The sequence below is a fragment of the Conger conger genome, chromosome 4 (genome assembly GCF_963514075.1).
Source record: "Conger conger chromosome 4, fConCon1.1, whole genome shotgun sequence".
NCBI classification, from domain to species: Eukaryota; Metazoa; Chordata; class Actinopteri; order Anguilliformes; family Congridae; genus Conger; species Conger conger.
The window spans coordinates 57,006,546-57,150,724 of record NC_083763.1 but is presented as its reverse complement, the minus strand read 5'-3'; the positions used below and the strand labels follow the sequence as shown (position 1 = coordinate 57,150,724).

At 40.5% G+C, this 144,179-nt stretch overlaps 4 protein-coding genes across 9 annotated transcripts; 2 read left to right on the top strand and 2 right to left on the bottom strand.

Annotated features, from left to right (window-relative positions):
* The first annotated feature begins 33,405 nt into the window (after positions 1 to 33,405).
* On the top strand, positions 33,406 to 80,827 carry lrrc7 (leucine rich repeat containing 7). Its single transcript, XM_061238143.1, has 24 exons — positions 33,406 to 33,445; positions 35,302 to 35,504; positions 37,897 to 38,014; positions 38,163 to 38,241; positions 39,015 to 39,104; positions 39,579 to 39,635; positions 42,162 to 42,225; positions 49,377 to 49,451; positions 49,720 to 49,864; positions 50,793 to 50,865; positions 53,681 to 53,810; positions 54,489 to 54,604; positions 56,017 to 56,086; positions 56,388 to 56,487; positions 56,883 to 57,007; positions 57,346 to 57,540; positions 61,645 to 61,756; positions 63,166 to 63,346; positions 65,940 to 67,668; positions 70,000 to 70,119; positions 72,268 to 72,501; positions 72,861 to 72,953; positions 76,286 to 76,360; positions 77,673 to 80,827. Exons 1-24 carry the CDS (start codon positions 33,412 to 33,414, stop codon positions 77,778 to 77,780), a joined length of 4,326 nt encoding a protein of 1,441 aa, XP_061094127.1. The 5' UTR covers positions 33,406 to 33,411; the 3' UTR covers positions 77,781 to 80,827.
* A 181-nt stretch (positions 80,828 to 81,008) lies between these two features.
* Positions 81,009 to 90,425, bottom strand: lrrc40 (leucine rich repeat containing 40). Its single transcript, XM_061238144.1, has 15 exons — positions 89,996 to 90,425; positions 89,232 to 89,413; positions 88,902 to 88,975; positions 88,596 to 88,725; positions 88,223 to 88,346; positions 87,382 to 87,524; positions 86,842 to 87,014; positions 86,439 to 86,529; positions 85,789 to 85,834; positions 84,063 to 84,171; positions 83,862 to 83,969; positions 83,188 to 83,298; positions 82,692 to 82,769; positions 82,396 to 82,581; positions 81,009 to 82,251 (listed from the first exon to the last, which is right to left on the bottom strand). The coding sequence occupies exons 1-15, from the start codon at positions 90,138 to 90,140 to the stop codon at positions 82,146 to 82,148; spliced, it is 1,806 nt and encodes a 601-aa protein (XP_061094128.1). The 5' UTR covers positions 90,141 to 90,425; the 3' UTR covers positions 81,009 to 82,145.
* Positions 90,426 to 91,938: 1,513 nt separating this feature from the next.
* LOC133126209 (serine/arginine-rich splicing factor 11-like) lies at positions 91,939 to 100,662 on the top strand. 6 transcript variants are annotated; one of them, XM_061238168.1, is made up of 14 exons: positions 92,153 to 92,278; positions 93,407 to 93,438; positions 93,713 to 93,846; positions 95,266 to 96,331; positions 96,637 to 96,729; positions 96,840 to 96,889; positions 97,144 to 97,277; positions 97,989 to 98,076; positions 98,184 to 98,303; positions 98,404 to 98,493; positions 98,676 to 98,765; positions 98,845 to 99,028; positions 99,283 to 99,339; positions 99,592 to 100,662. In XM_061238168.1, exons 4-14 carry the CDS (start codon positions 96,284 to 96,286, stop codon positions 99,784 to 99,786), a joined length of 1,149 nt encoding a protein of 382 aa, XP_061094152.1. In that variant the 5' UTR covers positions 92,153 to 92,278; positions 93,407 to 93,438; positions 93,713 to 93,846; positions 95,266 to 96,283; the 3' UTR covers positions 99,787 to 100,662. The 6 variants fall into 6 exon arrangements, with proteins under 6 accessions (XP_061094150.1, XP_061094149.1, XP_061094146.1 ...); XM_061238162.1 differs by lacking the exon at positions 93,407 to 93,438 and having other exon boundaries at positions 91,940 to 92,278; positions 96,222 to 96,331; XM_061238164.1 differs by lacking the exon at positions 93,407 to 93,438 and having other exon boundaries at positions 91,941 to 92,278; positions 96,222 to 96,331; positions 97,989 to 98,070.
* A 1,466-nt stretch (positions 100,663 to 102,128) lies between these two features.
* Positions 102,129 to 143,755, bottom strand: ankrd13c (ankyrin repeat domain 13C). Its single transcript, XM_061239680.1, has 13 exons — positions 142,730 to 143,755; positions 138,307 to 138,348; positions 128,108 to 128,212; positions 115,268 to 115,353; positions 114,299 to 114,344; positions 112,938 to 113,004; positions 110,894 to 111,038; positions 110,298 to 110,429; positions 109,261 to 109,422; positions 105,909 to 105,988; positions 105,146 to 105,244; positions 104,530 to 104,630; positions 102,129 to 104,190 (listed from the first exon to the last, which is right to left on the bottom strand). Exons 1-13 carry the CDS (start codon positions 143,103 to 143,105, stop codon positions 104,060 to 104,062), a joined length of 1,572 nt encoding a protein of 523 aa, XP_061095664.1. The 5' UTR covers positions 143,106 to 143,755; the 3' UTR covers positions 102,129 to 104,059.
* Positions 143,756 to 144,179: the final 424 nt, after the last annotated feature.

Sequence of the window (144,179 nt, the reverse complement as noted above, 5' to 3'; positions counted from 1 at the left end):
GTGGTTTATGCATGGACAATCATTCTTGCATAATTTTCTGTACAGGATGTTTAAGTGCAGTCAGAATTCAACTCAGTTGGTTCTTTTTCTAGGTGACATCTGTCCCACACCTGTTGACAGCTGCCATTAGTGTTCTTAATAATATTCATACATTTTCAGCAGTAGGACCATCTGCTATATTAAATATTCAGTATAGCCACTCAAGCAAAGAACTGTGAGCCTGCTATGGAGCTGCTCTTCAGCATTTATCTGCCACCCTATTCAAAGCCACTTTTAAAAGAGCCATTTATGTTTATTGCAGTTGGGGTAATGTGATTGGAATGAGGTTGCTCATTTACTGTACATGGGGTTTGATGCTAAGTATGTACGCTCTATGGCTTATGATTTGTTCTACCATGTAAGTGTTATGCCATTTCCATAGTTTTCAGTGAATTCATATCAGAGTGAATTCATAGGTGTGCTGGAGGAAGGTTAGGATAATAGGCTATTTATTTACCAACTAATAACATTAGAGTAGAATCCCTTGGTCTACAGTAGACTCATCTTATTTATCTCTATTCAAGGCAGAGGAGATAATTTGGCTATGTCCTCATCGACATACCTTCAATACCTTTGCTCAGCATTTTTTCCATATAATCCAAAAACACTACGTCAGGTGAAGGAGAGATAGTTCATTAAATAAAAGAAAAAGCACACTTTCTAGAGTCCTATCTTGTTTGAAAATTACATTACTTATATTTCCCAGTTATATTGGAAAATAGTAATAATTGTATTATATTATTAAATTAATATTTACTCTTTCATTTCAATATTAATAATTTTAATGGAAATTAAATAATGAAAGAGAACATGGCACGTTTGAATGGTTGCACATTCCTGTGGACAAATGAAGTCACTCACTGAGTGAGGGGCATCATCTTTTTTGAGTATTGCTTTTTCCAGTCACAGCCAAAAAACACTGGAAAGGCACAATGCTCCACGCAGATCTGTTTCTTCCGGTGGCGGTTGGTGGCCTTTTACAAAAAATGAACCTTGGAGGCTTAATAAACTGTATAGGGTAATAAAATAATGAAAAAGTATCTCTGGTCTCTGAAAACAGTGTTAGGAGAAATAAGACCAGGGGGGTATGTCATGAAGCAGGATGAGCTAGCTGGATAAATTGACAGAGTAAAACATGGAACCCTTCCAACTGGAACATGGACGGAAGTAGGCTACTGTAGCAGTCTCCACTCTGGGAGAAGCTCTCTGGGCATAGCATATCTATGGCCCTGGGGACTGCATACAGCCGGGTTTCTGGCAGCAGCGTCACCCAAAAGGGAAAACAAACCCCTCCAATTGAACACCCATGTGGGGCGTAAGCAAGATGAATGCCCAACCAAAACTGACAGATACATATGAGAGGAAAAAGGGAAGAAAACCACTGACTGAGATACTATGTTTTTATGAACACGATTTACTGGGCACAAAATCGTTGTTTTACCTGACAGAAAAACCAATGTTAGATATTACAAATATTTTCATGAAAAAAAATGTTCTGCACTGACAGATCAAGTTTTCCCACTGACAGATCCTGGGTGGGGCAGCCCCCTTAGCACCCCCAGTGAGCGGCCGCCACTGGCTTATTGGTGCTTTACTGGTTTAGTCAATGTTATCCAGTTCCTTATTTTCACAGGTTCTGTAGCACAGTGATGTGGTTTAAAGAACTGGGACCAGATCTTTTGCAAAAATGATTCTCTGTGTTATCAAGGGATGGAAGCGGTTTGAAACTTGTCAACATGAGTGTCCCAAGTGAGTAGAACTATTAGATATTCGCCTGTGAGCCTCCATTCCCCGTCCTGGGAGATAACCTGGTGTACAGGTGTAAGAAGATTAAGTATGGGCGGCTGTGCGGTGGAAATACATCAGGCCTGATGGTTGCATAAAAAGGAAAGTGACAGCGCAGAAGGAAGGATGGGTTTCAGCTGTCAGAAGATTAATGGCTGCTTTCAAGCCAGGGAAGGAGCCCTGCATCTGTGCTGTCAGTTTGGCAGGGAGAGTGCTGAGGGGCTATCACCAAGAGCACTGATACTCTCGGCCCCTTGGCTAAACACCGCAACTTATTCTGCCAATGCATTCCGGCCAGTCTCTCTAACGTAACTTAGGTCAACCACTGTAGAAATCTCCAAGAGCAGAATGTCAAACAATGTGTAATGGCACAGAAATAACTGGATGGGATGACTTTGTTTATTTAGCCAGGGGATAGTAATATTGGCTTTGCGAATTATCGGCGAAATCCTTGTCTTATGTATACATGTATGTATAAATCCTCAAGGCTTTCATTGAGACCTTTCTTCAGAAGTGGGTTATGAGAAGGAGAGACGACTGCTTCAGATCTTTGTATTTATGTAACACTGCTTACATATCTCTGTCCCTTCATGATTGCGTTTGTCCTCCTTGGGTCTTTTGTTCAGTTCAGCTGTATTCATGGAATGGGGATAGAAAGTCATGGCAGTTGTTTAATAAAGGTCTGATCGTTGGGCTTTTGAAAGGTCTCTGAAGAGATAATGGTTCAAATGGATTCTTATTTGCAGGCCTGGCCTATGGAATGAAAGTTAGTATGGAAGTCTCTGCAGAACCGGAGAGCTGTTGTGTCGATCATTTGGGCCGAATGTAGAGACCTGCTTTGGAAATGTGTCTGGGACACTGGGGTTAATACCTTCTCTTTGCCAATTGCCATAATGAACCGGAACCTATTTTTACCACTATTTTTAGAGAGCACCTTCTACAAAACTGTTTCCCAAACTTGGGGACCCAGTGGGCTGGTTTTAATCCCAGCGGTCCCACTTCAACTCTAAATTGTAACAAGCTGCTCATTTTTCTTCATTAGATCAATAAGCCAATTCAATTGGCCAATTGGCCCTTAATGCCATATTATGAAATAGCAATGTACACAATGAAGATTAAATGTTTCCTATTCATCTACTGTATCTCAGGATATTTAGTCAATCAGAACTAATAGTTTTTATTCATTGTAATGTGCTGTATGAAAAATTATTCATGTAAAAAGGTTATATTTCTAATTGATTCAGTTATAGACTGGCTGGTGAAATCAGTGTTCACTGAAACTGAAGCATTTGTGGAAAATGAAGAGCTCAAAGACAGAGCCAATCATAACTGAAAGAGGGAAAACATTTAACTTGAATCCAGGGTTACAACAAGGCTAACTGAATACAAGATTGGCTTTAAAAAAAAAAAAAAAATATATATATATATATATATATATATATAAAAAATAAAGAAACAGCATAGACAGTGAGTTTTATTTGATATTTATTTTGTGGGGGGTGTTTCATAGTTACAGTAGAGTACTTATGGGCTATGATTGCAGTATGCAAGGCAGTGATAAGTTCGCACCACCATAACTAATTCTGAAAGGGCAGGAGATTTCATTGCTTCCTGCAGATTCTGTAGATGTAATGGCTGTCCTATTGTTTGAGTATATTATTGAGTAATGATTCTGACCAAAATCAGACAATATAGGGTGATAAAAGGAGTAATATTAATACATGTTTACAAACAGACCTTTTCTGACTTGGCTTCTAATAAAATGGCTTCATCTGGCAACCTAGACTTTTTTTTTTTATCAATGTGACTGCCTTTAAAAGTGTCACCCTTTCTCAATGCTATTCCGTCACACAGTGACAAAAACAAACGGAAAAGTGGGGTGTGTGAAGGATGCGTGTGTGCCTGCAAGAAAGCCATTAGTGTCCTAAAAGCATTACTCAATATTATGGCTAGCTCCTGTGTCATTTCTGTTTGTTGTATTGTAAATTGAGGGCCTTTAACAGTTGTCAGCTCATATACTGTACTGTACCACTACTTCTAGGGAAGAACACAGGATGGTGTAATTTCATTTATTATGCACAACGTAATATAAAACAGATCAATATTTTGTTGTCCCACATGTTGCATGCATGAGAGACAGATGTGGCAAACTGCTTTGGGAGATTAGTTTCAGCATAAGGTGAATTGAAAGTTGCACAGAAAATGCATTTTTGTTTGTTTTTGTTGGAATCATTATTTTATCAGTTTAAGCGTATACTGTTCAGGGGTAAAATTCTTTAAGGTGCAGTACTCAAATCCCCATGTAGTTCCCACAAGGGAGAACTCTAATCCCAACCGAAAGCATGACCCTGCTAGTTGCTCTCGATGGAAACTCTGTCCCCTTGAGTGGTTGCCAGGTTCTCTTACAACCTGCGTCTTTGTGCACAGTCATGGTGCAGTGCTGAGTGTAGAGTGACAGGAAGCTGGCAGTTGTCGCAAGCAAAATGTCAAGCGATTCATCTTGTTGGACAAGTAACAAACTATATATTTCTATGGCAATTTTTCAATATCCAGTGTTATAGCAAGGCATTAGCTGCACAGATTGCTAGTAACATGATTGGTCTCAACTGGCCTAACTGTGTGCAGTGTTGTTCAATACGCATGTAGAGTAATGTTACCCAACGTTAGCATTCTTCATTGTTTATGCAGCTCGGAGAATCCTTTTCCAGCTGGTTGGGCTTAGCTGGCTCACTGGTGGAGCTGTTGACTTACTAACAAAGTCAGATATTTCTTCTCTGTAAATCAGGCAGCTGTGAATTTGTGAAAAATTGGGCGTGCTACGGGCTCAGGAGCATCGTTGGAGGCGCTAACCCCAGTATCTGATGTCTCAGTCCGGCATAAGTGCAACATTGCTTAACGACTGGACAATATATCTGAAAATACAAACTCATGGTTAATGTCATCTTGTGGGCACTAAGCAATATGTAGTCTTATCTTCTGAAATTTTTTTTGTCTATGTTAAAAAGTTAGATATAGCACCTTTAAGTGGTTGCAAGAGCGCATTTCCTGCAGATTTACTGTTACCTCTACTCTACCATTATGCACTGATATGAATTATACTTACTGATTCATATTTTGCCCTTGACTGCTTGTATTTATTGTAATGGGGTTAAGCAAGTCTGTGTGGGAACATTAATAACACATGTATTTTGTCATTTTACAAAGGTTTTGTCATGTTTATGTAGTTTATATTCATAGTACACGCATGGCAAATTTTACATGGTGGGATCATAATTTTGCACAGAGTAGGCAGACCTTAGCAGATGTAGGGAGAAGGAAACAGTGAGCAAAGTGAAAGGTTTTATTCAGCGGTCTGGTCAAAGAGCACAGTGCTCTGAGATTGGGATTTAATTTACTGCTGCCTGCCTCCCACAGTGACTTGGTTCACTGCTCCATGAACAACATGGAGGCACTCAGATATTATTGTCACTAAGGGTGATTGGATTTATTTCCAACCTAGAGGAAAATACTTTTTTTATGGCGCTTGCAGATGTTTTATTGTCTTATACCACCTACCTTCCTCATACAATTCAAATCCATACAGTATTACAGGTGCACATTGCCCCTGCATGGCTATTAAAAAAGGTTTTCCAATATTATGTCCTGTACCATGCATCACTGCACCTTTTGAATATGGAGAGAGAGCCAGTGACCGGAGGCTGAACGCTTTAGCCACCTGAGGTGACTGGAGCAGCACAAATTTTCCTCCAGTTAAATCTTAATTAATTACCCGAGTGCTTTTTTTTGTTAAAGCGGAGAAGAGTGGCTGTGGGATTGATAAAGGGCTCTGACAGCCAGTGGTGTGGATCAGGCTTTCAGCAAGCCGTGTCTAATTACATCAGTTCATATGCGGAATACTGAAGGGGCTGCTGCAGTTTGCAGTATTTTGTCAACCCCACATTGTGGCTTTTCACCTTGCAAAATATAGTGCACAGCTTTTGCCATTAAATCATTCATACAAATAAGTAAGAGACAGCAAGGTTCAATACTCTTATCTACCACATAATCAGTGCTTTACAGAAAGTGTGCCAAGGTACTCCCCTTAGGGTTGAAACATGTACTGTACCCCCCTTTGGAGTTCTGTGCTGTGGGTTTGACATTGCGGTTCTGAAAGGAGAGTTCCTCGGAGTCAAATGCTTTCTGGGAGCAGAGTTGAACTCAAAGTTCTATCAGAGACTCCTTGATGTGTAGATACAATCTGTGATTTTTTTCTGCTTGCAGTTACTGATAAGTGGCTGGCCTCTTTGCCAACTCCGGATTTTTACTTACGTTTTTCCAACTCTTTATTCCTCCCTCGCCTGCATAAATCATCTTACTGGCATTGTCTTGTGAGGGGTGGGGGATTGCCATTGGCTTTCCTGAGCAGATATATTTTCAGACTGACATAGTCATGTTGGATGTCGGGGGGAATGTCTTGCAGCAAGACAGAACCTACACATCCACATCTAAGAATATTTTTCATTTTTTTTATTTTTTAGGCCTTTTTCAGTTTTATTGGACAGTATAGTATAGAGAGACAGGAAGAATGGGAGCGAGAGAGAGGGGAAGACATGTGACAAAAGTCAGACGGTCAGATTCGAACCGCCGATGTCCCGGCTCGCAATGAGCATGCGGTCAGTGCTCTACAGGCTGCGCCACCGAGACACCCAAATCTAAGAATATTTTAATATCTATTTAGAAAATATGCAAATAAATCACATGCACATCGCTCAATAGCTTTACAGACGTTTGTGAATCATGTATGTTCATGTATAACACACACACACATACTGTACATACACATGCTATATACAGTATCAGTAACATATTATGCAAGTGCCCTTCTGTATGTAGCTGGGTATAGCATCATGTTATGGTGTTAAGCTTATCTTGTGCATCCTGCCTTGTTGTGACACTGTAAAAACACAGTGGCATTTAAACTGTCATGGAACACGTCTGCCTGTGTTTGCCGGAGAGCGATCACATTAAAGTCTCCACCCCTCCGGGTTCCATTATCTCCACAATACAAATGATTGAATGAGTCACAAGAGTCAAGTTCATACGGCTCTTTTACTTTGTAGGTCCTATTTGTAGGCCATTATTGGCCTGAACAGACCCTAACATTGTTTTTGTATTTTAAAGTGTTATCACCCTGAATTTTGGCTGGCAACAACCATCACAAATTTATATATTCTTTCTGTTCATGTGTATTTTAGCTGTTGTAGACGGTATTGGACATTGGTAATAAATTAGTAAATTTGTAAACTGTAACTGTTGATGAACCTTTAGTTTCCTGTAACCTAATCCTACTTCAGCCAGCACTGTGGAAAATATTCCTACCCAGGGAGAACTAGTGGTTTAACAAATGATTGGGTGAAAGTGGTCTCAAATAAAAATATGGTATTTCATTAGTTAAATAAATGTGAACAAATTAGCCATGTTGTTTACATTCACGCAGCGTAACAATTAATGTTCCTTCATGTTAATGCACATGTAGCCATGTACAAAAAACAAGAAAAAAAACTCTTAGAAGTGACCAGGAAAGTGCAAAAGTATTGCAAATAAAGTATACATTCCGCTACTGTATGTGGCAAGTACTCTTCAGCCTTATTATTTGTCATAGGTAATTCTCAGTTTTTCATTTTGGCTCTGCTGAATCCTGCATAGTGTCTTTTTGGGGTTTAATAGTGACCATCCTATATAGGACTCAGGACTTAGATTTACAGTTACATTACTCTTAGTGTCTTTGAAAATATAAGATCCTGGTCACTGGTCTTATTTATTAGAGTATTTAATACAGTCTTACGTGATCTTGAACAGGGGCGATGAAACAGATGATTTGTTGACCTCCAGGACTAGTTTGGAAACTCTGCAACATAGGAGATTAGTTCATTATTACATGCTGTAGAAGCAGAGATTTAACTTGACAAATCTTTTCATTGCCTGAGGAAAGTATATTGGATTTCCTTCTGGACAAACGCAGCTCTCTCTGTATTTTATTCAGCTTGGGGTGTCAAAGCTGTAGAATTGTTGTTAACCAAAGTAATTATAGGCTAATGCACAAATAGATGTTACAAGTCTCTTCAAAGACCTCCAAGCTGAGAGTATTTAAAGACACACAGAAATCAAAATTAATAATGATACAAACACTTAGGTCTTAAAGTATATATTCCAAAAAAATTATAAAATTATTGTGTATTTTCACCCTAAACTTTGATTCCCAGGTGGGGCACTGCCATTAAACCCTTGAGCATATCCATCTTGAGCATATCCAGCTTCATAAATTGATTGTATGCACAACCAAAATAAGCTGTGCAAGCTGTTCTGGATAATAGTCTGTTAAAGGCTAAAATATAAATGTCTTATTGTCTCTGGTGACAGTATGATATCCCAGACTAGGGGATGAACCCATTATCGACTTAATACCTTAATACAATAACTACATAAAATGTACAGAAGTAATACTCACTTTAGATTTTTTTCACATCAATATGTTTACATATAAGTTCATATCATTTCACCGTAACTGTTAGGCTATTAAAGAGCAGTTTATATGTTGAGAGCATCTAATGTTGTGGTATACTATATAATTATTTTATCTTATGCACTGTGAATACAAAAAGGGACTAAATGGAATCACAATCGCAATATTGGATTATTTTCCCAAATCGTTCAGCCCTAATGATGGGACAGGCTCCAGCCCCTGACCAGGAGAAAGTGGTTTAGAAAATGGATGAATAGATGGACATACAATAGATGAATACCATACAAGATGAGTGCCAGACTGAATTCGTTTTTTGGTTTATTGGTTTTTTTTGGTTTATACACGACAAGGAGTGTATAAAAATGTTAAGCTTTCCGGAATTTTAAGCTTTCCGTGTATGCTTTTTCAGGTCAGGTACACATTTATATTAAAGTAGTTAATTCCACTTGGTACAATTAAATACACTATTGAACTGTTTTTATAGATGGTTATCCATCATTTCTTTCCAGTAAATGGGGAGGAAATTGTGCCTGGGATTTAGGTATTGTAGGGTATGTAAACTGAATTTAGAACATACAAAGGACATGTGTTTTATTCTCTCTCCATTTTTATAATAACATAATAAATATGAATATAATTAATCTCTAATAGTTCTGCTGATTGCTTCAATCTACTTGCTTCCCTGCCTGTATATGTTATGCTATGTGATGCATGCTAACTGATTATTATAATGCTGTTATTATGAGGTGCCCAGACATAATGGGCCTTTTTTCACACTTTTTGCACTGGTTTTTATGCGACTGTAGCTAGTTGGCTTTGCAGTTTCGTAAAATGCCACTCTTGGATTGCTAATTCATTTTGAACAGCGTAGGAGGTGGATGGAAAGGTGTTTTTTGGTGTGGGTGTTGAATGGCTATAGTACAATGATAATTTGAACCTGACACATTTTGCATTCATATGTTGAACAATATATTGCTCTGCAATGTACATTAGTGTCAGTAACCCCTGTGAAACAAGGTGTTAGTTGTAGAATCTATAATTTGTTACTGTGGGATGAAGTATGTACTGATAAATATACAACAGAAAACACATCTGATCTCATATTATCAAAGGCACTAGTTAAGAGTAATTAAGACCCAAAACAGAGCTGGAATGGTTATAGTGCTGTGATGGTGGCACCAACTTCTTTGCCACTTATCCATTCCATCACAACCTGGGACTGCTTAGGGTAGGGGTGTCAAACTCCAGTCCTGGATGGCTAGAGTGTCTGCAAGTATTTTTATTTGCTTTCTTTTGATCATCAGCCAAATAAGACCTTGAGAACAAGCTGTCTGGATTATTTCACCAATCAGCAACTTCAATGAATAAGTGGTGCTGAAACATCAAAAGGAGCAGAGACTCTGGCCCTCCTGGACTGGATTCTGCCACCTGTGGCTTCAGGGCATGCCCCAAGCATCGCTCAGATCTGCCTTACAGAATGTCACATCAAGAGTGTTCAAGAAATTGTTTTGAAAATGATTTTGGCAGTGTAGCTTAGTGCTATAAATACAACTATCTAGCAATTGATCTATCTAGTGGTAGGGTTTCTTACTCACAACTGTAGAGTTGCTGTTTCAAGCCCCCAGTCAGCATATATCCCAGCCTTACAAAATAGAATGTCCATAAAGGTAAAAACAAAATACACTCAGTGAGCAATTTATTAGGTTGGCCTGTACACCAGCTTGTTAATGCAAATATTCAATCCGCCAATCATTTGGCAGCCACTAAATGCATAAAAGCATGCAGACGTGGTTAAGAGGTTCAGCTGTTGCTCAGACCAAATGTCAGAATGAGGAAGAAATGTGATCTAAGTCACTTTGACCGTGGAATGGTTGTTGGTGCCACACAGGGTGGTTTGAGTATCTCAGAAACTGCTGATCTTCTGGGATTTCCACGAACAACAGTCTCTAGAACTTGCAGAGAATGGTGCGAGAAATAAAAACCATCCAGTGAGCAGAGGTTCTGTGGGCAAAAATGCATTGTTAATGAGAGAGGTTAGATGAGATGGGTCAGGAAGCTGTCAGGAAGGTGGCATCAATGCAAATAACTACACATCACAACAGTGGTATGCAGAAGGGTATCTCTGAACACACAATGCGTCTAACCTCTAAGTGGATAGGCTACAGCAGCAGAAGACTTATTAAGTCAAAAAAATAAGTCTTATGAATACCTAATAAAGTGCTCACTGAGTGTATATACAACAGTTCAAAATGCTGCCGAATGCAATGCATGTGTTATCAGCTCTCCTGGGTCTGTATCCTTTATGACTGGGTCATCTTGGGTCATCCTGGACAGCTCAGATTGCTCATCCTTTCAGTGAGATAACAACTGCATCTTTTTTTTATGTACTCACAATAATAAATAAATTAAAATGGGCAGGGAAAACACAATGGCAACTCACTCTGTTGGACAGTGTGTATACAGGTCAGGCTACATTTAAGGAATTCACCAACAAACCTATCCCTCAGTCATTGTGACATACATTTTCAAAATATGACAACCGTGGTAAATACACTATAAATATTAAAAACCTGTTCTTAAATAGTAGATGAAGCATTTGGTTGCATTCGATGGCTTTCGCAAGCCTGTTGGATATTTTTGAGTGACAGTTTAATTGTTATTTAAGTGCGGAATGAAATAAGAATCGCTATTACGCTGACTTTTATTAAAACCAATGGCCCTCTTGAATCAAATGGATGAATAAATAATCAAAACATACAGCTGAGGCATTTAATCTGCACACAGGCTTTTCAGGCTGCTTTGTTGTGGTAATTACAGTTCAGATGGTGGGATAAAGTCAGAGTTCCTGAGTGCTTTCCCTGCCTCCTCCAATGTAGAACTCATCTGTTCCCATTCCTCCTCTGCGGCACAGGAGAATTATCCAGAAAATAATATATTATACGACAACTGTCAGCACATATTTTCTCTAGCAATTAGGTTTGCGTCCACACAGATTACCGTCATAAATACTCTTCCTGAGCCTTGCTTTTCCTTCCATTTACAGAACATGGCTTTGGGTGATTGCCTGTGAATTGCAGAGTGGAGCTTGTGCTACATTTGTAATGGATATTGATTCTTGTGTAGTTTGGGTGGCAGTTACTGTGATGCACTAGCATGTAGGCCTATTATATTGAAATTGGCCTGTGGCCCTGGGGTGTTTATATTAGAAGAAAAGAGGGCTTCTGCGTGTCCTTGCGCAGGTGGGAGGTAGATGACTATGCTCTTAGGAGTTAATGCGAGCCTCAGTGCTTTCATATTGAGAGCAATTAACCCCGGAGCTCCCCCTCTGTGCCAGTGATATGTTCTTTTACTCTGTGTACTGCAGGGTCACTTGACAGTGGAAATTACTGCAAGGCTCCACGCTGTGGTTTCCCACCACGCTCACGAGATGGCTTCCTGCGACTTTAAATCAGCCTCTCGGCGAAGGGGTAAACACTGCAGAGGCTGCTTGCGGGGCTGTTTGGTTAGTTCGAGTGAGACTGTGAGTGGATGCGGTGGCTCTCAGGAGGCCTGGGATTTATGAGAAACGCTGACCCTGCTGTTCCACTGAGGGAAAGCTTTGCATTCCTGGTGTGTAATTTTGCATTCTCCGAGATTGTTGGAGCCCCGAGCTGCCATTTCGGCTCTGGCTGGCATGCTCCTTCCGGCTCCTTCCTGTGGATGGAGATGTGGTGTTCATGCCCGGCTCAAGGGAATGCGCACAACAGTGAGGATGAAAAGGAAGTAAAACGCTGGAGAGAGCCTTTTCAGAGCAGATGGGAGTAGAGCAGTGATTTGGCTCATTAATGCAGGATGTTTTGTCATCACCTTTTGTAATAATTGTCAATATCAGATGTGTGCTGTTGTGCTCCTGTTGTCCAAGAGACCTGTTCTGTGTCCGGAAGAGCTAACACACCAAGCCAAGCTCAGTTGTGATTTTATTCTGTGGATTTACATTTAATATCCCCCAATTAGTTATTCCCACCTGAACAGCTTGCCACTGCAAAGCACAGACACCGGGGTTGAACAGATTTTGAGTGCTCATGCGGGGAGAAAGTGCTGTCTCTTATTCCTCATTATGCTATAAGTTGAACAGTCCCAGTGCTGAAAGTAGGTCAGGTCCCCAGGGCTTTCATTCAGCTATAGGTATCGTCTACCCGAGGAGGCTGCTCTTCTGCTGAGAATGCACAATCTTTTTTTAGGTGTGCTTCCAGGAGTGCAATAAGTATTGAATTGAGCGAAATTCAATGACACATCATCGCCCCTGAAATCAAGACCTGATGGTTTTAGTTTGGAAGCATAGTGATGTAATGTCTCAGGTGGCCACGCTGTAAAGGTGAGCACTAAGAGGAGCGACCCAAAATGTATTGCTTATGCCAGGTGATATAATTGTGATCGATACAGAGCTACTGCATGGCAATAGGTCTTTGGAGACTTGCAGAGTGCACACTGCCAGTGAATACTGGTGGTCCTGAATGTAATAAACATCCAAGTGTTATAGTCATGCGCTCCATTAGGAGCAAGAATGAGGACAGTCAAAATGTCAGATACAAACTGAACGTGAAATATAACAGAGCCTTTATTTGTGCATGCACATCCGGACATCTTATAGCATTGCAGCTCACTAAATTGGAGTGTGTGGCACAGAATAGAAATAAATAATCCTTTTCTGTGGATATGAATACATCAATGTTAAATCAGTCAGCTACATAAAATGAACATTAAAGGCTTTTCCGTGTTTATTTATGTGCTCCTTCTTTATCCCGCATTTCTCCTAATTGCCTTGTTAAAGGGGCACTTAGACACAGGGGTTTAAGCAATATTAATGGAATCAGGTTGTGTTTAACACATGGGCAGCACAGTCCAGAGAGCCTATATGCTGTGAGAGCCCCCCCCCCCCCCCCCCCTTCCACGAGGCCACGCAGAGCCCCCTGTGGAGATGCCCGCAAGGGTGCAGATCCAGGAGAAATGCATGTTAGTGAGTCTACATCATAGAATAAACTCCACTACATTCAGAGCTAGCTTCATGTTTCTTTTCTTTTTTACTTTATGGCTGCTCCTCAAATTCTGTGTTAGATTTGTGGCATATGACACAAATTCTTAAAGCGTACCTTACAGAACATGAATATATTTTTAATTACATTGAGATCCAATACATTGGTTAATCTTGGTTTGTAATATGTGTATGTGACAATGGAAAGCTGTTCTCATAATATTATGTCATGAGATGGGTGGTGAAACTTTTAATGCTGTGTTCTTGTGAAATATTCAGGTGTTGCTTTCTGCCAAAAAATAAATGTTGGTGTCATTTTAACAGTTTCCCCAGTTCTGAAGTTCTTCAAGGCATTTAACATCAGAATTCTTATCAGTCAGGGCATTATCATAAAATGATAAACTACATAACAGGCTGATTTTTGGGCAACAAACACCATAACACCATAAAGTGTCTGTAAGATGTATTTGGCTTAAAATACTTCAAAAAATGAGCTATATTTCTGAAGATTTCTGGATTGCTTGAAAGGCAGGGACTGTGTTTTAGAAAGGTAAACTAAGGAATACTGCCAACTAACGTCCTCTCAGGATTTTTATTATTTTTTACTTTAATTTTTGTTTCTTTCAAAGTAGGTCAGTTACAGTAAAATAATACTTAATAATAATAATAATAATAATAATAGATTTGTGTTTGGCTGTCATTGCTCGTACATATATAGGGAGCACCATAACTCATTGGACGGTGACACATTTTCTTGTTATTTTGGCTCTGTACTCTGGCACTTTGAGTTTGAAAGGATACAATGACAATGGGGTTCAGGTGCGGACTGCCAGCTTTAATTTGAGGGTATTTTCATCCATATTGGATGAACCATTTCTGACAGCACCTTTTTTACATGGTCCCTCCATTTTAAGGTACTACAGGTATTTATTGAATGGATTCATAGATGTATTTCTTTAGGCAGGTGTATTCATTTGTGTCATTAGTGAATGCAGAAGAGAGCTGTTGATGTCTGGTCTTGATTGTAGACTTTACAATTGCATATGGAGATTGTCGTTGTGGTGTGACAACATGCGGAAGACAGCAGTGTCCCTGCAAATTAAGCTGGCCATCTACGGCTCTGAAATGAAAATCAATCTGTCAGGAACATTGCAAAAACACTGGCCATGCCCAGATCAACAGTTTTGTTCATTATTAACAAGAGAAAAAAACAACTGGTGAACTCAATTATGTCAAAAGACCTGGTAGACAGAGGAGTGAAGAAAACCTCTATAGTGAAGAAAACCCCCTGACAACAGCCCAACAGATCAAAAACACTCTCCTGGATGCAGGTGTAGATGTGTCTACCATTTGTAGAAGATGACACCAGCTGGACTAGAGAGGGTACACTACAAGATTCAAACCACTGATTAGCCTGAAGCGCAGAAAGGATTGCAGTTTGCTAAACAGTACCTAAAAGAGCCCCAAGTTGTGGAACAAAGTCTTGTGGACAGATGAGACAAAAGATTAACATATACCAGAGTGATGGAAAGAGGAAAGTTTAGGAAAAAAAGGAAATGTCCATGATCCAAAGCATACTTTGTCATCTATGAAACATGGTGGAGGGGTTGTTATGGCTTGGGCCTGTATGGCTACGAGTGTAATGGGTTCACTTGTCTTCATCGATGATGTGACTACACACAGAAATATAACAATAAATTCTAGTCTAGTCTAGTCTACAGAAATATTTAATCTGCTCAGATAAAACCAAATGCCTCCAAATGTATTGGACGGCACTTCATCATGCAACCAGACAGAGACCCAAAACAAACTGCTAGAGCTGCAAAGGGATTTCTGATGGCCAAAAAGTGGAAAATTCTTCACTGGCCAAGTCAATCTGAATCCAATTGAACATGTATTTTACATGCTGAACAGGAGACTGAAGGCAAAATGTCCCTGAAAAAGCAGGAACTGAAGATGCCTGAAGTACAGGCCAGGCAAAGCATCACCAGAGAGGATAATAAGCATCTGGTGATGTCACAGACTTCAAGCAGCCATTACATGCAGTGGATATGTGACCAAACATTAGAACCGATTACTTTATTCTACATTATGTGTCAAATATTTTTGGAGGCCTCATGTTGCGCATGAAAATCCCAGGAGATCAGCAGTTTGTGAGACACTCAAATGACCCTGTCTGACACCAATAATCATTCCATGGTCAAAGTCACTTAGATCACATTTCTTACAGCTGAACCTCTTGACCATGTCTGTATGCTTCTATGCATTTAGCTGCTGTCTAATGATTGGCTGATTGGTTATGCATTAACAAGCTGGTGTACTGGTCTTTTATCTTATAAAGTGCTCACTGAGTGTAGAAGGCACATAACTAAAATGGAGGGCTAAACATTCATGAGTAAATTGCGTCATAGAGTAAGTAAATTGCTCTTTCATTAAAGCGCAATTCTGTTTTAAATGTGGTACTTTACTTGGGGTAGTGGAAATCCGATTGCAAATCAGGCTGACCTCTTCTCGGATCTCTGAGTGACTGGTCTGTCAGTCAAGTATAGAAGCCAATCCTTTTTTTCATTTGCGATTACTGGTTGGGTTAAAGTATTGATTTAATCCCAATCCTCGAGTCTCATCCGCTTCTGAAATCCTCAATGTGTTTCTGATTAATTTTAGACTGTTTGTCATCACTCGTGTAGTTTGTGCTTGTTGCCTTTTAAAGGGCCAGAGCCAGTCCATGGCTCATGCACTTCATAATCATCGCAGAACAGAGTGCATTGTCATCTTGCCCAGGGCTGAATGGCCTGCGTTCAATCAACCATCCATCTTACTTTTAACACAGAAATAAATGCAAGAAGATCGCAACTTTACACATTGATTTGAATGTTAAAGTTTAGTTCATTGGAATGTCAAATGTTGGTTGAATCCAAGCCAGTGGGTAAAGCCAAACCACCACAGACAGCCTTGGTGCTAAGAAGGTTAAAATGGTGGTACATTGGAATAATAGCATGGAATAACTATTTTAGGGATTTAGAGTGTGATAATCACCGTTTTTGGTGGCGTTTTAGTGGGATTTTGAATGCCCTGTCTGTAAAACTTTGCTGTGCTGCTAGAGTACAACACCTCAGTGATTTGCGGGGTTTCCTTGACTGCTCAGAGGATGCTGTGTTCAGTTCACTGTATGGATGGTGCATCACTTTCCCCTAAGACTGTTCTCAGTGTTTTTCCACTTGGTTCTGCTCTTTCCTGTTAGCAGCTTGAAATGCGTTACTGTTGGGGAAGAACGAATGTATGCCTGCTGTACACAAAACATGGATTGGTCCCACTTGCATTGACTTATTGATAGTTTTATTTGTCTGGATAATTACACACAATGCACACAGTCATGGCCATGAGAGATGTCAGTAATATTAATGGTGACAACAGCGAGAGGAATGAGATCCCTGTCCCTGTGCCCCTGATCCTGGTGTCAGTGGGCAGTGCTGGTCTCGGGCTCAGGAGGGATTACTCTGACTTGTGTAAGCCCTGTCGAGGAGAGAGGCTGCCTCCCGTGCTGCTTTAATCCCTTCCCAGGGTCTGAATATTACGCCTCACTGCTTCACAAGCGCAATCCTAATTAGTTGACGTTTTGATTGCTTGCCAATGGCGGCTCACTTTGCCTTCCAGTACAGACCGATGACGTGCTTAAGGTTTCGACCCCCCCCAAATCCTTTCCTGGGAAACCCAGTTCATCTCTTGTGACAAAAACTCAGACTTGATTCCCTCTCAAAGCTTTCTTTTCGCTATTTACATCCTTGCCAGTATTCTAATGGGGGATGGAGGGGTGCACCTGAGTGTGTTTTCTGACATTTTACCTCTATTTTGTGTTTGTTTAATAATATTGTATTATATATATATCTCATTCAAGGAAAGGAGTGATTAATATTCATATTGCTCTGTGGGGGACACTTGTTCGGTCAGTCATTGCTTCCAAATTCAAATTTCAAATCTACATATAGCCGGGGTAATAGCGCTCCCTGGACATCTGCCAGCAGTGGCATTTTTAAATTGTATTGCTTTATATTATTTCCTCAGGGACCTGCAGCCATTCTGCACAGTGAACTAGTATGATGCAAGAGTACACACAGGCTCTTTCCAGAAACTGCAGCAGATATGTGGTGAAAACTGGTGAAAGAATCCATCATTTGTTTGATTATATTTCGACTGAAATATTTAAGGCCACAGTTTTTGTATGATTTTTTTTAATGACCTTTTTTTAAATTGATTTCTGCCCTTTCTCAACACTGCTGGCCAGTTTATTTCTGGTGATGTAGTGTTTGTAGCGGCCATTTATAATGTAGGGGGAGATTACTGTGGTCGTAAACAGACCGGTAAGCTGGGTTGATGACATGGTTGTAAGCCACAGACGCTGATATTGCTTGCTTATCGGGTCTCAGGCTGTGGCACAGAGATTCTGCCCTGTGTCAGCCCCATTGTTGTCTAACACGGACCTGATCGCTGCTGCCTGAATGAGACGGGTTATTTCAGACACGTCCATCACATTCCACATTGCCTCGCATTGTGGAGCTAACAGCTAAATATTTTCACTTTGCCCTAATACATACTCTGTAAGAGCTAAGAGACATTGAAGAATGAGAGGGGAAGATATAGACTGAATTGGCAGGAATTATGTGTGAAATTACCCTGTTAATAGTCCCCTTATTTATGCTTACTGCATTTATTGAAATGGCCTAATTCTTCCCTTGAACAAACAGTAGACCTACAAGTGGATGGATATGATGTCCTGCATTTGCACCCACATGCTTTTGATGTAAAGACCGTCATAGACACTGATTTTTTCTTTCCTTTTTCAAATTTGTAAGCACTTCTTAAGTAGGCTGAATTTAAGTATTTCTTTGTATTGAAAATTCGAAGTTCTGACGACAAGCCTTTTATGTTGGCATGGCAACCATAAAGTTAAGTATTAACTCATATTGTGCTGTTCAGACTCATAGGACAAATACAATATCTAAAGAGATCTGGGTCTACCAATATATTGCTATATTTCTTTAAGAATGCAGTGTCTAAGTTTAAAAAAAACCTCTTTTTATAAATAGACTTGTTGGATTACTGGCAAGTTCCTCAGCAGATCTGACACAGGAATGACTGAATTCATTATATCAGTTGTTCCCCGGTTTTAAGTTCCCATACCTGTATGGCTTAATCAAATTATTAATTTGCTTCCAAGTTGATGAACTGTTTCCTCTCTACTCTGCTATTATCAAAATATAATAATCAGCTTTTGCATTTCTTAACAAGCCAGTCAGTTTAATGCTACATTGTTAGCTTGCCATTTTGCTAGCTAACAGTCCATATCCCTCATAAAATATATTTTTGGAAAATGAATTTTCATGAATTACATGAATGTAATAAATATGGATATGAATATGTAGTAAGGTGTTTGTTAAAAAAATAGAAAGGGAAAAAGGAATATTAAAATTATTTCAGGATAGTACATAAAATATGCGGCTTCACTTCAGAATGCACGTATTGACCAGTGGTTTTCTATGGATCTGTGGTAAAGAAATTCATTATTAAATAGATTTGTTTTCCAAACCGTAACCTAACAAAAACACTCAATGTTTGTAGGTGTATGTAGAACTTACTTGTGTAAATTCCACGACATACTGAAAAGCTTCACATTTACCACAACAGGAATGCCTCTGGAAACAGGAAGACATTTGTGACATTTTAATTAGGCATTTTTCCGAATAGAAAAAAAACTTGTTGAGCTGTCTCTTCCTGCCAAGCAAAACCAGAACAATTGTGAGCAAAAGCACATGAAGTAGTGATTACTGATCATGTCTTGAGATGTGTAGATGCATTGTAAATGGTAAATGGCAGGCATTTATGTAGTGCCTTTATCCAAAGCGCTGTACAATTGATGCTTCTCCATTCACCCATTCATACACACACTCACACACCAACGGCGATTGGCTGCCATGCAAGGTCCTGACCAGCTCGTCAGGAGCATTTGGGGGTTAGGTGTCTTGCTCAGGGACACTTCGACACAGCCCGGGCAGGGGATCGAACCGGCAACCCTCCGACTGCCAGACGACTGCTCTTACTGCCTGAGCCATGTCGCCCCCATTGTATTGCTGTTTAATAGTAGTAGTACCCTGCATGAGGCCTATATCTCTGCTGCTTTCAGCCTGTATTCTAGTACAGTAGGTGAGGACACTGCAGTTTATTGTATGGGTTAGCTTGCCCTCAGTTAATTGCTCCTTTTGAGAAAGGGCATTTCTTTTATAATTCAAGAAAGATGATCTGATTATTTTGCTAGTGTACCACTGAGCTTCACTTGAACAGATCCTCTAGTTTCCTTATCACTGGGTTGCGAGGGACTTTATCAGCAAAACACTGTGTTGTTGGATGTTAAAGACTGGCATTTCATTCAGTTTATTTCACTTTGGTTTGTACTTTTATTTTAGTGGTGTATTATATCAGGGTTACATGAAATAATTAAAATCACAATGTGGCTTCTCATTTCTCAAATTTCATACTATATTTTTCTTGTATTTATGCTTGCCAAAACAGAGACCATGTGACCTAACAATCAAACAGTGGGAGAGAGAACTGAGAAATCAAAACCAGTGAAGAGAAAGAGCATTACTGAAACCAGTTAAGGGCACCACAGGTATATGTAATCAAATCTGTATGCATAGTGCGCATTTTTATAATCTGTTGTTCTCAGTATTCGTGTTGACACAGCAAAATATGAAATTGTGTTTCCTTTTTTTGCTCCTATGTTCTGCCCTTGAGGTTGTTTAATGTAACTGAGCATTCGTCTCGAAGAAAATTAAAATGTGGGTTATGCTGTGGGGCTGCCTCTTATTTGTTCAGGGTTGTTAAGCACTCTAATTTGCTTAGAAATGGCTTTTCCTCAGATCTGAGTGTGGATGAGCTAAATACTGTCATTCAAGTTTAACATCAGAAATGCTAGCTTTGTCTACTGGCCCCCAGCTATACCCCAGGCTAAGGCCACAAATGCTTCCAAATTGCCGGTATGGGTCACATGCTCAGTGAAATCACCACTGGGAGGGTGAGAATAGCTGGTCACAGCAATAATTCTGTTTTTTGCTGGTGTTTTTTTGGAAGAGAAAGAGCTTGCTGCTTAAATTAAACTAAATAAATGGAAATCTTCAACAGTCACGCTCCGTTCACGGCCCAGACTGCACTTGTGACAAGCAGCATAACTAGCTAAGCCACTCAGGTACCATATTAGTGGACATTAATGTTATAAAAAAGCAGTGAGCTGAAACATTGCTGGTAGTTTCTTTACTAAGAGTCACCGGAACAAAGAACCAGGACCCAGAAATTGTATTGTTCCGCTACTGTTAGCGATATCCTAGCTATGTATATCATAGAATATGTCAGTATGTTAATGCAAATGTAGCTGGCCATATACATTGCCAGCTTGATACTGATGTGATTGAGTCAAGAGACTTTTCCTCAAGTTTACTTTAAAGGAGAAATGCAAGGAGGAGAAAATGTATAAGTGTGTGGGGAATTAAATCCCAGCAAATCAACACTCACTCTGCAGTGGAAAACTGGCTGATTGTATTTTGACAGGGATGTAAATGTAAAAGGTGTTTCTTGTTTTTAAATAACTTTTTATCTCTTATTTTACTTTGAAGCATGTGTAACCAGCAGCCATTTATTTTCACTTTGAATCCACCGGTTCTTCTACCAGGCATTTTTGTTTCAGTCAGTTCAAAATATCATGAACTTTTATACATTATATGCCGTTGTCATTCTTGTCTTAAAACTTTGAGTGGTTTAATTAATGAGTAGGAAACTCATAAGCCTTTTATAGGTATTTGTTGGTAAATTATCTTTTTTTTCCCCCTCAGTTTTAAATGCAGTTTTCCTGTAAGCAGAAATCAAACAGATAGATGACATAGGGGTGATCGCACCATGACGTATCCTCTATCCGTCTTTGGTATGGTAGCAGAAAGACACTACAGTGCTTCAGCACAATGTTAAATATGATATTGAAACAGCCATTCAACAGGAAAGATTGTGACTGGACTTTGAGGAGGCCAAAACTTCCTGGATTTATGGGGCTGGATTACCTGTTCTATTTCCTCCGATGATTCTAAAAAAAGCACCTCCTGCTTTCTGGCCTTGATCTGTCTCCATTACCGTGTGTCCCCTGGCAGGGACTCCCTCTCTTCAAGGTGACCTGAAATACGTACTGTGCTAGTCACTACTCACTTCTAAAATACATACATATGACTACTGTGTAATTATGAATATGGTACAGTTGGTATTAGTAGGTGTCCCTTTGCCAAAGGACAATATTCACTAACAAAACCTACTTGAGTGAATTATGTGGTGTGTCAGAGTATTAGAGAGTATTTTATAGTTATCGGTGCTAATTGTGTGGAGCTAAAACTTATTGTAAAAAAAATGTGCTGATGCTTGAGTTATGAGTTTATTTCACTGATCTATAAAAAATATAATTTGCCAATGAATAACAGTCTCAGAGCTACCCTGTTATGGACTACTTATGAAAAGGGACAAACTTTCACGGCATGCATCCAAACCTTGACCCCCCACCCTCCGTCCCCAACCCCGTCCCCCATCCCCAACAACTTGGTCACTGTTATGAGTGCAAACCACAAAATGACAGTCACAAAAACACTCTCGAATATAGCCATATATATTTGGCTTGGGCTTTATGGATTAGCACAAGTGCTATAATATTTGACAAAGCTTTATGTCAATGTGTTTATGTATTTAATGTGATGAGAATATCTCTCTGGCCAGTAAGTACAAGCTTTCTAACAGAAATTTAAGCCTTGAAAGCCAGTTTAAACTGAGAAATTCTGAAGCAGTAGATGGTGATGAATGTCATCTGTTCAAGGACAGAGTCCTGCATTGCTTGTCTTTCATAAAATAAATAAAATATTGCTTATAAATAACTGTGTTTATCTAAACTATGTTTATATACATTTGAGAAGAAAAGGATTTTGCAGAAGATAATGTCCAGTCAATTTCAGTGCAAGTATGAGGGTAAATGTTAGGACATACGCTAGTCTAAATTCAGTTACAGTAACAGTGTAAACAATCAACAAGCCACCAACAGGACTGCAGGCATAATTATGCTGGTTAGAAATGTGGCAGAAGAAAATGTTACTTGGATGGTGAGCAGTTTCACCAGTGGAATGCAAGCTATTTATATAATGTTTGCAATAAATGAAGGTCTGCTTTTTATGGCGAAAATAAATTAGCCTCAAAATTAGCAACAACTATGCCCCATAATTGCGTATCCATTTGCTCAGTTGCACATACATTAGGGACTAATGAGCACAGAGTCATTACAGCCACTGACCACATCTGGCTTCTGTTATTCAAATTCTGGGTAAATGCATACATGTGGGTATGTGGTGGTTTTGAATGATCTGGTTTTTGATAAGAATGCCGTTATACCTCCATTATTCTTTTGTTTTACTGATGATTTCTTGCTATGGCATGTCACTCAGGATTTGTACATGACTGATATTATAGCGCAAGGCCAGCTAGCTGGCTAGATACGTTCTGTACCGGCTATCTTGGTTTGCTTGCTAGCTTCTACTGTGTGGGCTAATACTAACTAATGAGTATGGGCTATTACATTTACATTGCGTGCCCTTCCAATTGTATTACATTTGCACGATTGGTTATTCATATTCATTATGATCCTGATCTTGAGCAATTCATGTAAAAACTTGTGAAACTAACTTTTAAAAGAAGGGGTTGGAATAAAGTCTGCTGCAGCACACTACTTGTCCTCCGGCATTGCACAAGCTGGCCTGGCCTCACAACAGCACTCTTCTCTCCCCAGGCGAGAGAGAATAAGGTCCATTTCCAGCCCACTCTGACTCATCACAGTACGGTACACCCTGCTTAGAAACCCACCAAATACCCCTGTGTGTTTCTTCTTACTATTTCTTATCCCTTGCCATTTTGTATAATGAATGAACAACTAGCTGCAGAACAGGATGTTCTTAGCCGTTCCCTCCCACGCACTAGCTGGCATGCTACCACGGAGAGCTGGATTGTATGTGGAGCACAAGCAGTAAAGAGACTCACCATTTTCATTTCTGTCTGGCTGGCAGCAGCAGTGGATGTGGGCATGAGGATATGAGGTGCTGTGCTCAGGAGGCGACATTTATAACACTGATCCTGAGGATCAGGGTGTGAGTTTGATTGTGCATGCTATTTGGGAGTGTGTGAACCTTTAATGACATTCCACGTCAATAATAAAGTGTAAACATTAACCATTTCTTAACAAACACCACGTTTGTTAAATAAAATATTGGACGTGTGTGGTTTTATAAGGCTGTATTTTATTGCTGGTTCTTTGTGACTGACCTCATTTCAGGGATTATAATAGTGTTTTACAAGACAGGTGAAGTCATCTTAAATGTGCTCACTCTCTAAGACTGTAAATTCCACCACCAAACCTGCCAACACTGGGCTCCAGCTTCCTGTAACCTAGCAACCTCCTTCATGATCTGATGCTGACGTTTACAGTAGACGCCTTTGACCTTTTGAATGATCATTTTCATCTTTTCCTGGTTACATAATAGTGTGCCAAAATAATGCATACAATATAACACAAAGTGTATGAAAGATGTTAGAGGATAAAAATGCTGTGTAAGGTACAGTAGTTTACAGAACTGTGCCCTAAGGAAGAGTTATCGGAAAAGAGTGTTTATGGTTCTGACAGGGAGCGTGGTTTGATAAAGAGTCAATGCTATTGGCCATTCTGCTGCCTTGGTGGAATGCTCCCAAACATACCGAGTTGAAACTGCATTATATAAACCTTAGGTTTTCCATATACAGTGTAATCATGTTTGGTGTTTTTAGAAAGCCGATTTCATGGGGAACAAGTCGATGTCATTGCTGTTATGGTACAGTCGAGGCTGAATAAAGATCTCGGAACACCATTCAAAGGTGAAGAGTGGGTAAAGCAAGTTGCCTATGAATCAGCAGTCAGCACAATGTGCCGCGCTGCAAAGGTTAGTCTGGTTTGATAGGCTTACAGAGATAACGCAAGCACTCATGTCATTGATGTTACCCGTTTTGTTGCGGTTGTGTGGTTCTGTGATGATTTGAGGTTTTTCTTTGAGTGTATAAGTATCATTGGGTGTATAAGATGAAAAGTGGAATGGTTCGTCAACACAATCTCCTGTACGCCATTTGCGTATAGCCATTTCACTGCTCACATTCTGCACCATTGCATATTGCCATTATTGAACATACTGTACAATAAATTGCATACCAAGATAGATGGCGTTCCATATACTGCTGGCACAGAGGAAAGGTTAACCATTATTTTGCAGTCAGATAACCAAGATAACATTAAATTAATCCTGTTCCAGTAGCATCAGGTAAGGCTACACATATTCCTTCACCATTGAGTTACTTCATTTGGTGTATCTGAGGGGATTCTTACAACTGGATGGATACATTTAGGATTCTAAGAAGACCGAATATATAGACCAAACATAGTTCTATTTGTGCCTATGTCTTGCTATCTGGGGAGCACAGTTAAGACAGAGTATTGTTTTGGCCCAAATGCATTCTCGAACTGTCATCTAGTGCAGTACTATGGGTTTCTATGAATGACATCATCTAATAGTCACACAGGGAGGTGGTTTCTCATTTCCTGCACTAGAATAAGCTCAGAGTAAAAAGAGTCATTTTGCGCTCTGTGTGGTTCTCTGGAAGGATGAAATGGAACAGGATTTATGAAATAGTAGGTTTTGTAAAAGGTTTTGTGAAGCTTTGTAAAGCTTAGCCAATGACGTGCAATGGTATACAAACACAAATATCAGAACTTCAATGAAACATGGATCATGAAAGTCAACAGTCTGATTCATGGCAACTACAGGTTTGGTGAAATAGGCTCTGATAATCAATGAAGCAAGCCACAAATATCACTCTCTTAATTTTGTTTAGCAATTACTGATACAGCTTTGATGCTGTATGTGTTCAGCACACTGGACTGAATTTTTAAAAATCATTTTTAATAACATGCTCAAATTATACAGTATGATACTATTTTTTACAGTGGTATTGTAACAAATGAAGCTTGTTAACTTAGCTGCACACATAATCTCAATTTAACTCCATCCTCATAGATGTCAAGGCAAATTGGACAAGTACAACTGTTGTGACACTGCCTCATTTCTGAATGTATAATTACAGGCTAAATGACAAGTGGATAAGCGAATCAGATTTTAATGACTACAAAACACGAGCGTGATGAAGTGAACAAAGATTCAACAGAGAGGAACACAAAAACCTTAAATAGAAAAGTATTTGACAGAAGTGTGACCGTGATGTAACTGAAATGCTGCCCCTCCCTAGCTGTGTGGTCCCTCAGTAAGTAGCTGCATTGGGAAAGGACAAACCTTTTTCAGAAAAGGCCAGGACTTCAAACCACGCCCCTTTCACTTTGAGTAAAATGTCCAGCTTCCCTGCCTGAGTAGGCCTTTTTTGCTAGTTCCTTTGCCTTGCTCCCTTGATAATTCAGCCTGAATTTCTCTGATTATGTTTAGTCAGTGGCATTATTTACTGTTATGTTAGAAGCTGATATATGCGCAGTGCTTAGGCAAACTTACTTACTTTTTATGATATATTAATACACATTAATTCCGATAAGTTGCACTTTGGTGAATACCGAGTAATGTAAATGTAATACTAGTTTATGTCTAATTGCATGGAGAAGTACAATTTCAAAGCAACAATCTACTGTTATAAACCATAGACTAGTTAAAACTGCAGCGCACTAGACAATTTTTTTAAACTTCTTATAAGCTGGATGTGGCCCAGGCCATTTCAGATAAGTAGAACTGTCACCTTTAAGACAAATAAATTGTAGGGATCTAACAGCAAAGGTTAAATCAATACCTTCATGTTAATTAACAGCACTGTCTGGCACAATTGTGTCATTATGTTTATTAAGTGATGTCCTTAATTGTTTGAGTACCAGGGGAATTTATCTTTTAAAAGCCATTGCTTGAGCCCTGGCTAGCTCACTGTGAATGTGTCCTTGCTAAAATGTAGTGAATGTACTCAGTATTCCAGCAGCAGTGTTTGGGTTGACAAATTGTCAAATAAACATAATTGTTGAGCATTGCAGGATTAATTTATTGTGTACCATGTACTGTCACTGTAAATCTACTGTAAATTAAGCAGATTTATATTATTCAGAACTGGAGAAATTTGCTATACTGTTGTTCTAATGTTGTTCGTTGTACAAGAGTAGCTAACTTACATCTGGAATGGTCTTCTTTTTCTTTGAGAGCTCAAAACGGCATGTTTTTAACATAGTTGACTTACTAACTGCTGGCATAGTGCTGTGTTTTTGTGTTTTAGCTGGTAGCAGACCTTTGGTAGAAATGCAAGAAATCAAAACAACCTTCTGAATGCAAAAATATTTATTCTGTTATGTAGCCAAGCAACCGATTTGTTGTGGCAGTTAGGGGGGCACCCTCTATTCATGGCTCAGTGCATTTTGGCTCTGTACTCCAACTCAGATTTGAAATGAAACAATGAATATGAGGTTACAGTGCAAACTGTTAAGGTCTGGATTTGAGGGTATTTACACTCACCGATCACTTTATTAGGATCATTTTTACTTTATGACACCTACTTATTCATGTGATTATCTACTCAGCCAATCGTGTGGCAGCAGTGCAATGCATACAATTATAAATAAATACAGGTCAGTAACCTCAGTTGATGTTCACATCAACCATCAGAATGGGAAAGAAATGTTATCTTTCAGCATGGAATGATTGTTGGTGGCAGACAGGGTGGTTTGAGTATCTCAGAAACTGCTGATCTCCTGGGATTTTCACACACCCTAGCTGAGTTCAATGAGCTGCAGTTCTGCAGACAGAAATGCCTTGTTAATGAGAGACATCTTTGAACACACAACACATCATAGCTTTAAGTGGATAGGTTACAGCAGTAGAAGTTAAGTCTAATAAATACCTAATGAAGTGCTCAGTGATTGTACATCCATATTGTGTGATCTGTGCAGGAATGAACTTTACAGGCTTTATTTTATACGTAATGACCTCCCTTCCCCCTGTTTACGTTTATACCAGTACAGGTGCAATTCTACTTGATTTCTACTTCATGGGAATAGGCTACTGGAAATTGTAGTTAAGCCAGCTGGTAGCTCTGCCCTGCGCTAGGTGATAGAGCACTACAACACACAGAAACAAAAGTTGGATAGTGGTTACACAGAATATTCTTAATTAGACTTGGATTGACGAAGAATAGCAATATTTACTTACCGTGATTTACTGTGGTTGCACACAATGAATTAGCCTACAGTATATATGACACCTTCAACTTAATCCGTTTGTCACAGCCAACTTAATAATATTGCGTGCAAGTGCAAGCTGTCCAGCAATTTTGTTTTTTTTGCATGTAGATACAACATAGTGAAAAGCAAAACAATCTGGCCGTTCTGGGGTTTTATTACATCACAGTATGTTGGATTCTATAAATATGAATGCAACAATAAATTGAATGTTCACGACTCAAATCACAAGTGGATTGGGTTAAGTGGCTAGTGTATAATGACATGAACTGTTTGCATTCTGTACTGACCCAATAGCAGAATATAATACTCTTTAAAACAGGTCCAGAATAACAGCAGTTCAGCAGGTAATGTTATTGATGTTATATCTCTAAAGTTAAGGTTACAGCTCCAGCCTGCTGTAATGTTAGCTAGTTAGCTAGTGGTCACAGTCGGTTTCTCATAAAAATCATATCATCCGAGTTTGAAAGCCTTTTTTGCTGGTCTGTTTTCTCCAGAGTTGCGCTTTTGTGTTTCATATTTGTTTTGCTGCAGCTCACACTGTCGCCATCATCATTAATTGATGTTCAGTTTTCACCACCAAAACAAGCTAATTATAGCATTCTTCATCATCACACTATTAAAAATAGCCACTTGACATTGGACAAAAACATTGCCTTCTACCATATTATAAGGAACAGACAGAGTTCAAAAGGATGGCAAATATCTACCCCTCCCAAAGCAAATGGTCTTGGAGCTTCAGTTGTCTCACTGTTATGGCTTACTGTATGGTAATCTTGCCATATGGTGCAAGCGCAGGTAACTCATTTTCCATCCTAAGACAGCCTCAGTTTTATGCCTGATTGTTTCTAATTGGATTCCCCACTTTTACGTGTATTATACTGCAGCAGTTACTTAGCTGAAGCAAATTTTCACATTTACGTATAAACTTCTCATTATTACAGTACATTCATTTAGCAGGCGCTCTTATCCAGTGTGGCTTACAAAACAAGACAACATAATTACATTCTGTGATGTAGATAAACAACATTCCCAGACCAGCGAGTATATGTGCAACATCATTAAAGTACTAAATGTACTTTTAGTCTGCAAGTGCAATTCAAAAAGAAGCTTCTGCAATGCAGTTGGGCTGATTCCTGGACAAAGCCAATTTTCATGTCAGATACCTGCTCCATTCATGGTTGTACATCAGTGTGTTGGCTAATAGCATTTATTAGCTCTTAATGTCAATGGAACAGATGTAAAAGCTGTAGGAGCTATTTTTGCCGTTGAAAAACCTAAGAAATGAAAAGGCAGTTTTTTTTTTTTTTTTCATGCCTTTGTACTTTTTCAAAGTGCTTCTCTAATCTGCTGCTGGCACACTGCCAGCTGGAGATGAATCTGTTCTCCCTCAGCGCACCGAGAGCGTTTCAGCCCTGACCACGCTGGCATGCGCTCTGATCCCCAGGGGCCGTGCGGGGAGAGGGCAGAGGGAAGGGAGCTCCATGCGGAATGACACTTTGTAAAGCACGCTGTTCCTGTCAGAGGCGATAGGATCCGCGTGACGCCCTGAGCCTGCCGTCCTCGGCTCAGATGCGCAGAGAGCGTTCGCAGACCCGGGCTACTGGAGGTTAACACCATCACTCGCTCTGTAGTGAGGGACAAGCTCATATTAATGGTCTGTGATGCGGTCTGACAGTGAAAGCCGGCCAGCAGGACAATGTGCTTGGCCGGTCGTCTCTAATGAGTTGTGGCAGGGAGAGGGAGATTGCAAAACACTGGGCATTATGAGGTCAGCATTTCTCAAGGAGGGATTCTTTCAAAGGTTGATTGATTTCTGGGCGGTTGTTCGTGTGGTACGTTTTCCTTTGTTTTGGCATCTGGGCATACCTTGGGGTTTTCTTACCAATGTAAATCCAACAATTCACTCTTAAAGGTATGGCACTCCATCAATACTTTTTTTTTTTTTACTATCACTTATAAAAAAGCAGATGTATCATGTGATGGGAAATCACCACACATCCTCAGAGCCCAGCTCTCTAATGCTCTGTTATAATTTATCTGATATTAAATTGAAAAGGAAGAGACTGCTTTGGAGCCTGTGCATTGCCTGCATTGGCCCTCAGAAGTTTTTCCTTGAGTTAAGCCGTGAGACTGCGATTGATGCATTTCACTGAGGAAAAAGACCAGTAGAGACCCTTTTCATTAAAATCAAGACTTCCCTAATGCTGAAGATGTTCATGTATTATTTCAGTTTCATTTTGACACCAGATCAGCTGTTTTGGCAACAGAGCCCCTTCACAATTTCAAGAGAAGAGAGAAGACCAATTCTCTGGACATGGAGAGCTGTGGTGAATTAGGCCCAAGGAGTGCCACAGACACTGAACAGATTTAGATTTTACAAATTCATTTTTTCTGGGAAGTTTATTTGGTAGAGTGTACAATGTTTCCAACCTTTTCTTTTTGGATTCTAGCATTTCCAGTATTTTGGCAGTCCATCATAAGATTATGTAACTACAGTCACAAGGATGTTCTGTGTTATGGGTGATTTTTTGTAGCAAGTAAATCTAGACACTGGTCCAGGTAACTGCCTGTTCAATTTCAAAGTCCAGGATTGTGAACACATTAGCAATCCCTGGTCCCTAGTTGTCACATGCTATATCTTGGTTGTGATGTTCAGTATTGTCACATTTTGTCTCTGATAAACGTATTTCATAATTCACTATCCAGGCATATTCATATAATCTCACCTGTAGCTCTGCAGTTCTGTTTTTCAGTAATATTTTCAATTTGTAGATCAGACCTTCTACAAACCCTTAAAAGCTCAGTATCATTTACAGTCCTGCTTCATTATTTTCAACATTGTCAACCCCAAAGCAATCAGCAGTGGATAAGATGAAGATCGTATCGTTTGAAGAGAATGAATTGAAATGAATTGTTGCAACAATAATCTCACCAGACAAATACAGTTCTTTCCATTTTCTCCAGAAGCTTTTTGCTAAGGATTCTGCTTAGTGTTGTACTTCGGCTTACACTTAATTATTCATTTTCAAGGATCAGCTGAAAATAGCATGTGCTTGAACAAACAGTACTGTATATTATGCAGACACAATTGCCTTTTATGAATGCTGAAAACAAACCTAGCAATCATATAATGGATTATTGATTCAGAGATTTAAATACATTAGTGAGAATAATACACCTGTGAAACAAATGCATTTCATTCTATTAAATACTTCTTAGCATTCGATGTGAAACAACACCTTTGGGAGTCATAGAGACAGTGCATCACTCTTCCAGTCTGAATTCCTTTAAGGCTTGTTAAAGGATTATCACAGATATGTCAGGTTATCACACTGTAATGTGAACAGTCTTTCCTTGGGTCTGTGTATCATTCCACCCTAATTTAAAAGCAGCTTTATTGTTTGTGCATTGTAATATTTCATTTACACTTCACAAAAGTTCCAAACTCTTATTTGTTTGGTCTAACCAAATGCTTGAAATTGTGATATTGAGGAAACGTGAGTGGTGGCGTTAGCCCAGTGAGTGTCCAAGTGGCTCTGAGCGTGACAGCTTATAAGATTGTCTATCCATCCATCCCTCCATTATCTTAACTCGCTTATCCTGAACAGGGTCGCAGGGGGCTGGAGCCTATCCCAGCATACATTGGGCGAAAGGCAGGAATACACCCTGGACAGGTCGCCAGTCCATCGCAGGGCACACACACCATTCACTCACACACTCATACCCACGGGCAATTTCTCCAATCAGCCTAACCTGCATGTCTTTGGACTGTGGGAGGAAACCGGAGTACCCGGAGGAAACCCACGCAGACACGGGGAGAACATGCAAACTCCGCACAGAGAGGCCCCAGCCGATGGGGATTCGAACCCAGGACCTCCTTGCTGTGAGGCGGCAGTGCTGCCCACTGCACCATCCGTGCCGCCTATAAGATTGTCAGCATCCAAAATATATGCTTGGTAACAATTTTCAGCAACAGTACGCCATTTCAAGCAGCATGTGCCTTGGTGGCTTCTTCTTGACCCAGAAGATTTAAGCTGCTGGATAGGCATATATATTTAATATTTAATGTGCAACTACTGTACACTACAGTGCTCCACATTCCCTTCTACAGTCTGCTCAGACACTGTAGCAACTGAAATTCTGAGGGGGTTTGAGTAAATGTGTATGTGACAATGCATCCCCTATCAATTCAGAAATCATATTAAATCAGTATTCTGTGAACAACAAATGTATTTCATTGACATATATTTTCATTGAAAAGCCAAGGAATGAGATAACAAAGACATCTCTCCCATAACTCTATTAAGCACAGACTCATTCACAATTCATTTGACATCAGCCTCCCTCTAAATTCAATTTTCGCCGGACAAATGGTCCATTTAAAGCCACATTGAGACTAGGTGATGTAGCCTTTTAAACGAGCCTTGTGAATTGTGATTGCATACTCTTGCCTCTGCGGAATCTTCGCTTGCGTCACACAGTTTCCATAGCAGCCTGAGCAGATCTCGCCGGTCTGTTCACGAGCCAAACACTTTTTCATTGTGTTCGGACTCTTTCAGACACATTCCAAGGCAATTCTATAGCATGCATCCCCTAATAGAAATCTGAACAAATTGAATGATTTGGCCATTACAAAATGGCCATCAGTCAATCGGAGTAATACTGTATATCACTGTCTGCTGTCCCTGTATTTACAAGGAAGCTATTTTGTATGTGTGATACAGCAACAAATAATATCCTCCCTTTGGTAATCATTTTGCAGGTGGACCTCGAGGCCATGGCTCCTGGTGTGCTACAAAAAGACACACAATAATAATACTGTAATATAGATACCACAGTAGCATTGGCAAATTATTATGTGTTGCTATACTGTGTGGCTCAATTGTCTGGCATAAATTTAGCTCCGTATATAATTCTATCTGTCTCTGCTAACTGAGCCTGAACATTGCACCAAATGTATAATATGTGTGGTTACATTGGCTTGTAGATAGTTTGACAGCTTTTTCCCCTCAAGAACAAGTTAATGGGTTCAAATACACTTTCATTAGATATTGAATAGTCTTTAGATCTGCTTGAGTCAAATATTTTAAATGGAAGCATGCTTAGGGATGGATATTTTTAATTTACTCTGTCAATGCAGGGTTTCCTAAGTTGAGGATTTTTCATAGCGGCTGTGTAATGGCTGTTTTGAAGTGTTGTGAACTCTGGAGGACTGAAGTACTGCAGTATGTGATGCCTGCATTGCGTGAAGCTGGCTCTTTCCGTTCATTTCAGAGAGAGAAAATTATGTAACATTAAACTGGCAGCGTTACCTACCGCACGGATCGCATTAATTACTGTATCAAATTAAAATGAGCAAATTGCATGTGAATCTTAACCCAATTCTGTAGAATAGCAGTGTTTTTAATGGAAGTTTTTTCAATGGCTTTTATTCCATCTAGCCTACCTTCATCTATGTGTGGTAACATATGACAGAATATTTACAATGCTTCATAAATGGGTTTGATGGAGGTGCATGATATAAATCGACTTTGAGAGATCAGGCTTCACTTTGTCAGGCCTCTATTTATTTGTCTGGAGGTAAAGACACATGGTCTTATCTCATCTGACTGCTTCACTGCTTCCCGGCCCTCTTTTCTGTCATATCTGCTTGAGTGTGATTAATCTCATATGCACTCCACTCCAGCCCTGAATGCAGGCAGGCGGCTCAGAATGGCACTGCTCTTTCGTCCAGAGCAGTCAGAGCGCTGCTGGAGCCAGTCACAGGCAAGCCTTATCAGTGCTATAGCAAGCCTCTGTGATGCCACTTTAAGACCAGACTTCACCTTTCATTTCTCTAATCACTTTTGTTTTACCTTAAAATGTATATACTCATAAATTTACAGCTACAGTAAATGGCGGTACTCAAATACTCAAGAGATACTCAAGTGAAGAAGAAATCCTCTGATAATTTTTTTAAATTACCTTTCTTGTTAATTGTGCAGTGAATTCTGCCTTCTCTTTTTTTACCTCACAGGCTTCCATTGATGCAAACATAATTATTGCCTCTTGCCTTCTTCAGTAAACATTAGCAGCCTATAATAGAACTGTTGTGTACCATGGTATATAAATATTTAACATATAATGCTTTGCCTATGAGGGATCCCAAAGCAAGTGTGCTGCAGCTAATAAAAACTATCTAAACTTAGTTCTTGTGAATACAAGTCTGTTCTGCGGCAGATGGCACTTTAAGCAGTAACTTTAAAAAGTCACATTCGGTGATCTTAATATACTTATGACATATTGTGGTGTAAAATCCCATGGTAAACACTAGGAATATAAACACTCTCATCATGGTCCCACTGGGATTTTCTCATTAAACCTAATGCACTAAGCTGTGGTCGTATTAATTATGCATTCTGAAGCCACGATAAAACATAAAACAAGGCCCGAGACCTCACTCTGTCAAATCAGGCTACACCAGACAAATGAATTGCATGTTCAGCACCGACGTTGTCAGTCACTGTCTGCTATCATATTGCAGCTTTCTTACAATGCATCGTACTGTCAATAATAAAATGCTGGGAAAGTAGTTAAATCTTTATGAGCTAGTTATGTTGCTGTTACGATATTGTGAGATTTACAGTAAGTTATTCAAGCATTGTGCAGTTTGTCGTCTATGTTGATTTATGCGTGCCATTAAACCAGTAGGTATTCCTTTCCCTGCATGGCACCTAACAAGGGATTACAAGGCCCCTCCCCACACTTTCCTGCGCAACCTTTTCTTAAAGGTGGCCAATGAAAACAAAGGAATAACTGCGAGCACTTCTAGTAGGAGGCTGTATGTGGACATGGATAAAAAACTATCTCTACTGTTATCCTGCTGCTACTTTGATGTTCACACATAAAGTATGACCACAAGGTGTAAAAATGAAGCTGTTTGATTCCACATAGAAAGGCATTGGGCATGGGATGTGACTCTGTGATCAGCCATCTTGAATCGTCTTTGTTTTTGACATAGAAGGGTGACTAGGAGACAATGGTGCATTAAATGAACAGCGACTGACTTACCTTATTGCCTAATGTCATGCTGTGATGAGTGTACACACAAGCCCACTACAAAGATACGCAATTACTTTCCTGATCTTTCCTGTAGTTTGTAATCACCACATCTCCTCTAGACAGATATTCTTTTAGTGAAGAACGGTATGTGATTATACCACATTGATATGCATGGAATACTTCCATGACATATTATAATCCAGTGCTTCTTTCAGTGTGGTGTACAGTTCTATTGGTTGAAAATGGGCTTCATTCAGATCTGTCAATCACAGTTCACTGTCTGAGGCAATTAACATAGCAATCGGTGACATTGGTTCAACATGGTTGACGCAAATATAATTTTGTCCTGTGCTGTCAGACCCAGTCACTATGATTGAGGAGGACAAGACATTGAGAATCTATTTGAACCAGAGGATGAATTGCAGTGCTTTCTGATGACACCAGTAAAAAGAAACATGAGGCGAATGCTAAAGAAACAGTGTTGTAATACTTCCAGTTGGCAGATAAGGGAAATCTTTATAGAATGAGGATGGCTTGGTGACCCTCTGCCTCCCTCTTTAGTGCAGTGTCTGGAGATGACAACCAAGAGGAAGCTGATTGGCCGCCTGGTGCCCTGCCGATGCTTCCGCGGAGAGGAGGAGGTGATCTCTGTGCTGGACTACTCCCACTGCAGCCTGCAGGCGGTGCCCAAGGAGATCTTCAGCTTCGAGCGCACCCTGGAGGAGCTCTACCTGGACGCCAACCAGATCGAGGAGCTGCCCAAGGTAGGGGAGCGGTGACCGGGAGGTCAGAAGAACCTCTTCCACTCCCAAATCACATATTCTAACCTGCTGTGTTTTAATGACTACTTCAGTTGAGAGCTTGATGAAGTTCTTTCATGTTTTTTTTTCTTTCTGGCTTTGATATTGCAAATGAGTGTGGAAATCCACCGGCTCCATTTTGAATAATGTGAGGTGTGATGGTAATATCGCTAAAGTGTGAAACAGGTGTTTGGTCCCTGGCTGGCAGTGTGGTCTGGCTGTTAGATCAGGACCATGGAGAGTGCCTGTGGAAGTCAAGGGTTACCCAGTGTGTTACAGATGAACTGTCTGCCTGCAGAAGTACAGAATGCTGTCTGTGGTTTAAGTGCCTTTGTAATGAATTGCACAGAGAATGCCCTTTGTACATTTTGTAGCTCTGTATGTAGGTGTACATGTAATTATGCATATGTGCTACAGTATTCAGAAAATGACCAGTAAATAACTGAACCTGATTCTGTGTTATTGATACTCAAACAATGTTGAATATGAGAGAAACTAAGAGTGCTTTGCTTCTATGTAAGATTGATGCCTTGGTCTATTCTGGGCTGTGCAGTTTCCGTATGGTTTTGTATACGCTCAGTGACTTCTGTTGGTCTTATTTAAGGAGTGTGTAATGGGGACTGGTGAGGTCATGTTTTCATCGCTCACAGGGCACTGGCTCCTTGCTCCTTGTGGCTTAAGGAGAAATAAATGTCTGACGTAACACTATTCCATAAATCCACATTTATGGGTTTTTGAAGAGGGGCGACCCCAGTGTGGCTAATACTGGCAACATGTTCTGTTTTATAGTGTTGTGAAATATTGTCCCGCTGCACTGGCATACTAAAATTCATACTTTAGACGCCCTTGCCTGTTGTCTTTTTTGTATTCCTGTGGTAACTCAGATTTAACGGAGCGTAACCATGCTGATCAGCAGACCTGATGATGTTCTTATGCAGTCCTGGCTCTGTTACTCTATCCTAATCATGTGCATTTTACAGGCCTCCTTGGTGTGACTGAGCACATAATTACTGTTTTCAAAAACACAAGTTGTGTCTGCCAACTTGTTTTGGTTTTTTGGCATGTGTGCGGGTGCATGCGTGTGTGTTTTTCTTTTGGGGGGGGTCTCCTGTTTTCTCCTGTTTGGAATCAATTATACTATGCTTTCAAGTCACTATAGGATACACAGGGAGTCTTTGCACTCCTACACATTTGGTTGTGAGTCAACGGTTTTTCACTCTAGAAGCGGCATAGACTTAGGACTTAGACTGTAATAGGATATGGCAATGGAACCTGAGTATTATTGTTTTTCAGCTAGCTGAAGTGATTGGTAATAATGACTATATCCACTCGAATGAACTCTGTGGTCTTATTACTGCTCTATATATGGGCATACTGCATCTGACACAGTATAGGCTCATAGAGAGGGGTCAGAGAGAGGGTATTTGGATTCAATAGTGGGCCAGCAATCAAATTCCCATTTAAGAAATGAATAACATTTTTTGTATTCTATTTTATCATCTGCTAATAAAATTAGTGTTGCCTAAGAAATTCAGTACCATACTACATACTGCACCCAGAATCTATTCCTGACCGCCCAGAGGTGACTGTGGCCCGGGGGTCCCCATGGGGAGGGCTCTCAGCCCTGGCCAGGGACAGAGGGCTACCCTCAGCTGGGTGTCCCCTGTCATCACGCCAGAGTGTCTCTCCTGCTCCATCTGTCCTCCAGGGCCGTGACTGCGCAGCTCAGCGGGTGGACTGCACAGTGGCAGCTGGCAGTACGCACCGGGGAGGTCCCGCATGCTAGACTGCGCTTTGCCGAATTAACACGGACGCTGTAGTGATGAGACAAGCCTACAAACACAGCTGGATACATTTTTTGAATAAACACAGTCAAAATGAGTGAATATGCGATAAAATACTCTGGCAGGATCTGAGTGTATGGTCTTTGTAACGGAAGCTTTTGTTTTCCAGTGACTTGCTGCTCACTGCTTCAGGCACAGAATTAGACACAGAAAGAGAGATGTTTGAATACTCTTAAAATAGTTTCCACTTGGAGAGAAACATGTTTTCATATCATTTTATATTCATGCTAATGCAGTAGTACCCTCTTTCCCCCCTTGCTGTAGCTGTCCTCATTCTACTGTCTTACATATGTTAGATCTCTGACTTTTCAATTTCTCAGGGGCATTGTCATTTAAATTTGCAATTTAAAATTAGATATCTCTGTTATTAACAGAATTGAGAACTCTGGTTAGCCCATTTATGTCATTCAAATTTAATATGAGCACGGCATCTGATTATCATCCTTCAGCTTTTACCACTTTTAATTTATTTTATTTTGCCTTAGTAAGCAGTAACTTTCTGTCTTTTCCAGCAATTATTTAACTGTCAGGCCCTTCGAAAACTCAGCATGCCTGACAATGACCTCTCCAGCCTGCCAACCACCATCGCCAGCCTTGTAAACCTGAAGGAATTGGACATTAGCAAAAATGGTAAGAGGCCTAGTTTGTCCTCTATCACCCTTCCTCCTTGCTTCATACATTTGTCCACATTCATGCTTACACATGCTGTCCTGAACACTTTCAAATATCATCTTGTGGAGGCCCATTATGTACTTTACACAAGGTTCTTTATTTGCAGGTATTCAAGAGTTCCCAGATAACATCAAATGCTGTAAATGTCTATCAGTTATTGAAGCCAGTGTCAATCCTATTTCCAAGTAAGTACAAGAAAATGTCCATTAAAAAGCTTCTGGATAACAGAACAGGAACATTTTAGGTTCATCTGAGAACTGCTGCTCTACCATTAAGTTAATTGCCAGATTAAATGAATGCTTAAATGTAAATGGCTTAAATTGCATTCATGCATAATAAATCCTTCCTAATAATTTGCATAACTAATTAGTATATGGCTGCATTAACAAAAATAAAATATTACTCAGGATAACTTTCCTTAAAATTGGGGGTTGCAAGTTTAATTTTAGCATAACATGTTTCTTAGAATATTGTGTCACGTGTGAATGAAAATAACAATGGGCACTATATGACCACGCTTAAAAATAATTTGAATAACAGCAAATAAAATAAAAGCTTATTTTCTGATTTGTTTGAAAAGCTATTGGATTTCTGCCCTGGTTAAGAACAAAAATGCAGCTTCTCTTTAAAGATCCAACTTAAATTGGAAAACCTTAGAAAGGGAGGGAGGAATTAGTTACAACAGGCAGTTCTGAAAGCATGTATTTGGGGTTTGCCGAGCAGAAATGAGCGGTTGATAGATGGGTTGGGGTTTCCTGAGTATGGGCCCTGTGAGCACTGGCGTAAAGCCCTAGCAGGTGACTTATGGCTCCGAGAGGGCCTTCTCTAACAGCGGGTGAGCGCTGAAGAAAGCTGTCGTGGGATTACATTTCTCTTGGCCGTGAAAGTTCTCCAGTCACTTAATGGCCGTATATCAAGCGCCACGGCTGCAGCCTCTAACAGGATCTCCCTCCTCCAGGCTCCCAGAAGGGTTCACCCAGCTCCTGAACCTGACACAGCTCTTCTTAAACGATGCCTTTCTGGAGTACCTCCCTGCCAATTTTGGGAGGTGAGTGTTGTCTCTCCCCGTCCCAGCCCGTGTGTTCAGGAGCAGGAGGTTTCAGGAGCTTGTGTTCTTCGGACGGAGACTTTCAGCAGCGTGTATGCATTCTGATTTTCACCCTGTTATCCCCTCTCATTGTGCTCCAGTGATGCGTAAGTAGGATAAGTATTCTTTGCTGTCTCTGAGTAACCACCAAAGTCTGGTGAGTGAGTTGCCTGGAGGTGACATGCACAAAGAGGGGCTGAGCCCCACTCATCAGAGCTGAGATTGAGTGTTTTGTTATTTATCAAAATAGCAGCGGCATGCCTCCTGGGTGGCAGAGCCTCGTCTTCATGTCTGAAAGGAAAAGGTCTCAGGTGGATTGTGCAATGCCTCTCAGAGCCTCTGCTATCCCTCTCCAATCAGGGGAGCTCTTAAACACAAGAATTTACATTCTGTTTGGTCGCTGACGTGTTTTATTTTAAATCTTCTGCTTTTCAGACTTTCCAAATTACGCATTCTGGAACTTCGAGAAAATCACCTGAAAACCCTGCCGAAGTGAGTGTTTCATTACTGGCTGAGTTTCAGTGGTCCCTGAGCTGCCTGATATTAATAATGAAGGTAGAAAAAGACAACTATGCACCTATGCATTTAATTTGTTTTAATTATTTTAAACAAATACATGTTTTATTCTGGGATTTATGAATGAATTAACTGAATTACAGGCAAATAGAGATAGCAAGACAGATGTCATGTTATACATAGGATTGTCTACAGTTACAGTTCTGCCATTGATTGGGAATGGTTGGCAATACTATTTATAAGAACTGATTTCAATTCATGAAAATTCAAAAAGTCACTAAAGCTCACTAAAGACACTCAAAATCATGTATTTGAAATACATCATCATAAAATATATAGTCTAATGTTGATAGGAAGACCCTATCAAGGAAAATACATTAATTATTTAACTGATCAACCTGTCCATGCTGCCTTGCTCAACCAACCCCCTCGATCAGTGAAAATAAATAAATGATGGATAATTCAGTCACTCTTTCCAGCCTGCTGAACTCGCCCCACACATCTCAGCATGTAGAATGCTCTCTCCTCTCCTGTGGAGGAGCTATTGAAGTGGCCATGACTGTAGCTGTGAATATGGCTAGTTTAGCATTTGCCAAGCCATCGAGCTTGAGTGAATCACCATGCGAAGAGGGCGTCAGCTGTTCCAGGAGACGGATTGATGTTCCATCAATCTTCTACTAATAATGACACCAGGGGAAAATAGCCCTATGCATCCCCCACTCGCTCTCCAGCGTCCTGCCTGTTGAGTGAGCCTCTGCTCTCATGGGAACATCTCCCTGTTGCTTATGCATTACTTCTGTGGTGGTCTATCGCGCTCTAATAAGCATGTAATCCACACCCATGTACTTTACCCAGTCCATAAATCAGCATCACATATGCCAACAAATTGTATTCACACTGGCCTGTGAGTGCCAAGATGTTATATTTGTGAACTTTTGGATACAATTCATTCTTCTTTTTTGTCACTCCTATTGCACATTGTTCTGCTTTGGCGACAGTGTGGTCTCCAATGCCTTGCTTCCTTTAGAACTGAAACATTGCAAATTCCAGTTTTCAAAACAAAAGCCATCAATCTCTCCCTGAATAGCAATAGAGGGGAAAAGGGTGTGCTACATTCTTTATTGTTTACCATTTCCCTTTGATGTTTAAATGAAATGTGAAAGCAGCATGTTGGAATGAGCATAATTGCGTATAGAGAATGGAGCGGAGCCAGTGGTGCTGTGATTTATCACAGTTGAAATATTGCTGCACTCTAAACTCCAGGGAAAGAGAGCAACGTTGCATATCCTGGCTCCTGCACATTGGCTCAGTCAGGTGTCCTGATTGAAACTATTTTTATACCCCAGCAGAGCTAAATAATAAACAGCCAATAGAAAGCTGTGCAAACAAATAAGCCCTTTCACATGAGCTGTTTGTGAGATTAACCCCCAAACTGATTTTGAATGGCCTTTCAGAGTTGGCGGTTAAACATTATTGAGATCAGAACATAGTGTGAAATGGCCTTCAATCTGAAATGAGGGTGTGGAGATTTTCAGCTTGGAGTATATTGATGACTCATGGTAATTATCATGTTCTTGTTTCTGTATGCCATAGAAAACCTCTGCTTTGACATAAAATATAGTACAGTGCTTTTCTCATTTTGTGACTTCTCTCATGATTGGATTCAAACAAAGTAGAGATCTTATGCCTTCTTCAGAATCCGGACAGCTTTACAGTGACAATGGCAGTAAGAAATAAGCAAAATTACTGTGATTTATTCCACTGAAAGGTAAACTGCATTAATGAATAAAGCGATAGTTGACCAACAGATAACAGTACCGGTGAAGCAAAACCAAGAACAGATTATTTACTTCTTTCATGTGTGTGTCAGCAAAATAATATATGGACAGTCACGTAATAATTGATTGTTAACTTGTCTCAGCATCTCTGACTAAGGTTTCCTGCCATTTCTGTGGAAAGTACAGTGCAGTCTGTATGTATTTGGACGGTTCTGACAATTTCTGTTCTTTCGGCTGTGTAGTCCAGCACATTGTATTTGAAATTAAACAATACATGTGAGGTTAAAATTCAGACTGTTCCCTTTAATTTGAGGGTATTTACATCCATAACAGGTGATGCATGTAGGAATCACACCACTTTTTATATACAGTCTCCCCATTTTAGGGGACCAAAAGTAATTGTGCGGTTGACTTCAGCTGCTTCAGAATAGTCTATTCAATTGCTTCCTTCATGCAGGTATTGTTACAATTCAAAACCAATGTGCTGGGCTACAGAGACAAAAAAAACCCCCAGTTTTACCAGCTATCCAAATACATATGAACTGCACTGTGCTGCATATGCTAAATGTTCTGTGTGCCAGTATGTCGTGGCATGAAGGACAACAGTAGCGCCAGTAGGTCCTTTCTCTGTCAGTCAGGCAGAGGTGGCCGAGGAGTAGTTTTTGTAAACCGTGACATTTTTTCCATGCCAGAATCTGAGGCTTTCCCTTCTCATTTGCTTCAGGTCAATACACAGACTGGCACAGCTGGAGCGATTAGACTTGGGAAGCAATGAATTCACCGAGCTGGTAAGAAAAGAGGACCTTTCAAGATTTATGTGACATCTACAGGTGTAGATACTGAGCCATGTTGGTCCAGCACCCTTCTTTGGCTGTTTTTAAAATACACGTTCACTCATTGATCCATAATTCAGGAGATGTTTAAAACATCTAAAACATACTCACTGTTGAGCTGGTTTTAATTGCCTTGCAGAGCTAGAGTAAAAAGTGGCAAAAAAAAAAAATCAAACATTTCAGCCGAATCCTACTGTGTTGCTTGTTGCTGGCAATGTTGGATTAATTTAACGGACATTCAGATCAATGGTCTGGTCCATAAGCTGCAAATTACCACAGCCTCTGTGGGAAACATGGAGCTGAGACACCAATGCTCCCAGTAATTGTGGATTTCTGCTGATAGCAGTTTATACTTTTAAATAGTTACAGGCAGTTTTGCTTTTGATGTGAAACCAGAACTGTTCTCAGAAGGCCCATGTATACTTCCTTAATTATGTGCAAACTTGGCTAATTAAAAGGATGAGTACAGAAATTTGGAACGCTGACGAGGTTCAAGAGGGAGATCTCAGGACAGGTATTTGTTGGTCAAAACAGAGGTGTCTTGTTAAAATGTTTGCAATTGGAAGCTATGTATGTAATTTACACGCAGAAGAGGTGTATTGTTTGAAACGGGAAGGACAAATCTTGCAGCCTGGTTGGTTAATAGCAGTGATAAAATAACGATATACCACTGCTATGATTTAGTTATTTTTCAATTACTCTGCGGCAAACTAGCTAGCCAGTTTGGCGGAACAGAACAACATTAGAGTTTACCAATGTTGCATAGCAACCGCCTTGCAATCTGCTCGCACCGTGGAACTATTTTCTTGTAAATTGTTATTGTAATGACATTGTTCATAAAAACACTTTAATTTGGTTTGTGTCTATGATATCTATATTATCATATTTGGTAACCGTTTTATAAAAGCAATAACTAACTCCAGGACAGGACATGGTAAATTATAATTTTATCACAGCTTCGGGGGTTGCGACCCTCCGCAGTGTGTCGGGCCGAACAACGCCCCTTAGCTGTGATAAAATTACAGTATACCACAGCCTGTCGCGAGTTATTGCTTCACTATACCACGTGTAAACCTGGGTCTGCTCTGTGCTGCTTAGTACTAGTGTTTCAGAGAGGCATCATATGTTGTCCTGACACCCTGACTGAGAGTACAATAACCAGTTGTACCTACACATCACAGCTAAAGCTAACAACTCACAAGTTTACCCAAACAAACACTTGTAGGAAAAAAGGTATAATTTTTCCTTTCATTATTCCTAGGATGCGCACAAACTTCAGACATGCTTCAAAATATTTAAAGGGCTGTTTTCCGGTTGGATGATGATAAAAGGCACCCTCTTGCTTCCAAGCAAACAGATGGTTTAGCCATTTGTCGAAGGCGATTGAGCGTTCGAAGCCCCCAGTTACAGTAAAGAGCCCATTGATCCTCTCAGTTTTCTGGAGTCTGAATAGCCAGTCTGTGTGTCCTACTTCAACACCCACTTCCTCAGAACCGGTTCGGGTGCAGTCCGCTCTCCGTCATTAGCCGCACCTGAACTCCACCGCCTGCCTCTACTCTCACACCTTGTCAGTGCGTCTCTTACTCTTTTAGCTGCTGGCTGGTTGAAGAAGCTGTGCACTTGATTCTGGCATGCGGGGTGCCCTTGGGCTGATCAGGGACATGTCAGCTCTTTATTCAGGGTACTGGCTGCTTTTTGCCATCCTTTCTCAGCACACATGGTGCTTGAAGGATTTGTTTGCCCTGATGTCCCTGTGCATTTTCATACGGGTAGGACGAGGCTATTTTTCGTGCTGAGATGTTGACTGTTTAATCCTCAGTTTGCAGCCGCTCTGTATTTATAGACTTTATCAATCACATTCTGTCAGGGCACTCTCCTGCTCTTTATTCTGGCACATACTGCCAGTTTCCTTTTAACTGACTTCCTGGAGTGCACTTGTAAAAGAAAGGATGGCAGAAGCAGAAAGACTTTTATGGCTGTTCTCTCTACTTTATTTTAGCTTTCACTTCAGTTGGGGAGCTGTTTTTATTTTAAAACGGAGTCATACTTTCCAACCTAATTCACCATCATGCTCTGTAATTCAGAGTTAATTCAGCCGTTGCTAAATGCAAAGATAATGTGCTCTTTTGTTATTCAAATGGGGCTGTACAGTTAAATGCTCACCTGCCCACTCACCTCATCGGAGATAAAAGACTCTGGTGTGTTCATGCTTTCTACATTTTTCAGGCGTGGTGCACTGCACAGTGTACCACCATTCAGTTGCTTTTTTTACAGTAGTTTTCAGAGCGAAAGACAAACCTCCCATTCTGAGATGGAGTGCCATTTTAAATAAATGTATGCGCTGAGGTTGTTTTTTTTTTTAGCAGTGTCATGAAGTGACCTGAATTGCAGAGAAGAGGGGGTTGATTGGCATCGTCACATTTCCAGCGAGCGGGACTGTGAGCAGATGTTGAGCTGTGTGAGGCTGTGACATTGGGGAAGGTTTCCTAATTGAAGCCTGTGCCACGGGCGGTATGAGGGCACAGACGCGGATGCACACACGGGGGAGGGTGACGGCGTACAAAATGAGGAAGTGAAACGCCGACTGACACACCAGGGCAACAAAGACAGACACGATGTGCCTCTGCTCACAGGAAGTCCACAACACGCGCCAAATGTTTAATCCCTTTCCGGTGACAACAGGAGGCAGACAGTCTGTGCCAAGGACAGGGGTTCTTTGCCAAAGGAGTTCATTGTTTCATATTAAAAACTAACAGGAAAAACAGTACAGAAGACACATCATTGAAACAGTAGTGGACCGTTAAATTTGATCGCAAAATATGTTGAACAATGTTTATTTCGTAGCAGGATGAGCCCCTTGCGGTGGCGCGTCTAGTTTTCAAGAGTGCCGTACAAAGTTACAGCTCAATAGACAGTCAACAGCTTGGGGTGATACATCATCAAAAGAAAAGAGAAAGAAATTAAATCTCTGTTCACTGATAGTGGTCTTTCTAAATTACTTAGAATTAAAATATTTATTGGACCATTTCCATTCTTATGTACTCTGAAGTTTTAAATCCTCATAAATAATCTACAGTAAAAATAACAAGATGAAAAGCTCAGCCTCTGTAGTGCTCGGTTAGAAGTAATTGATTACAAAATAGACATCTGTCTCAAGAGAGAGACTCATTGTGCCTAATCAGTAAGCAGTTGAATAGCTAAATGAGCCATTAAAAGTGCTGACATGACATTTAATTCTGGAAAATGAAGGAATCTGGCATGTGAGATGACCCCAGTTGACCGCTGATGACCCCCACCCATCGATCACTTTTATAGTCACTATAACAGGCTACGATTAGCTCTGTTTACTGGATACATATTCACCTCTTTGAATGAAGAAAGCCTTTGGGCTTTTGGGTCAGGAATAAAGTAGTCTAAGGTAGAGAGAATTCCCCACTGCTTTAATCCTGACACTACAGAGATAGAGTATTGATTCTTCTCTGGAAACCGATATGGTGAAATATACAGACCTTAAAAAACATCTGCTGCCTTTGAGTTGACTAGTGTCACTTGACCACTGTTTTTCAAGGGAAATAATTTCAAATGTCTAAAAAGAAATAATAATCAATATAATAATCAATTCAATGATCACAGATTATTGTTGAAGCTTTGGGCATTTTTGCTGTTATAATAAATGCAACAACAACAAACGAACAAAAAAACACCCAAATGTGTGTTTATCCAGAGCAATTGGCTTTATTTGCATGAAGAGACAATTTGTAAATCTTGAGCTCTTGTGAAACCTGTGATACTCTTACAATGCCGGGAGAAATACCATGGGAATTTAAGTGACTCTCAGAATAAATGAATGATTTAATGAATTGGTTTTACTGCAGGATATGTTTGTACCTGCTACACAGCACAACTGGTCTTTTATCTGTGGTGCTGTCTGATATATAGTTGTTATACTGTATGTTGTTACGGCAGAGCACAAATTTGAAAAGATCAGTTCATAAAAATAGAATAATGAGGAATAACCTTGCAAATGCTAATACTCTCTAGTACTTTCTTTTATTTTTATCATTGCACTATATTCCACAACACCAAAATGCATTTTAAAACAAAACATTTCAAAGTGGAAATCCAACACACAGGCCAAAGGTAATTCAGGGTAGAGAATTTTGGTAGTGGAATAAAATAATACTAAAAACATTGCATTATGTTCCACGTTCGGACAAACCCAGTGATTACCTTGTACTTACAGTACTTTTCTGCTATACTGTCACTCTGGACAAGAATATCTGTTAAATTAATAAATTAGGAATATAATTTACAGCTGTACTCTAAGCAATGAATCGTGACGTGTCCCAGTTTGACCAATGGTAGCTGCTGACTGCATGGGCTTCTGTTGTAATTGAATTTAATTGAAATTTAGCAGTTAATATACCACTTTATGAGGTATTTATTAGGCCCATTGACCTTCTGCTACTGTGGCCCAGGTTCAAGGTTCCACATTTTTACATTTACATTTACATTTTAGTCATTTGGCAGACGCTTTTAATCCAAAGCGACTTACAAGTGCATAGGTTCTACCATAAGTCAGAGCATCACATCCAGAAACTAGCAAAATACACAGGAAATGCTGTTCTAGACATAGTTGTCATCAGAAGTGGATTTTTTTTTTTTTTTTTTTTGGGGGGGGGGGCGGGGGTTAGACAAGGATAGGGATATCAGAAAGGAGGGGCAGGGGAAATCAGGAGGGAGGACTAAGGTAGAGTTTGAAAAGGTGGGTTTTGAGTCTGCGTCGAAATAGGGGGAGGGATTCTGCTGTTCTGACAGTGGTAGGCAAGTCATTCCACCACTGAGGAACCAGAACGGAAAACAGGCGTGAACGTGCAGCTCGACCGCCAGGTGCACGTAGAGAGGGAACCGTAAGGCGACCAGAGCTGGCAGACCGGAGTGGTCTAGCTGGGGAGTAGGGAGTGATCAGGGATCGTATGTAAGGTGGGGCAGTCCCCTTAGCAGCCTGAAATGCCAACACTAGGGCCTTGAAACGGATGCATGCGGCAATAGGAAGCCAGTGGAGGCCAATGAGAAGCGGAGTGACATGAGCCGACCTGGGCTGACTGGTGATCAGGCGGGCTGCAGCATTCTGGACCAGCTGGAGGGGCTTGATGGCACATGCTGGGAGACCGGCTAGGAGGGAGTTGCAGTAATCCAGGCGGGAAATGACGAGCGCCTGGCCTAGGAGCTGGGTGGCTTTCTCAGTCAGGAGATGACGGATACGGCGTATATTATACAGAAAGAACCTGCAGGTTCTGGCAGTGGAGGATACTTGTGGAGCCAGGGTGAGGCAGTTATCAAGAGTCACCCTAAGATTCTTTGCCGTACGGGAGGAGGAAACTACAAAGTCCTCAACAGTCAATGAGAGGTCGATTGACGGAGAGGACTTAGCAGGGATGTAGAGAAGCTCAGTTTTGGCAAGGTTGAGCTTCAGGTGATGGGAAGTCATTCACGCAGAGATATCAGCCAAGCAGGCAGAGATCCGTGTGGTGATTTGGGTGTCGGGGGGGAAGGAAATGAAGAGTTGGGTGTCATCAGCGTAGGAATGATAAGAAAAGCCGTGGGAAGAGATAACAGAACCAAGAGACATGGTGTATAGCGAGAAGAGGAGAGGCCCAAGAACCGAGCCCTGCGGGACTCCAGTTCGTAGGGGGTGAGGGTCGGAGACTACGCCCCTCCAAGTCACCTGGTAGGAGCGACCAGAGAGGTAGGAGGAAAACGAAGCGAGTGCAGAACCTGTGACACCCATCCCAGACAGCGATGAGAGCAGAATCTCATGGTTGACTGTATCGAAGGCGGCTGACAGGTCGAGGAATGTTGTGTGCTCTTCTGTTGTGTGCTCTTCTGCATACCACTGTTGTGTGGTTATTTGAGTTAATGTTACCTTCCTCTCAGTTTGAACCAGTCTGGCCGTTCTCCTCTTATGTCTCTCAAGGCATTTCTGCCCACAAAACACTCACTGGATGTTTTTTGTTTTTCGCAGCATTCTCTGTGTACAGACGGTTGTGTGTGAAAATACATGAGATCAGCAGTTTCTGATATATTCAAACCACCCTGTCTGGCACCAACAATTCTCTGGTCACATTTCTTCCCCATTCTGATGTATGGTCTGAACAACACCTGAAACCTGTAACTGTGTTTGCATGCTCTTATGTATTGGGTTGCTGCCACACGATTGGCTGATTAGATATGTGCATTAACAAGCTGATGTCCAGGTCTACCTAATCACTGAGAGTATGTCAACTAATAAATGTATACTTTGGAGAATGCAGTTGTACATTTTTCATATACATCTATGCAGAAATAAGTGTCATTTTAATTTAATAACATTTTAAAGACAAGCGGATATATTTACAAAGGGTTTCTAGATCAGTACACCCCTAAACCTAGGATTTCTATAGAGGTGTTCATATAGTCATACAGTATATAGGGTTTATGTTGAGATTGGATGTAACTGAGGATATTTCTTCTGCTGGACCAAAGTTTTCTTTAGTTATTTCCATGGTGTATAGCTGGACCCAGTATTTCACTGGAGATATTTTCACATATATTTCCCCAGTTAGTGTGTGATTCTGCAGTAACATATCCATGGTTTATACTAGATAATTCTACTGGTTAATGGTCAGTCAGTCCCATGAATTCTTCGGACATATTTTCACGGTCCCTGGGTTTCGAGCAAGATATTCTCACAGCTAGGTTGTCATTTCTCACAGCCCTGACATTGAGAACCATCTCTCCTGCTGATCATTACTGCCACGTTTTTCGGCTGCAGTCACTTACACTCGCACACACCCACTGCCCCTATTCTTAGTTTCAAAGGCTGCTTTAATTATGCACTGTATGCTATCTGGAAATCCCTCGATTCAATTAAAGAGACTGCAGGAGTTTTAATCAGCTTTGCTCTGCTGACATGGCTGCAACAAGGGATTATTTGAATTTTATCATGTAGCCGTATCATTTTATCTCAGTGGTGGCACCATGGCTGTTCTTGATAATGCAGGCACATTAAAGCCCATGGATTTTGCGGATGGAATTGCTCCTGAACCTTGGGTGTGTTGTTTCAGCCAGAAGTCTTGGAGCAGATACATAACCTGAAGGAGCTGTGGATGGATAACAACTCGCTGCAGTCGATACCTGGGGTAGGCCACGCTCCCTCTCTCCCAATGACAGACATAAAACATTGACCATAATGCTATACTGTGTTGATTTCCCAGTATTTAATTCCTCGGCAACTATTTTTAAAACCAATTTTCAAAATAGTGCCGCGAAACATTTGGGTGCTTGTCCTACAGTAAGTTTGTTGCAAGCACAGAATAGCTTTTGTTGATTGACAGAAGCATTCCCATTGAGTGAAGTTCCACACGGAACTCATTCTCTGCCTGCCTCTCTCCCTCCCTGCTGATGAAGTCTATAGGGAAGCTGAGGCAGCTGCGGTACCTGGACCTGGCGAAGAACAGGATCGAGACCTTGGATTCGGACATCTCGGGGTGTGAGTCCCTAGAAGACCTCCTGCTCTCCTCCAATATGCTGCAGCAGCTGCCTGATTCCATTGGTGAGGCCTGTAGCACTCCTTTGCTCTGTTCTGTCCCCAGCAAACTTCCACTGCACAACAACACAGTCAAACGTATAATATTGTATAATAATCAGTTAATCAGCATGAGGGCATTTAGGTCTAGCCTTTACTCACTAAATTATGTTCTAATTAATATTTTGACAAAGTTGCTAAATGGCCAATTAATTTTTTAATGAGTAAATAAATCTTCATTCAATAAGGTTATTTTCTAAGAATTAAAAGAAAATCCGTTGTATGCAATGGACTCAAGTGAATGTGAATGCTTATGCAGTGAAGTCCATAAGTATTTGGACAGTGGTTCAATTTATTTTCTTTAGGATCTGTTCTCCAGCACATTGGATTTGAAATGAAACAATGAATATGAGGTTATAGTTTCACTTTTAATTTAAGGGTTTTAACATCCATATCAGGTGATCCATGTGATACCATATTAAAGGCGACAGTGTGCACTTTCACCTAATTTTCATGGTTTCATTTAAAGTCCAATGTGCTGGAGAACAGAGGCAAAAGAACAGAAATGATACCACTGTCCAAATACTTACAGACTTCACAGTATATAAAAATGTATAAATCATATATTCTATGTACACACAAATATAGTGATATTCATTTCAGAAGTTTGTATGAAGTGAACGCTTTCATAGAGAGATTAGGCAGATCTTGAAGAATGCTCATCCTTTATTCAGAACCCAGAGTTTGTAACAAGCAGGAAAAACTACCTTACAATAAACTACCTTCAATCGATAATTTTACTTATGTAAATTCCATTTCATGAATTATTTCTTAAAAATGTATTTTAAATGTTTTTTGGAACTATTATTAAATATTCTTTGTTGTATAATGTAATATTTTCTCAGTGTTTACACTTCTCTAGAATGCCACCCATGAGTACTTGTTGCCATTACAGGGGTGCTTAAAAAGCTGACAACTCTAAAAGTAGATGACAACCAGCTGAACTCACTGCCAAACACCATCGGAAGGTGAGTACATAAGGACAAAGTAACTCAAGGGCAAGTGCTATTATGTGGGTTTGCACGTCTCAGAATGAGATCCCCGAACTTCCCTCTGAGAGTATTAGTAAGTGGCACTGAAATGGATTCTGCAAAACCTTCTCTCATTTATGGCCTCTATGCTGCCATTACTAATTTCATGTTGGTTCTTTGCTGAATGGACTAATTTCATGACTTGTATAAACACATATACTGGATGCTGTCCTGCCAGATATAAGAGATTTCACAGGTTATAATATTATATATAGGTTTTAGCCCACCTCAGTAGTGCATATTTTATGTAAATCTGACATTTTCCTCTTTAATAAAAATGTGCTAACCTTTATCTAAACCTCAACAATACATTTTTGGTCGTAGTCAAGGGACAGCCTGTAGCCTAGTGGTCAAGTCCTATCATTGGGACCCGGAAGGTTGGTGAGTCAAGCCCCGGTAGCCACAATAAGCTCCGCACAGCTGTTGGGCCCTTGAGCCAGGCCTTTACCCCTGCATCACTCCAGGGGGATTCTCTCCTGCTTAGTCTAATCAACTAATCATTTAAATAACAAAATTAAAATGATATACATGGATACTATTAATATAATCAAATGTCTATTTGTGGAAGCTGTTCTAAAGTGTTACTATTTTATGTTATTTCGATGATATCATTCACACTTTAAATAATAGCCGGATGTCTCCTGCATGCTTCATGCCAAGCTGTTCCCATGTCCTGCAGTAGGAAATAGGCAGAATTCCAGGAACCTGGCTCCTGAAGCATGGTGTTTTTTTCTCACCTCGCATGGGTAAACGCAGGTTCGCATGTGCTCTGAAGTGATGGAGTAAATGTCCCATTGGCCAGAGTTAAGGGGGCGTCCATATTTTCACGCTGTCCATAAACGCGAACCCATCCGTTTCACGAGGAATACAGCTCAATCTGCAGTCTCCCATTTGAAATGTGAACTGACACGGCATTAAAGTCTCATATGGGTGATAAAATTAAAGGATTACGATGCTGTGGGTTCTGTAAAAAGGAAACTGCTTTTCATTTCCTCAGTCTTGACCCAGTGAGTGCTGTGCGGTTTTATTATTATCCTCTGGGACAGTGATAGATCTTTTTTTGTTTTGGCTCTGTATTCCAGCACATTTGAAACAATGAATATGAGGTTAAATGTGAGGTTAAAGACGGCCAGCTTTAAATTCAGGGTTTTTATCAGGTGACCCATGTAGGGCTCACAGCATTTTCTTATACATACCCCCTCCCCCCTTTTGGTGAGATTTTAATTTATACTGTATGTTTTTACTGTTCACCTCATGCTGTCTGGATATGAAATTTCAGATGCAGTTATATGTTGTTTAGAAAAGCATTATTGTGGCAACAGTGATGATATTCAAATAACCACACCACATTGCAGACATCATCAACAGTGACAGTATTGTTCTTAACTACATACAACTGATTTGTGGAAGCAAGTACACAAACTTAAATATGAGAAAAGCAGAAATTGTAAACCAACTATGAAAATCTAAAACCAAGACCACACAATAGGACAGACTGAGCTGTGTGTAGTGTGGTCTGTGTGCGTGTACAGGATTTGTGAGAATTAATCTGCGTGCCTCGTGGCGTGCGTTAGTGGCAGAGGTAATGTGTGAGCCAGAGGGAAATCCGGGGGTTGAATCTGAGGGCGCTCTGTCATGACGGCCTTCCACCATCACTGACCTCTCACTGTCCTCTGCCTTATGCCTGTGATATCGTATTTTGTCATTTTCTTGGTTTGTCATTGGTCGGTTTTTTGTGTTGTGTTTACTATACATGCATCTAAAATGGGCCACTTAGTGGACGCACCAAATTAGGGTAAGTAGAATGAACACCCCCCCATCCTACACACACTCACAGCAGTAGCATGTTTATTCAGGCGAGTGCTGAGCCCGGAATGTTCTGTGCATTCTGGTGAAATGGACATAATTAGAACCATGCATATGGGGGACCAGCTGGGTCTTCTTGTACGAATGTTGTGCTAATGACTGGGCTTACAATGATAAGGACAAATTAACCCGCTTTTCAACTCTGTCCAACAAGAAAAGGCTTGATATGATTTGTATTCATTTGCTATGATTTGATATCTCTTTTTATTTAAATGAGAATATGAAATAAATCATATTAAATATATTCTATTTCCAATACTGTATTTTCATATTTTAAATGCAAATAGCGATATCCAGATCATTCTGGTGGATGATAGTATTTCACTTTCACCGAGTATAAAAAACTTTTGTGAGTGTGTGTGTGCAAAAGTATGTGTATATATTTCTAGATAGTAATATATAGGATCAATAGGACATTTAGTTCAATATGTGCATACTATCAATGTAAACATTTTTATAAGGGCAGATGTAAAACAACGCAAGTATCATATTAACATGTTACATGTGTAATGTGGAAAACATATATTTCATCCTGAATGTTCTCTCTTTCTTGGTAAAGGGTATATTTTCATTTTGGGGAATTCAGTAGTTACCTGATTTCTAAAAACATTTTCTGGTATCAAAAAGCCATTTTATGTAAGTTATTAATTCGGTATGTAGATTTTATTAACAGGTGACTCATCATCTCATTTTACAAATAAAGAAATGCATTAGGTGCTTCCTGAGAGAGGTGTCCACGATTCATTTATGATCCTGGTACTGCTTTCAGCCCATCTCTGAGCTGGCAGTACCAACATAAAGAATGACTTGACCAGCCAAGATGTATTCTATTTGCATTGAAAGTATGTTGAAAATAATTGTCAATTCAATTTCCATTTTCTTTCAGTTTGTCACTTTTAGAAGAGTTTGACTGTAGCTGTAATGAACTGGATTCCCTTCCCCCCACCATTGGCTACCTGCACAATCTCCGAACTTTTGCTGCAGACGAGAACTTTCTCTCAGAATTGCCCAGAGAGGTGAGCCTTCTGACCCAAATGATCCCGGGGCACGTTTCCGTACTTGCACTGCCGTGAAGTTTGTTTGTCGTGTTTGCCAGAGGGTGAAAGTCTTGGCTCGGGTCACTTGTCTGAGCACAGACCTGCAGACGACTGGGGGCAAAACTGTGCATTACCGCTCACTCCATTACCCAGGGCCTGAGCTGGCACAGCCATGGTGGCCCACCTTGCAGGGAGCTGCCAGCACTTTGAGCGAAGCCAACAGCACTGGTCTGGAACAAGGAGGCCCCTGTGGGCGCTGCAGGCACACAGCCTGGTCATGATGGCTTCAGCTGTCCTTCTCCCCAGGAGCAGAACACTGTCCAAAAGCTTTACACAAAGCCACACCACCCATTCGCAGGAATCAAAGTCTGAGAGAGCTTCATCCTGTACGTACACGTGGGAGCGTCTGCCTTTTATTCATGAAAAACTAGCCCTCTGTCCTCCCAAGATCAAATCTGCTCCCTGCTCTTGTGGAGTAACGCTGGCTTCAAATTCTCTGTCTCAAAGGGAAGAGCTGACTGTACACTTTAAATGAAGTGATCATAATCGTCTCACTTTCCTCCCATGCAGACAACGGTCGTAAAATTGTCACGATTGAGGATTGGCAAGCTGGCTTTGTATCCGCGTGCTCATTTCGTGCGTTTTGATGGTTTGCAGATCGGGAGCTGTAGGAATGTCACGGTCATGTCTTTGCGCTCCAATAAGCTGGAGTTTCTGCCTGATGAGATTGGACAGATGACCAAGCTGCGTGTTCTAAATCTGAGCGACAACAGGTAACCCCTAAAGCACTCGTCTGTTTTTCACTGTGAACACTTATCTGCCCTGCAGTGTATCACAGGTGTAATATGTGGCAACAGCGCCCCTGGGGAACAGAGCAACACAATCAGGATTCACAACTTCGCAGTCTATACAATATCATATAGGGACTGCTGTAGTACAATTCAGAGGCAGGGTTTCAGTGGCCAGCATTGATGAGTACTGAATAGACTCTTGCAGTGTATCTGCTGTATACGCAGGGAATATATATAAGGAGAAAGTGTTTGGTAACCAGCCGTTGATTATAGGCATCAGTACAGCCAAGTCAACTGAAGCCTTGCTGTATGTTATTATGGCTTTTAATTAAGGGTTCCAACACAACAGTCAGAAGTAATTGGGTAGGCCAATGCATGCTCAACACAGGAATTTTTCACCATGCCATACATGCCATGAGGGATCTCCAGGGTTACGTTTTTATTCCCAATCTTTAAAATAAACATATTTAATAAGCTAGCATAGGTGGAGTATGCGATTCATATTACGGGGCGTTTATGTAAACTACACAGGCCTGTCTTTTTATTTTTCTAATGGCACATTAAGATAGCTGTACAGCATCAGGAAATACTTCTCCCAGCCCACAGGCTAATTAAGAAAGCTCTTTATGAGATGTTTGGATGCACTGCCAGTGATTAACAGGATCCAAGGTAATTAAACTTTACCATCACTTAACGCACAGCAGCCGATTCTACCCTGTCTCCACTTGCACGACAGGGCACTCAAGTAAATGGGCTACCACAAGCCAGGGAGCTGCCTTGACTCTGCTCCAACTTGTGTACCCTGATCTCAAAAGTGTTTTTTCATCATTTTGACGAAAGTGTACCATGTCTGTTTTTCCTGTTTCTTTGAATGTGTGCTGATGATGTAGGGGGCAGTCATATTAAAAACTGAGCAGGGAAATGGGATGGCATAAGGGTTCTTTTCATTCTTTTAATACATGGAATAAAATTATGCTCCATGGCTCTGAAGGTATTATGAGAATTTGGCCAATGCATTTGTTTCTGTATCTTTGATCAGAATATCACCCTTGTGGTGCATGGAATGGCTGCCATATACTGTGTTCGAGACCATATGTTGGGCTCAGTGTCAAGAAGAAAGAGGATTTGATTGTGTCAGAGTTCTTTCTAAGAGCTCTTTCCGAGAGCACCATGCACTCGAAAAATGAATCAGAACTAATGGAAGCTAATGAAACCCCTTCACACCTCCCTTGCTGAGTAGCAATTGGGAAAAAGTGCTTTCAACAGACAAATCTGCCTTGAAACCTGTCAGAAAGTATATTTTTATTATACGTTTCTGGTTGAGAAAGGTCAGCTGCTGAAATCATGCTCCTACTGTATGTTGAAGAATCCATTCTAACCTTCCTCTCAAACAGGTTAAAGAATCTGCCATTTACTTTCACCAAACTGAAGGATCTTGCTGCACTGTGGCTATCAGACAATCAGGTAGATTTCTAAGAAATATTCCCTCAATGTGTTATGTAACTGCTTTGAAAAAACTAATGTCTGTGGTTGAAACTGGGGTAATAAAATGAAAAGTATTTTGATTCTCTTGAATGACTGATTAGCATCTGCATGACTCTGTATGTACTATAGCTCTATAAATTATGCGGGAGACCTTGTAAAATTAAAATGATTCTGCTGAGCTGGCTAATGCATCAGTCAAGACACATGCTGTTTTTTATTTGTCACCATAGTTCTCACAAGTCTGTGTGTTGTGACCCTTAAACCTCGTGTGCCATTGCAGTCCAAGGCCTTGATCCCCCTTCAGACAGAGGCCCATCCTGAGACCAAGCAGAGAGTCCTCACCAACTACATGTTTCCCCAGCAACCTCGGCACGATGAAGGTGGGTCAGGGCAAACTATGTGGATTATGAAGGAGCTGTAGGTGTTATAAAAACTCTGAAAGTATCATGGGCATTTAAAGGACATGTGCTGTTTAGCCTTCCGTAACTTTATGACATCGCTATAGGCTCATTTGCATATGTCTGCCATCAGCATGGCCTAACTTGTAGCCAGAAGAAACCCAGGCACTGGACACAGACGGCATTCAGTTTCTTGTGGAGCTAGCCAGCCAATCAGCAAAAAATCTCTTGTCCTGAAGATTAGCAAGCCAGACATACAGTACCCTCATTACAGTAGCACAGGTGTAGATCCTGTAGGCTAGTATAGTGCCATCATAGCACCAGTGTAGCACCAGCCTAATGGTGTGCCCCCCTGTCTCTCTCTCTCACCCACATAGATTACCAGTCAGACACTGACAGCTTCAACCCTACACTTTGGGAGGAGCAGCGGCAGCAACGGATGACTGTTGCCTTTGAATTTGAAGACAAGAAGGAGGAAGAGGACAACTCCGGAAAAGTCAAGGTATTTTCTGCCTCTTCTGTTCATTTTCAGCTCTCCTTTATTTTATGGTTATTGTTTTCTTTAGCCGCACAGCTGGAGATGATTATTTCATCTGCTGTGCATTACATGGTGGGAGATGGTATCCCAGAATTCTGTCCTGTGAAATGTAATGCAAGAACTGGGGCAATCACGTAGAGTAGCCTGAGGAAAGGAAAGTCGGTACTTGGCTGACTGCATGGCAAATTACTGTGTGTTATCTACAGTGGGATGATAACCCTTGTTTTAAGCCCTAACCTCAGACAATAAACACAGGAGTTTTGATCTGGAATAAAGCCAGCTATCTTATGGTTTCAACTCAGGTGGAAATCAATCTGAAGCGCTACCCCACCCCTTATCCAGAGGACCTTAAGAACATGGTGAAGTCAGTTCAGAACATGGTCGGGAAGACCAGTCATGCCACAGAGAAGTGTTCCTCTGGCACCAACATGGAGCTCCCTGGCAAGGAGAAGTTTGAGCCCCAGTGGCCCATTGCAGCAAATGAGGTCAGAGTCCCAGTCACCTGCAGGGCAAGGCAATTAAAGATAACAAATGGTGCTCATGGTGTGGGATAGTGCCATGTACATTCAAAAACAGCATTCCATCAGTGCATTTAGTTCTGTGCTCTTAATGGGCATAACCAGATTTGTAAATGTAGTTCTTGTGTCTTCAGTGTCTTACATAACTCATACATAATGGCTTAAGCGCAGCTGCAGTCTTGTATGATTTTATTTTTTTAATTGTGGTAAGAATTCAGACCAATGACATCCCTTATCCCTGATCTAATGTATTGTAGCTGCATGTTGTTATCCTTCTGCAAAGCAATTAACTATCCTTTGGTAAGAAAGTTATTATAGCTAAACCCGTGCATATTTTGAAAACTTATTTTTCATTGTTATCAGTGAAGAGTATTTTGAAATGACAACAAATACAATGAATTAAAAGTATGCCAGCATTTGTTCAATGTATTTTAAAACATTCTTTACTGTATTTAAACTCAACCATACCAAAGTGTAAGAGTGAGTAAGATGAATATGTGAGGTAAGAACATACTCTTCTTTGGCTAATAAGACATTGGTTTCCTTTTTGTGGGCTAATGTGAGGAATAATTTCATGTGTATGTGGCACCATCACCCTGAGAACCTATTGAAAATGAAATGGAAAACAAAATGCCCTAGGAATAGGCATGAATTATGCAAAAAACATAGAAAAGCATCAATACAAAGCTTTACAATCCTAAATGTGATCTGTGTGACTGAGGGGAAGGGGATCTGTCAATCACTATTTTAGGTTGCAGAAAGAGAGGCCAATGAATTCTCCAATGCCCAGATGACAGAACAGGGTCCCATACACAACTCAGCTATGGAGATTCAGAAACGCAAGGAGAAGGAGGACCTCACTGAGAGCTCCGAGGTAGGGTTCAGGCACCTTGGCAAGGACTCAAAGGACTTATGATGGCTTTTCACTTCACTTTGACCTTTTATGTTTTGAGCCGAAAAGTGGTGATGGAGGTGAACAGTGGGAGATGAGTGAAGACTAATGCTGAAGTGCTGCATGAGGTCTTGAGAGATGCTGTGGGTTGATTTCAAGGGTTGCGCAGACTTTCATATCACAGTTTTGGTACTGGGTTATCTCAACTAGAAAAATGTAGTTTTACCTCCAAGCAAATCAAATTGTTTTGATGGTGTGGGAACATAGAAATAGGGGGTTGTTTTCAAGGACACAATCAGAGAAGGGCAGAGGAGAGTGCTGGAGCATCAATAAAATACAGGCTCAGGTTTCTCCATTTTTGAAAATCAGCCGGATGTGACAGACATTGTTATGGGGTGATATATAAATGTGAAATCACCTATTAAGTGCTGCAGCACAGCATGTTTTTCCGACACTGTGTGTTTGAAAGTGGGATTGTGGAAGTGTACCCTGCGAAGGTTCTTAGTTAGTCACTTGAGTCACCTGATGGTGGTGTTGTGATATTTTTTGTTGGGGTGGTGAAGAGAATTTCAGCATTGTCTTTCCTTTCCTTAAAACAATATGATTATCACACTATGTTTCACTGCTTGATTTTACCTGCTCATGAAGAAAGGAAAGATTAAGTTGACACCTTTGCAGCCATAATTTGGGAGCTGCCAACCACTGAAGACTACTTTTGCACATAAGTTGCACACAGAGATACGACACTTTTATGAATGACCCAGAATTTGCTGAAACTGTGGAATTTTATTTTTAGTACCTTGGAGGTTTACTATTTGCATCGTGGCTAAATGCTTAAAATGGTGTAAATATGACAATAGTGCATAACTTTTAATAATTTATGGCCTTTAACATTGCCAAGGGGTTGTTTGTCCTGATGTAGGCAGGAGTCGGGTTCTGAAAGCTGGCATAGTGGCGTGGCTTAAAAAACATCACAGACCATTGAACTTACAACTGCAAAGGTCAATGTTAAATGGTAATTGTATGCGTAGGACTGTAGAAGCTTGCTCTGAATAGGTCATATCAACATTCTATTCTTGGAGCTGAGCACACAGCATCTGAGCTGAACCCAGAGAAGGATCAGGTAATCTGTTTCGTTGTGCTAGGCTTCCTCGCTCTTCTAAGGGGATGGTCAACGTCAGCGTTCTGGCAGTTTTAGCGAGCCTATCAGTAAGCGATTGTTTCAGTCACCCCGGAGCATTCATTTTCATTCATTAAAACTGGACAGCTCACCTCCACCTGCTATACACAAGCTTTCTTTAAATATCTAGTACTGTTCTCCGCAGACCTGAAATGTCTGTTGTAGTCTTTGTTCATTACTGCCTGAATTCTTCTCCCACTGTGTCCACTCACAAAGTTGCATGGAGACATGTTCCCTGCCTGGAGGGAGAATCTGGGCCAGGGGCTCAGGCCACCATCGCTCATGCTTCTTGATATCACACATTTTGCTTTCTTTCAAACCATGAAGAAAATACTTTCCATTTGTGTGTCTCTTTGTTTGTTTGTTTGTGTATTTTGCTTAGATTTCTTTACATCGCGTCGTTCCCAAGCTGCCACAGCCAGAGAACACGACCCTGTCCGTTACAACTTCCTGTTTCTGCCTCATAGTAAGTGGCTGGGAAATCAGAGAAAACAACAGGTTGAGCCCCAAAATTGTGCTTCTTAAACTGTTCACAGCTACAAGGCGTCATGTGTCATCATGTGAGTATTCCTCCAGTATGATGACGAGAGGGGAATACATTTCTTCCATTTCTTCTTAGCACTGGAGTCATCAGTTGACACGTAGCGTTGAGTTAGGGTTGTGATTTTAACTTTTTTATTATTTAATCAGTGTGTATGCTATGTTTCTGGCCATACTGCAAATGCCTATGAATAAAGCATTGCTATTTGAATGTATTGTCAGGCTTCTAAAAACCTTTCTTGATATAAGCTGAACCAGTCTTAAACAATATTTTATTGCTTCCATCTAAGCACTTTGCCCCTCAGGGGTTAAAACAGTGGCAAATCACTGTGAGCAATGGGTCTTTTCATTAATAGTCAGACTTTTCTACCACCAACACTAGCAACTACATGGCCACATCACTGCTGTTTGCTTACACTTGGTTCAGGCTTCCTTTGAGAAAAGGTAAATCTCTGTCACACTGTTATTTTAAACTTGGCATCTTCCTGACGTGAATATTTAACGAAAGCAGCTGTCAGCAGTGAGAGAAGGCACAAAGATTGGAGAGGGAGGGTGAGAGAGATGGAGAGAGCAAGAGAGAGAGAGCAAGAGAGACTTGTAGGATGTCTTCTGGCTGAAGTGTGGTGCACAGATATGACTGTGTACTATGAATGTAATATGACTCAACAGTAACATAGATTTAGGTCATGGCCATATTGGGTGACTCTTTCCCACCAGATATTAAAGCAGATACACATTTTCAACAAATGATATAAGCATCAAGGAATGTACTGTACTATAGTGTTTTCTGAATGTTTGCTAAGTTAAGTTGCAACAAAGTGGGGGAAGAAGGGAAGAGGTGGTTCAGGAAGTGTTGGTCTCATGGTTTAAAAAATTATTACAGGGTTTAGGTATGAGCTGGTCAACCAGGTACCAGCTTCAGCTGGTCAAGCCATGTCAAGCTGGGAACTGGTCTGAACTGGTCAACCAGCTAAACCGTGTTGAGCTGGGAGCTGGTCTGCAGTCTGAAGTGGACAGTGCCTTAACAAGATGAGCCTAGCAGCCCCAAACCATCCTTTTTTATTTTATCCAATAGTTTCCGGATAAGAAAAGGATTCACATTAGAAATGTACACACCGATTTCAGTGCTACATTCAATGCTACATTGCCTTTCAGAATCATCACTCTGTACATTGTTTATAGTGGACTATTTTTACAGTTTCCATCATTGTGTGAGTGAAATGTTTCAGCTAAATTTTACCACAAATATTTGTAATGATAATTATTCCAGGATGAAAGAAGAGTATGGATTTGCACACAGTATACTGTACATGGCTAGAATACCACAGAAATGTTACTTGAGGGCTCAGTAGATTCCAGGGAACCCTTTCACGTCGTTTGAATCCCACACCTTTTTGCTGTATTCTGTCTGCCTGTACTGCTGGGAAAGAGTCTTGATACCATTTTGTATCGTCTTTTCATCTTTTCTCAGGATTCCCTTGGAGGCTCCCCAAATGACATCCGCATTTCTGACATGAGACCTACCCTGGTGGAACCCCCGATGTACAAACCAAAGGTTGTCTTACTAGGCAAAGACAAAAAAGGTATGTGCTGAACAGACTGTATAGACGCATTGAAACATTACTTTAGGTGAGTTATTAACTAGATCTTTTCTTTTCTGTTTCTGTTTCCCATTCAACAGTTAAACCTCTTGACCACGTCTGCATGATTTTATACATTTAGTTGCTGCCACATGATTGGCTGATTAAATATTTGCAATAACAAGTTGGTGTACAGGTCTACCTAATAAAGTGCTCACTGTGTTGCAATACCACAGTTTTGGCATCTAGAACACTAAGAATAGTAACATAATTATATGCAAGTGCAATAATTACAGCATATAGCATACATGGCTAATTAGACATTAAAAAGGGGGGTAGGGAGGGGATGGGAAAGGTGCAGTCTTAAATGAAATAATGTGCAGTGATGGGGCAGTCTGTGGTTGAAGGTTATTTTTTTTTTGGTTCAGATTTTAAACCACAATTTTAACTGCCCATTAAAAGTTCATTAAAGATTCAAAATGAAATTCCCTGTCTCTGTCCATCTGGTTATTTAATACTCCCTCACCAACTGACAATGTCATCCCTCGTGTTCTGTACCTGTAAGAACCAGATGACTCAGGGGGGTCCCCAGGGAAGTGAAGGGGAATCCACTACCCAGTCTTCCCAAGCATGTGTGCTGGAGAAACAATCCTGCCAAAGGCAGACCCCTGACCAAACCACAGAAATATCTTGTCACAATTTAACCAGATGGAGTCTTTTATGCTCTCATTTTTAAAAAGCAGCACTCAGCTGCCTTATCTTCTGTTTTGGGTCTGCTCCTGGAGGCCTCATATATTAATATGTGTGAAATTCCCTCTCCCACTGAATACCACACTGATCATTCCACCCAGATATGAGGGGGTAGGGGGGTGGAGGTGGGGGTGGCTTGTCAGATTCCACTGGCAGAAAGTAAATTTTTACTATCTAATCCCATTTGAATACATTTTAATGCTTTCAAGTAAACACCCTGTGTTCTCCATTGTTTTAATGTGTGTGTCTGCCACTTAAAGATTACACAAAGTATTTCTTGCAAACCACAATAATTACATAATGTCCCTGAGGCAAGGGCCTGTGAAATGTGTTGTCCTTATTATTTATGGTGTGAAACAGAACAATAGAATCAAAATTCTTATTACATAATACTTTACTGTTTGGTTTGAAGCCGAAAAAAGAACCAGTTCTTTCCAGCATTCCTTTCCCAGATGGATTTTTAATAGCTAAGGCCATTTATCAGATTTAATATTCATTAATGGCGACTTATTTTTTAAGCTTTGAAATTTGTGTTCATAAAACATTTCCTTTCAGAAAAGCATTTACAGCATGTTGCTGTTACTGGACTATTGTTGTATTTTACCCCAAAGCTTTTAAAATATATATATTTAAATTGCCATTGTGCTGCTTTGTCTTCACAGAGTCGACAGATGAATCAGATCCAGACAAAATGCATTGCCTGAACAACAGTGGCTCCTCTGCCACCTATTCAGACTACTCCCCATCCCAGGGCTCCACTGGCTCTTCTAACCCCCCCGCCAATGTTACTGCTCTGCAGCCCATGGGGAAGGATGGGGCACCTCCAACACATTGGACTAACAGGTGTGTGCCACCCCGTTCACTGGTCCAAGTACTCCTATCTGTTGCACATTGATGTCAACAGCTTTATCCCTGTTTATTTTCCCGCTTAATTAAGTTACAGGCACCTGAGTGATTGCCAGTACTTTGAAAGCAGAAATGTCATCCATCCACTAATGGGAGCACACTCTGGGGTCAATTCCATTCCAATTTAGCCAATTCAGGTGTAACATGGTTAGCTCAGCTAGTTCGCTAGTAAGCACGGATCGTGCAGTGAAAGCGAAGGCTGGTAGCAGGTTACCGTGACAACACTCCCCGATGACGTAACCCTCAAATTCAAAAGAACGTTGTTGCCCTTGGCTAGCGGCGAGTTCGTCTTTAGCTGACTGGTAACACGTTCGTTCAACAAATAATTCGGTACAAGTGAGAGGCCGGGGTTCAAATCCCACCTCGGACTCAGGCAATTTCTCACCTGTTACATTGGTGCCGTGACTCGGATCTGGGTGGGAGTAAAAAAATAAATAAATTTAAAAAATGGTTGCTGCGGAGTTTCACATGGAGAAGGAAGTCAAAGGGGGGTGAGTGTAACATGGTTAGCTCAGCTAGTTCGCTAGTAAGCATGGATCGTGCAGTGAAAGCGAAGGCTGGTAGCAGGTTACCGTGACAACACTCCCCGATGACGTAACCCTCAAATTCAAAAGAACGTTGTTGCCCTTGGCTAGCGGCGAGTTCGTCTTTAGCTGACTGGTAACGCGTTCGTTCAACAAATAATTTGGTACAAGTGAGAGGCCGGGGTTCAAATCCCACCTCGGACTCAGGCAATTTCTCACCTGTTACATTTTGTTGAACGAACGCGTTACCAGTCAGCTAAAGACGAACTCGCCGCTAGCCAAGGGCAACAACGTTCTTTTGAATTTGAGGGTTACGTCATCGGGGAGTGTTGTCACGGTAACCTGCTACCAGCCTTCGCTTTCACTGCACGATCCGTGCTTACTAGCTGAGCTAACCATGTTACACAGGCAATGGATTGTAATGCAATTAATGTATTATACATTCTTCATATGGCATTATTAGCATTTGGAATTCATGAATTAAATTTCAATTCATTTCCTGAATTGAATCTGGAACCCTGGCACACTCACAGGGCAATTCAGAAACACCAGTTAATCTATAGCACATCTTCAGACATTGGCAGGAAACCAGAGAAACCCACATGTGTGTGGGAAGAATAGACAGTTGGGCATTTGAATAGAGTCACCCTGTATCTAGCCAGTTGAATAATTATTTGATGCCAGTGTTTTGAAAATGCATTAGTTATGTGAATATTTGGTTTAAAAACGGGTTGAAATGTGCTGTATACTGTACAGATACCTTTTGAAAGCTTGTCCCACAATTTTGAATTGCATATTCATATGGATACTCCTACACAATTGTTTTAGATGCATTTGAATTATCAAAGCTCCCCTGTCCTGCTGTTATTCTCTCAAAAGATTATACTTATGTTTATGCATGGTCTGTATCATGCATTCTCACATGACTCACAATGCCAATAAATCTTCCCCCAGGACATGACAGAGACGGAATTAGGAAACAAAGGGGGCGATATGATGAAAGTGAGAAATAAGAATTGTAGGTAACATAAAGGATGTGTTAAAGAATGTTACCGCACTGGCTTTAGTCTGATATGGATATATAAGTACAGAAAGCACTCCCATTATGCACCTGCTGGTTTAATAAGAAGTGGACATCCACCTGTCAGGCAGGCAGTAAGGAGGAGCTGTCTGCCATGGCTTTAATTCCTCATTACCATACACTTCCACGAGCCTGACAGAGCAGAACAGGATTCCCTCAGCACCAATGTGCTCTCAATGTCAAGGTCAGGAGGATGCCTCCTCTATTCACATCTTCATCGAAATGTCACGCAAATTCCTCCTCTCGGCTTTCAAAAGAAATGTGTTTTGGTCATTCAGGGACAAAGATATCTTGTGTCTTTCAGTTTAATCCTGGTTGCAGCCCCGCAAATGGCTTTGCTGTCACCACAGGATTTTCTTTTTGATCCTCATCTGAAATGAATGTTTGTTTGATACTGTTAGTTTTAGTAATGAATTGAAAATGCAAAAAGATACATTTCTTCTTTGTGAAGCAGAGATGAAAGACAAAATGCACTTGTGGCTCCCTGGGAGCACATACAAGACCAGCATAGACAAGAGCATCAATGACCTTTTTTGAACAAACAGGTCTCTTTAGCTCTAATTAACTCTCCCTATTTTGAACCCCATGTTCTGTTCACTGTGAGGACAGACATACGTAATGTTCCTATTTGAGGTCTTATTCTCACTGACATGTGTATTCACAAAATATCCAAGCCTTTTTTTTTTTGTGGTCACAAAATGGAAGATGGCATGACATTAGTTTGAGGATTTAGATCAGATTACTGTGTTCAGTGTGGCTCTTTAAAGGTCTGGGTGCTTGAAGCTGAATGACTTTCTATTCTAATGTAGAGTGCCAAAAGAAAAAGGCCTCTTATGTACATTTGCTTCCGTTGACATTAAAAAGCCAGCAGTGATGTGTTGTTGAGGGGGATAAGGTTATCCTTGCTCTTTGGCTGTCTCTACAGGCTGGCCCAGTCCTTCCCCAAGCCCATTGAGACAAAGCCATTGCTGAGCCAGAGGGAGACACCTCCTTCTAGCACCCTGCAACAGCGCAGTGAAAGACGTCCTCTCAGTGATGCCTTCGAGAGCTGGAACGACTCCTCCCAATATGACAACACAGGGTTTGTGGCAGAGGAGTCTCCTATTGAGACCACAAGCAGTGGCAATCCCATGCTGGGCTCTAAGCCCAGGAGCAACTCACACGGGCGGCGGCCTCTGATGAGGCAGGAGCGGATAGTGGGCGTTCCACTTGAGCTTGAGCAGTCTGCGCACACTTTCCACCCTGTCCGCAATACTCCGGAAACTGAAGTGCCTCCTCCCCCTCCTCCCAACCCCTGGCAGAACTGGACGAGGACCCCCAGCCCTTTTGAAGACAGGACAGCTTTCCCATCTAAGCTGGAGCTCACCCCCGCGAACAGCCCCAACCCGGATCGCAAGGACTTTGAGCATGAGATGGGTGAGCTGCCAGGGACCTTCCCCTCTACGGGAGCGTGGGGTTTCCTGGACTCCCGGGACTCCCGGGACTCCCGGGACTCACGAGACTCAGGGACAGGGCAGGGCCACTCTAACGTCTTCACACATGTACAGTGCAGGCAGGACGTCTCCAAGGGTGCCCTGGTCATCAGCAAGAGTACAGAGAGGCTCTCACCAATGATGAAAGAGGTGAAGGCCAAGTTCAAAAAGTCCCAGAGCATTGATGAAATTGACATTGGCTCCTACAAGGTATATAGCATCCCAATGGACAGCTACAGCTCCAGCATAGAGAACCAGGGCAGTGTGGACAGGCCAGACCTTCCACCACCCATGGAGCAGAGCATGTCGAGGAGCCAGTCCGCTCCTATGCTGGATGATGATCTAGATGGCTTTGGCACAGGGAAGAGCAGTTCACAGCAGCAGAAACCTGCTATACCTAAGAAGGTTTACCAGTTTGACCAAAGCTTCAACCCTCAGGGGCCCATGGAGGTGGTGAAGCCTGAGAGAAGGGCCCCACCCCCTTTCCCAAACACTCCTGAGTATATCAACCAGCCAGGCAAAACCCTGCCCAAGGAGCTAGTGAGTCCGAGAGGCTACCGTGGCTATCCCCCCATGGAGCATATGTTCTCATTCTCTCAGCCCTCAGTCAATGAAGAGATCCTCAACCAGCCCATCCCCGCCCCGAGGTCTCGGCCAGGCTTCCTGCGGAGGGCCGATTCTTTGGTCAGCTCCACAGAGATGGCCCTCTTCCGCAGGGTGGCAGAGGCACAGGAGCTACAGCTCAGTGAGCGATACGGGAGGCCACACTTCAAGGGCATGCTTGAACACCAGAACAGCGTGTCCACAATATCGGACTCTCAGTTCCATAAGAGAAACGGCAGGTACGAGGACGAGTACTCATCATACCAGGAGCCCAAAAAGCCCATCATGGGATACCCCACCAAGAGCCTGACCCAAAGGCGGCCCTTGTCTGCCAGGAGTTACAGTACGGAGACCTACGGGGCATCGCAGGCCCGGCCTGTGTCAGCAAGGCCCACCATGGCTGCCCTGCTGGAGAGGTTGCCTTCAGATTACACCCTGAGCTCCTGTACAGAGAAGAGCTTTGATGGAGACATGAAGCTGCGGTCTATAATGCAGAAGCCTGAAGACCCCACCTCTAAAATGCCAGTGGACTGGAGACAACAGCTGCTTAGACATATAGAAGCTAAAAGATTAGACCGGGTAAGTTGGATGTCCACTCCCCATCACCATCACTATTAGCGATTCACTATTAGCACTCTGACGGAATGCCAAAATCAGCCTTATTTCTCCTAATTTCAGAAGATGATTATCATTTTGATAGGGTTTGTCGAGCCCACTGCTCATCAGGGTGTATTCCAGCCACAGTGTCAGATACCCTAGACATGCTTATTACTTATGGCTGTACAATATACGATTATCTATGGCTTTTATCAAAGTATCTAAGGGTAAGTATTTTGGATATTTAAAACATCATTGACAATGATGTTGATATTTTTGTCATTGTTTCTTGTATTCGCAGTAAAAATATGTGTGCTATTTCTGTAAATATTTCTGTAATGTTTTGTTTGCAATTTATGTTGGTATACGTATATTTTATATGGCAATTGTGATTTTTTATTGCTAGCATTATATTGTGTATATCATTATCGTGTGGTCTGACGATCATGTTGTGTTTTTAGTAAATATGTATTGTTGTTGCTCTGTTTGTCAAGCTCACTCTGTTGCAGCTATGCAGTGTGTGTGATGCAATCCAGTTAACCAAGGCGGCTGCTTCTGACCTCTCGGGCCGCCCTCACTCATTCACTCATGTCACATGATTGTTTCCCTCCAATCAGAGTGCTGTCCTTAAGCACAACACAGTAAACTTCGGCATGCTGTATTCTGGACGCTATGCTGCACCGCATGCCAGCAGAAGCATGACAATAAACTTTTACAATAACGCAAAGCATGAAAACCAAACGACACAGTGGCTACCTCTTCCACATGTGAGTATGAACAGCAAATGCAACAGCACATTCACCAAAACACAAAAGGAAAAGTGGTTTGACTTGTGTTATTACATTAATTGAATTATATTAAAGTAGTTCAGTTCCCTTGAAAGGTTTTTTATTTACCATACACTTGCTGTGTAACTGCTATCTTTAATAGTATTTTTTATTCTGCACTTTGCTAAGTTATCGTCAAATATGTGAACAGTACAAGACTTTAACATTCCTTTTCCAAACACTAGAAGTAATTGAAGCCTTCTAGAGGTAATTCAGTTTAATTATTGTTCCAGGCCTGTCAGCAGTCTACTAGCGTGGATATCCTGCCACCACACATTATGAATAGAATGCCATATTCATCTTTTTACTTCTTCAGGGAAAGAAAGATCCACTTATGTAATATTACACCTGCTGAGCTTCCTGTTTCTTAAACTGCTTGCTGAGATTATGAGATCAATCATTTAGCCATCCATGGAACAACAGAGGCATAATGCATTAATTGCACATCAATAGGGAATTTTAAATTGTCCCATGAAAAAATGAAAAATCCAGTAACACATTCATCTCAAATGATGAAATCTGTGTCCAACAGGAAAGTCCAATAACAAATTCATCTCAGATGATGAAATCAGTGTCCAACAGAGCAAAGAAGCAAGCCTTCCCGTCAAATACTTTGGCTCAACACAGAAAACCGAGCGCATCTTATCTTGAGAAGTCTCTGTCTTGCTTACTGTTGTCTAAAATATGAAAGTGTCTGCATTTCATGTCTGCAGTTTGTGTGTCAACTGGAGTGATGTACTGTTCAATGTCTGCTCCACTGTGTCCAAGGTTACTGTAAGAGCTACTGTCCCTCTGTGTCATCAGTAACACTCGAAAAGGCAGTCCCTTTTCCCTCTCTGCGGGGCTCATGATCAAGAGGACATGGGAATAGGCAACAGTGACATGATATTTAAATCATCAGTGACGTTTAAAGCAAGAACCTGGACGTACTGTTTATAATGATCCTGTTAGGCAAGACCAGTGAACTATACATTCACAATGCTGACACAGGAATTATATTATTTTTTAAATTTAAATATGCTTATGAATGCAAATGGAGTGGAATGGAATTTGGGCTAGATACATTATATGAATGGAGTATTATGATACTGTATATTATATACTGTCGGAAGTATTGCAATGGTCTAAAAGCTTTGCTGTAATAATGAGGCCAAACATACCTAGAATTATTTTGAGAACTTCTTTGGGAATTCTTTTTCCACACAGCAATTTGATTAGAAGTTGAAAAATTAAGAAAACTGATAACACGTCAGATGGCATCAAGTAGTAAATGTGGTCTGTGGACACCCAACTCAGTATTTGATTGGCCTCAAGAGCTCAACTGGCTGTGTTTTCATAAACCTAGGAATAGGAGTCCGTGATTACCATCATAACCTGTGTTAGCAATAGCAGAAATTAAGCTTAAAGCCTGAGCTACAGAGAAGGCAGGCTGCACTGAGGCACTTAGTATGACCATCTGAGCTCTATTCTTTTCCTCTCCCACCAGACCCCTTCGCAGCAGAGCAATATCTTAGATAATGGACAGGAGGAGGTTTCTCCCACCAGCCAGTGGGCCCCATACTCACTGGGCAGGAGGGATGTACCACCAGATAATATCATGAAAAAGGTATGTATACCTGGGTCTGTACAGGCACTGCAAACCCAGCCATCTGTATTGCTATTGGACTATGACTGTTATAAACTAGCATGTCACTCATGTGGAACTATAGTGGATATATAATGACTGAAGTGAATAGCCTTGACTCATTCACATTTTTAATCTAGAAGGCTATTATTTTAGAAAATTGGAATGAATGGTGGGTTTCAGTGAACATTAAAGCTTTTTTTTTTTTTTTTCTCCTGTTCAGGCCAATAAAAGGTTTCATATGCTTCAGAATTATGGACACCCTGATATAAAAAGGGCTGCATATAATAAATAAAAACATCAAAATCCACGCAGTTAATCAAAAACATGTTAATCTCAAATCCAAGGATATCAATTATTCAGAAAAGTTTTGTATGGTGGAACTATTTTTTTTTAATCCATCCAAATTTGTTCTCTAAATTGACCACAAATTATAGGAAAAGACTCATGGTTGCTATCTTTGCCAGGGGTGTTTGCACAAAGTATTAAGCCAGTGTAAAGAATTGTAAAATCAGGTTTTTTGGGGAAAATATTTTTGTTCATTCCATTTAATAAAACACACTACTTAAATTTTTTGGTAATAATAATTAAAAAAAACATTAATTTTTAGTTTACCGTTTTTTAGTGCATACTTATCAATGGTGCCAATAATTCTGGAGCCCACTGTATTGAGAAAAAACGAAAGGAAGAAACTCCAGTAAACTCCAGTAAATAATGCCGGCTTTTGTTTTATTCTTTGCTTAGTTGAAAGTAGTGATGGTGAGAGAATACATCATGTTCACAGTTCAAATGGGAAATAAAGTGGCCTTCATTAAACTCATGCATCACTGGAAGGTGGATGAGGCCTCTGTATGCGGGCAGGGCCTGTGCTCATTACTTCATTTAGTGCACACAATGGGCTGGATTATCCATGTGCCTGTTAGAAACATTATATTATTGCTTGCATTCAAACAAAATATAAAATGTTGCATTTGGTTAAATATCATTTTACTTTCAATGTATGTAATTCCCATTTCAGTATATGGTGTATTCAGTTCATTATATGGTAGTTCCATTTTATTATCTGTCATATTAATTCTATTGTGTGCCTTATCTGTTTTCCCATATTTATATCAATTTGATTATAGTCTATAAGTCTAGAAATTTCTGTGTATGTCATGTTACTAGTTTTTGTGATATGATTTCATTATGTTCCACTTTGTGTCATAATTGTTCAAATTAATTTTCTGCTGTCCCATTTAGGCAAAGCTATACGTTTTCCCTGAATGCATTCCCATAATGTAAATCAACAGGAAGGAACACTTATATGAAATATGATTTCTACTGTATATCCTCTTTAATTTTTTATATGTAATGTCTTAATTGCACTTTCAACGCTTAAATGAGATACTACATTTTGTGTTGTCTTAATGTCTTAATATTTGATAAGCACATCATTTTTCTGAATAGGCTTGTGGCGCATAGTTTGTTGTAAGAGCACAGTTACACTGATTCTTGTCTTATTTCTTTTGAGCATAGCTTTTATTATCTTGTCAGTGCTTTTAAATGTCAGGAATAATTGCTGTCTGTCCCCGATCATTTGAACAGTGTTTCATTCTTGCTTAGTTTCCCTGGCAACCCCAGTCTGTCAATGTTGGTGTGATTTTTGCTTGGCCGTGAGTATTTTCATTTTTGTGCCTCGGCTAAACCTTGCAGTTCTTTCTCAGCAGTTTCCCATAGAATAAATAAAGGAGTGGGAAATATCCTGTTGGAATTAAGGCAGTAATCCAACAGTGCTGTAGTACATGTGGGGCATTTGTTCCCATGTTGAAGACACACCGATATGGTTATGAGATAATTGTACTCCACCTTAAATGTAGAAGACTGTCGGAGTGCTATGCCTGATATGAAAATAGGAAACGTACTCCATAGTAGAATATTTTCACTGGCTGCCTGAGGTAAAGCAGGAAAGGAGAGAGTGGGATGAACAAAACTCCATGGTTTCCTCTAGCACGGAACTACTTTTCTGAGGGACGACACCAACCACCATCACTCATCTGTGTCCTGTCTGTTGGCCATCGTGTGTAAGACGCAACGTTTGCATTTTTGCAGCTTCCTGACTCTTTGCCTAACGGGTTGAATTACCCACAGGCAGGTGGCCACCCCAACCAAACACAGACAATGATCGTGACCTCAGCGACGGCCACACCGCCACACCGCTCTGCCCGCGAGCAGCAGTACGAGGGCGCCATCAACAAGATCTCCATCCAGCAGTACCAGTCTCCGCTGCCCATGCCCATCTCAGCCACCAACCCCCGCCCTCAGAGTGCACGCTGCCTCATTCAGACCAAAGGGCAGAAGAGCATGGATGGATACCCGGAGCAGGTAAGAAGACGTACAGCTATCACATTAGGCGATGAGTGCCCCACCGCAGGCTTTATGGGTCCATCTGGAGGTCAGTTGCATCCCAAGCAATATCACAACCAAACGTGATATTATCACAGATTAAGGATTATGAAAATAATTATGTATGATGTAGATCAGCTGTGATCTTGTATTTGGTCTTTGCCTTTCACATTTCCATCACTCTGATTCGAGGTGTAATGGAGAATCCATGATAAGTACGCATGCAAGGTGTACAAACGTTTTGTGTAGCTATCTGTTCTTTTGCGGGGAGCAGCTTTCGTTGAGGTCTGGTGGTACTCTGTGGTACTAGGGTGTCTCTGTGTTGTGTTCTCTGACAGTTCTGTGTGCGCATAGAGAAGAACCCTGGCCTTGGTTTCAGCATCTCAGGGGGAATAAGTGGGCAGGGAAATCCCTTCAAGCCTTCAGACATGGTAAGACTGCTGCCTGCTTCTTCTTTAAGGTTCTGTAAAGGGACAAATACTTTTGCCCTTTCATTTGCCTGCAAATTATGCGATACTTATTCTTTCAATCTTCATGGCTTTTATCATTTCCATATCTCAGCTGTTTGTATGTTGCAAGGTTGTTTTGTGTAGTTATTTATTTTTTTCTGGAGAAAGCAGAATAAGTAGGTCTCACTTAAGAGTTGCCATGGAAACTCCTGCTGCTGCTGCTGTTGATGCTAAGTATGGTACTGCTCCCTAGTTGAGCATATTACCTTTGAACTTTCATTGTTCTTGCTTGCAATATAGTCAAGATTCAAAGCAAGGCATTATTATTAACAAATAATTAGTCCATTTTACAACTTCACTCGAAGCGTGTCAGTTTTTTTCTCATGGAGGCGTTGGCTGTTGTTAACATTGCTGGGGGATAAATGATGTTCTCAGTGTTTCACTGCACCACCCACAGATGCCTCACACATTAAAAGATGCCGCAAACAGCAATTATTAATGGGGACAGTGACCTCACACTGGGCATCAATCATTATATTAAAGGGGCAATTCACCCACAAATGAAATAAAAAGGATACTACACTTATTTAGAGTATCCATCTAGATAGTTTCACTGAGATGTGACAAATCTTCTAGATTTGACAACTTTTCTTGACACAGTTCACTGTGATATAATGGACCTCTATGGATATTTTATTTTCTGGTTGTGAATCTGCCACAAATGTACATTCTAAAAACTCAACAACAATATCTCTTTCCAAATATAATGACACAGTTATTTGTGAATTCAGAATGCACATTTGAATCGAGAACTATTTCTTCTACTGTGGGTCTAGTGTCAGCACTAGCAGACCTTTTGGCCGAAGCACACCAGTATTCTTGGGTAAAGTGTCACTTGTTTTGGAAACATGATTGTGAAACTTTGGTTAGCGAAATTTTGCCAAGACAATATAGGAACTCCATTAGCTCACAATGTCAGACAACGAAGAAGATGGAAGATGAAGACGCTTTTCCCAAGAATACTGGTGCAAATTACTTTTCATCTTAAAGGGTCTCATTTTGTTCTGTAGGGACAGACTGTGCTTCGCGAAAAATATACCTCTCCCTCTTAGCTTCTGTTAATTTGGAAGGGAATGTGCATGGTAAAGGTTAGCCTGGGGTTGGAAAGGTTCCTATCCCTCATGTGAATAATGCCTGTAGGCACTGCAGGACACAGAGGCCGCTGGACTCATTCATTATTAAAAAGAAGTGAAAGTGTCAGACGTGATCCCCTGACAAACAAGGCAGATTTTCACACTCCAGGAGGAGGGCCACTAAAGCTAATTGTTGCTCAGAAGAAACTAGTCCCAGCATGATTACTGCAGATAAAGAAGATGGACCATCAACACTGAGAGGTTAACAGTTTTTTTTAACAGGAGCTTAAGAAGTGATGACACAAAAATATATTGGAAACTTGAAATCTGTGTCATGAAATAAAAATATCTGGACCTATAGAAACCATGTTCTCGTCAATAAAATATCGATAGTGAACAATACAATCCATGAAAATACACTTGTGATGCCTATTGACTTTTTAAATGTCAGTTCGCACACTGCCTACATTAGCATTTTAAGCACATAATATTTTGTCAATGTGTAAAGGAATTGTTTGACATTACAGGGTCACATCAATAAGGGTGTTCTGTGACATTATATACATTGTTTCATGTTATTCTAAGGAAATTGGACTTTTTAAAGTAATATACAATTAAAATCATTTTGCCATGCTGATTTTTCATATATGGTGTACATTGGATGTGACGAAGACATAGTGTGGATTTTTTAATAGCACTGCACCATTGATGAAACAGTATGGAGAAAATAACTAATTAGACCAGTAAAAAGAGTTTAAAGAAGAAGTGTTAGTCAAAGCAGTTTGTCTTTGAAAAAGCTAAGTAATGGTCTTGTTACCTCAGGAACACGAATCATATTGAATCTCATTATAAAGATTTGTGTGGGAAGTGCTGTTCTGGCTGTTGTTTATAAATGTGCTTCATAAGATCACCATGTTTGTAGCATGTATTTACTGTACATATATGTAAGAATGAATTAATTTGGGCCTTGTCATGTTGTTTACCATTCAGAACTTTATACAGGTAGTCGTCGACTTACGACCTATGCAACTTACGACTGTTCGCCTTTACGACCGCGACCGCAAAGAAAATATTGATAAAATATGACTTAAAGATGATTATAATATCATTACACAGTATAATATATGTAAGGTAATTATAACATAGGCCGACTTACGACCAGTTCCACGTACGACCGGTCAGTCGGAACCAATTACGGTCATAAGTCGATGACTACCTGTATTGTACATTCATATTTCTCTATATTTTCTTTGCATACTATTTGCTGAACAGCCCTTGTGTGTAATTCAAATATTCAAATGAAATGACTTGCTGTTAAAAATATTTTATTCTATTTTCCTGCTGTTTTGTTGATACTCTGTCATGTGGATAATATACTCACATTTTAATTTATTTTATGTGATTTTAATTACGTTTTTCATAAATCATTGGTAATATTTCTGAGGTATTTTGTTGCTACCACAGTAAAGGACATGCACATGTGTAGTTTTATTTGTATGTACTGTATTTTAATTGTCCTGTAGAACTGTTCCATGACTTTCCGCCTTTTCTATGTGTTTTTTCTTAAAGTTGTAGCTTGCCATTGTTGAGGTGTCGACTCATATGACAAGAATCCTGTGGACAGGATTGTCTGAGTCAACCCCTCACATGTTTTATTCATGCCAAAAGATGGTGGAACAGGAAATACATACGGAACTGAAGGCATATAACCATACTGAATGGATTATATACTTCAGTGTAAATGGGAAAGTTAAATGTATGTATTTGCTGAGGTAACTTCAAAGATTGGTGCCCTTACAATCTCTGCCTTGACAGATGCAGTACGCTATAAATATGTGATTTAAACAGATTGGGCCAAAAATTCACAATAATAACTTCACACTTAAAAAATTAGCTGTACAGTAAATTGAAAAGGCCCTCTTAAGGGCAGTGCAGTTATTTTTATTGGATGAGTAAAAATAGCCATGAATGTTTTTCTACTACATTCATAACAAACAAGGTTTATGTCTTCAATATATTTCTGTCGGTCTCTCAAACTGGACCTTTTACTGTCTAGCTACATGTAGTATAGCTACATATCTACTTAAAGAGTTATTAGAGTACTTTTCAAGATTGAAAGGCAAAGATTCTAAACCATCTTTACCATCTGGTTCCTAACCTCATATCACTTTTGACTTATAGGGTATCTTTGTTACTAGGGTACAGCCTGATGGACCTGCCTTCAACGTGCTTCAACCTGGAGACAAAATTCTGAAGGTAACAGCGTTCTCCATCACTGCACATTGCTCACACCTTTGTAGCCATGCACTCTCCACAACATCGGCAGTAGAGGCTTTGCATGTGCCATTTGACAATGTCCATTTACTGAGCACGCGCTGATGTTTTGGTGTCGCCCTACCAGTCTGAGTTGTCCAAGTTGTCCTTCAGTCAGACATTTCATTGTGCAATCCATGTTCTATGTTTCATTTGGGGAAAAGTAGTTATGCCACTGGCATCAAAGAAACAGAGCAGAATGGTTTCAACAAGAACATTTTTGTCAAGTATTGAGTCATCTAAAATGTGACCAATACATTAGTACATTATGAAGTTTGTTTATCGGTAGTCTTCCACATTTTTCTCATTGCACTCACTGCAGCATTTTCTTGACCTTGTTAATGTTGTGTTTCATTCGTCTCAGATGTCCACATATGTCCCTGGCCTATCGTTTGTGTATTTTACTCCCACTCCTCTGAAGGCAGTGAAAAGCTGCTACTTCTTATCGTTGAGCTTCAAGGGGAAACACCCCACCTCCACTGACTGACACTGTCCATGTAGACATTATTCTTACAGAACAGCTTGTAGAGCGTGTGTACTGTCCATCGCTCTCACTATCACTCTCAGCTCACATCTTTAGAAGACTGAGCATTGTGATGGTAGTATAAATGAATTTTATCTACATATCTATCTTGTCCTCAGCTCTCAAATGCATAGTTCATAAATGTAATTGTGTCCTTATAAGCGATAGAGGATACTTGCAGCATGAGCATCAGCATGGATGGTAGAAGATTGACGGTACTGTAGCTGACCACTTCCCTTCAGAGTGCAGTGGTTTTGTGAGCAAAATGCATGATGCATTCAGACAGTGTTCATCTTCTCCTTCGGTACAAAACACCCGGCATCATAGTCCGTGTGAACCAGTCAGGTTTCCTATGCCAAAATGACCATGGGATTTCAGCACTCCCAGTTGTCATTGGCATGTCTGGTTTCTGTGTTGCTTTAAATGTGCACTAGTATAGGGCCACTCCCATGCCATAGCCTGCAGGAACAGGCATCTCTCTGCTCTCTCCACAGATGGAAGTGTGAGCTGCTAAACAGATCTCTAAAATCCAGCTTCTTCCCCTTCTCTCCTTTACAGCATGAGTCCTTCTTCCTGTGTTTGCTCTCTTTCTCTCTCCTCCATTGACGATGTTGTGTTTCCTTATCTCCACTAAGCTAGGCCTGCTCCCAGTCCTCCTGCACCGCCTGCCTGTCCCGCCCCACTCCATTCTCTCCACTCCTGTTCACCATGTGCTTCGTTTTTGCATTGCAGGCCAACGGACATAGTTTTTTACACATGGAACACGAAACTGCTGTCTCTCTGCTGAAGAATTTCCAGAAAACTGTGGACTTGGTAATCTTGAGGGAGAGCACAACCTAAATATTTTTTTATTACACCATAACTTCTCACACAGAATGAACACTGAAATATGTACACTTTATCCAAACCTGTTTTTATTTAAGAACAGAAACATTTGCCAATTGCTGGACCAATGGCAAATGCTAGTGCCAAATGTAAAATAGGATACATATCTTATGTTACAAATGGATATAAATGACACAAATGTGTTTAACTTTTATGTTTATGTGACTGAAATTAATTTATATCTATCAGCCTGAGGTTGAAGATTGGTGCAGATGTTTTTTTGTTTTTTTGTTGTTGTTTATGTTAATTTTTAATAGATATCATTTACATTTTTTTTGTAGTTGTTCATTTAGATTTAGAGCATGAAAGCACACTAGCTCCTTAGGAATTACACTCACCATAAACACTGCCTCAACATTGTATATGCCTTTTGTAAATATAAATATTAATATAAAGATGAAATTAAAAGTTGAGGCGTGAGTGAAGAATGCTATCAGAAGGAATTTTGTATAATTTCAGAACCAATCAGTTTCCTGTGGTGACCTAATAAATTCAGAAATACATCTATAAATATTTTTTAAATGGTAATTCCAGCCATTTCTTTACATTTTATGTTTGTTTAAAAAGTAGTACTTACATTGATCAGTGCATTGAATGACTGAATTAGATATTTAAGATGGTTAATGGATTTTCGGAAAGAGATCTGGGTTGCACTGGAAGTTGAGAAACCAAAGCAATACCCTTACAGGAACAAATACTCATTATACTACCATGCAGCACCATCTGCTGGTAGCCCCATAGACGAGTTCAGCTGCTTGTTTCAAATCCCTAAGATGTCTATATTTGGATTAATAAGAGCACTGGGGAACTTTATAATGCACAAATATTAGTGTTCTTAATGACCTCATTCTCTGTCACTTTTTATTTTTAATGGCGGTACCTATATGATGAACGGGTATTGGATTCACTGTAATATCGTCCATCAGATAATGTTCACACCTGGGGATTGAATGGCACCCTTTCATTATGCACACCAAAGCTGCTACATGTTCCAAAACTTAACGGACAAACAACAAATCTGCTCCAAAATCTGCCCCTGTCCACTGAAGATCATAAAACCTGCCCTGTTTTTTTATCTTCTCAGGCAATACAGTTTTTAACAGTGCAATTACCTATGAGACATTATGGGAGCCAGTGAGTTTTTAGTGTTGGAGACTTTGTTTTCTGATAGACTGCATCAGAGAATAACGTCACTAATATCACTTCTAAGTGTCATCATTCACACATTCACAGAAGTGAAACTTTCACAGATGTGCTGTCAACATGAGTAGGCTAATTACATTGAAAGCAAAGAGCTACCATTAGCCCATGTTTTAGAAGCAAAATATTCCATCTGCAATCTTCATAACAGTGCACCATCCTCAAACTCAAGTTTGTTTAAACAGGTCGGTGCCAGATGTAGGTCTGCCCCACTGTTTCATTGGGCTAAGAAATTGAAACAGGGCCTGAATTCAGAATCCAGACGTGTGCAAACAACAGCCCAGACGTCTAAATATTTCACTTGATTCTGTCAGCAATTTCCATACATATGAAGTTGACATTTTGGCTTTTTGTGTTAAATTTTTTAAATCATTTGTATTTCTTTTTTGCTCAGTAGATGATCAGTTACCTCCATATTGCACATTTTTAAGTGAGCTGATATTTCTTAAGATGATTCAGCAATAGGATTAGAGGTCTAGCAATTAGAACTGCTGTTGTGCAATTAGGACATTGCAATGTTTGAAAACACTGACATTAATTCAATATCAAAGCCCACTACATAGGCATTTCAATGGAGCAGATGAGTGGGTTTCCATTTGATGCTCTGTTACAGCATGCTTTCTTTTATATTTGTCTTTGATTGTGTTCAAAATGGACATGTTTGCTTTTAAGTGGACGTATTTAAACTGTTTTATGAAACTTTTTTCTCAAACTTGAACAACATTGGTCTTTAATGTGTAAAAGACTATTAGTATTGTGAACATTGGTGCCACAATATCCCTAACAAACGTGATTACAAATTAATCCTAAAACATTTCCCAATACAAAATGGAAACAAATGTAGCATTTAATGTGACATTTTTGAGCAAACCTAAGCACTCAAAAACAGCATATGAAAAGACCTTGGCTGATTTGTGCCTGGATAAGCTGGTATAAGCTATTGAGTTACCATTAACCAAATTTGGAAAAAGTAAATTTCAGTAGTGAGAAAATGTGACATAACCCTACAGAAAGTTTGATATATTATTTTTTTTTACTAAACGTTTTCATGTAATTATTTCTAATATATTGATATACTTAGCTTTGCTCAAATTGTAAACTTTTATAAGGACTGAGTATGGAAGGACAAAATGTATTCAGGACATGATGAAGAAAAGATATAGTATCCAACATGTAAAATTTATTTCTACAGTAATTGTGAATTTGTGTTATAAAAATATATATATATGTATATGAATATAAATGGTCATTTTTGTATGTGTTCAAAATATAACTAAATATGAAAAACAAATACATGGTACTTTTCTGTCTAATTGCAGTATTGCTGTAAATAACTGTGAATGAAAACATTTAAATAACTCATAGATTGTGAATGTACTCCAAGCTTCTGCAGTACGAAGACTTACTGGACTTGAATGCTGCTTCTTCTTTTTTTGTGCAAAAGAGTAATTTCAACTTTAAACATTTATTCTGTTTAGTTGGACAAATTTTGTGAGAATTTATTATCCTGTTTATTGATTTGCACATGCAAGTTTAATCCTTCCAGTTTTAGTTACGTATTGACACAAAGACATGTAATTGGTAAAGTATATATTCTGTGTCTAGAATGCATTTTGCAGATCCTATCTGTATATATTTAAGATGACTTTTAATAAAAATTATGGAAATATAAAATGCTGTGCAGCACATACAGAGCCATTTTCGGCTTTGGAAGTACATTTTTTCAGTATTTAAGGAGTGTTTTGAATAATGTATGAAAGTCTATTGTACAAATAATAAAAATGTCACTTTATTGTTAAAAATTTTGTTCTGCCTGGTCTCTGTGCGCAGCAATGAACTGTGTATAAATATTTCTGATATGCGCTAATGTAAATCTATGTATTCTACAATTGCCAGTGGAAATGAGGAAATTAGTCTGAATCCAGTTTTTCTAGTAGTGTGCAAAATCAACTTTGTTCTAATACTGTAATAACCTGAAATGCATTGAATTAGAAATTCATTTTTATTGGTGTCATATACTGGCACCCCAGATCATGTCACATTCCAACATTCTCAGAACAAATAACAGCTATGAGTATGAAATTGGTACAGTGCATTTTGGCACCATTCTATTTTTAAATTTATTTATTTATTTATTTTTTTACAAGTGTTTCTGTGTTCATGAAAGTGGTACATTAAAAATCAAGCCATTTTTATGTTCTAACATATTGTACGCATATCAAAAATGACTTGCGGTAAGAAGTGGATGGTAAAGCTGAACAGTTAGAAAAAGTGTCACAATTAGATGTTCTATATTATTATATTTTATAATCTCAAATAGTGCAGCTCAGTAAAAATCAATGCAACACATTAGTAGAAAAAGTTGTAATAGTACAAAATAATGGAGGGGAGCCATTAATGGTTGTCCCACGAGAAAGGATTGCCAGCATAAAAGCAGCATTATTTATGGAGTGAAGTCTGTGCCAAAAGTAGAGGACTCTTAATTTCACCCTTTTCATTTTTATAGCTCAGCTTCTTGAATGCACAAAGTGAAATGCAACCCCTAAATTGGCCAATAAAAAACTTTGACTGAAAATTCAGATTCAGCTACCTTTGGCACCATTTTTAGTTTGCTAACTTTCAGGAATCTTTTTGGTAAACTGTTATATGTATTTGCCACCAAATACATATAACAAAACCAAAGTATTTTGCTAATGTCACAAGACCGCTCACCTGCCCACTTTCACATAAATAATATATTAGAAAGACAGTTGTGACATTATAAAGTAAGGGCTGTCAGAAGTCATTCTTGGTAGCTTTGTCCTTACACCTTCAGAGCAAGGGCAGTCTGTATGTGCTTAAAGTGTTGAGTGATTCGTGAAGCTTGTACTTGGACACAGCTTTTGCAAGATTCTTGACAATTTAATGTACCACTAACATTTTTATCCCAAATTATTGACAGGCACAACACGAGCAACCAGTGTAGCAATGAAAGTATTTTGACACATTTAGATCACAGTGAATCAAAACCATCCAACCCAACATCACTTGGGAGAAAGCTGGTTGAGAGATATTATATTTAGAATATGCACTGTGCCATTAGATTGTTGGTCAGAGGTTTGGTGTTCTTCGGCTCTTCAGTTAAGTAGGAATTCTACCTCTGAGGTATTCAAGGACAGCGTCTGTTCCTTTGGCCAAGATCGCTGCCCTGGGATTGCGGAAAGGGTTTCCATCAAGCATGAGGGCCCTGTGGAAGTCCGGGAAGAAGCTGTCAGTGAAGGAGGAAGCATCGTCCTACACGACCCCTTTAAGTACACGCATCCTTCCCACCTCTATCTCCTCACACTGCTGTGGACAGCTGCAGGACGGAGCAGTACAGAGCCGTTCCTACCTCAAGCTGGTGCAGTTGCCCAGCTCCGGGGGCACTTGCATGATGTCGTTGTTCTGCAGGTCCAGGGAGGATAGCTTCTCCAAGCCCTTTAGCTGGGCTGGGTCAATGCTGCCCACCTGGTTGTTGCACATTAAAATGGCCTCAAGGTTTTCGAGCCTGTACAGCACATCTGGAAACACCTTAAACCTGTAATATTAAATCTGTTGTTTAATAACAATATTGTTGATTTGCACAGTGAAATAAACTAGGGTCAACCTGCTATGCAAATGAATTACTCAATACTGTAGGCTCCCCACCTGTTGAAAGACAGTATGATGGTCCGCAGTTTTGTCAAGGCCTCTAGTTCCAAAGGCAGTGATGTCAAAAGATTGTTCCTAAAGTAAGAGTAACAAAGGACAGTATATAGATTATACTTTATTTGACATGACTGCATTTCAGAGTGTCCGTCTCATTTCTGTGTAATACATTCTCCTTGAGCAAAGTACTTAACCTGAATTGGCTCAGTAAAGATATTCTGCTGCATAAATGGATTATAGGTGTAAAAAAGAAGAAAGAAAATTGTAATGTGTGCAAGCTGTTCTGGATAAAAGGGTCAGCTAAATGTCAAAATCCATAGCTATGGGTGTAAAAAACCCAAGCATGTGGAAACTAAGGCTGGGCGAGAAACCATATTGACAGTTACCAAATATATTTTCTAAATGTAGTAACAATCATTGCTGCCGTGCGGCCCTTGGTCCTGAATTGAGATCAATGCTCTGTATGCTGCGAGATCTGGCACTGTTTGCACTATACCTCAAGTCTATCTGCAGCAGACACTTCAGCACAGAGAAATCTGCTGGGATGCTGGTCAGCTTGTTGCAGCCCAGGTTAATGTCAGTGAGGGTGTCCTTCAGCTCCATGATCCTGAAATCAAAGGGGGCCCCATTAACACACAAAGCATCATCATATACAATTTTACTGAGTAAAATGTGACCATCTATTGAGTCTCCTGATGAACAATAAATGCTTTAATTTAAGTGGATGACCAAGTTGGCTATTTCAACGTACTGTATGTTGTACAAATGAGTTGTTTTTACAGCATCGCAAAAATATCTTCAAAAACAATGTAAAGAAAGTCACAAAAATGTATTCCTCGAAGAAGAAAAAATAACTATAGTGACCTGCCTACACTCATGGTGAGTACCTCTTCTGAATGAGGCTATAGTTAGAGTATGGTAACATATTGTATATATGACAGACCTGTAGAACTTGGCTTCACTGCTAAAATGTTTCATTTTTGTAGTTTCCTCAGGAGCCAGACATTTGCCTTGTAGCTGCAGTTATAACTCAGAGTCTTGCTACCAGCTGATTCTCATCACAAGGTCTTGACTAATTTGCACAGGAACGAGAGCGATTAAGCAGTGCGAAGTTCTCTGAAAGTTCAAGGGCAAGGGCGTGCGGTTATACGCAACAACAGAACTGGATACCTGGGTGGCAGTGCAGTCAGGAGATTCTTGCTGAAGTTCACAGAGGTAACGGGGCTAGAGTCAACCACGTCAAACACCTCATCGGGGATGGATGCTTCCTGTTTCTCACTAAGGAGATGAAAATTAACAAAACATTTGAACCTCCACAAGAAAGGTGCCAGGAAAATTTGCCATGTAATAATGCAAACGTTAAATATGCACCTGTAGTTTAAGGCCTTCAGAGTCTTAATGGCATGTACGTTGATCGTGGCTTGACTGGGAAGAGTCATTGCAGTGTTGGGGGCATCTTTGAAGGGATCACCTGGGGCTTCTATATTTGAAAATGAATTGGAAAACCTTTAAAAGGCCCAGAGAGAGCTGCCGTTTTCTGCTTATTTCACAAATGCACTATTGAGCTAAATTACAATGGTGGTTTTCTCACCTTTTTCAGTACTGTGGTTATAATCATTTAAGATTTAAGTCATTTTATGTTTAAAGGTGGAACTTAGGGCGGCTAAGGGCCAAATGCCTGGAGGTTCGCTGTAGACTTAAAGGTACAATTGGTAATTTCTGACTTATTCCTCTCAAACGGTCAAGAGAGGAATTGCAGCAACAAACGCCCTCAAACCACAACACTGTCCCTCCCCCTTCTCTGAATGCGCCGACGTTGAAACATTGACACTTGTTTACACACATAGACATAATCTATGGAAACAGTTGAACTCGTTTACAGATGGTTCACAGCAGTGCACCAACATTACATGTTCATTCCGATTACCAGGCAAGTGATGTCACTGCTTGACAACTGCCTTGCTAGGAGGCAGGGTCTAATGAATATAAGGCAATCTCTCAGTGCTGCAGAATAGGAGAACGGACCTGAAACAATATTAGCACAGTGACCACATCTTGACAGTCAGGGTGATGTTGCTAGGAAGAGCAATGCAGCTAGATATTCCATCTCACCAAGGGACCTGGCCTTTTGACAATGAGGTAATACTGCGGCACTGCAAAGACCAGGCTTTGGTTCCCACATCTGGCAAGTAAGCCCTTTAACTCCTCAAAAATCCAATATGATTACATATTGATTGCCCTTCTGTTGTGACTGCTGGTTCAACAAGAGAATTTTCTTTTCTCTCTCTTTATTTAGATCCAGTATGGAGTTGAGAAAGAAACTCATAACAGAGTTGGCAGGAATTAAATCTGGAAAGTCATACATTGGCAGAACCTCCTACCTATACTACACGGAAGGATTACCATTTTCACGAGTTCATATTGAAATATATGTCCTCAGACGTCAAGGCCCTTTGGTACAACTTAGTATGGTCACACAATAAAGCCAAACTGGAATTGCAGGCTTAAATTCTAACAAGCCATTTGGCCTATTCTGCCTTTTCTCTGAGCCCAAATATGCTCCTCTAGGCTGCTAGCCAACATTACATGGAATAAACACCTTTAAAACTAAGCCAATGCTGAAATGTACTTAGCACACTTACTGAATGTCATATAAAATGTTTTGCACGTCACAAGCAGTTTTGTTATAAACTGGCAAACCTGTCTCCCGTGTATGGTTAAGTAATATCTGGATTGACACATTTAGCTACCTACCAGTGTGAACTGATTGCTGTTTTACGTTATCTGTTAATAACAATAAGGTTTGATAATGTTCCCGTTTCAACAATATTTAGGTGCATGATGATCTGACCTTTGGTCGTCATACGATTTGTGTTGAAAGGGAAAGAATATCATTTGGATATTTTACTCCCAAAGCTAAGCAGAGATAGTTTTGTGGCCAGCAAACATTAAAAACTGAAAGCATGCATTTGTAAAAACTAGCTGGCAGCAAATGAGTTGATGAGTAGGCAAAGTATTCAAGTAGGTGCTGTTAAGTAGACACAGGATAGCATGAATTAATATAAACATCACATAAAATTGATCTTCACTGCTGTACCTTCAATGCGACTCCTCAAATACTTCAGAAGTTCATTGGTGCCTTTCTGTAAATAGAATAGGGGGGAAATTATCATCATCCAAAAATGTATTCCATTTTCCACAGATGGCTCATCTGCTGTTCCGACTGCACAAGATATTTCACTTCAGTACAACACAACTATTTACGGAGCCCCCCTGGTCACTCTAGGCAAATATATATATATTTAAACGTGGAAATCTGTGTTTTGCAATCCCTGATTTTCAGTTTGGCAATGCGTCTCCTCATTTTTGCACCCTCGGTTAAGTAAACCATGCGCTCAGAAATGCGCTTTCTATTGCCTTAAAAAATAAGATCTGGAAAAAGGACACTTATTATTTTATATTAGTCATTTAGTAGACACTCTTATTCAGAGCGACATACAATAAAGTGCAAATCAGAACCAGGGACAAGTGTGCTCAAGACCCTAGTGGAAAGTACAGTTCCAAGTCCTAGAGTGATCACATAGATAATAACTTCAACCCTTGAAGAATAAATCAACTTTCCAAGTAACATACCACGGTTGGCAGCTAGAATAAAGCTCTGCAAAATAACTTGTGTAAAAGCAAAGTGAAATATCCCTTTAAGAATTAGAAGACAGTTGGTTGGACAAATATCACGTATTTACCTACCGTAAGGAGGTCCCTACGGATTGCCCTCAGAGGATTGCCTTCCAGAGACAGGATCTTCAGCTTGGGCATGTTGCCAAGGGCACATGGGAGGCTGAGTAATGCAGTAAGCAGAAAACCACAAAGACTTGAACAACACATCACTCTCGTACTTAAAATAAAGCAGGTTCGTCACTTAAACTTATTTCTGCTCATCTAAGCACATAATTAATGTAGATAATATGAAGAATTGTAAAAATAAATAAGGGTCTTTTTCGCTTTATTTTCAGATATTACATTTTAAAGTCATCAAGTTTTCAATGACTCAAAATTATAGAAAAGAATGACAAATGCACAGTACATATGTATACCTAAGACATTTAAATTATTTCAAATTTGTTATCATGTAGTTTCATTGCAGAAATACCTGCTTATGTCATTGTTGACTAGATCAAGACGCTCCAAGTCTTTGAGTAGGGTAATGTCATCAGGCAGGGTTTTCACCTTATTGTCCCTCAACTCCAAGACACTCAGAGCACTGAGGTGACTGAGATGTTCTGCCCCCAGAACCTCAATCCGATTGTTTCCAAGGTGTAGCTCCTGACATAAGAGACTCAAAAGTGATTCATTGGCTTTCAAAAACCTAATTACTTCATTTCCGCTTATGAACATAATCAGAACTTAATCACATAAAATAAAATAATGTTAGCCGGGTACATTTGCAACTGTTACATAAATGATCAGTAGTGAATAGCAAGATATATGGCATACATATTGTTTTCACACCTTGTAACATCTACAACAGTATCAGACCATAAACGGTTATGGGTATGCACTTTGTTGTACGTCGCTCTGGATAAGAGCGTCTGCCAAATGCCAATAATGTAATGTAATAAATGCAAGATGTCACAGGAGTTTCAACTAAGGACAAAACTATTGATTAGGACGCTTGATATCCATGACATACCTTAAGAGTTTGGCAGGATGGGAACTCAGGGAGGCAGGACAGTTTGTTGTGACGCAGGTAAAGCTGTTCCAGGGAGGCCATGTTAGCCAAGACAGGCGGAACACTTTCCAGCTGATTGCGGGTGCAGTCCAGCAGCTTCAAGCCTACAGGATTTCACTGCATCAAACTGGGGTTACAAGTAAGGCAAGCTCTGTATGGCCGCAAACGGAAACGCTTGCAATAAATTATCGCCGTGTTTTTAGCTGCTGGGACAAAATATTGCTCTTCAGACATATTGATAGCAAACAAATCATCACACTGTCTTGCGACAAATCGACCCTTAAACTTGGTACCAACTGAAATGTTGGTTTTCTGCCACATTTTAAAAAAATAAATAAAAAACAGAAATGTATCTTAAATGTATTATTTCATTTTCAGAGCAATATTGTTCCACTCTACTGTTTGTGGCAACTTCCGAGTCAACATCTGAATTCCACTAAGAGAGGTCCATGATGATTTGGATAGAATTTGAAACATAACATGTTATATTTAGATCCAATGCACACATCATTGCTGCAAGCCATTCATTCATTCTTCTGATATCTTGCATGTGAGAGGTTTTCTGTGCGCTTTCCATGTAATGTCAAATGAACTTTAGGTACCTTAGATCCTGTTTTCTGTCTGTTGCTTTGTTGCTGATCTAAGTGCACCACATAGCACCAAACACAAATTGGCGTGAGCCAAATACTAAAGTTTAGTATTTGTCACATGCACTTCCAGTAAACACTGATTTAATATACAAAGGCAAGGCACATTCACACTCCACCTTTCTACTGCAGTCCTGTATGTTCTGAGGACTTACTTTTCAAGCCGCTGATTCCATGGGGGAGGCTCTTTAGTTTGTTGTAAGACACGTTGAGCTTCACAAGGTGAGTGAGATTGCCCAAACTTTCAGGGAGAGTTGTCATCTCATTGTTGGAAAGATCCTTTAATCCACACAATAATAGATTATATGGTTTTATCCAATCTCTTATAATCAATTTACATGTCATGAGAGTACCCTAATTACAATTATAATATCAATATTCAAAGAATGAACATACAGCACCATTACTCTAATTTCACTGATTGATTAGGATTGAGATCCAAATCAAGTGCAAGACGCAATGAAACTCAAGTGGTCAACAATGGTAAATGGTAAATGCATGACTATTGCAACAATGCATGAAACTCACAATATCATCCAACATTTCCAGCTGACCCACTCCATCTGGAAGTTCTTCCAGCAGATTCTGCTGCAACTGCAAAGTTCTGAGGTTCTTCAGAAGCCACAACTCCTCAGGTAGCTCCTTCAGCTTATTATGGCTGCAGACAGATAACAAGGAAAATACACTTTAAAGATTAAATGATTTTGAAAAAAACTGAGGATAAATAAAATAAAATAAAATAAGGAAGGCACTCAGTTATATTGCCTCCAAAAGGCCATGTACACTAGTTCAGATATGTGCCAGCTAGGAAGGATAATGGAATTCCTAAAATACCTCAGATTTAGCTTTTGAAGGTTCTCCAGCTCTCCAATTGATTTTGGTAGAGTAGTAAGTTTGTTGTCATGGACCTTGAAAAAATTTGGACAAAGTAAAATAAATTACGTCTGGTGGTCATGTAGTTTATAATAATAGCAAAAATAATATTTGTTGCAGCGATGCTCAACATTAGTATGATACATTTAGTATCTTACATTATCTGTGGCAGATGAACATGAGTATAACCATGCAGAATATTTAGCGAAACATGCTAAGAGGACATATATGATGTACCATGCTCAAGGGTACACTTCAAAACAACGGCAAATAACGTAACCTCATACCCACATCTAAAACAACAAGAGCAGGCAAAAGTCTGACATCCTCTGACAGAACGTCCAACTTGTTTGAAGACAGCAGCAACTTTGTTAGATCCGTCTGCTCCCACCAGCGGTCGCTGGCTCCAAAAGATAGGTTCTGCTGCGCTTCCTCTGGTGTATCAACATTCAGTCTCCATACGCTCTGTGGCACTAAATGAAATGCAGGATATCAGTTTGCTAATGTAGATCATATAAATTATAACTTATAGGAAATGTATACCGTTGATGTAGCTAATTGATCTGTGTGAACAGTCGCCTCAGACAATCAAGGGGAAGTAGATTATCTAGATATATAAAATCGGTGATTGCCTACCAATTCCTAACGTAACGTTAACTTTAAACTTTAGCTAGATAGCCACTGTCTCGTCATGTTATAACTTTAACGGTCTATGTGGGCGGACAGCTTTTCTTGCGGCTAAAATGGTCCAGATGATCTAGCTAGCTACTTAAATTAATTCGCCAACACGTTAGCCTAATAGCTAGCTATATTATTTAACGTTAGGTTCCAGCTAAAACTAAAAAAAATAACAAGTCTTATATATCGTTCACTTAGCGCAACTTATCTAGCTAACTAGAATCTTACTATTCCATATCATTTAGCTAGCTAACGTTAGCAACATGTGTATACGCTGGTTAGATTCTGTAACTGTATGAGCTTGCTGTAATTAGTTACCAGTTAGTTAGCTCGTACGCTACACCGTCCTGTTGGACATACGTTTTAAACCACCTTACCTTCAGTCAAACCTCGCCCAGAGAGATTGAGTTGACCACTACTTCTTGCTGCATTCAATAACCCACGGGGCACCGGAGATTCTTGTGTTTGCGTTTTAAATCCAGCCCTAGAATCAATTTTGCCATTTCTTTTGAACCGAGACATCACGGCTATCTACCTGACTAGCTAATGTCTGACTACTACTGTTAACGTTATGTGGAATGGCAGCGTTTGTAGTTTGTACTAGTTTGAACCACTAAGTATGTTCGAACTACGAATATCTGTAATTAAATTCATGCTATGTTAAATTAATGTTATAGCCATCATTATCCAGCTAGGTTGTCCGAATTGTCAAAATAACTAGCTAGAGAAATAGCCACATTTGAAAAACGACCGTGCCGTTGCAAAGGCGTCACACTGCGTAACGTTCTACGCAAAGTCGTAGATCAGTATAAGCTGTGGAGTGGCCGTGGCTTGTACAGTCTTTGCGCCGAATCAGTCATCCTCTTGATGTAATATCATGGAAGGAGAATAACTTCATGCAATTAAAGTGAGGAGTGGGGGGAGGGAGTGGCTCGATTAGTCGATCTGCACACCAAATTACTGATTTCAAATGTATGCTGAGTTACACACAATTTTAATCACAAGCTAACAGCAACATATAATGCGGTCGGATTCCATAAGAGCCCACAAGAAGAATAAGTATCTGTTAGGCTGGGTTCAGTTTTTACTGTATTCATTTTAGCCTGTTAGATAGCCTTAACATTGCCATTGATTATGATTGTAGTTGTTATTGCAAAAAATATAATTTATTCATTTTCTAAAGCTGAATTTGCAGTAACATGAGTTGTTCAATGCACACAAGTAAACGTCCATACTAGTACACATAGCCTACTAGATTACATCATGAAATTCATGAGTACTTTTACGCCTTTATTTTACCACCATAATCAGTCGCCACGGTCTGTGTGTACATGTGAAAAATGTCTGGGCATAGCTGATAAATCATATCCTCATTGTAGAACAATGCTCTGCTGCTACTTTTTCTTATTGTATGATATTCATGCACCTGCAAAACATCTAGATTTTTGCCATAGACTGTACACACAAAATAGAATAACTGACTCATACAAATAATAATAATCGATCACATCATAGCCTATGCATCATCACCAGGAAGGAGTGGCAGCTGTTTAAGATGCTCATATTATGGGAAAAACCCTTGATGATATTTGTGACATGTGTCTTTAAAATTAAATTGCTTTGGAATTAAACATTGATGAGTAGTGTGATATGCATATTTTTTTGGCATATTTTCACGAGCATTGTATTACCATTGCAATAAATGCCAAACAAATGCCTTCTCCTGCCCATGTTTATTATCTCTGTCATGTACCCTTTGTTTTCCCAGACCCAGCTATTTCCTGCTCTTTCCTCCCAGTTCCCATATTTTCCCATATGTTGCCTCTGCATATGACGTTATTCTGAGCTCTAGTCCGTTCAACCTCACATTCCATCTTCCTCCTTTTCATGGTTACATCCGCAGTGCAAACATACAGCCTGTTCTTTTGCTTGTACAGCCATCTTTCCCAACCTCCTACACCCGTGCACCCCTCTGCTACTTTCTTGGTTTCCCTCTCTGATATTCTATAATCACAATGGCTCCCCTTGATACCCTTACTGCTTTCACGTCCGATTTCCTTCTTTACAAATCTTCCCACTTCACTAAATACATGGTTCGCTACAACAGTTCCATTCACTTTCATTTCGATTAGAAATATCCCTTCCTCGTTTATTTTATTTTATTTACTGCACCGCCTCCTAACACGCATATGTTTTGAAAGAAACAAAAACAATAAAACAATCCGTCCAAAAAATTCTAAATCTCGCGCCTTCATCCCTCTTCTCGTCTCTGGTAGCTGTCGCTGCAAAACCTCTATACCACGCATGCGCGGTGACCAGGGACTTGTGGGAAAGTCGACCAAGACAAAACTGTAGCGTTAGCCAACTAGCTACATGGCGGAGAGTAGGGAAGGAATTGATTGTTTGAGCTAAAACTTTTCAAATAACATAATTTTTTCAAGATATCCTTTTAAAAATAAGAAGGTTAGACACGGGTAGAGTGTTCCTGTGTTTTTTTCTTCGTTTTAAATAGCTAAAGCAGGTTAGATTTCGGGAAAAATGAATTCAAACACGAATGTAATACAAGTGACGAACGTGTCTCCCAGCACAACATCGGAGCAGATGAGAACACTCTTCGGATTCTTAGGGAAAATCGAAGAATTAAAATTATTTCCACCTGAGTAAGTAAAATAAAACGTTGAATATACATAGCTTTCTAGATGTAGATAATGGTTCTGCCGACAGCAAAATGGATTGCCTAGTGCGGTGGCTAAGTTAGCTTCTTATCCGTCATAAGATGACTGACGGGATGTAAAAGGAAAATTTGACTCGGGCCTTTTTGGCCTTCTCGTATTTCAAAACCCGAGCTCGCTAGCTAACGTTAGACCGCTAGGGCCGCGAAAGCTTGGTAGCTTGCTAGCTGTTGGGTCTTGCTAGCTGTTAGCTTTAATAGGCTAGTCTAGCTGATTTTAGCGGTTCTGTGGGCTCCCGCACAGCAGAAGTGTTGCATTAGATCGAGGTTGCTAGCTTGCTAACGTTCGGTAACTTAGCTACGTAGATTGTTTTTTTCTATTGAAATCAGAATGGGTGACACGGAATGCGGACAAACTGTTGTGCATAGCCAAGGTTAGCTGATTGTCTAGCGACTTGGCTAGCTACCGTTTGCAAGCGACATATTTAGCTACGTTAACTATGGCTCGAGGTTAGAATCGGTTCCATGGACCTTACGTTAGCTAACCAACTTAACTAGTTTCATAGCCTGCAAGCGAAGTTAGTCGGAGAACCTTCTACGGAGTTAGCAAAAAAGCCAAAGCAACCACCTTGGTTAGCATTCGCGTCTCGCTGGATCGTTTGCCGCGGGCACTGCTGGTTGTACAAAATTTCGTTTAGTCGTTTGCTAAGCATTCTTTCTAGCTAGGCTAATACTAATGCTAATAACATTTACATAGTTGGCTAGCTAGCTACAATCCGTACGTAACGATTGGTTTCTAGCTAGATAGCTTCAGAAATGGCGAACGATGGAACTATCTATTAGCTAAACATTTAACTTACCAGGCAGCGTGGTGGAGAGCAAGCCGGTGCTAGCTAACTAACTACGTTGATGAATACAATGTACGCCAACAGTTACATAGCTAGCACATTGCATGTACACCCGTACAGGAAAATCATTGAACAGCTTAACTCACGTTCCACATAAAATGAAAGCAGTTAATTGGGGGAATGCATAATTATGTGCAGTTAGTAAGCCAAAAGATTAACTTAACGTATATGTTCTGTGCTTTTGCTGTTTTTCACCTGTCGAATAACAGCCGGCTGCACCTCATAGCAACTGCATTTAAAGGTAGGAGGCACGAGACATCCTCCCTTGGCGCTTTTTTTTGGCAAAGGCAAGACGGTTCAGCTGGCGTTTGCAGAGTTGATCTTTTTACGCCTGCTCCAATTTCAAGATCAATATAAACTCGACAATAAGATCAAGAGACATCAACAGAGCATGGCCAGAGAATTTGAACTACTTGTCTAGAAAAGAGTCGAATCTTCTAGTAATAGTTGATTGGATTTTTAAAGCTGTAAACTTGTCTGTATTTCTTGCACAACCAGTTTATATTTTCTTCCAGTGACTCTCCCTTGCCAGTGACTTCACGTGTCTGTTTTGTAAAGTTCCTTGAATCTGAATCTGTGGGAGTGTCTCAGCATTTGACAAACACAGTCTTCGTGGACAGAGCCTTGATAGTCGTCCCGTTTGCTGAAGGTTTGTACACCGTTTTATCTTTATTTTATGATTGTCCCCTTGTACAACAGAACACAATTGATTTGCATGGCTAAGGAATCTCATAACATACCCTTGGTATACTGCAGGAAACACTTTTCCTTTAGGAATCTGCTTATGCATGTTTGTTATAAAGATTTACTGTGACAAACCATTTTTATTACTGTATCTGTTGTGCTGATCTGCACAGCAGGTTGCATTGATATGACATCCCATATAGCACATGAGGCGTGCGGTATCTTCATGCAAGAAGCCATTTTGAACTCCGTGCAGTATACCAAGGTCTGGATGAAGCTGGGATTGCTTTGAAGAAACGAGTGAGAGAAACTGGGCAGGGACACCGTAAAAGAGAGAATTAGACAGTTTTTATGTGTAACCATGCATTTCCCCTTTAGATTATTCCCTATTAAACTTTTCTCTCTGTTATTTGTGTGTGTGATTTTTATAGTGGAGAAGGCATTTGCAGAGCCCCCTCCTTGATGACTGAAAGTGGTCTTCTGCAGCCAACAGGGGATTGTAGACAATTACAAAAGGCCAGCAAGCATTCAAGCCCCCCTCTTTTTCCCCCCAGTGTAAACACTTAACTCCTCTGCTTTTTTGTTTTTAAGGGCTTTTTAGTCAGTGATTAATTGTAGCAGCTCGGTTATTTTCTGGGAAGATATTCATTATTGCAGTTTAGCCAGATCAATATAAAAAGGCAATTCTGGTGCATACTTTGTATGCTTAAAAATCTGAAGTAAAAGCTACAATTGACCAATTGTTGAAATGCTAAACTATATTGGTATACTATTAATTACATGAGGTAAATCTGGATTCAACCTTTGAAGTGGTTTGTACACTCAAAAAAAGAATGTGTGTATATTTGTATGTGTATATATATATATATATATATATATATATATATATATATATATATATATATATACATGCATACATACACACACGCACACAATTTTTAGATTAGATTAATTCAAGAATTATATATTTTATATACATAATATTGGCACGGTAAGAGACTGAGAGGGAGATGAAAGCATTGCATGGCAGGTTTTTGGGCTGGGATTACTAACTATCACTAAGTGCTACTTTTATTGCCCTAATTTGTTGGCAGCACCTCTTGTAGTCATGGTGATGATTCATTTGCTTCACTGGTCCTGGGATTTTCCTACTCTGTGAAATGTGCACTAGGGGAAAAATTGCACATTGTTGAGCTCTTTGCCAGTGTACATATTTGTGTTTTCTTCCCCCAAGAGCATATGGTCGGACCAAGTGATGTTTGCATTAACGAGGAGTAAGATTCTACATGCTGTAAATATCTTTATGAACCCACTCCTCATGACGCAAGCAGGGTCTAATACCTTTTTAACGGTGGTCTTTCTTTTTTGTTGTTGTGTTTTACAGTTCTTTTTCCTGGTTCAGCCAGTCCTATATACCAGGCCCTGCTGAAAATGCCACCCAACAGTTTTGTCTTCTGCAGCTAATCCTGTTTCTCAAGTGCCCTTTCTGCCCTTTCTGTGTTGTCTGTTTCTGTAAAGATGGCAGATTTTGTTTGAAGTGAAATTAATTTCAGATGTATGCATACCCATGGATCATCTCATAAGATTTCCCTTTATTTATTTTCCCTTCAGCATTGGGCACATAATTTGCTAATATAAGCAGGGCTTTTGCTGGTAGTAATCCTTGATGAGCACATACAGATTCCTGTGCTTTTATTTTTTTAAAGTGGGAAGGTGAAAAAGGTAAGCAACCAGGTGGCCTGTCAATAATTATACTGGCAGCTTGGAACAATAGTCACCAGCAAAAGCCCAGAGGAATAATTAAAAAGAAATGTCTAGGTTTTTTTTTTTTTTGGTTTTTTTTGTTTGTTTATGGTAAGTTAGACCATCAAAAGCAAACTGTACCATGCTGTTGACTCCGAAATCATAAACTCTTTTGTTTTGTGTATCTTGATTTTTCTGTGTGCTTTATAGCGAAGCAGCCGACGTGAGTCGCTTGTTCATAAAACGTCTTATGAAACTTGAGAGCACACCCCACTGGAGAACCGGCTGTGCTCGCTTACGTTTGGTTCATGACTTAAAAAACAAGTACAGGTGATAAAATCTTGGCAGTGTTAACCACAGTAGTGTGTATTGTGACATTTATCTCATTATGTTACAATAGTAAGTAGGGTAAGGGGAAAAAGTCTTTCAAATTTTCTGATTTCACAGAAAAAGGAAGCAGTATTGATATCAGTACAAATGTATTATTGCAAGACTTAGTATTCTGTCTAAGGAGCTGACTCCTTTTGTTTCTGGGTGTGTGTATTTTGTGACCGGTTTAAGATGGCACATTTTAATTGTTTGTTTGTTTTCCTGCAGGAGTTATTCCTGATGAGACTAAAGCTTTGTCTTTGCTGGCGCCAGCTAATGCTGTAGCGGGCATGTTGCCAGGCGGCGGCCTTCTGCCAACCCCAAATCCACTCGCGTCTGTAAGTTTAAGTAGAATCGGTTAAACATTTCCTTAATGCATCCTAAATACTATTTGTCACGATTAAGTGTTAATTTTTAGCTAGATTGAAACTACTATTTTATAACTAAGCTATTTGAATGTGATAAAAATATATATGTATGTATAGAGCTTGTGGGAAATCTTCTTGTTTAGAGCAATATGAATAGATTTATTCAGACCATTGCAGCAGGGAAAACTTAGCCAGGGCACATATCGTGAGGTGTTGAGCCAGTCCCTGGTATTTGAAACTTCAGCCATTGAATGAAATGAGTTGATGTGTTGCAGATGGGAGGTGTTCCTTTGTCTGCCATGGGAGGTCCCACACTGGATCCTGCTCTCGCTGCACTGGGTTTGCAAGGGGCCAACATGAATCCTCAGGTGTGTGGAAATCTTTGCAGTGCATTTTCAAGTATAGCCTCACATTGAGATGAAGTTAGCTGAAGTTAAGACATGGCAAATTAACTTCTGAACCAATATTGTCCCTACAGTCTCTCTCAGCTGATCAGCTCCTGAAGCTCATGCAATCTGTAGATCCAAAGTAAGTATGACTGCGTTTCTGATTCAGATTGCCCATGGCCATCAGGAAAAAAGGCTTCAGATATAAAATGGCAGATTAGCTGAACCTGAAATGAGTTGGTTATTAACTAGATATAGTGCAATGGCAATTCAAAATGCCTATAGAGAAATCCAAAAGCTGGGATGAGCTTGCACTTTGGTTTGAATTCTTCATGCAGTGTGTTCATTGACATTCCTAATTTGAACCTGTTTGGAATACATTTTTCTTTTGAACAGGCTGAATCATATGGCTGCAGGGCTGAATCTAAATCCTGGATTGAAAGGCGATGCCTCCAGTAAAGAGATTGAGGAGGCTATGAAGCGGGTCAGAGAAGCACAGTCATTGATCTCGGCTGCGATTGAGCCCGGAAGTGAGTTTTCTATCTTGCTGTCCCGCTAACTGTACTCACAGGGCCAAGAGCCCGGGTTGCAAGTGCTAATATGCAGTGTTCCACTTGTGTTGGGGTGGTTATTGATTGATTATGTGCTTTCAAGCGGTTATAAATACATGTGTTTTGCAAGGGCATGTACCCACTTATCTCTTGGCCACTTAGCCTAGTGCTTTTGCCATTAATGTGCATCTGTCATGTGATGTTTAGAGGCTTATATAAGACTTTTGCTCGTCTTATTTTTTTTTTCACGGTTTTCCTGATTGTCATAAGAATCATTACCGCCATGCTTCTGAATTCTTGTCTTTTTTTGCTGCTTTAATCACACCTGCTTGCAAAAATAAATCGTCACTGCTATCTATTGGGAGTTGCTCAGAAAGCCAATCAGCTGCAAGGCCATACAGCTTCTGTCATCCCGTAATGTTTTCTTTTTCCATCACGTGGAAGCTACAAGGCCTTGGTCTTCAACAGCCAATAGATATCACTGTTTTTCCCTGAAGCATTTCACATGGCCCCTGAGGTTTGGTTGTTTCCTACTGCATCTGGTATGAAAAAAAAGAAAGATGGAAGATCACCAATATGCCGCATGGCTGTGATTATTCTTACTATGCTTAAAAAACACTATTATAAGTGTCATGCAGCCCTAATATGGATATGCAGCCACACATCTGTAACAAGGCCATGTATTTGCAGATAAGAAAGATGACAAACGGAAACATTCAAGATCCAGGTCCCGCTCGAGGCGGCGGAGGTCTCGGTCTCGCTCCAGACACAGGTACAGGTACAGTGTTTTTATTTACATTCTCCAGGTGGGTCATGTGTCACTAACGGGGCTTTATTGAAACCTTTTTTGATGCCGAAAGTGTAATTGGCGACATGTTCCTGCAGGCGATCGAAGAGCCGATCCAGACGCAGGTCTCGTTCCAGGAGTAAAAGGCGTTCCAAAAGCCCTCGCAGGAGGAAGTCCCATTCTAAAGACAGGAGCAGACGTTCACGCAGCAAATCGAGGTGCGCTACCATCCCTTCAGTGGTCAAAACGGCTCAAATGGCCACTTCTCTATTTATTTTTTAAATGTGAGCGTCTTTGTAAAGGTTTTCTTCTCTAAAGGGATAGGAAGAAGGAGAAGGAGGTCAAGAAGCGCTCCAAAACTCCTCCAAAGAGCTACAGCACTGCCAGAAGGTCCCGAAGCATCAGCCGGTAAGTCTTTACTTCAATTGAATGCCTAGTTTTTCCTCCATTTTGCTCCGGTTATTTGTAGCAGTGTTTCCTGGATTTTCAGCTTCAGTCTTAAGAGTAAACCCTTTTGTGCTGCAGTGTAGGACACTGTTGGTCTGCGTGCTGCTTTATATAACGCTAATGTTTTATTCAACGTGTGACAGGAGGCGCAGGAGAAGCCGCAGTACAACCCGATCTCCCAAGAAGTCCAGGTCCCCGAAGAGAAAGGTCTCCAGGTCTCCCTCTCCTAGAAGGTATATTCAGTCCTCAATGGCGGTTTTAAAGTGCACTTGGGGTGGAGGGCGTGACCGTCTCATCTCCTGTTTTCCTCAGGCACAAGAAGGAGAAGAAGAAAGACAAGGAGAGAGAGCGGGAGCGCGACAGGGAAAGGAAAGAGGAGAAGGACAGAGGCAGGGACGAAAGGGAGCGCTCACCTACCAAAAAGAAGAAGAGCAAAGACAAGGACAGGGAAAAAGAGCGGGAAAAGAAGTCTGACACTGAGAAGGGAGATGTGAAGGTATGGGCTTTCAGTTGATGTTTAAAAATTCAGTTCCTCATGTGGCTAGTTCTTTTTGGAAATGGGTATATCAAAGTGCCATACAACGTGTCCTTTAGCTTCAAGTAAGACTGGATTTTAGTGGTAATAGTTGGTCGTAGAGAACTGTCATCTTGAATAAATTGTTCCTTTGCACTACCAAGAGCGTGCCATTATTTCTGCAGACCATATAGGTATTTAACAAAGCTTAATGTATAATTGTTTAATCAACACAGTGCTCTAAACACGGACTGTTGCAAGCAGAGATGACTAATAAGGCAGAAGTGAACCAGGTATGATGGGTTTTTGTTGTTTGCTATATTGTATTGAAAGGGTCTGCAGAAATACCAATATTGTACCAATACATTCTGCTGTACTTACTGGCCCATTAATCTCCATGTCGGTTTCTTTTATTGTCTATTCTTATTACCTTTTGAACCTGAAAATATTTGTTTAACCTGATGGACATATAGTCACTTATCTGTTTGACTTTAAATATATTGGTGGACATTTTGTGTTGAATTGCAGCCGGTTTCTTCCTGTAGGTAACCAGAGATTACGATGAGGAAGAACAGGGCTATGACAGTGAGAAGGAGAAGGAGGAGAAGACTCACACTGATCTGAGCGAATCCCCGAAGTCCAAGGAGCCTTCAGTGGAGAAGACCGAAGGGGCAGCGGTAAAGGAGTCCAAAGTCAATGGTGATGATCACCACGAGGAAGACATGGAAATGAGCGACTGATTGCATCCCCATGAATCTGCCATCCTCAAACCTTTTACTAGAACATGCATTGACACCATTCCACAAGCTTTCGTTTCTTTTTAAAAACCGCAGGAAATATGCTTTGTTGCTCCATAGAAGCTGGCAGGTTAAATGTAGTCTTAACTTTGGGGAGAAAAAAGAAAAAATATTAAAATGCTGTTTTTTTTTTTGTATTTAAACCGTTTGCATCTTTCCAGTACCAGTCAGATAGACCACGTAGGATTAGCCAGTTTATCTTAAGTAGGTGGAATGATCTGTGTGCATGTGAAAAGAGTTAAACTTCAATTGTTTGTAATAAAAAAAAATAAAAACTCTACAACAAAAATATCATTATAGGAACATGGTTTTAAGATTTCTTATTGCTGTAACTTTGTCAAGGGCCTATGATACTGATGAGCCCTGATACATGTTAAGCACAATTTATATTTTTGTGCTTCAAGTTATTCTGTACTACACTGAATGGTAGAGTAAACCTCAACTATTAAATTGCTTATGTAAATTTTAAAACCTTTTACTGTTGAGGAATTGGTCACTTGCATTGTCAAATACTGCATTTTATATTGAGCCTAATTACAGTTTGGATGCAACTTGCATTGATTCACAATGGTACTTTTCACTGAAAACTATCTGGTGGAGTATAAATTGCATTCATTGTCCTTGCTTCACCCAACCGTTAATATGGATTTGCCATTTATGGAGTCTTGTGATTGCTTTCCAACTTGCCATTTCTCGTAATATCCAGTAGGTTGAATTAAAATACTTTTTGTGGGTGTAAACGCTCCATGTCCCTGTAATATTTTGCGATGTTTTATTAGTGAAAATCTTTGATAATAAAACTTTTTGGGAAAACTTGAAGTATAGGTTTTGATTATTTTGTCAATTTAAACTGAAGCTAAGTGTTTCCATTGCCATTTTCTGAAAAAGGAAACTTGAAAATTGGATTGGGCCTTAGTTTAGGAAGTACTGTTTTAGCCTGTTCATAGCTCCTTTTGTTTTCTAAAACACTGATGTTTTAATTGAAATTATTTCATTGCCAAGAAATCCTGAAATCTGATGCATTTATACAAAGGATGTTGACAAGTAACAGTAGTCACTTAACTGATTGCCTGCCTAATGGATGTACATACAAAACCGGAAACAAAACTACTTGACTCTTAAATGCCAATATCGTTTTCCGCTTTTACAGAGATCTGGATGATCAAGTAATGTTTGGTGAAAAAGGTGGAGATTTTCAATATTTTCTAATTGCTAACATCAGAGGTTATGTCATTGTAAAATGCATATGCTGATATTGTTAAAACTGACTTGGTTTAATCATTTATGGAGCAAATTAACAGCTTAGAAAATTGCTGGATGAGCAGTGGCCAATCAAAAAGAAGCCTGACCTGGGCATAAACTCAAACTGATCAGGGTAATGTGTTGAGCAATTACTCCAGCCTCACCACAACCGGTCCTTTTAATCACTGTGATGAAGGCCCGTCTACCACAATGTGTTGGGTGTGTGTTTTCTTTTTAAATTGTTGCCCAGTGCATTAGCCATATGATCAAGGCTTTTTAACACATCCAAATCAAGAGTGCCATGGTCAGCATTCTTACAGTAGCTTGCTGTCCATACAATGGTTCCAGTGACATGCCAATTACTGAAACTTCCACTGACTTTTTCTTCATTAAGATCCGTTCATCTATAACGGATCAGCAACACATGGTTCTCAAAGGTTGAGTACTGCTACATTTACCTGGGAGTCAGGTGTTAAATCCTAGATTCATAGTTTACATGAATATGTACAGTGTTGCTGATCGCAGGGCGGCCTGTAGCGTAGTGGTTAAGGTAAATGACTGGGAGACACAAGGTCAGTGTTCCTAATCCCGGTGTAGCCGCAATAAAATCTGCACAGCCGTGGGCCCTTGAGCAAGGCCCTTAACCGTGCATTGCTCCAGGGGAGGATTGTCTCCTGCTTAGTCTAATCGACTGTACGTCGCTCTGGATAAGAGCGTCTGCCAAATGCCACTAATGTAATGTAATGTACAGTAAATTGTAGTGACTGAATGAATAAATTGTAGTGACTGTATGAATATGAACTCTCACATTATACTTATATTTTTAATATATTTTATATTTGAGGAAAGAACTGGGAGAAACCCTTGTTTCACAGGTCAGGTACTATTCATATCCTATAAAACAAACCCAAACATTACACTACACCAAACCTAAAATGCACATATAATACTGTACTAATCTCACTCATTTTATTACTGATTAAATATTTTCTTTGTGAGCTTGAATTAGAAAAAATATTGTTTGTGCAATCATGAACACACTCTTGATATGTGGACATTTTATTTAAGTACATTTTCATACGAAAATAGTGTGGCAGGCTTATACAATGCTGTACAATCTGCATGTAGATGCAAGTTGAAAGTGTATATATTAGGTCCTGAAAGCTTAAGCCATGGTAGAGAACTTCAGGGGGAAAAAAAAGAAAAGAAAAAAGTCAAACACCAGTCACAACATACTGCAACAAATAAAAGGGGAGGCGAAGTACAAAACCTGCTAAATGTAAAACTTAGGAAATGTGCCACACTATCCAGTAGTGAGACATGGAAGCATTAAATGGTACCATTTAAGATATCTAAGGTCATTTTGATAAGCCACAGACCACTGGAGATAAAATACTACAAACATAAGTTGAACATAAGCAAAAACTGCAAATAACATACAAAATCCTATCGTTCTGAAATGAGCACTGCTGGTGCTTGGGATGAGTTTCTGTTCAAAGATCAAGTTCCAGAAGCATCCAGCAAAATATCTACGTCAGGAAGCCTAAGGCTACAAGGTCATGTTGGGTTCCTTTGACAAAACCTAGTTTTTATAAATTGAAAACAGTGCTGTGGCTTAATTTAACAGGTACATACAAATGTTAGAGCCTCCATCCTTTAAAGAGAAAAAAATTCGATCTCCAGTTGAGGTACAGAAGACCTAGAAGGCTATGAGTCCTGGAGCTGGAAACTAGCAGGCCATGGACTGGTAGCAGTTTCCACTGTGGCTGCATAGATCCTGAACCATACAACTCATAATTACAGGAAAGACTCCTAGATACCCCTTTGTACGTGCCGTACATTCTTGAGTGTCTGCGCTACTAAAGAACAGTCCAATACTGGTGACATACATTATGGATATAGGACAGTACAGTGCTTTTTCTCTATTTGGCTTGGGGTGGGATCCAAAATAGGGTATTCAATGGTAACAATGGTCTGTACTAATCACAAGAACAAACATCTGGCAGCATGCCATTAATGTAATGTTCATGGGGTGTGTAGACATGGGTGATAACAGATGAATGATACGTGTATGTACAACAAAAATAATAGATTCCTCAACTATACAAATTAAAATACCTTTCAATAACCCACTTGTATTATTTTCTAGCATAAAATTCTGCACCCGACCCTCCCAAAAAATGCCATCATCCCTATCCTTTACTCACACACGGTAAAAAAAAAAGGTTCAACAAAACAGCGACAAAGTAAACCAGACCCCAAAATAGAGGTATGTACACTCTTCACAGGGGAAAGGCCTGATTTAGTCATCTGTAAAAAATCAATTTACATTTTGTTTCATAATGTGTTCACTTTTCATTCTCATGGTTCAATTCTCACATCTAAGTAGACCTTCCTGTAACTTAAAATGTCCTCTGCCTGGTCAACTTTTACAATTTGTTAAAATTTATTTGTTACAAAGTTTAAGGAGAATATGAATACAAGGCTAACAACTTATAATGCCTGTCAGAGATGCCCGTCATCTTCGATCCCCGAGAGCTCAAGATGGCTTTGCTGTGGGGTACTGTCAACGCATTCCAAATTCTAATATTCGTAATATTACATTGCCTCTAGTATGATGCATTTAAAATTCAGTATCAAAGGGACGAATAAAAACTGGGACTGTAGAGTGCCCCCTGTCTGCCAAGTGAAGCTCAGCACAGTGCTTACTTGAAGTAGTGCATGTGGATGTCGCCAAGGTTCACGGACTGTCATTTTTCTTTTCCACATGAATTGTCCTACAATGAATTAAATGCCTCTGTAGAGACCGATTCCACACAATCCCTTTATCAGCGTTACATACAGCATTTAAAAATTTGACTAGCTTTGTGTTTATGCCAAGACACCTTCACAACTGCTTAAATGCCCTCCTATGGGTTGAGTATATTTGTCAGTTCAATTCTGAGGAAGAAGTTGCTCCAGGTTGCATGAAAGGTTAAAGGTCGGGGAAACGGCTTGGATCCTCTTTGTAGTCATTAGGGATTGTGAAGATGGATTCCTCAAACTCGTCATAGCGAAATTCCTGAAATGTCACAGTCGCTGTGATGGTTGGAAACACAGGGATGTCTGGAAGAGGAAATGGATATAAGAATTTATGAAAACCATAAACACAGACACAGACCATTATGTTTTCGATAGGTCAATACAATTATACAATAAATTGTCCAGACTCCTAACAAACAAGCATGAAGTTTACCCATAGCACCTTTGTTACATTCAACTCCACTATCTGTGAAAATTCAATGCATAACATATAACAAATGAGCCTTTTAAAAATGAATGATTACTGAATGAAAACCTTTTCTTCTGGGGAATACTTTTATCATCCTTTGAGAAAACAACACTGTCTTAAGCCTTTAATGTTGTAACTACTCAAACGTACATAAAACTATTTCACACACTTACCAAGTTTGACTGGAAATCCTGGTGGGAGTTTCATTTGAACAAATTCTCTGAGTTTGTTAAAGTGCTTGAAGGGTGCAATCACTTCTAATACATTTAATAGCCTGGAACAGAAATGGTTTCATGAGCTTCAGTTCATCACTTGACACAATAGATCTCATCTGAATTTAAAGGCCCACACACATATTTTTCGGGTTTTTGAGCTTTTCATATCATCCTGGAGCTTTCAATTTGTGTTTCATACTGATTCAAGTAAAACAATTGCAATTTCGGTAGAAGTGTGCATATTTTAGGGTATTTTTCTGAGCTGTTTGTAAAACGATTGTGTGACATGACATATGCTTTAAGATAATTTGACCAGTAATCTTATGCAAAGGACCTAAATTCCCTGATGTTTATATGCATGTTTATATGCTTTTGCATGACATTGCAAAAGGTTAACACAGAGAGCTGACCACAGGGGGTGGAGGGGTCAGGGTTAGGGTCTTTAAAAAAACCTATGTGGCTGCACTTTGTAAACGGCGTTTTCGATACTAAAACCAAGAAGAAAACACTGATGCACGTGGGCCTTTAAAGACATAAACAGGTGTGTGGAGAAAGGTAAGGAGTGGACACTTACGACTCAATGCCCAGAGGAAAGTCCTGGCTCATGGCTACAGTTGCTTTGAAGTTCTTTTTGCTCTCTTTACATACCAGTTCTCTCCCAAGATGTGGTGCCCTGCAAGTGTGTGTTACACACACACACACACACACACACACACAAATTATAAATAAACTTCAAATACAACAATCTTTTGTTACAAGTGTAATGCAAGACTGAGGACTGGGCCCCATTGTTCAAAATATCTTTGTACATCCTAATCGGAGGGAATTGAGGCTGCAATTAAACTGGTTGAATTAAACAGATGTGTAAATTCTGACACATTTCTGTGAATTCAGCAGGTCATATCTCCTTTTTTCATATCGGAAACTATCACGGTGGCAGAAAGAGGAGAGACGCTTTCAATTTGAATATGAAGCATTAAAGAGAGCTGAGATAGGATAGCTTCCCCACAGACAAATTATGCTGTGAAAACAGAGACCATCTGCAGTGATTGCTTTGCTGCAGCGTGCCAGTTTCAGCGATCAGCAGAAATGACACCGGAACAAAAAAACTGCAGAGCTGTGCCAGCCCATGGCAAGACTGGCAGCACTACCGGTGCGAAACTGCCAGTCGAGTGTACGTCCAAGCACACCCTGACTGGAAGCAGATCACAGACACCTTGTGCTGTGTTACTAAGCTAAAGCCAGGAGACGGTTCTTGGCCCCAAATGTACTAGGTAATTGGATGTTTAGAAGCAGGAAGAGGCCCAACAGTGATGGAGGCTCAGGGCGGTACGTACTTGGCGGTTTCGGCGGTGATGTACTCCTCCCAGGTGATTGTGCTAGGCGAGGGTGCGGTGAGGGACTGTCGCCTCACCGGCTGCAAGAGGGAGAAGAGACATTCAGGAATCACCAAGTACCAGCAACGGGCACGGACACCTGAATGCCCACACATGGGCACTCACCTTCACACGCTCAGGCCCGCCATATACCAGCTACGGACACACGCACCTGGGCACGCACACCTGAATGCCCACGCATACACACTCACCTTCACACGCTCAGGCCTGTGAATGCATCAGAAATAGGGCCATTCAAAAGCAAGAGGATATGAAACACAGAAAAAAGCGCACACATTGATAAAAGTTATAGATTTAAATATTAATTTGAACAATTCAGAAAAACAAAAAATACATAATATTTCTGGAATATTCAAGTGTTTGATATAAATATGACAGCACAACTCCCTCAGTTCAAATGGAGGGTAAAATGAAGCTGTAGGCAATCCACTTGTTCTCTCACTAGGGGGCCTCAGTGGAATGGAAATGGAGTTAACCAACCATGCCTATTTTCATGAAGCCATCTCCATGAAATGAACGGCTCCAATTGTGAAAAACATTTTGTATTTCACTTGCAAAATAATCAAGTTTTATTTTTGGTCCAAGTCATCTGAATAAATTCCAAATTTTTACAGCAGTCTATTTGCACACAGTGGGCAACCAAACCTAGACCAACCAATTAAATTTAAAGCAGGTCACATGAATCGTACAAACCGTGTACTGCAAACACTTTTATTCCACAGTTAAAGATAACATTTTTCATGTAGATCTGAGCACCAACACAGGTTTTATTTATTTCTTTTTTCAAAATAATATTATTTTTATTGAGCCTTTATATAACCAGAGCAGAGATTGACATCTCTTTTGCAACTGAGCCTTTGAGCCTGCATGTCTTTGGACTGTGGGAGAAGAACAGAGTACCCAGAGGAAACGCACACAAACACGGGGAGAACATGTAAAATCCACACAGGGAGGATCCTCAAAAGCCTCAGTTTTGCACCACTGTCCTGTCCTTGAGCAGTTGGAGCTGAATAACCCCTGGGTTATTCAACTTTCTCTTGTGGTTGAATGGGAACGTCCTCTTCCCATTCAATCAAACTCGGCTTAAGGCCACTTCAACAATTTAAACGATTGAACGGCTTCCTCTGGACATTTTGCCACAAACCACAACAAATAATACGCCACAGTGAAGAGCGCTGTGCTCTACCAAAACGTGTACGCTATGCCTGTTTTTAGATACTTGGGGAAACATTGTGGAAGGACATCATTTTTCTCCAGACAGATCCAAAATGGCTGTTTACTAAGAAGCGAAGGCCCTGTTGTGATGAGGTAGAGTACACAGGAGCACGGCTGTGTGATTCCTGGTATGTCACCCTATCATCTGCCTCAAAAACAGGGGCTTAAACTTCATCCACTGAGTCAATAGTTTGAACTCATGACTTAAAACCCTGGCTACTGCATACACAGCCAGTCTGTCAAGCCCTGATTCTGTTTTGGCCAAAATACGGCCACAGTGTGAAGCCCCAGATTCTTATGTTCCCATGACAAACTTTGAGAAACTTTGCCCAGCAGAAGTACAGCACATATGCAAATGGCTATGGTTCTGAATGACTTCAACTCTGCACCTCTGCAGGAAGGTGAAAATATCAAGAAATTCTGTAGAACACAACTTTGAAAGACAGAATATGACACGCTAACAAGATAATGGCCCCCGAGTATAAGGATTAAAAACCTTAACCATTAACTTGGCCCTCTTCCCCGATAAATAAGCATGGTGAGGTGGCTCAGACAGACCTTGACGTGGAAATGTAAACATCTGAACAGGCTGGGGTTCAGGGAGAATACGGCTGCCAGCTGAACAGCCAGCGGGGTTTTTGTTGTTAGGACGCAGGTGGCAATGGAGCTCAACAATCAAAACAACTTCAGACCACATCACAGGAAGTCGTATTCCTCACAAAGGCATGTCAGACAAATAAAACACTCGAGATAAAATTTGAAGCAAAACGGCAGATTTGGTTTGTATGAATACTCTAACCTGAGCACAAGACCTGCCATATTTCTCTTGTCATTGATGATGCATTGGGTACACTCGGCTGCAAACACAGTGGGAGGTCACAGGGCTGTGAATGTAGCAGCATGGTTTGCCTGGGCCAAACCTTGAGTTCCAGGGAAAGACTACAGATGAAAGCAAACAGATTCTTCAGACTGGCCAACCGCCGTAATCAGCCTAATCTTTTGGCATCACCAGCTGGAGGAGATCCAGAACTACACCAGGTGCAGTACTGGAGGACAACACCAACAACATCCCACCTGTCAACAGACACCAACGCTAAAACTGAAGTATTGCAGCAGACCAGAGGAAAGGTCTATAGTCTAAAGTAACTATCGACATAACATCTGGATAAGTGATGTGCTATGTTTATTGTCCTCGTAAAAAATTGGTAGTCATTCTTCACACAGGAAAGTCCTCCTCCAAATCTGGCCAGGCACTCCTATGGGATTTATGACCCTGTAGAGAGGTAAGATCGGTAATCTTGATACGGATATCAAAGCACAATTACTGGGCATAGAAACTAAAATGCTGCCATAAAACTGAATTATGATAGATGCCTCCCATTCTGTGCCATAATAGTTATTGACAAGACTGCATGAACAAATGCACATTAGTATGAATAATAGAACTACCTGTATGCCACAGGAATGAAATTCAATGCATCTATCATTCCCCAGTCATGCTACCAGAGCAGGAATAATGACCAACCGCTGACTTCATTGAACACACTTTAACCGGCCCCAGGCAAATTATCTCCTCTCATTTCACTGCAAGGTGTAATTTCAATATATTTCAATATTAATTTTTCAACACTTATATAAGCAACTCTATAATGGCAAAATTAAATTAAGTATTTATGCATTTTAAAGAATTCCAATTGAATTATTTATAGACCTATATTTGCATAGCAGAGCAGACACAGAATTAAACATATTTAGAGTAATAGTGTGGCCTGCAGTTTGTTTCTCCTTTCAATGGACTAGCAAAATAGGCTAGAGTAAGAAGCACATCCTTTATGGACTGAATAGTTCCAGGTCAGGGACTCACTCCTGTAACCGTGGGAATTGACCCACCGCACATACATCAGGAGACAGGGTACCAGGGAGCCTGGATTGTTCAGGACACTTGCCCTGTGAACACCTCTCCACATCCGAGACGAGCAAGTAGCGAGAAGCAAGCAAATGTTAGGATGAAGAGTCTGACGTGATCCTGGTGTTGTACCAGAGGAACAGAAAATAGGTTTGTGTGGCCAAGGCTCACCTCAAAGGTCTGCTCGATGATGTTTCCCCCTTTACTCAGGCTCTCCATGATGGCCTTGTTCCTCAAGATGTCCTCCTCGCTCAAGTGCTCTCTGCGCTTTCTGGACTCCAGCACCAGGCCGTTCACAGAGTAGAAATCCGCCAGGAAGTTCCCAACTCTCTCCTGCAGCAGCAGAATGGCCCACAGACAGAGTGACCATCTCTTAGTACTCTGAGCTACAGCACACAGCCCAAAGCATGCATTTCACTGACTACTCCCCTTCTGTTGTCGATGCTTCCAGAATGTGGGATTACATTTGAAGCATGGTCAGCAAGAAGTTCCTCTCGCAATGACAGATGAAGTGGCAACAGCTCCATTGACTTCAATGGGGAATACAGATTTCAATGGTAGTATTTTTTTTTCAGGGCGGTATATTGTTTCTTTGGTCACTAGTAATTTAAAGTGCCACATTACAGATGTCAAAATGTCCATACAGGCTGTAAAGAAATAATTTGACCAGTAATCCTATGAAAGGACCTAACTTCAATTCCCTGATGTTCATCATTAGCTTAGCACCTTAAGTTCTGATGGATATCTCATGTGAATATTCCGATACAATGTATGCCCAATTGTACACTTAACTGTAAAAATGACTAAATGTTTATCATTTATATTGTACATGCCAACAGAGCAATTCTTCACCATGTCTATTTCTCCATAGAAGTCAATTACGTATTAGGGAGCTTGTTTCTTGTTGCCAAGAGTCTCAGAGCCAAGTTGCCCAGATCTCTGACTTCCTACTTGTGTAATTTGTGACAGGAATTACAACGTACATGCATTTTACCATGCTTTTATAATTGGCACAGTCTAAGACAATTTGTATTACATTCCAAGATATCAGTGACTATTGAGTCTCTTATTTTGAAAAGAAAATGAACTACAGGGTACAGTAGTCCTCACAAAAATATGAATTTAAACAGAAAATATAAAAAGGTCATGAACAAAATCAAAAACAGAAACATCAAAGGATAAGTTTATCCAGAAGACATAAGACCCACCGTCTTGTCTTCCCTGAACAGCCATCCGGTCTGGGCTCTGGAGAAGGTTATGGACTTGGTGGAGAGCGTGGCTGAATAAATATCGCTACTCATTAAAATGTCCACCTCTTCCTCAGTCTCCATCTCAGATTCCTGAAATATAGATGACTGCATTTGTATGCAGGAAAGGAACCAAGCCAAATGGCAAACATCATGCAAGCTCCGCACAACAGCCCACATATTCAGTGTACCTGGACCATGAGATCTCTAGACTGGATAGTGCATACTCCCCGAAACCAGGAAGTGATTAGCTGTATCACTCCCAGATCGAGGCACTGCTATCATCGTATGAATACCTGGAGGTTATACTGGGTCTTCAATCATAGTACATTAAGTATGCACTTGTAAGTGGCTTTGGATTAAAAGCGTCTGCCAAATGACTAAAATGTAAAATGTAAATGTAAGTGATCAGCATGCATTTCTGCAAATATCATACATCAAGAAAAATGATGAGCCATAAGTCTTCCATTAACCAATTATCCCCTCTCCCGCACCCTTTCCATAGTAATCTGTTGCGATGTGTCACTTTTTGAAGCCACACTGAAACAGGCCTTCACCTCATGGTGTATCCTCTGGTACACCTTCTGCTCATTGTCCAGAACCACGAAAGATTCGGAAGGTGTGGCGTCCCCGTTGAAGATGAAGCTGAGGTCTCCGCGCTGACACTTCATGTCTGTGAAGTCGATGAGGGTGGTGTCCAGCCTTGGAGAGAGGAGACAACAGAGAGGAACTGTTCAAAACCACCATTAACCAGGGGGGCAAATCCTCAACCTTGGTCCCTGGGCGTCACACTTAGAAAGTCACAGAGAGGAGACAACAGAGAGGGACTGTTCAAAACCACCATTAACCAGGGGGGCAAATCCTCAACCTTGGTCCCTGGGTGTCACACTTAGAAAGTCACAGAGAGGAGACAACAGGGGGGAGACGGTTCAAAATCATTAACCGGGGGGGGGGGGGGGGGGGAAATCCTCAGCCTCAGCCCCTGAGCATCACATTATAGGAGAAACCAAATCATCACCACTTAAAGTGGTCCTTGTGGGAGAAAATAGATTTTTAGTCCTTAATATTGATGTGCTAACTGTATGTAGGGTTCTTTTCTTAGTGTGAAAGGTGACCAATTTTACTGGGGAACGGAATGAACAGTGACCACAAATAGGAAGATAACTCAGCAGAAAAGCTCTGTAAATAATGCATGAGTATTGGGGATTTGTGGAGCAGATCTCCTGAAAGAATGTAAATGAAGTTGTTTCCATTAGTATTTTACTGTCTGGTGTCTCCGGTGCTCACGGATAATACATTCAAACCGGTGGCTTATGACATGGCTTGATACGACTCATAAACAGGCCAGGAGAACTGCAGAGGCTCTGGAGAGGGAGACACTGTCACATGTGATACACCTTGCATGACTATCTCTGGAAAGTGGTGGTCTTTTATAAATCCAGTCGGCAAGAGCGGACACAGCCACAAAAACATCATAATCTTATGATCAACTAGGCTGTCTGGGTAGTTACACTAGCTAGATAGTCTACTTCCCACGGTCTATTTTTTACAGATTATAACTTCATTTACATGCGATTTCATAAGATAGAAGACGATGCCAGGGAGTGATAGGCTCAGGCTATAGAGTTGGACCATCAAGCAACTATGTAACCGCATGAGGACAGCACCAGAGTTTGGTTTATTTTTGCCTCTGCTGGTCTCTAAATATAACGATTGAATGCAATTTGCTGACATTATTAATTTAAATACTAAAATAGCAATTCTCTACGATGGTTCCCTATTCAGAACAACGGCAGATTTTGTTTGCCCCCTCGAAAGGCTCTGCCAAACATGACTATGACTGGATCCATAGCAGGAAACCTAGCAACAGAAAAAGTTTGGAAGGCAGGACAGCGATGGAAAGAAGCAGCAGACTGCCATTACCAGATTACCGGAACAGCATAAGTACAGCATACATTAACAAGACTGTAAATACGTGGATGAGGAATCTGACTGAAAGGGGGTTATTATGGTTTCTGGGCAGAATCAAATTGAACAGTGCTGAAATACCGAAAAATGAAATAAATTATTATTTTAAATACTGTATATGGGGCCTATACTATACATTCTGTCATTATTTGCTGCGAGGAGAGAACTAACGTGTTTTTACAAGCAGATGCTAACCCAGAGAGAGCAGTGATTTCACACTCTAGTTAACAGCACTCAACAGTGGAGAACGGCACTCCGGCCAAGAAACTCTTACGAGTGCCATTTCTACACAGCTTTGCACACGCAGCATAACTCATGCACTGCAGTAAGGCCCCTTGCAACACACGCTGACTGCAACTACCATGCATTTATCAAACATGGATTATCCTCTTTTCTATTTCCCCCCACACACATTCACGTTCATTCCAGTTAATAACAAGCACAGTAGAGCCATTTAAGAACTGACAGTCCCACGTACTTAAAATAATTTAAATAACATTACCAACTCTGAACCAGTATGTAACTGACTAAGCATATTTGAAGTCACCAAGATGAACGCATGGAATGCAGCTTTATTCTGTAGGTTCTGCGTATGAAATAAGCCTAATGCAGCATAATTCATGAGAACCGTACCTGATGTTGATGCCCTGCTTGTAGATCTTGCAAGCGTCTGAAGGCAGCATTCGGGAAAGCAAAGGCACTGGAAGATGAGGAAGAAGAACAGCAGAATGAATACAGAACACAGGGCAGATCTGTAACAGAAGATGTAGACATCATTTCACTAGCCTGTTGTAGTATGATAAGAGCTTTTCTTTTTGCTTTTCTCTGCACCAGCTTTGTTCCATGCCTCTGAACTGCCACAAATGTGTGATAGCACAAGTTTCTTTATCATAACATATTGATTATTATATCCATTTTGCGCAATTGAAACTGTATTATTGTCTGTGGCACAACATGAGGAAAGGAACAGTCATTAGCTTAAGATAGCCTGGATTTATCAGAATCACATCCAAGACTGGTAGCATTCTAAGCTGATGTACAGAATGACATATTTCTGAAGTGAAATTTTGCTGTTCCGTCCTGTTTCAGATCTAAAAGGTTGCCTCTGAAGAACTCTAATTTTACATTTCCAGTATTCAGGGTGTTTCACAACATTCAACTTTTTATAGTTATAGTTATTTAGAAAATACTTCTTGTTCAGCAACTATAACCTTGACATTCAAGTCAATGTTTTCTCTGCAATGATCTATGTTCTAGTGTCTGATGAGCCCTGGTTCCAAAGCTTCTTTGGACAATTTTATGCGATATAGCTTCGGTTTGCGTCTTTAATTGGATACATCAATTCTAAAACAGAGCGAGTGATCATTCAGAAACACAGCCTATTTATCCACTTTTTAAATTACTGTACACGATTACTGTATACGAGCAGACAGCACAATTTCACAAAAGCTACAAGTGGTGGTTAAAGATTACAACAACCAAAAAAAGATTTATGAACACATCAACTGAGTTGTAGGAAAAAAAATTGCATATGTATTGCCAGCAGGGGGAGCATTTGTCAGTCTCTTCACAGAGGCCACTCCCTCAAACAGATTACCCCAGTATTACAAACATAACCTCTCCTTTACCCTGTCCAGCTGGGTAAGCTTGGATCTCTCCTTCAATTTATAATACTTACACTGAAATTTAGAAATATTGAGTTCAGAAGAGGCTGATGTGGGAACAGGTTTTTGTTTTAGCCCATCACTATGGCAACAGATTAAATTAAACATGGTTTTCAATCAAGACCTCGATAAATAGAATCTGGTATCTTAGGGCTGGGTTATAACAAAAACCTTCACAGGGGGCCCCTGATTTAGCACTTTGTAAAAACAAGGATTTGAATGTGAAATATAAACTGTTCTATGAGAGGGAAGAATATTTCACAATATAAAAAAATAAATTCTGGGTAATTTGAGTATAATGCACATTATTGAATATCAAGAGAAACTCACCCCAGCTTTGAAAATCCCAGTGCAGTTCCAAATAAAAGTCCCCAAGCTGAAAATTGGGAAAAAATATTTATCAATAAACATAAACATGAGAAGAAAATAATAAGGTAGCTGTTCAATTAACCAACATGTCTTTTTATTCAATGCCCAATAAATACAACCCATATCGTTTTGGGGCATTGGCCAGACGGGACAATACAGTGGTGAGAATGTAAATGTTGAATGCCGTATAATGCATTAGATTTTTGGGAGCTGTAGTTTCCTTGTCATCATTGTGAAAGACAGAGGTGAGACAAAGAACTCAATCTCCCAGCCCCAGATCACACGTCACTGTGAGGTCATAGAGGCAGCGTTTGTGATGGTTGGGTCAGCAGAAGAGTGCTTGCGGCTCGACCCACGCAAAGGGCAGCAGATGTTCCCCCTCTACAGCGGGGCGACCTTGGGCATCGGTGCCCTTCACAGCCCAGCCGTGGGCCCAGGAGCGTGGCCCAGGAGCGTGGCCCAGGAGCGTGGCCCAGGAGCGTGGCCCAGGAGCGTGGCCCCCCGGCAGGCCGCTGTCTCCCTCCTCAGGGTTGCTGCTAAAGGCCAAGCGCTCCCGGAGAGCAGACGTGACAAACCCCTGCCTCCGCAGCAGTGGAGGGTGGTAATGAGCACTCAGGGCCACTGAGTGCAGAAGGGTGACATTGCTGAAGCTCTCTGAGGGAGGCCAGGAAGGGGGGGTGCTGGTGTCACAGCCGGGGAGGAGAGGAGGGGGTACTGGTGACACAGCCGGGGGGGAGAAGGGAGAGGGGGGTGGGTTGCTGGTGTCACAGCCGAGGAGGAGAGGAGGGGAGGGGGGTGGTCTCACAGCCGGAGAGGAGAGCAGAGGGGTGGTGTCACGGCTGGGGGAGGAGAGGAGAGCAGAGGGGTGGTGTCACGGCTGGGGGAGGAGAGGAGGGGGGGGGGGGGGGTGTATTGGCCGGGGAGCCGTACCTCTTTCAGGGCTTTCAGTAGCCTCGGCCTCTTGTCCTCCACGCTCTCTCTGGACTGCTGCTTCAGCTTCCTCAGCAGGGCCGTGACTGGAAGAGAAGTGGAAAGAGCATTAGTGGGGAAGCCCGGTTAGGCGGGAGGCCTTCTGAGTGCACGTTTCACAGGCCACTTCCACTTAATGCACCTGCGAGGCAGATAAGAAATCGCCAGCAAGGCACAGTTGAAAGCAGTTGCTTTTGCGGTACACATTCATACGCAGGGCAGATTTTACTGTGCGCACCACAGTGAAATCTGTATTACCAAAGGGCAATGGCCGATTCAGCAGAAATTCAAATGACTAATGAATTTTGTTTTGCAACCGTAGGTGGTCATTGCCTCAGTCGATGTTTCTACAACTGATAGGAAAGTAATGAAAGTAGCTAGAGGCGCTTTTCATTTTTAAAAAGGACAAGGTGACAATAAATACACAAGTACACTGCTTTGTCGTTTCTGAGAAAAAAAACGAATCACTAATCACATCCAGGTGGAATAATAGGCAAGGTCCTTCCCCAGCAGGGGTGAACAGTAGCACTTGCTGTCGCAGTGAAATAGCACCGTTAGCTTTGAATACTGCCCTGAGCCTCACACTCTCTCCACCCTACACTCTGACATCTTTACAACCGAGAGGAGTCTCTGACATTAAGGCCATAATGATGTGCTATAGGTCATTCCCTTTGCTTTGGGCAAAAGACATCAGTTCAGCTCAGTTAATAAGTCAGATGCCAGTGACCTCGCCCCTATTTAAATCCACAACATACTCCCTGAAGCTAACCTCTCCACTTCTGTAAAATGTCCTATACTTAATTTCTCTTAATCAGTTCTCATGATCCTTTCCACATGTATCACATGTATTTTTTCTGTACAGAGTAATTTTTCAACATGAATTTGAGGTGCATTCTAGTGGACACAATGAAAAACCAAACATAAAGACAATGAGCTATAGGACAGTGGATGTCCATGATTAATAATAAAAAGTGTGAATGTGTCCACTACAGCCAATTGACAAGGCAACAATACAACAAGACTACATCCGTAGTCTGGAGCATTTCAGAAGGAGGTTAACCTTCAAATAAATACGAATCAAATACCATCTGTTAAAGGCAGTAAGGAAGTCACAGAGTAACGACAGAGGAACCTGGCCATGACTCAGAAAGTCATGCAAGCTGTTCATTCAGCTCTTCATCTAAAAGGACCGCTTAAGGCAAACACTCAGAGATGGATGTGGTTTTATCAGAGGTTTTTTCAGTGCATTTTATTCTTTTCAATGTGCATGTTATTTAAAGTGGTGCGTGTCGATCCCAAATAATGAGCAAGACAAATGACAAAAATTAACGCCCTGAGAAGTTCAAATATAATCTTACAAACCAATAAAAAGCACCATAACCAATAGGAATGACGAGACACTGAGACTGAAGACAAGGATTTAGTTTCATATTTTTTATGAAGGCTGCTCAAAAACGTCATAATTTTGTGGCATAAAATGGCAAAATAAAATGGCAAAGAATAACAAAAGAAAACTGTGGCTATGGAGCCGTAACTACATATGGTGGAGCTGTACATCTTCGGCTTCATGTCATCGGAGATGCAGTCGTTTGTACATGTAGAGGAGGAGACGTTGAGAGGTTATGACAATGAATAATCTGTCTGGTAACTCAGCCAACTGATGATAGTATTCTGGCTGTTATTGTGCCTGAGAAATGAGCCCTGTGAGCAAAAACAATTCATTCAGAGCTTGGAGTAAATGCTAGGTTCCGTTAGCTAGGCTAATTACGTCATATTTTCCTCAGTGTGACTAGGCCCTAGTGATGACGAAGTCCCAAGCATACAGCAGCAGGGTTTAAAAAAATAAATTAAAAAACCCCCAAAAAAAACCCAGGTGTCCCAGACTCAAACTAACCCAAGTTCCCACCCCCCAGAGTCGGACCAGGGAAGTGCTGAGCAGTTGTAGCTCTGAAGGAGGCCAGCAGGAGATGCTGAACGCAGCACAGCACAGTGGGAGCCAGAGACGGGGCTGTGCGCCGGTAACACACACGTGTGGTGCAGAGTGCTGACACGGCGCTCAGGAAGGAGCCCACAGTGGGATTGGGCCGTGAATGAGCGAGCTGCCTCACCCCTGCTGCAGAAGCAGGGCGTTTAGAGATGGAAAGGAGCCGGGAAAGCATGTTCCGCAAAAGGGCTCCCAGCAAAAACACGGCTGTTCACACCTGGGCACGTGGCCTTTTAAAATGTCCCTGGCAGGAACAGAAGGCACACCACTTGCATGTAAAATGCAACAGCTCCATTGCAGAATTGTGAAGCTCATGTTTACGCATTACAATAATAGTAATAAAAAAGCGCCTCTTCGAATAGGTTTTGATGAGTCAACATGGAAAATCCGCATTGCACAACCACACAACACAGATCTTTAAAACGGCACAGATGACATTTTTCGTGGTGTGCTTTCGCTCGCTTGTACAGTGTGTACAGTAAACAGTGGAGCGGTCAGTCAACTCTGGGTGACGCGGTCAGGCACTTCCCATGATTCAGTGCCTGAGAGGAGAATGTGATCACAGTGCGAGCCTCAGTGCCAGGGAGAGGAGAGGGGTCCAGCTGCACAGCAGAGCTCAAGTTCTCACAGTAGCCCTCCGGCTGCTGCTGTGCACACAGCTTATGTAAAGCACAAAACCTCATCATTCATTTCTGACCCCCTGCGGATCCTGCGTGACAAGCCCTCAACTTGTTTTACCTGCCCTTTGCATAACTTTTATCAGGCGCTACCCCAAGTCAAATGCTTCAATCTTTTAATATCAACCCTGTACATTTCTACAGATGAAATCTTTTGCAAATACTGCAAACAAAACTATTGTTTTACTTGAATATAGTTTCTGGGGAATGACATGTTAGCATTTTTACAATATAAATATATGAATCAGGTCTGGTGTGAAGGATATTTCACATAAACTGCCTGTGGCTTCAGTCTCCAGGTGACAACGAAAATGTGAATGTCAAGCTCCATCGTCTAGCTGGTTATTCTTAGGGCCGGGCTGAACCTGGTCTCTTCTAAAAAACCGCTGGCTCAGACATTGGCATCTGAAGGTTATCTGCAAACCTCCAACTGAAGCTTCCCAGGCTTAATATCCTGAGCCCAGAATCCATGTTTATATTTAGTTAGCATGGGCATATTTCTCAAGAAGAAGTGTTTGTGCGGAGTTAAAAAATAGCTACGTCAACGATTTTAGTGTTTTAGGGTAAAGTGTACTATTGCTTGGGGGTATCTACTACATGTTCAGCATTCTGATTGGAGTGACCTTGTTGTCTGCTGTAAGACAGTGGCAAAAAGCAATCGATCTTCATTACTGGACCATGTTTTGCAAGCAAAATGAGCACCATTAAAGAGCTTACTTCAGTCATCCTCCCAGAGTACCCACAAACAAACTTTAGAAAACTGAATTGCAATTGATTGATTGCCTTGAATGAAGTAGCCAAAAAGCACTTCCACTGCAAAGCATGCTGCAAAATAGATATAAGCATAATTCACAATCCCTTTGTAATACTTTGATAATATGATTCACTTTGTTGAAAGTTAAAGTGACTGTAAAGGCAAATCTGTAAATGGTTTCAAACTACATTTCATGGTGTTATTAAGGTATATTTTAAGCATTAAATACAGTACGGGAAATTAATTGCATTGCAATATCGACTTCTAAAACAGTTCAATTTTATGTTGGACTTAAAACGTGTGTTATTATAGTTCTTGGCATTACTGTAAATACATATTGATGGTTATGCCGATCATTTCCAGCTCCTTACAGTCACTTTAATGAATGCTAGCATTTCAATGGACCCTTAAATAACTTTGAACCCTGTCTTTGCATTGCACACAGCATAAATTCCACCAACTAAACTACTTTGTCCGTACCTTTGACTGACAAAATTAAGCAATTATTACTTTTTTATTGTTACTGATTACATATTTGTATGCCTTTGTATTCCCTGGTTTAGACTGTCCCATTGTAATTGTAAGACCATTACATCACCATGACATCAGAATAGCATGTGAACTATGTGTAGCCAACCAGTACTTCTTCTGGTTACTGTTGCTATGCTGGACAAACAATGTGATGACTCTTTAGTAAGCATGGCTGAAGTCATAGATCATAGCCAGCTACCACAAGGGATAATTGATCATTTTTGGAGATCAGCCAATATATCAACAAGAAGCCATCAGCATGGCCTTTAATATGCAGGGGAAGCACATACAGTGCATCCGGAAAGTATTCACAGCGCTTCACTTTTCCCACATTTTGTTATGTTACAGCCTTATTCCAAAATGGATTAAATTCATTTTCCCTCAAAATTCTACAAACAACACCCCATAATGACAACATGAAAGAAGTTTATAAAAAGTTTTATCAAAAATAAAAACTAAGAAATCACATGTACATAAGTATTCACAGCCTTTGCTCAATACTTTGTTGATGCACCTGTGGCAGCAATTACAGCCTCAAGTATTTTTGAATATGATGCCACAAGCTTGGCATACCTATCTTTGGGCAGTTTCGCCCATTCCTCTCAAGCTCCATCAGGTTAGATGGGGAGCGTCGGTGCACAGCCATTTTCAGATCTCTCCAGAGATGTTCAATCGGATGTCTGGGCTCTGGCTGGGCCACTCAAGGACATTCACAGAGTTGTCCTGAAGCCACTCCTTTGATATCTTGGCTGTGTGCTTAGGGTCGTTGTCCTGCTGAAAGATGAACCGTCGCCCCAGTCTGAGGTCAAGAGCGCTCTGGAGCAGGTTTTCATCCAGGATGTCTCTGTACATTGCTGCATTCATCTTTCCCTCAATCCTGACTAGTCTCCCAGTTCCTGCCACTGAAAAACATCCCCACAGCATGATGCTGCCACCACCATGCTTCACTGAAGGGATGGTATTGGCCAGGTGATGAGCGGTGCCTGGTTTCCTCCAAACATGACGCCTGGCATTCACGCCAAAGAGTTCAATATTTGTCTCATCAGACCAGAGAATTTTGTTTCTCATGGTCTGAGAGTCCTTCAGGTGCCTTTTGGCGAACTCCTGCAGAGATGGTTGTCCTTCTGGAAGGTTCTTCTCTCTCCACAGAGGAACGCTGGAGTTCTGACAGAGTGACTATCGGGTTCTTGGTCACCTCCCTGACTAAGGCCCTTCTCCCTTCTTTAGATGGGCGGCCAGCTCTAGGAAGAGTCCTGGTGGTTCCAAACTTCTTCCATTTACGGATGATGGAGGCCACTGTGCTCATTGGGACCTTCAAAGCAGCAGAAATTTTTCTGTACCCTTCCCCAGATTTGTGCCTCGAGACAATCCTGTCTTGGAGGTCTACAGACAATTCCTTTGACTTCATGCATGGTTTGTGCTCCGACATACACTGTCAACTGTTGGACCTTATATAGACAGGTGTGTGCCTTTCCAAATCATGTCCAATCAACTGAATTTACCACAGGTGGAGTTTTAAGCTGTAGAAACATCTCAAGGTTGATCAGTGGAAACAGGATGCACCTGAGCTCAATTTTGAGCTTCATGGCAAAGGCTGTGAATACTTATGTACATGTGATTTCTTAGTTTTTTTATTTTTAATAAATTTTGGAATAAGGCTGTAACATGTAACCTGTAACAGGTGTCAGTTGATAATGTTACAATGTTATGTGGCTACAATGTTAGCCAAGCCAAACCAAAAAAAGGCAAAGCCAGGCCCACAGATTAACTATGATAATGTTACTCTAGTCTACTTGCAGCTAAAAACATTGATGTCAAGCCTTGCTTTGTGAGGCTAGCATTGGTCGAAGTTAGCTGATGGCATCTTTCAGCAGGTATAGGTCTCCTGAAGTTATTTTGTTTACATTCAGTTGGTTGTAGGGTCTTCCACAAAGCTATATCCACCATTGGCATTAACATTTTGGTCATGGGTTTGGGGAAAGGGGTAAATTCTTTCTAATCTAAAAATGTCCTAACCTAAAATTATTTGTGCTTTTCACTGAAAACACAAATCCAAATTAAGCATCGTTTGACCAAGGTTAATGGCGGATTGCAACAGTTGCCAAGCTGCGACTGGTGGATCGAGGAAAAAAAGGTGAGAATTAGTGTAATTTATATAATTTATGTAGTCTCATAGCTACAGCCTGCACTGGGGTAATTCTTCACTGCAATGGCAATGGGCTCCTCAGTGCTGCACAATAGGAGCACTTATGTTCTAAAGTGCACTGTGGTCAGACTGAACCTTGGCATACACCTTTAAAAACACTGTTTAGGAAAACTAGGGAGTAGTTTTTATTGAAAACACAGAATGGTGGCCATGGGGATAGAACACTACTTGGTTGTTTTGACTGTACACTTGAAACATTACACATTTTCACAGTCTGATTTTTGCAAATATTCACAGTTCTACCATCTTGTAGGTCACACTGCAAGTGATCTGCTTTTACTGCAACTCATTTCATTCTCAACCTTCATACTTTGAGCTGCAGCATCTTCATATACTGTCATTATGCCTTGGGTAATAGAGCCATTTGAAACTTTAGCAGGATTAATTAACATCTTCAAAGGGAACTGGCTGCTGAGAGAAGACAGAGCTAATAAAGCAGACTTTAATGAGACAAGTCTGCAAGTTAACAGCCTTCTGTAGGCACCTCTGTACCACAGGGCTTTAAAGAAATTCTTGGCTTGTTTGCTGCCATCTTCCTTGGTCCATAATTGAAAGCAAAGTTCAAGCATGTCATATTTTGTCAGAGGAATGCGCAATTAAACGCAAAAGCATTTGGACAGTGATGCATTTTTGGGTGTTGTTGTTGTGGTACATAGCTTAATACCAAAAATATTTAGCATTTATTGTACGATGAAAAGAAGGAGCAGTGATGGTTTGGGTGGGAAAATGAAAACTGTACGTCTCGATTACCTACAAACACAGAACTAAAATATTTAGAAGGCAATTATTAGTGTGACAGTCAACAATGTTTCCTCAAATTAATAAAACCTGTTTTGCAACAACAGTTATAATGAGGGCATTATATTTTGCAACAACAGTTATAATGAAAACGTAAATCTTTTTCAGGGAGATTATGACAAAGCCTTAAGTACCATGTGTCATTATAAACGCACGCACATATGTACATCCACAATTTATTCTTCTGTATTAAACATCTGTGACCTCAAGCCTCCTTTCCAATAAAACAGAATAATCTCATGCCATTATCTCTTCCCCCCAGAGAGAGGGGCCGCACCCCCTCTCAAAATGCTTTCTTTAAAAGCAGCAGAGCAAGGGGACGGCCATTTAAAAACTGCGGGTGAAAACACAGTTAAAGGTGTGAGGCAGGGCCAACACCCTGTTAACCGCTAGATCATATAATAAATACTAGGAGCCATCTTTAAAATGCTGACTTATTACTTAGGCTAATTGTTCCCAGGACATTTGCTTTTAGAGTGTGAAAACAAGACGTCATCAAAACTCCATTATCACTACAGAACCATGTTTGCCGACCGCCCTTCACACCGATTAACAGGGTGGGGACCTTACTGAAAATAATGTGTTGTTATATCTAAATGAATGTGGATTAAAATGCTAATCACACTTAATAACTATTTAAACTACATTCAGAGAGCATTCTGCACCTTTCTCACCAATACACAAAAGAAGGTACTATTTTTCCGCACTACAAGTCACACATCAGACACATCAGTAGAGAACAACAGGAGACTTTCAAATACACATGCTACCTAGTGTAAATAAGACAGCTTCAAAGTTGCTATAAGGTGTATTTTAATTAAAGAAATTTAGGGCACCCAGACCACCTATCTATGTAGCTGCTAGGAAATCTGAGATGGTATGACAAATCGGATGTCAACCATTATTTTGAAATTAAGTCTGTGAAATCAAGCGTATACATTTATTATAGGAAGTAAAGGCGAGGCAGCAGAACTCTAGTGACCCTCCATGTTTTGCAAATGGGAAACCATGGCAAATAAACCATGATAAATACAGGCAAACGCATCACTGTCCAATTCATTAGCTGCAACATTAATGTTTAACAGAGAGCAGCTGAACTCTCACTCACATGAAGCCAGCGGTGAGAAGTGTGCTCCGGTTCTGTCAGATCTGAGGCTCTCCGACTAATCACTTCCATCGGATCTGGGCTTTGATTAGGAGCATCCCTGGCGGAAAATCATCAAAGCTACAGCGGTGTAGCAACCATCTGAGCGTCAGAGGCTGGGCTCTGCACCCAGGGGAACCCAGTTAGTTAAGGAAAAATTACACACGCGGCTGCACACCGCAATGCAAATCAAGTAAATATTGAACTTAAGGGCATACTGATCTTAACGTCAATACAAATTGAGACCCGGGTCAGGATGTAATGATCTGTTCGATTACACCGTAGCTGTTCGAGAGGCCTGTGGAGCTACATCAGCAGATCCGCCATGTCCGTTATTCTCTTTGTGCAGGCACGGTATCAGCAGACTTCCTGAGAGGATTCTGCAGCTCTGACAGGGGTGGGAGACTGCGCTGTCAGGGCCCCAGCAGGCTGGAGCACGCCTCCCGGGCAGGCGTTCAGCAGAGCCGCGGAGCAACATCAAATGAGCTCAGGAAAGGGAGGCTTCAAAACAAGCGCGGTAAACAACGCTCTTCCTTTACCCCTCCTCGTCTCCGCGGAATGGAATCAGCCACTGCGGGATAACTGCCGACACTTTTACCCAAATGCGGTGTCTGGGCCCTAAATGCCAGGCTGGGTTTTAACTGAGGCGATGTGGGGAAATGTCATCCTGTCGGTCGAGCGATGGCGTTGTTCAGACCTCTCTTCTGAGATTGGCTGAGATTGGAAAGCTGCTTTCCCCACTTCAAAAAAGACAACAAGGACACCAGCCCAAGCTGCTCGACTCGTGCTATCCTTCATTTGAACTCAGCTGGAAGCATATTGGCTCCCCCGAGACCGTCAGAGAATGACAGCCTAAGGGTACAGGGTGACAGCCCCACATATACATCCCTGATGATCCAGCTGCACCAAGCAGGGCGGCAGCCATTATCTGAATATTATAACCCAAATATTTCACCAGCAGACATCTGAAAGGGAGACAGAAGTATAAAGCAGAAAAAGGCTAATGTCCACAGCGGGCCCTCTGAGTCACACCAAGGAGAAGGGCTGGTGATGTACTGCAAGGCATTCAGGGCTGTGCGTACCATGAATTCAAGTAATGGGATCTTTAAAATGGCGGTGCTGACAAATGTCCAAAGCTTTCCATGCACCTTGTGGAAATTCTTTAGTATGTTGTAAAATTTGTATTAAATTATGAAAGGTTTTTATAGGCATTATTTCAGCATCCGTTTCCAGCAGTTCAATAATCCTTTCAACTAATGAAAATACAGACATATCCCAGCTATGAATTTGTAGTTAGCTAAGTGTTAGTGGTAGGGAAGACATTAAACCTTTACCAATATTTTGGACAAATATATTTACACAACTATTTGTAATGTCACTGAAATCTGATGTATAACAGTCTGTACAAAAAATGAAAACGTAAACTTTGCGCTGCAAATGGGAAAGATTTTTTCATTGCAATATTTCTTCTGCTAATTAGGTTGCTAAGTAGCAACAAAGGAAAAAGCTTTTCTAACACCACTGGTCAGTCTTGCCTAGTTTCAAAGCAAAAGCTCACATTGATGTTGGTTGGTTGGTGCTGTGGTTGGGATCGAACCGATAGCATAACACAGCTCCCTATCAAGTATTTATATTGGGGTTCCAAAACATTTTTCTGATGTGACCCCAGTTGAGTGTTCACAAACTTACACCACACCAACCCCACCCACACACATCCTGTGCCTAGCAAAACCCTTTAGCCACTTATAAAAAATATACTTACAGGGACCACCCTACGGTATTGCGGAGGTACTCTACAGGTTCTACTAAAATGAATGAAGTACATACAGAAACCATTTAATTGATTGCAATGTCAAACAATTCAAACGATGCAAATGAACGCTAGTGCAAGTAAATGCTAGAGTCAAGTGTTCCCAAAGCAAAGCTGCAATTTTGTATGATCAGCATTTGAAACACACAAAGAAACACTGGAGACTAAAAAACCTTCTGAATACTATTCACATAAACAACAAGTCAGATAAATAATGTCAACTCCACTAAAACCTTTTTCAGGACTTCCATGTCACAATGAAACCTTTAATTACAAAGATGCACAGCTAATCGAAAGGTAGAAATGATGTCAATTTCAGCAATTATATTTAACTGAAAGATTCAATTAGAGCTAGAACTCAGCTCATGCAACAGCTGACTGCAGTTCTACCTGTAACACGTCCAAGGGTTTACCACAGTGCAGATGAATGAAAATCTGCATTCTCTCTACCAAGGCCTTGCACGTGCACTTCTCCTTAAGAAATAATATCTGAACAACTACACTTGTTATATTCTGCTTATGTGCAGTTTTTTTCTCCCACTGACAGAAAATATGGCATATTTCTAATTAAACAGCTAAATCCTTGTGGCAGCCACTGCCCTAGCTAGGCTTGTTTATATGACCAGAAATCCAGGGTAAACACAGTCCAGAAAAAAGCAGGAAACAAACACAGATGTGTGATTAGACATGAGACAGTCATATAAATGAGGAAGGAACATTGGCCAAAAATTGGCTGATGTTGAATTCATTATATCTCCAATTCATCACACTGCTTTTAGCTGTCCCCCATCAATGGTCTTTGAAGTCTTTCCCACTGGCTTTTTACTGCTCACCCTAAATTACATTTAATGACAGGTCCACTGTCCTCCATGGACTCATAACGCTACCGCCATTGTGCTGGAAGAGCATCCGTCTGAAACGGGCTTTCTGAAATTCCACTTCATTAACTTGATATTGTAAGAACCAAGCACAATTTTCCCTTTCTAAGTACCCAATCAATACTTTATCTCACATACTGACATGCCAACTCATGAAATGGATTTAAAAATATGTGTGTTTAATTGTGTTTAAAATTTTTATTTTTAATACATTTGATCAATAAAGAAATCTGTAAAGCAGTTTGTTGTCCATGACAGAAACGCTCAGTTTTGTCAAGAGATTTATTTTTAAAACATGGAAATGAAAGCAAGCTTTCCTACCAACTGTAGGTACTATTTAAGCTCTTACTCAATATTCTGGACACAGAAAGACAGCAGAGCATCAACTTATTAGTAAACAGGAAATTGCATCAGACACACACGATTTCCTTGAAAGGGTGGCATATAAGGAGGCAAAATGATTCAAGTCTCAGTCCTTTGGGGATTATATGTAGAGAGAAAATCCTTTTTCTGCTGCAGTCTAACAATATCAAGCAAAATCCTTCCTCACCAAATCCTGCCATTCAGAAACTCACTTTACATTCCTTCCACACTATTGGGTGATTTTCACAGGCTTTGACACTACATCTGCATTCCATTCTAGTCAATGGGAGTCCTCCGCACAGTCCCTGCTGGAGCGATGTGACTTTCCCCCTTCTGCTCTATGGCATAACTATGCTTCTCTGTGATTTCTATTCCAACCAAGCCGTGGAGCTATTTCCAGGAAATCTGCGTGAGCAGAGCGATTCGGTCTTGAAAGCACGACGCAGCATTAATAGCCGCGGGTGAACCATGGTTTTGGAGAAGGGTTAATCACAGGGTGAGTCATTACACCTCAGAGACCTTAAGCAGCGTGTGGCGTGAATGGAGAGAGTTACAGGCAAAGCGGTCCTACAGGTGCGCTGGTCCCATGGCACGAGGCTGTGGAACATACGGACTGCTGTTTAGAGGTCAGCCCCCCTTATGTGCCTCGGACTCCTTCTCCGTCTACACTGCTCTAACAGGCACTGGAAGGTATGGCCTGACAGGTTCACTTCAGGACTCATCACACAAACCTCAGCCTCTTTCCTCATGTTGCTGCAGAGACAAGATTAAGCAAAAAAAAAAATTGAGAATGCAGTTTTGGAATTAGACATCTGGCTTCAAAAACACTCCACAACATCAAAGAGCGCAGAGAGGAGCGGGGGCAGGATTTCAGGGCCGCGATACAAGACTCAAAGGGAAAACATTTTTAAGGCTGATGTGACATCCCTTTGCAGACTCCAAACTCTGGAGAAAGGCAGAGTAGCCTTGGGAGCAAAGAATGTCTCAGCATTTTAAAAGGAAGCGATTCAAAGCGAACCGCCCATTCGCTTGCCACCCAAAATGCATTGCCCGAATACCATTATCAACCTACAAAAAAAAAAAAAAAGGTGCGTGGTCATGCCTGCACAACAGACCAAGCTTTTTTCCCTCAGTGTAAAAACACATCCAAAAGCAAGTCCAAATTATACCAAAGCACTTTCATGTTTTAGTATTACAACAACTGATTTTTAGGGGCTTAGAAACCCTCCTTAAACTGGGAGTATTCATCCCTGAACACAAAGGGGGCTGTGTTTGATTCAAAATTTCAAGTGGGGCATCAACATTGGGGGCAGGAAAAATAAGAGGAAAGAAATCAAGAGATCAGAAACAATCACCTCCTGTGACATGCTTAGGGGCTCTGAAACACAGCCAGGCTGTTTGTGAGAGACTGTGTGTATGTGTCAGGCACTGAGCGAGAGTGAGAATGGGAGATTTTTCTTAATGAATATCCTTTCATCTCCACACAATAGCCAGAGACCATGGAGGAATTTTCCTTATTTAACAGACAAAGACACGGACTGATTACACAAGCTGAAAGGAACGTGGAGGAACGCGTTGTACGGCTTGAAAAAGTGGGGTTCAGGGCGAAGAGCCACAGTGCGGAGAGGAGGTGGGGGAGGGCGGCCGATTGCTTACTCATTTGTCGATCTCCGTAGCTGATGGCTTCTGCGAGCGGACTCCATCCCTGAGCGTTTTTCACCTTGACTGGGGCATTGTGGGCCAAGAGTAAATGGGCACACTCTGCAGAAAAGACAAAGAGGCCACACAATAACTCCGTTGCTGTTTAGAGCTGGAACACAGGGTTAATTGGGACTGATTTTATTTCAGCCACACTGTAGGTGGAGTATACAGGGTAGAGGCGCAATAAAGATATCTTATATCACAGATGAGCAGAAGGACTCATAACTTACTGAAACACAAATGGAAAGGACAACAACGCCAAGCAAGCAGGGTAATCAGCTCTGCAGGGCAGTGAGGCTGTCACAATGCAAAAGCCCAAAACAATAATCTATTTTTAGGCCGTATTCTTAGAAACCCTCTTTACCACTGGAAGCATCATTTTAATTTAGAACCAGTTAGGACTAGTCTCATTAGATATCCAATTAATAGGTTAAAGGCAACATTCCACAATATCTTTGGAAATTGTTCAATTTCAATATGCAATAATTACTGGTACTGGTACTATACTAAAAGTGAGCCACAAGTGTTCAGCAGTCAATGAAATGCTGAAAAAAGCTAAATGAAAACCTGAGAAGCAAAAAATGATCCGAACAGACGCAGTCAGAAAGCATTTCATTTAATAAAAACACACTATTTAAATAACAACAAGGAGTGCTAATTTTAACATTCATCTGATACCATGGCAATGTCAGAACTACTTCTCCTCTCAAGGGAAGGTGGACCTAACAGGAAGTGTGTCAATTGCTAATTTGTTCCAGACAGGCAGCAATGACACCCACAGGCTGGCTGGGTGTCAACAGATGTCTTTGGATATCCAAGAATATCCATCTCTGTAGCACACATTTCCACAAGAGTCAGCACTTTTTACTGCCCTGCTCTTTTTCATACAATTCACAAAGTTATATCTTTGTTAGCAGTCTAATTATATTCAGATGTCCTCTTAAACACGAAGCAGACAGAATACAGAATGTCCATCAAGCCAAAAGGTTAACAGGCTTGAGGGTAACCAAATGATATGCCCAGCATCAAAGGCAGTTAACAGACAGGTCGCTTAGCAATATGAACATGTGTAATGTCGCGTTGCATCAAATTCAAAACATTGGTGCTAGCCTTCCAAGCAGTTAAAGGGTCTTCCCCAGCTTATCTACAAAAAATCATCAGACCCTACACCCCTGCCAGACCTCTTCGTTCAGCCTCTACAGGCCGCTTGGCACCTCCCCCTCTCCGAACCTCCACCTCACGCTCACGACTACTGTCTGTTCTGGCTCCACGTTGGTGGAACGAACTCCCCGTTGAGGTCAGAACTGTAGAATCTCTCCCCACCTTCAAGCGCAAGCTGAAGACACACCTCTACAAGCAGCACCTCTCCCCATCCCTCCCTACCTCCCTGTGAACCTTAATTGTTGTCTCTGTGACTTGCTTTGTGTATCGGTATTTTTAGTTGGCTAGGTAAGCAGTGTTTGGATAATTAACTTTGGTCACTTTTGCTCTGTTTGTTTGTTTCTTTGTTCCAAAAAATATATATATATAAAAAATAAAAAAAAATATTGGCCCTCGTCCTTATCTCTGTTGTACAGGTAGCAGTTGAAATTGTACTTCCCTCTAGGGTCTTTCAGCGCACTTATCCCTGGTTATGGGTATGCACTTTGTTGTACGTCACTCTGGATAAGAGCGTCTGCCAAATGCCAATAATGTAATGTAATGTAATGTGTAAGCTCTTTTCGAAACAATATATATTCTCCCATATATGAAGTATATATAGTATCAAACGTAAAATGTATGACCATTCAGGGCAAAGCTAGATAAAAGACAAGGAGTTGTGAGCACAGCATTAATTGTCTACAAGTAGCCAGACATCACATCACATCTTCATTAGCCATGACTTTACACTAAGTGGACAGTCTAAATCCTGCCACTAAATCAAGTTTAATGAGATTATCAGGACTACTGTGGTTTTTAAACGGAAATCAAAGTGGAGAATTCCCTTTGCCTCCAGTGTTTACCACGTGCAATCAATCTGAAACTTCTCTGCCTCTGGGTCAATACACCTGACTGCCGACCAAAAGCAAGTGCCTCTGAAGCTCAGCTTCATCTGCAGTGGGACACTGTCATTATGTGTTCTGAAACAGACCCCATGCTATGGGTTCAGTAACAAAAAATGTGATTGTTCTTGGAAGTATGACTTGACCACAGTGTATTGCACACCACCCCAATGCACTATGAGAACAGAACCTCCTTGTTGAGTAACTGGGAGCCTTTGTAAAATTAACTGTTTTCCACAGAAGCAGTTGTTTCTGAAGTGAGGAGTAAAAAGGAAGAGCTTTCTGGTTTAGTGGGCATGATGTCAAGAGCAGCAAAGGGCCAAACTGGAGCCTTCTTTATTGGCATTTTGTAATGCAATGCATTGGTGTTCAAGGATACTTTCTATTGTTTCTGACAGGCTGGGCACCATACGATAGCCTAACTGCAAACGTTTTTTCCAGAAAATGGTCCCGATAAAATGAAAATGTTACTATGCCGTTTTTTCTAATTCCTTTTAGTTTATATGCTTTTATGTATAAAAAGCATTATAAATCGCAAGATCCCTCAGATATTAATTGTGATGAGTTTTAATCTCATGAAAACGAGAGCTCTTCTTACATAATTACGTAGCACGCAAAAGCTTTTAATCCTCAGCTATTGCTTTGATCATCGATTAAATGTCTTGGAACCATAACAAGTAATAATGCATTTTATTTCACATAATGCATGAAAAGAAAACACCATTACATAATTCACTGGGCTAAATATTGCTCTAATGAAGAGCCCGGCAGAAGTCAATGGGGCAGCAATGCAGCGAATAACATTACTCTCCAACAGCTGAGACAGACTACACAGTGATATACATGGATGAACACCTGCTTTAGAGTAGTTATAGTGTATAATCACATATGAGAGACACAAACGAATGGTGGTTTCTGTTCATTTCAAGTCAAAGGGGACCGAAATGTTGGATACTTAGGCCAATAACAAGTATTGTAAAAAAAGAATATAGATAGATACAGAATAATAAATAATGATAACTAGTATTTATAATACACTAAGCAAAGCTGCCTTTTACCCACTAAAGCACAGTACGTGGCCATGCATTTGTGTTTTAACATTTTCATTCTTCATCTTGTTCAAAAAGACTGTCAGCTCTCCTGACAGATTATACATTATGGAAAGGTGAACTTTTTCCCCAGTCTGTCCTTCAAATTTAAACACACAATAGTATAAAATTATGTATTTTCCAATATAGTGATTCATACAAAACACGAAAGTGCAAACAAACAGAGACCAAACTGAGATCATAACCAGAGGTGGAAAGTCCAGCGGTCAGAAAGTAAAAGTCCTGCCATAAGTTTCTTCCACCCATGAACTCAGCCGGGTCATTTCACTAATTAGTTCTACCTCCTGGCTGACGAATTGCACTAATTAGCAAATCCAGGTGATTGGAACAAAATACTCAGGAGGACTTTTACTTTCTGAACCTGGATTTTCCACCTCTGATCATAACATTACATTTCAGCATTGAACAGCACATCCTAAATATGACATCCACTACCAAGAAATGTTAAAAAATAAAATGAAAACGAAATGAAATTACTCTGAAACAGCTGCTGGAATAATGGCAGTGAAAGGGGATAGCCACAGACAACAAACAAAGCTCCTCTATCAATCTATCACCACAGCCAAAGGAAAGCATGCTGTCTGAAATCTATTAAACCCATCAACAAGAGGAGTAAACAACTGCATTCCCTGATGTAGGCACTTGCTGACACAACCATGCCCCTGCTGCCACAACGTTTAATTGAAGGTGAAGATTTGCTCTGAATAATCGCAGCTTGTACAGGTCAAAATGTTCTCATGTTTTCAGGATACCCAAGTATCAATCCGGTACTTACATTTAGCTACCAAAAGTGATCAGGCACAGTGCCCCTCTCGTTAGGTGGAATGTAGACTACAGTCCTTCATTCTGGTGAGGGTGTGGACAAAGCTGGCATGCTAACTAGACAGCCTACATACCAAAATGTTTTTTTCTAAATGCCCCAGTAATTTGCAGCGTGGGCAAACTGAACTGGTTGAATGGCAATGGTATACCTTACTAGCCGTTTAGTTACACGCAATGAACATTTCTGCCATTTCATGTGACACTGTTTTTATGTACCATTATAGCACAATACAAATATATATATATATATATATATATATATATATATATATATATATATATATATATAATTTGTAGCTCATTTCATCCCACTAATCACGCTACAGAAGTGTCATAATAAAATTATGGAGGACCTACATTTACCGTGTTATTATTACAAGTCGGTATTATGGCGAAATATTATTTCTTAACAGAACGAAAGTCAAGTAATGTAAAACATTCCATTGCAAATGCGCAGCAATCCATGGGCTAGTGCAAATACTGACCAGGTATGAAATTAAAATGCTATGTCCTTTAAGTAGCAGTATAGCAGTATGTAATTTCTTAAATAATTTCAACAGCATTCTAATATCAAGTCATGGTTTGACAGCCCTAGTTCTCTCTTTCATATGAATTCACAGCAGAAAACAGGATTTCATTGCCGGGCTTTAACAAGTGAGAATCACTCCCCCACAAACGTTTTTCTTCCCAATTCTCACAAAGTCTGCTTTCTTGTTAATATTTAATGAACAAGATGAATGGGTTTTGGAAAATGACTTATTTAAAATTCTTTGCACGTATATTACATCAGTGCCCCTTGAGGTTAATTATAACCTGTTACACTTATTAATTGAATTACATGTGAGGGAATATAGGACTGAATTATTCATTAATAGAATTTTTCTTCTCTCTTATTTTACAGCAATTGCCTTTTATTAATCATCATTTTTCCTCTAAAAACATTGCAATATACACTCAGTGAGCACTTTATTAGGTATTTATTAGACTTATTGGTCTTCTGCTGCTGTAGCCAATCCACTCAGAAGTTTGACAGGTATGTATGTTTTGTGCTCCACTGCGTACAACTGTTGTAATGTGTGGTTATTTGCGTTTCTGGCTCCTTCCTGACAGTTTCTGGCCCTTCTCCACTGACTACTCTCATTAACAAACTGTTTCTGCCAACAGAACTGCTGCTCACTAAACATTTTTTGTTTTTCACACCATTCTCTGCAAATGCTAGTGACTGTTGTGTGTGAAAATCCCAAGAGATCAGCAGTTTCTGAGAAATTCAAACCATCCTTTCTGGCACCAACAATCATTCCACGGTCAAAGTCACTCAGATCACATTCTTCCCATTCTGATGGTTGACGTGAACATTAACTGAAGTTCCGTATCTGCATGATATTACGCATTGCACTTCTGCCACACGATTGGCTGATTAGATAATCGCATGAATAAGTAGGTGTTCCTAATAGGATAGGACAATTTTTAAACTACCAATGCATCGCAAAAACAATTTAATGTTCACTGACGTCACAAAGGAATCCCTTGAGCACATTTTATTTAGCATATACCGAAACAACATTAATTTTACACTTCCACAAGCTCCACAACCTAGTGTAAGTGTTTCTACAAGTGAAAACTTGAATGGTCACATACATCAGCCATTCCAGCACAGTTAAATGCACAAATTAACGTTAAAGAAATCTTTCACTCCTTGACCTCATTTGGTTTCTTTACACATGTTCCTACATCATCCAACTTAGTGTATTCTTGAAAATGTAATGGCTGAACCAGTCCAAAATGCAAACTGTATATAAAGTTCAAAGGCAGCAAACCATTCACACATTTGTACAAAAAAAGGACACTACAGAGGGTGGCCTTATGCTGGCCTGAAATTTAGGGCAGAAAGCAAATATAAACGTTCCAGTTAATGGCTGTTTTATGTTCCTTGAAACATGATTAATTAAATCAAAGTTCGAGAAAACCCTAAACACAGTAATTTGCGTTCCTGGTTTTAAACGGCCATTAGCATGTTCTTCAGGGCAGGGCCTCTTGATTGACAGTGGCAGGTGGAGGGCATGAGCAGTGCAGTGTAAGGTGAGACTCGGGTTGGCTCGAGCCCAGCGCATGCCAAAGACACAGGCACTGCTTATGAGGCACTAGACTGCTGCGGTGGACTCCATTTTGAAATCGATTGGTTTGAAATAAGGCGAGACACACCAGGTGTGCTGCCCCCCCCACAGCTCGGCACACCCTCCCTTCAGCTCAGCGTCCACAGTAAACAAGATTATTTCGCTTTAAGCACCACTTAATAAAGCATCACCTCAGCCCATTTCTGCTTTCATATCATCCCACTTCCACCGCCTTTCTGCAGCTTTGGTGTTTGGGTCATTCAGAAGTGATGAATCCCTGTTACATTGATTAAGCAGTCACTCTGTTTTAACTACCTTTTCAATTTCACAGGGTTTAGGACGACGCAAGGCAAATGAGCAGATGCTGCTACGCATATAGCCTGTCACTTATTTAAGAATAACCATGGCTTGTCATTTAGCCGGTGGCTGTACAGGATCAGCCTTGGAGAAACACTGAGCAGAAGCGCCAATGGGGCGGTGCAGCCAGACTCTCCACCTCCAATAAGGAGACAGTGACAGAGGGGAGACCCCGTGTGAAGTGACACTCTCAGCAAATATCAGCACTGCATGCTTTCACATCCACTGCCATCTAACTGCTGCACAACTAAAGGTGGGGGCATGCCGTATACCTCTCTGACGGGAACCGGCTCTGATAAACCCAACGTGGTTGCATTTGAGGGATTTTGCAAAAACAAGTACTTGCGTATTTGCAGCTTGCCAGCTATGATGTTACCAATTAAATCGTGGCAGGAGCATCTATAAAAACTCAAGCCATGAGGCTGAGGAACACAAGCGTACACGAATGCTTATGTAAAAACAGTCTAAAAGCATTCTGGAGTGTTGGTATTACGGTTATACAAGCCTCGTCGTTTGACCCACATTCTGTGTTGTCCTTGGGCCATCGACATATCTATCTGAAATATTTCAAACCCTGCGCTGGCGAACTCAGCCACAGTCATGGGCTCTTTGTTACTGCAGTGCTCTCAGACTGCAGTGCGGCTGCTTTCACCTCACCTGGGGGCTGTGTGTTCAGGGGACGAGAAAAGCCCTCTCAACATTCCTGTGACAGAAACAGATTGCGGTCTGCAAATATCATTTTGAGCCTGGTGCTGTGCCTGCAGATGGTGCCCTTGTCAAATGGCTGTGCTCTTATGGTCTGTGCACACGATGAGCAAAACAAGACAATAAAACCACTGTCCATTTGCAGGCTGTTAGGACTCATTTAAATACTTCCACACTGCATACGGCCTGGTTATATCCCTAAGAACCCATTCAGTAAGCGGAAATCAAGCACCCGTGTGCTTTTGCATGTGTCAGCAGGATTCAGCTCAGTCATGGCACATTTTTCATTAATACAGTTATAACCTTGCAGCCCAAGATGGCCACCAAGAAAGGGAACACCTCTATAACATCCCTCTTCATGATGTGGCACTTTAATGTGGTTATTTTTAAAAGAGTAAAAAGGAGTCAGTCAATGAGGAATAATTGCTTTTCAAATTGATACACATGGTGCCTATATCAAATCATTTATAATGAAGAATTTTACTGTCTGAACAAAACAAATGCTGAACTCACTTGTGCGTGGGCGTGCACAACAGACACAGTGTTCTGAAGCACCCATAAAACACAGGTGTCCACACACTTAAAACCCCATGCAAAAACAATATTAATAATTAATTCCATGTTATTTCTATTAGAATTGTACAGCAGCTCCATATTTGCTCCTACATTAATATTTTATGAAGCACATCTCCAGTCGACAGAATATATGGCTGGATAAAAAATAAATTAAAAAAACACACAAGAAATGGCTAGACTAGCCTTTGTAGAATAGTGGCTTCCTTCTACACATCATTTGGGATAGTCAAAGAATGATGTGTCTGTGCTCAGGGGGATTTTCTCCTGGTACAAAAACAGGAAATAATAAACAGCCATGTGTTCAGCACACAGTTTATGAATGGAGCTAACAAGTGAATAGTATACCATTTCAATTTCATGGACACTGTACTGTGCCAGAAATCAGGTTGCAAAGGAATCGATGGATTGTAAGGGCCTCCTGTATTTACATGCCAGTTTGTTGTTCACAGTCATGCCGTGCTCAGAATTTTCTTCTCAACTGCCCAATTTCTAAACCCACAACGCACCGCTCTTTAGACTGAAACATGCAGTCGTAGTAGGAAATGTTTTTTTATTTTATTTTTTCATGTTTTTTTAATGCTTTACCTGACTTTCACATCTTCATTATTACTAAGTTTGTTTCACAACTGTGAAATATCCCCAAATGGGTAGATGCAATACAGAGTTTTTTCCTGACTGATCCAGTATGAAGCAGTTATGAAACTGCCCTGTTTGTTCTTTATGGTTGTGAAATTATTCAAATGATAATAAAATGATGGGGAAATAGTTGGGAGTGGGTGGATCTACATGATGCATGGGTTCAAAAATATGTGCACTGAATGCAGTTTGAAACATTGCCTTGAAGCACACGCACACACAAACGTCTAAGTCTTAGCACAGAGCTGTTTTGGGACTGCATTCAAAAGAGGCATTTAACATTGCCGCATAGACTCCACTCTGATAAAGAAAAAAAAAACTACATGAGAAGAGATATTATCCAATTCTGCATGCCAGCAGAGCACAAAAGACGGTCTTATTCTGTGGCATAATAGTCTCGAGAGAAGTTCACTGCAGTTTCATTCGGGAATACACCCAGACAGCAAGGCAGAGGGAAGTGCATTTTACAACGTATAGAAATGTTTTTTCCGTATAGAACTAATCCCTATGGTCATCAGTCTAATTTAATTAAGTCATTATTTAGTCACTATCAAAGTTTAAGTCACCATCAGTAAAATTGCCATCAGAGTTTATTTTTATCCGGCTTTGCTAATGCTTCCATGAGAATATGAACGATAAATTGTCAGTAATTGATTGTGATCAATACATCCAAAGGGAGCTTGAGTGTTTGGTGCCCTGGATATTCCTGACGCATGGCCAAATCATTCATAACAAATCAATGGCTACTTGGAACACGTCTAACAACTTTTTATTTATTTTCCTCCCAATTTGGAATGGCCGGTCATATATGAGCCTCTCCCATTACTGAAATAGCATCAATTGAGGAAAGGGCCCACCAGCTTGTGTTTCATGTTGGCACTTGCAGCATGCCACCGTTTACACTCACTGTGCAGAACAGCAGTGGAAGAGGACTGCACCTTTCATACAGCCCATTGAACAGAGGAACGGCCCAAATCCTGCCCGCTCCTCCCTCCCTCCCGGGGCCATGCTTATTTTACACCTCCCAGTAGTCAGGACTGGCACTCAGGATCACTGAGTACTTCACTGCACTAAGGATTTTAGCCGGATATATTTTAGCTGACCACCTGGGAGGGAGATTTGACAACAACAGCAAATCTTTTTGGTGGGGTTAAGACTAGAGGAGAGAAACAAAGAATTAACACTCTCTTCAGAAAATTGCCTACAGAATAGATTCCCTATTACATGAGAATAATTAGTGCATTTAGGTTGTTATTATATAATCCAGAGTCCATTAAATAAGAAACTTCTAATTAAGAAAATTGCATTGCAATTGTAATACAGTGTAAATATATAAATACAACTGTAGTTTTTTTTTTAGACCAGTATCTGGGAATGTGAACTCAAATGGCAGCACACATTATGAAGCCCTTCGGAGAAATGTGGGTTGAGCCTTAAAACCACTGACACTAGAGTTATCAAACCCATGGGCTGGGATCAGACAAACATAAACTTCCAAGGCACAGACCAGATTAAAAATAATCATTCGAAGTAGAAGACTATTAATCCTGTCACCACAGGGTAGGCTGATGTATACAAGTGCAGTTTTATCATGAACAGAGTAATGTGGAATCTGCGACTTTTTTTTAAGCATCACCTCTATTAATACACACAAATGCACGCTTCCAATAATGTGTGTGTGCACAAGCACGTTTACGCTCGTGTGTACACACGCACGCTCACATTCATGTGTGTACACACACATGCTCATATCATGTGCATGCAGACACACACCCATTCAGCCTTTAACTCACCTTTATGTCCCATCATCACTGCAAGGTGGAGAGGTGTATTTCCTGAAGCAGAGAGAAAGAAGGCCCGTTAGGTCATTGTGCTGAGCCACTAGCAGACAAACCCAAGTAAACAGCAAGTGCAAATTGTAGATTCATGCACAGCAAAATGTTGCGGTTTTAGGCAATGGGGTCATTTCAACTCCACACCCCACAAATAAGCCCACAGGGGCCATACAGAGGATTATGCACACTAAAATAAATGTGTCCCTTTAAGAGTGAGTTGCCACAATCAAAGAATTGTCACAAAACTACTGAGGAAAAGATATCGATCAGTTTTGGTGACAACAAGGCATAAGAGCTTTTTCTTTTTTTTGATCTTGGGGCTAATGGCTAGATTGCTAATTATAGTAAGCATCCATTTCAACATGAAGCCATCTGGGACTCCCACATTCCTTGGAGCAAGCTAGTGTTATCCTTGGTTCTCTGTCACTTGTGTAACTTGTTAAAATCCATTTGATCTTGGGCCAAAATTGTAACATAGCATATTTCCTAGTTAGCTAGCTAGCCATTTCCTAAATTTTCATTAAAGCTGCAGACACAGTTGTAACAAAATTGTAGGGAAGCAGCCTTCATTAAATTGAGCGCCAATGTAACATAATGGGAGCCAAAATAGGCTAATATACAACATACTTTGTGAACACTTGCTAAATTGAGCAGGCCTAAATATTTAATGTATACCAAACTCTCGCTAGTTCTTTACCATAGAACTAGAAGTTCATATAATTTTTTTGCAATATTGAATATGCCGGAGGGCACCTCAGCTGTGACGTTCAGCAAAAACCGGTCTATAGTAGGCGTGAACGAGATGGCAGGAATGTCAGTGAATCGGCGGTGGTAAAGTTCCAAGAAATGTGTGCGCATGCAACAGAGTTGCGCCCAAGCAGCCAAATTCGGGCTTGTTTTTGAAGCTCATTTCCTGGTCTTGCTGAGAGACGCTGCTCACAAGTGCCAGTGAGGTTGGCTCCCATATTAGCGTTTCAGCCTCCAGCTTCTGAATACGTCAATTGTAACAATGAGATAAACATACAAAGTCAAGAAATTTGACACTTTGCGTTACTGCATCTCACAGTAGATGACTCTGGTTTGGCGGAACTTCATGCCCATATATGGGCCCCCCTTCTCCCCACAGGTGTGGCTCCAATATCAATACCATGGCATTGCCCAAAAGCTCCACTTCCGCTGTGACAAACCGCTTTTAACAAGCCCATAGAAAGCTAATGGATGACGTCAGACACTTGGTCCTTAGAATTTTTTATACTATTCATGGCTTTTCATACAGCCATGTTTATTATGGGTATAAATAGGCAGATATAAAATGTCCTCGGTTCCAGTTCACTGTTCTCATTTGTATTGGTATTGGTGTGTGGCATGCTCAATGTTAAAATCACAACATGGGGAAATGTGACGGTGCTTTATAAGTACAGCATTGCTTAGGGATACCACAGAGGCATTTCTCATAGGGAGATGATAATCCACAATAGTGTGTGGTCGGAATTTCAAATGCAGGAGCATTATTTAGCTCAGTTCATTCTCAGGCTTTTGTAAAGAATTCACTGTGGGAGACACCCCCGCCTGGCAGTCACACCTAGAGCTTTGGCACTATGTGGGAAGTCTGGAGTGGGTAAAACTGCTCAAAGCACTTCCATGCATTTGGGAAAGAATGTCAACTTAATATAATGACGACTAATGACATGTAAGTAACAAAATGTAAGTTCACATGGTTATTGAAATTAGCCATGTGTTTTCAAGAGACAAAAGCCCCCAGAGAGGTTCATATACTTATTCATTAAAAGGGTAATTGAACTTTCAGGTTAGAGATTATCCAGTTTCTCTTTGCAAAATCTTTCAATATTTTAAATTATCAATCATCGCACATCCCAAGTAAATCCCATCTAAATATTCCAAGATTGACATAACAGACTGTTCCACTACAGCTGCCAACCCACAAGCCTCCATATAGCCACATTATTTTTGTGATACCAGAGTGATTTCATTTACCCCATTAGAAGCATTCAAATCAAAAATATGAAATTTGAATTTATGAATGGCGAAACAGCCACTTTGTTTCTGTTAGGTTTAACATTAGGCCTCTCAGAATTACTGTTTTGAGAGGAGGTGAAACTGTCACTGTATAAACCAATACGTTATATTAACCTCCCTTTTATAATTTTCAAAATCAATGTGAAGAAAACTACAAAGAAAAAAACCTCAATATAAATACATTTAATTTTTTTTTATATATATTGCAAATGATAGCCAATTTAAAGCTAAACCAGGTACAACAGCAGGAACTTCACTAGTGATGTAGAAAATACTAAAATGACTAAATTATAAAATACTAGTGACAGCTGGTCTTTCAGTCTTAAAGCAAAAATAAGCTGTATTAAGTTGACAAGACTGAATTAGTGGAGAGGGTATATAAATTTAATTCCTCTCCGTTACTTTTAAAGTACAATGGAAAATACTTTAGGCTTGACAATGGTTCAGTTAACAGATGAGTAATGACCAAACGATTTTCCTCTTCTGTGTAACTTATCCATTTTTGTGATCTCTAGTGAGAATGTTCAGTGATCTCTGTAGAAAAAAAAGCAGTTAAGAGAAAACATATAATCATATCTATCACATGCACAGATTCAGTACAGGCACTGGATCCTGGTTATATGCTTAGCTCAAAATATTTACAGTCTGACTATATCTCCACCTGCCAGGCAACAGTGTTTCAGGTAGGTATTTTCTGAAAGTCTGCAAGCCTTTACCTTCATCTCTTCATATTGTGTTCTCTTCTGGGGCTTCAGTATAAAAAAAGCCCTATATGACCGTTTCACCCAGCCTACATTATTTATTTAAAAATATAGCTATTTAAAGCATTAAAGATTATTATGCAAATCTCTTCAGCTTTTCAATAACAAAAATAATGCTGAAATATATTACTTTATTAAAATTAAAATAAAAACAACACAATGTGAAAAGTTTTCATCCATATTTACAGATTAAAAAGTTGACAAGAAAATAGGACTTCATAGCGAATAACTAGGCCTATGTCAACTTTCAGATCAATTTAGCTCTTCTTAATTTGGCTATTGCATAACCCCAAACACTACACCAATACAATATACTATGTTGGACAAGCATTTTCTATTTGACTTAACATAGAATATAGCAGGTGTTTGAATCTGAGAAACCCTTAGCGCCGCTACACTCCTGAGTGAGGCATACTTTGATCTGACTTTGCTAATCCACAAAACTGAAAGCACACCAGCAACCTGTCTGATAAAACTTCAGAAATTGTCAAACATTGTAAAGAGTAACAACCAGCAACAACTGAGGTTCACATGCAAAAAAAGAGGTTCTCATCCAGAAAGGAGATGGTCAGACCTTATTGTAGATGCGCTAACAAGAAAATGCTGCTAAAAATTAACTTCTTAGGACTGACTGACAAACAACAGATTAGAATTACCTAAATACGGATTGAGGAACCATTTTTTCAATTTTATATTAGCACCATTCTCATTACATTACATTATTGGCATTTCTCCAAAAAGGAGAGGAATTTCAAGGCCTAAATTCCATCAGACCTAAATCACCTATCCCACCTTCTCAACAGCAGCAATGTAAAAATACAAGATATATCGAACTCATAACATAGATATGGGGAAGGAGCATACATAGTCAAACAATTCTTCCATGTTGTTTCTTACTACTAAATTACTCAAGATTGTAATAACAAAATATTAACAATAGATATTTGTTCTGTTCAGGCAGATCACACATAACTGATAATAGGCTTACTATAACCAGCTGTGAAAACAGAACCAGGCCTACTTCAAAGTAACCTTTGATCAAATCCATCATTACCTTGTGTTGCTACACGTCATAGTAATCAATGCAATTCGTGTGACATCAATCTCAAACCATCTTACCCCTTGCCATCTGACATAACTTATTTTCAATAACTTTTTGCAAGACGGGAGAATTGCACGACAGCAAGGTCATGGGGTCAAATCACAAATTCTGCCCTGAGCACAGCTAGCTAGCAAGTCAGTCCAACGTTAGCTTAAATTGTCAACGTTAGTTAACTTAACCAAATTAGTAGTTAGCTAACGTTAGCTGTAAAGCACGACAAGACGCTAGTTAATATAGCTAATTGATGTTCATGACTTGTATGACATCAGCAGCATTTGGCTACTTTAGCTGCCAATAATACAAGTATCGATACGAATGAATTAGTTGGATGAATAAACCTGGGTGACGTTACACTACGAACTGGTATCTTTCCTAACTTTAGCTAGCTAACGATAGCTAACAGGCACCATAGTAGCTAACGTACATCACTGTATTGTAGCGTTGGGTAGCAAATATAATACCATGGTAGCTTGGGACTTACCGTGTACATCTTTCTGAGATATGTTTTGGGTCCGAATTAGGGATGACAATCGGCGCACGTCTCCTTTAAACACACATTCGTGCACCGGGAAATCTTCCGTGTTACGGATGATGGGGTTCTTGTTGTTATCGTCGATAGTACCAGCTGCTGTGTTTGTGTTAGTGTTAGCATTGATCTGCGATTGCTGATTCTGTTGCTGCTGTGTCGCTGGGGGTTTGATTAGCTTGTGATTGCTAAAGATTTTATTTCCTTTGACTCTAGTCCTTGTCGACGAAGTGAACGTCCCAGCAGCAGCTTCCTCGTCCGGTTCCAGCAAATCCTCATCCTTGCTGGGCTTGTGATCCTTACGCAGCGAGCGGATCTTTTCTCCTGTCATTTTTAAATACACGAACCTTTAAAACATACGAGTTACACTTTCCAATGATTACGACGATGAAAAATGTATGCTAATTGTCGTTGGCAGAGATGTTGCCAGAGGCAAGTTATAGAGCGCCTTGGGAATGCTGAGACAATAACAGCAGCCCACACAACACGAAAACACGCAATTCTTCAAAAGAAACATACGGCATAGACATTTAAAAAGTATAAGATTTAAATTATTTGCAAATCTGCCTCCCCTTCCCTCACATTACATACGGCCCCTCAGTTGGAGGCGACACTGGTGTTGCTATATCCCAACTCCAGGAAAGACAGAACTGCCATCTTCCATCTCTAATCTCGCGACAGTTCCGTAAACATGCAGTGGGTCGACCATAACGTTACATCATCGCGAGAGTTTGTTGTGCGCTAACTGCACCGTATTAAAGATGGTTGAGTGTAATCGTGAAGTGAGTTAGCCCAGGTGTTAGCAGCACGCTTTCCGTACTCAAAACCAAGTCTAGCAATAGAAGCACTGTGAATAATGAGTCATTTAAGAGATATATATTTTAATTACCAATTTGCCTTATATCTAGTTAACCTGCACTATCAAAAAATATCTTGCGTGACAGACTCCTGCAGTTAACGTAGCTAAATTTCCCTGGCGTTAACTTTGCTGTTCCCAATTACATCAGTGAGTTGACTGATGATGCTTACAAGCATGTAAACTAAGTGATCTTATCTTTTAGTTCAACAGTTCAACATTACTGTTATCAGAATATCTTTAACTCTAGCCGGATATGTTGGGCTATGTCGTCATACTTAGAATGTATCTTTATGTTGATTGTTGCAAGTGGCACACAGCCACACCATAGACACGTCATACGTCCCACTCCGGGTTTCTGTCCCCCGCCTTCACCATACTCTGGACCGACACCCCAACCCCCTCTAGTGGTGATACTCCAATGAACATTATAACCAAAATTCTCACCAAAAAAAAACAAACAGTTAATTTACGGAGCCAACCAATGGAAAGAACGGCAAAACCATATTGATTTATACACCATTTTTTGAGTAACTAACTATTTTGCTT

Coding starts and splice junctions, on each gene's coding strand:
- lrrc7 (XM_061238143.1), top strand. CDS start 33,412: ATGGCACTGCTCTTTCGTCCAGAGCAGTCAGAGC. Junction 50,866..53,680: donor CTGCCAAACACCATCGGAAG/GTGAGTACATAA, acceptor ATTTTCTTTCAG/TTTGTCACTTTTAGAAGAGT. Junction 70,120..72,267: donor CAGATAATATCATGAAAAAG/GTATGTATACCT, acceptor AATTACCCACAG/GCAGGTGGCCACCCCAACCA.
- lrrc40 (XM_061238144.1), bottom strand. CDS start 90,140: ATGTCTCGGTTCAAAAGAAATGGCAAAATTGATTCTAGGGCTGGATTT. Junction 87,015..87,381: donor CATCCTGCCAAACTCTTAAG/GTATGTCATGGA, acceptor CTCTTATGTCAG/GAGCTACACCTTGGAAACAA. Junction 82,770..83,187: donor CTGCTGCAGATAGACTTGAG/GTATAGTGCAAA, acceptor CTCTTACTTTAG/GAACAATCTTTTGACATCAC.
- LOC133126209 (XM_061238162.1), top strand. CDS start 92,157: ATGAATTCAAACACGAATGTAATACAAGTGACGAACGTGTCTCCCAGC. Junction 96,730..96,839: donor GGGCCAACATGAATCCTCAG/GTGTGTGGAAAT, acceptor TTGTCCCTACAG/TCTCTCTCAGCTGATCAGCT. Junction 96,890..97,143: donor ATGCAATCTGTAGATCCAAA/GTAAGTATGACT, acceptor TCTTTTGAACAG/GCTGAATCATATGGCTGCAG.
- ankrd13c (XM_061239680.1), bottom strand. CDS start 143,105: ATGACAGGAGAAAAGATCCGCTCGCTGCGTAAGGATCACAAGCCCAGC. Junction 138,349..142,729: donor ATCTCAGAAAGATGTACACG/GTAAGTCCCAAG, acceptor TCTCTGCTTCAG/GAAATACACCTCTCCACCTT. Junction 105,245..105,908: donor ATCACCGCCGAAACCGCCAA/GTACGTACCGCC, acceptor ACACACTTGCAG/GGCACCACATCTTGGGAGAG.